General features: G+C 38.1%; 2 protein-coding genes and 1 pseudogene across 3 annotated transcripts; all 3 read right to left on the reverse strand.

The window, feature by feature from the left end:
* Nucleotides 1–44,802: 44,802 nt before the first annotated feature.
* LOC132281900 (loganic acid O-methyltransferase-like) lies at nt 44,803–47,655 on the reverse strand (annotated as a pseudogene).
* Nucleotides 47,656–67,082: 19,427 nt separating this feature from the next.
* On the reverse strand, nt 67,083–70,394 carry LOC132281901 (loganic acid O-methyltransferase-like). The gene is made up of 3 exons (XM_059783559.1): nt 70,290–70,394; nt 67,625–68,281; nt 67,083–67,523 (listed from the first exon to the last, which is right to left on the reverse strand). The coding sequence occupies exons 1-3, from the start codon at nt 70,392–70,394 to the stop codon at nt 67,203–67,205; spliced, it is 1,083 nt and encodes a 360-aa protein (XP_059639542.1). The 3' UTR covers nt 67,083–67,202.
* Nucleotides 70,395–72,001: 1,607 nt separating this feature from the next.
* Nucleotides 72,002–98,050, reverse strand: LOC132287207 (uncharacterized). 2 transcript variants are annotated; one of them, XM_059789746.1, is made up of 19 exons: nt 97,936–98,050; nt 97,647–97,688; nt 97,357–97,440; nt 95,831–95,896; nt 95,548–95,643; nt 92,635–92,746; nt 83,300–83,345; nt 83,049–83,120; nt 80,885–80,947; nt 80,614–80,768; nt 80,425–80,489; nt 80,170–80,320; nt 79,672–79,777; nt 79,407–79,542; nt 74,358–74,422; nt 74,098–74,262; nt 73,532–73,604; nt 73,375–73,446; nt 72,002–72,337 (listed from the first exon to the last, which is right to left on the reverse strand). In XM_059789746.1, the coding sequence occupies exons 1-18, from the start codon at nt 97,937–97,939 to the stop codon at nt 73,403–73,405; spliced, it is 1,545 nt and encodes a 514-aa protein (XP_059645729.1). In that variant the 5' UTR covers nt 97,940–98,050; the 3' UTR covers nt 72,002–72,337; nt 73,375–73,402. The 2 variants fall into 2 exon arrangements, with proteins under 2 accessions (XP_059645729.1, XP_059645728.1); XM_059789745.1 differs by having other exon boundaries at nt 97,357–97,443.
* Nucleotides 98,051–118,463: the final 20,413 nt, after the last annotated feature.

A 118,463-nucleotide genomic window follows, 5' to 3' on the forward strand; every position in this document is an offset into this window, starting at 1 on the left:
ACAAACTTTAAACAGGATGCTCCATGCCATCTAGTGAAACTTGCAAACTCATGCAGCATTAATGGAAAAAAATAGAGTAAAATATTCACCACATCAGGTTTGCATGCAATGGTTGTGTTGTTATACCTGCTACTTGAGTAGCATTCTTTCAATCTTAAGGTCTAGACTCTGGAGCAAAACTTATATGAAACTCATTCTATGACCTGCAAACATGTTCTTAGCCACTTTAAGTAGTCAGATTTTTTTTTTTTTTGAAAGTTAAATAAATTTTATTAAACCAAGAAAAGTACAAACTGTGTAGTTAACCCAAGCTAACCAAACATTACAAGCCCCAAAGTATAAAGCACATCATATAGATAACCTACACAAGAGCAACAGAAATAGAGGATGTCCAAAACTAGACACAACACAATGTAATGAGCATGGAGACAATTCTCACCCTTCAAGTTTTAATTGTTGTCGTCTAAAGGCTTCGCCGGTGGTCGTATAACAGAGGCTGGAAGTTCCCACTCTTCAATGATACATTTGGAACTTGGGGAATCTGAGAGTGTAGATAACAAGAGTTTCTGTCTAATTGTGTCTAAGACTTGCTGTAGTAGTGCATTTTGGGATGTGAACTTCTTCTTGAAAATTCTCCTATTACGTTCCATCCAAATGTTGTAAACAAGTGAACTCAGGGCAAGTTTTGCCACTGAGTTGCTATAGAACCCTCTGTTGTTTCTCTAGTGGAGAGAAGCCCAAGTAATGAGGGACTGCCATGAGTTGGGATTGATATAGAAGCCACACCTTGATTGGATGAATGACCACAAGGGCTTTGTGTAGTCATACTGGAAAAACATGTGATCATGAGATTCCAAATGAGCATTGCACAGCTGGCAAATGGTGGCATTGATGTGGGATGTGCATCTTCGATTCAATGTAGGTAATTTCTGTTGTATGGCCACCCATAGGGTAAATGATTGTTTAGGGATTGAGTTCTTGAACCAAACAAGGTGAGTCCAAGGTGGAGTTGGCAGGTGAAGAGTCAAATGCTTGAGGGTATGTGCTATTGAGAATGCTCCATTAGGAGAAGGGATCCACAATACTTTGTCTTGTTTCTCTGGACATGGTAGTGTCAAGTTATTGGCTTACAAAAGTTGAGGGATTAGTGTGGCAATGGAAGGAGGGAAGTACTAATTGAAGTTTGATATAAATGAGCTTACCTTTGTTTTTGTGTCAAAGCCAATATCTCTGAGCTGCTGTCGGTGGATTAGCTGGTGAAGAGGTCAAATGCTGCACCAGTTGTCAAACAAAAAATTGGTGATTGAACCATTACCAATTTCATGTTTGACAAGTGGTTTGATAGAACATCTTAAGCGGAGGAGTCTTCGCCAACTCCAAGAGCACTGACCTGGAATCTTAACCTCCCAAATACTTCTCCCTTTGAGTAAATACTGATTGATCCAGTTAACCCATAACATCTATTTGGAGTTGATGATGTGCCAGAAATGCTTCATTACAACAACTTCATTCCACATTTCTTGGTTTGGGATACCAAGACCTCCAGCCCTCTTAGGTAAACAGCATAGATCCCAAGCTACCTTTGAGCCTATTTTCTTGAAAAAGGGACTTGACCACAAGAAAGATCTAAATAGGCTATCCATTTCATGGATGATACTTATTGGCAAAATAAACTTTGAACTCCAGTAAAGTTGAGTAAAAAATAACACTGCTTGAATGAGTTAAAGCCTGACAGCAAAGGAGAGGTCTCTACTAGTCCAGTGAGCAATCTTCTTGGTGATCTTGTCAATTAGAGATCTGCAATCATTTGCTTTCAACATTATAGTGATCAAAGGCACACCTAAGTATCTTACAGGGAGTATCCCTTTTTTAAAACCAAGAAGAGAAAAGATGCTCGACTCTAAATCTTTATTAACACCTGATAGAAAACATTAGCTTTTATTGTAGTTAATTTGAAGTCCAGATAGTGCACTGAATAACTCAAGAGTGTGCTTAAGAGTTACAATGGATGGCATGCTTGCATGTGTGAAGAGCATAAGGTCATCTGCAAAAATGAGGTGTGTGAGCTTCAAGTGCTTGCATCTCCAATGGAATTTAAATGGCATGGTAGATATGGCTTTATTCAACGTCAATGAGAAGACCTGCATAACAATTACAAAAAGAAATGGTGACAAGGGGTCACCTTGCCTCAGCCCCTTGACACTGTTAAAAAACCCATTAAATTCACCATTGATTGAAATAGTGAAGGAAGGTGTGGTAACACAAGTTTTGACCTAGCCAATGAACACCTGAGGGAATCCCATTAGCATAATGGCTTGGAAGAGGAAATCCCAAGATACTGAGTCGAAAGCTCTTCTTAGGTCAATTTTAAGAGCACATCTTGGAGAAGCTGTGTGCTTATGATACCCATTCAAAAGCTCCTGAGCCAAGAGAATACCATCATCGATTTATCTTCCAAGAATAAAAGCTGATTGTGCCTAGTCTATGATTAGGGGAAAGGTAGGCTTGAGTTTGTTTGCTATAAGCTTGGATATACACTTGTAAATAGTTGAACAGCAGGAGATTGGCCTGAAGTCACTAATAGTTGAGGGGTTTGGAACCTTGGGAACAACTGAAATGTATATGCTGTTAACCTCTTTGAGCAGCTTCCCAGTAGAAAAGAATTGACTGATTACCATTGTAACATCACGACCTACAACTGCCCAAGACTTCTTGAAGAAATGAGAATTGAAACCATCAGGGCCTGGAGCCTTGTCACAGGTGAGGGAGAACAAACAATCTTTAATCTTAGCATTAGTAGGGATGGAGCAGAGTGATTCACTGAATGATGTAGGGATACAAGGTTCAATGAGGGATTGAAGAGACTCCATACCAATGCATTGGTGGGGATTCTTCCCAAGTAACTCATGGAAGCTGGACATGATTTCATTTTTTATAGCTATTTCAGTTTTAAGGAGGGAGCCAATAGGAGTGGTAATGGAAACAATTTTGTTCCTATTACATCTTGGTGAAATGGATTTATAGAAGAAAGAAGTGTTTAAATCCCCCCCTTCAACCATTGGATTCTGGACTTCTGTCTGCAGATTTGTTCCTCAATGTACTTGAGTGAGGTGTAGGTTTGAAGAAGCTTCTTCTCTTGATCCTTTAAAGATTGGTTGTCTGGTGCATTGTCAAGTGCTAACTGTCAGCAAGAGAGGGCTGATTTTGCACAATTTACCTCCTCCTGTAAGGTGGAAAGAGGTTTTGCAAATTTTAATTTCAATGGCTGCTTGAGGCCCTTCAGCTTGGATACAACTTGAAACATTAAGTAACCCTCATAATGGCTACTCTAGTGGGATTGAACAAGTGGTTGGAAATCATCACGATCACCCCTACAATTAAAATACTTGAATGGAACCTTCCTCTGTGGATGGGAGCTGCCAAGATTGATAATCATGGGACTGTGGTCAAAAATACCTAGAGTGGGGAAGCTGCAATGTGAAAGGGGAAAAACATGGTTCCAAGAGCCATTAATGAGCACTCTGTCAAGCTTTCTTGCAATATTGAAGACCCCAGGACTTTTATTGGACCGTGAATGAAGGATCCCTGAGAATTGAAGATCGTCAAGGCTAGCTGTGTAGAGACATTTCCTGAATTCAAGCATAGGCTTGGATAATTTCCCCCTACCACCATGGTCCTTCATTAGAGATTTGATGATGTTGAAGTCTCCCCATAGGATCCAAGGAGATGAAGAGATAGTGGAGGATTGTTTGATAATGTCATCCCATAGGCATTCCCTCTCTGTGGCTTCATTGGTAGCATAGATATAGGATTTGTAGAAGCTTGTTTTACAGTTAAAAATAGTGGCATGGCAATGTATAGCTTGCCTCGAACATTGCCGGATTTGAAGATCCATTGCTCTAGGGTTCCACAGAACCCAAATTCTTCCAATGATGAATAAGTATAATTGTGTGCTAAGCTCCAATTTCTGGCAATGTATTTGCGAACTCTATCAATATTGATTGGTTGAACCTTTGTCTCAATGATTGCAGCAATGTTTGCCATATTTTCTGAAATGAGAAGTTTGACTTCATCTTGCTTCAGAGTGCTATTTAAGCCCCTGATGTTCCATATTACAATAGCTACCATTTAGAAGATTTGGAAGGTCGGCCTTTTGGGAATAAATTCCCTCTTAGAAGGATGAGCTTTCTTGATTGCCTCTCCTTGGATGGGTAGATTTTTTTAGCCTTGCCTTTGTCCAAGACAGCAGGTAGGCTACTTGTCGACTCATTTTCAGACAAGCTAGAGCAGTCATCTTCAACTGTTGGTAAGGGGTGCTTTAGTAATGTGAGCTTCAGTGGAGATGAAGGTTGATCAGAGGATGAGTTTGGTACAAACTCTGGAGTGAGGTTTGTGAGATTGTAGGGGGTTAGATCAATTTTGAATTTTTCAGTACGTTTGAAATAGTGTGTGATAATGTTTTGCCCAAGTTGAATTGCAATGGTAATGTGGGAGGGAAGGGACTGATTAGTGGTTGATGTGTTGTCCTTATATTAGGGAGGTGGTTAAGTGATCTTGTGAGGGATTTTTATAGAGGATGACTTTCCATTCTAATGAAGGTTGAAGGTTGAAGGTTCTTTTGGGGAGTGGTTAATGTATGACAGGTTTTGGTTGAGTGACCAAAGCACTTGCATGCATAGCAGACCACAGGCTTGTGCTGATAATCCACAATTACATTTGATATCTTCCCTGAGCTTTGGTGCAACTTGAGGACAGAAGGTAGGTCAACTGAGGCATTAATCTCAACACAGACCTTGGCAAATCGAGTTTTTTGCTTCTTTTCAGTGAAAGGGTCAAAAAAAAGAGGGATTCCAATGAAACTGGAAATATGGCTGAGCCCTGATTTGGTCCAATAGTTTAATGGAAGCCCAAAAAGTTTGATCCACACTGGTATGGTTGAGTGCATAGCTTTTTGGAAGTCAGGTTTCCATTGGTTAAGAACAATGTGTTTGTTAGCAAGAAACCAAAGTCCCTTTTCGAGAATTATGGTGCACTGTTCTGTGGTGGAGAAATGAAATTCGTACAACCCTTTCTCTGAGCTAGTAACCTTGACTAGTCCCTTGTTTGCCCATAAAGTAGTTGACAGGTCTTTGACCAAACCAAATGGGAGGGCTTTGTGGACAAAGTAACCAAGTAAGCTAAACTTGAGATGAGAGATGCCTATAGCACTGATTTCTTGTGATAATTCAATGATGCCATTAGCTGGTGAACTATGGTGAATATAATCTAATGGACATCTAGTTTGCTTAAGGGTTATGTCAACCCATGATGTGGAAAAAGGAGACATATGACTGATGGGGTTGGTTTGAGGGTTGTTTAAGACTTTATTTATTTAGATATTGTGTGCCATGTGAACATTTAGAGGAGTTGACTTGGCTGGTTCACGTGGTGTCAAGGGGGTTGCACTAGGAGGGTGGTTGAGTGTGCCATGTGCATTGTCAGTCCTCTTTCCCAAAGGGGTTGAGGAAGCTGTGACAGTAGGTACAAGGGTTGCAGAAGAAGTACCTGCTATGTGCATACCTGATTTTGAATTCAAATTCAAATTGTAGTGTGGGGCCTCTTCTTCCTCCGAATTGTGGTGGTGGATGTAGTGGTGAGGGGAGGAGCACTGTTCAAGTGAATGAGCCATGCTTGATGCAAGAGATGAAATCGCAGAATTGTGTGTGGATTCCTTGACATCAACCTTAGATAGTAGATCCTTCCTAAATGAATGGCTGACATTGGTGGGTGAAACTCCTTGGTGATCAGAGTTTTCCATTTCAGAGCAGGCAATGGTGTGGTTAGCATTAATGATTTGATCACTGAGCTCATTGATTCTAGCTCTCAGTTTGGCTTGATTCTTGAGACCATCTCCAATGATATCTCTAAGCCATTCCACTTCTTCAAGAAGGTGTTTATACTTGTAGTTACTCCTGTACTTCATCAAGTCAGTACATAACCTAAAGATCTCATCTATCAAAGATTAAGTATTGGATGGATCAATGTCCACCATAATGTTGTTGTGATCATCCCTATACTTAAAGTGAGGATAAACTGATTTCCCGAGAAAGGGGGAGAATGCAACTTTTTTTATGGCTTTCTTCAAGATTGGTGATAGTGGAACATTAGTGGGGAATTTGCTCAGTTGGGATAGATTTTTAAGTATGGACTTACGAGGTGGAGGTTGTGGATGGATGTGGTGTGAAGAGGTTGATGGGTTGTTTTTAATGGGCGATCAATGAGGGGTAGATGAATACTTTGATGGTTGGTAAGACTTGTGATGGTGATTTTTGGTTAAGGATGTATGGGATGAATGATGGTTGGGCTGAAGACTAGTAGGGTGCCATGATTTGGTGGAAGAAAGGGAGGTTTGAGGTGACTAAGGAGGGGATTCCGGTAGGATGGACAGCGGGATGTGGGTGCTCTCATTTTTCATTTCACATGCAATAACTATATATAGATAAAACATGCAATACATTTACATCAGAGATTAAGTTGTCAGATTTTGATAATTGATTAAGCTTTTGAATCTGACTGAATTGGGAAGAGTTTGGAATGTTTAAATTATAGAATCATAGTATAATTGTGATTTTATCGTTTAATGTATTACTTTTTCCGTGGGCAAACAATATAATTTCTACTTCCCGGTTGCTTAGGTTGAACGAGTCTTATCTAATTTTGTTTTTACCCATTATTTTTATTTTTTACTTTTGTTTTTACCCATGGCATTGAACTATCAAAAAGAAATAAGATTTTGGAAATGGATAATGTATGAAGTGGTTATGAAAGGGTATGACAGTAATTTGGTCACTATCCTTTCTTTTCTTTTCTCTCCTCTATCTTATCTAAACAAGAATAACTATCATTTCTTTTCTTTTCTCCCATATCTATCCAAACACAAATAAAAATTATTACTATCCTTTCTTTTCTTTTCTTTTCTCTCCTAACTAATACTATCATTTCTTTTCTTTTCTTCCCTGTTTATCCAAACACACCCTAAGTTTTCACCAATTGCTGCGGCAAGCATGGATTTCGCACAATCAGTAGCCTTTTTCTGCATATATACAAATATAAATACGCTTGTCATTATCAAAACTACTATAATGTTGTTGTTTTTGTTATTGTTAGAAGAAATAAATCTTATAAACACATTGCATGAAAATACTATCTTATATGACGATATTATATTGTGAATTTTTTTTTATTTTTTTATTTTTTTATTTTTTATTATATTGTCATTATCAAAACTACTATATTGTGAATACGCTTGTCATTATCAGATTTTGAAGGTACCAATCCACATTCATTTTGTATTAATGACCATACTTAGGGGTGGTAATTTATGTTCAAACTAATTAAACCGCACAAACTCAGTTATTAAAATTAAATAATTCATTGACTAATTTAAAAGGAGTGAGTCACTAATAAATAAAAAGTAGATATTCATTACAATTTACGAACCAATAATGAATTAATAGTGGGTACCTGTGTCTTAATCCACCCAAACATAATCTTATTTATTTATAATAAAAAAAAAGATGTTCTTTTAACTTTGTTTTTCTTACATGCTTTATCAAATTTTTAGAGGAGAAAGTAAACTCTTCTATGGTCTCGCAAATTTTTAGAGAGAGAAAGTAAGAAAGAGAAAAAGAGGAGGAAGGGAAAGAGGGCATTAGTGGTGCTTTATATTAAAAAGTTTTTTTCTCACTCTAGCTACTCTCTTTTAATAGCTCTAAAAATGTCTCTCCCTCTCTACCTTCTTTTTTTTCCTTTTTTTTTCGTTTTTGCTATTCTAATTATGATGTCTAAATGCACATATGAGCAGATTAAAATATACATCATCAAAATAACATAAGCTTGTACATTGAAACCCCTATTATTCAAACTCACTTTTGGGCTCTAAATTTTTTTTTCCCCTTCCCGGTAAACAAATTTATTGAAACACAACTTCTACAGCCCAAAACTAAAAGCCCACAAGTTCAAAAAAAAAAAAAAAAAACAGAGGACAACCAAAACAATTGGTTTTAACTTTGAGTTATAAAAGTACTTGCAACTAAAGTTAGTTGCAATCGGGTTTTAAAATTTTGTGCGTAATTATTATGAATTGTGCGTGACATCCGAATTTGATCAGTCCCCACTGTGACCTTGAGTGATGTATTTATAGCAAAAGTTTAAATATTATATTACTAAATTTTTTTCATTTTTATAATTAAAGTGTCAATTGAATGCTTCCAGACACAAAATTATTAGAAACAAAGAACAACAATAAACAAATAACTAATATCATTTGAGAATAAACAAATAACTAACATCGTTTAATAATGAATAATCCCAATTCAGCATCCCCAATTCGGGGAGGGGGGACGTCCTGTGATATTTGTGGTATATAGATGGAACAGTTCATCTAGAATCTCACTCCCAAAGTGTGCTTCGACAATTACTTCAAACCCTGCTCTGCTTACTAGAAAAGCTATGACACATACCCTGCATTTCCTCCATCTTCACAATTGCTTTCGATTAGTTTCTGCATCTCTTGTGGTGATGGGCTATAGATGGGCACGTTAAATAAGTCCACCTTATCCTTGCTTATCATTTCCTGTAACATCAAAATGACAGTGCATGATTTATTTAGGTTTAAATTCACATACCCTGCATTTCCTCCTCTTCCACAATTTTTTGGAACACAAAACTTTAGTGATAATGTATAGGAGGAATCAGTCATGACATAGAATTTCTAATCAGTACTGCATGTTGTTGGATTAGATGGTCTTATTGTCCGCATTTAAATGTTTTAGTTTAATATCATATATTGTTGTAAAATACACTAATTATTATTTTAGACTTCTTTGTAACTCTTTCGAAATTCTCTATAATGAAATTTTCTAAAATGATATGGAGTTGTCTAAACTTGAATTGATGTAAATTCTCTAGAATGATACGGAATTGTCTATACAATATTTTAGCATTGTACAGAGTATACTTTTGGAAAATTTTAGAACACTAATCTAGAACTTTCTATTTTATATATCGGCCAAAGGCCCATATAAAGAGGTGAGATCTCATTTGCCAAATTATTCTCAGCTTCAACACAGAAATATACAGAACTATGACCATCTTCGATAATAGAAGCTGATGCGTTATTCTAGGCATCCTTAGAATCGAGGTTGTCGAGTTCGTGCATAACATTTTGGAGTCGCTTTCTTCGATCACATGGAATTATAAATATAGAACGGATTAACCTGATATGTTTGAAGATTTGTATGAACTCCTGTCACCTGGATCACCGGACCTTCTACAATAATTTATCATATTATTGGAGTGTACATTTTAACGGAGCGGAAAATTTTAACTTTTATCATTTTTCATATATATATATATATACATTTAGACGGTATAATGCCAAAATTTAGACCGAACCATATATCTATTTGCAAAATAAAACTTGACAGTTAGCATCGTCAATGAGTTAATTTACTATGTATGTTTAAAAGAAATCAATAATGTTATTACATTGTCAATTCTGGCACCAAAATTTACAATATCTTTTTGGTATCAACAGTATTAGCAGTTTTCATGTAGAGTTTGAAGACTGTTAGAATTGTTTTAGGTAGGGAAATGAAGTTTGGTACACATTTTGTCCCCTTACCAGTTTTGGTTGCAGTTCTTGCACGACCTAGTTTCGGCTTACTTTTTGTCACTTGTATATGGGCTTCATTTTTTTTTTTTTCTTTTTTTTTTTTGTTTTGGTATTTCGGGTATGGTACAAAAAGAATAAACAATTTACAGAGAAAAATGGGCCAACTCCACTGTCAACAGTGGTCATTTGGCCCACTGGGCAACAAAATAACAGTAAGTGTAAAATAAAGAAGAAAAGCAAACATGGCCCAGATCAAAAGACAACTGAATACTGCAAGTAGCCCAACAGAAGCCCAACCAAACAGACCCAAAACCTCTCTTTTTGAATACTTTAGTCATTATAATGCTGATTTTTTGGAATATAAAACTTTAGTGATTCATAGGAATCAGCCATGACATAGAGTAATCAGTACTGCATGTTGTTGGATTAGATGGTCTTATTGTCCGCATTTAAATGTTTTAGTTTAACATCATATATTGTTGTAAGATACAGTAATTTTTTTAATTTACTTTTTTCTCTTGTCATCTTTGAATAATTTGAAATTCTTTTCTAAGTGTCTTATATAAAATGTTCATAAGCACCTACATGTTACAAGTATGTTTAAAAGAGTATACACATATGGGAACAAATTATCAATAAGGATAAAAATAAAAATAAAAATAAAAATAAAAATAAATCAAGAATTATTATTAGTTGGATTCTGATTTTGAAGGTACCAACTACCAAACCATGTTCTAAATTCGAGGTACAAAGCCCTACTCGTGCCAAAGTTACATGTTGGTTTCCATATGCCATTAGGCCAATACGACCATAGTATTTCAATATGCAAACATATTAATCTTTTTTATTTTTTAAAGGTTGACATATTACTCTTACCAGCATAATAAGAGGTTCAAATCAATCATATTCTCTTCAACAGAACAATACCACTGCAAAATAAGTTCTTTTCAGACATTGTAGCTAAAGATTGACAGATTATTAATTTCATACATGTAAACCAAGAAAAGAACAGATCCTAATCATTTTTTACGTTTGAGAATAATGAACAACTCCATTTCAGCGTCAAAAGTTCCGGGAGGGGGACGCTCGGTGATTTTGGCGGCATATCGATCGAACAGTTGGTCTAGAATGTCACTCCCAAAGTGAGCTTTCACAATTGCCTCAAACCCTGCTCTGCACTCTTGCTTACTACAAAAGCTATTAGACTTAAATTGCATTTCCGACATCTTCACAATGCTGTAATTCCCATTGCTTTCTACCAGTTTCTGTATCTCTTCTGGTGATGGGGTGTAGATGGGCAAGTTAAATAAGGCCAGCTTATCCTTGCTTATGACTCCCTGCAAAGCAAATACCACATTAGATGATTATACTCTTGCAGTAGACTGTTGTTTTATATTTCTAGCTCGTCAATCTAGAGTTTATTGCCATAGGGGTCTTGTCTCACATAGGATCGGGTTGGGAAGAGTCTCGAGTTTAAGGTTGGGTAGACAGCATTACCTAATAAGTTAAGCTTTCCTTGTATCAACATATTTTGAACTTGGATTTCTCAACCAAACTGCGAAACTAGCCTTAGAAATATGAGTATGAACCATAAAAACGGTTGTGTTAACGTACCTCGTTAGCCATGTCTACAAGACTAGATTCCAAGGGTTCGAACCGGGTGCCAAATGACGACTGTACCGGCAGCGTCCCACTCAGGCGACCGAGGATCAGAATCACCATCAATCCCCCGGAAACGAGCTCCTGCGCCCGAGCACCTAGAAATGTTTCCATGTCCCTTGCATACTGTGCTGAATAAGCCTCGCCAACTTCTATTGGAGCATTTGAACAATGAATCCTCCCTCTATTGCAACAAGGAGAGTCGAGGTCACCGAGCTCCGGTGGCAACTTGGAAAGCCATTGGAGTGCATTTGCAGAGTGAATAAGATTGAGAGAGGCCTTGGGAAACAGTCCGCAATAGAAAGAGCCTGGTACGCCATAAGCGAAGTATTGCCTCTCTGTTGGAAGGTTCTTAAAGAGGAGATTGAAGTCATTTTGAACATGGTCATTGAAGAAGACTTGAAATTCCAAGGGGCAAGAAATGTGACCCTCCACTTGGTACTTGTGTTGTATGGCTTCTATTATGTTGTTCACTGCAATGAAGCTGTTGGGTCCAACTGAGCAGCCTAAATCAGCAATGGAAAATAGATTTGAAGCAGGAGAGCCATGTACTATGTCAAGGTTTTCACCAATTGCAGCGGCTAGCATGGGTTTGACACAAGCAATAACCTCTTTCTACATACAAAGATGAATATATATATATATATATATATATATATGCTTGTCATTGTCAAAACTAAGTACAATACATTTTATTTTATTCTCATCAACTAAGGTGCACATTAAGTAATTAGAGAGGTAATGAGAAAACCCTGAAAGCAATAATACTACATGGTTTCTTTCTAGCGTGCCCCCATAGTACGTGCCATCGAGGGCGGGAGCCAGAAATTTTAGTTTGTAATTAAATTTTATTTTTAAAATGAATTATAATATAATTTTGCATATAGTATATATTCATAATATATATACTTTAAGAAATTTTAAAAATGAAAAAAATACAAACTTAATAAATAGAAGAAAAAAAAAATTGATATGAGAAAGAAATATGTAGAGGAACAAATGATAATTTTTAAGTAAAAAATAAAGAAATAAAAAGAGAGCAGTGTTAAAGAATCAAATTTTCTTCGACAATTATTTAATTATTCAAAAAGTCATTTTGGAAAAACCTTTTGAGTACTTTGATTTTACTTTTGAAAAAATATATCATTATTATCTTCATGAAAGATTCAGAAAAAAAATAATTCTAACTAAATAAAATTACACAAGCTTTATAACTTTAGTAACTTATACAAAAAAATTAATAGCCATACAATTTGCCATTTAGCAAGTGACAATTAGAAGTATTAATATATAAAATATCATTGTTACTATTGGCGTTTTGCCATTTAGGTCTCACAAAATTTTAATTTCTCCTCTTTTCTAATGAACCCAAAACTCGCAAATGGTGATTAATCTAATAAGAATAATATTATATTACAATTAATTTATAAGTTTTAAATTTTTAATTACTTAGTATTAGTTCGACCCCAAGTTCGCAATGACAAGAGATATCTCCACTCCATTTACTAGACGGCAGAGGAGGAGTGTGCCGTATCACAACATTTTAATTTTTATTACTTCTTACGAAATTAACTTATAAAAAAGGTTCAAGAATTTTAATTAAATATGAGAAGACATTAGAGTAATTTTAATTAAATATGAAGAGACATTAGAGTAATTGTTTCTTCTCTCCCTTTGTTTCATACAATAGATATTTTACTACTTGTATATGTGTAAATGTAAATAAAACAATGATATAGATACAACAAACTAATATTTTTATTTCACAAAATTTGAGATTTCAAAAGCATACTAAAAATGTCTAAAATTAAAATTTTATATGAGTTCTGAGATAGCACAAGTTATATTTATTTTTTAATTCATAATTATCGGGGGCAATATATAAGTGTTTTGAAATTTTGAAGGGGCCAATTAAAATCTTATTATATGATTTTTTTTTCAAAAATTTATTTTATATGAATTTTGGGTGTCAAAAGTAAAGGTATTTATATAAAATAGCAACTTTTGTGGGGACATAAGAATAAATTTGAAAATATTTGAGGCGGCACTGGCCCTCCCTAGCTCCGCCTGCCTCCCTCAACTATTGTAAGTGTTATAATGTGCCCTCTCCTAATATTGGAGGTTCCTGCAACGTTTTCAATAATTAAAAAAGCAATTAAAGTGCAAAAACTTGTATACATGACAGTTTCTCCTTACAAATAACTTTTTTATATATATAGTCGAAAAGGCTTGAAGGGTGGGTTAATTCTAAAAAGAAATATTGAACTTTTTTACTTTAAAATTAAAGATTCTGCAATGTCTTCAATTTAAGAATTATTTTTCATATTTTTATATGTATGTAATATAATAATAGGATACGTTTATTAATCTTTCATTAAAATTTTAAATAGTTTTGACCCCACAGATTGTTTATCTTTCTCTAATTTCTATCATGAAAGGAAATTGAATAAAAAAAATTGGTGTCAATGGACCTAAAAAGCAGATGAGTGAAAATGTAACAAATAGAAAAATACCTGCGGATTGGAATTTTTGGCATAGCTGTATTCGCCATCTCCACCGGTCATCGGAAAAGATGCTTGCTTGTCCATCTGATCTCTCTATCTCTCTACAATTGTTTGCCTAATTTTGAGTATATGTATTTTATATAGGTCTTAATTGTTATTCCCACAAATCTATTTATCAGAGCAAAGGAGAGAGCCATTTATCTCACAATAAATGTTTCACCAATAATGTTTTGCCATCACACCATAAGATGGAATCTGCCTTTTTAAAGCGTAATTCTACAATTGACACATAATCACTTCAGTCGGTCTGTAACAAATTTAATCTTTTCCTTACATATAATTAATTTTTCCACCTCAACTTTGACCCATTTACAGGACAAATTCCACTAAACCTATCTGTAGCTTTAAAAAGTTAGCATACAATATTTTAGCATTGTACAGAGTATACTTTTGGAGAATTTTAGAATACTAATCAATAGTCTTGTATCCTATTATCCTATATATGGAAATAGAGAATTAATATTATTTTAAAATATCTTTCGAAAATTATTATCATTCACACTCAAAATATTTGTTCCGTCTTTTATTCACACCCTAACCGCACTTGCAAAGCTATGGCATTATACAAAATATTGCCCATCTGTTGGATAGTGAGTTACTTAAATCTGGTGCTACTCCACAGGCGAAGTATTGCCTATCTGTTGGAAGGATTTTAAAGAGGAGATTGTAGTCATTCTGAACATGGTCATTGAAGAAGACTTGAAATTCCAAGGGGCAAGAAATGTGACCCTCCACTTGGTACTTGTGTTGTATGGCTTCTATGAAGTTGTTCACTGCAATGAAGGTGTTGGGTCCAACCGAGCAGCCTAAATCAGCAATGGAAAATGAATTTGTAGTAGGAGATGCTGCATGTAAGTTTTCACCAATTGCCGCGGCAAGCATGGATTTGGCACAATCAGCAGCCTTTTTCTGCAGATATACAAAGATGAATATACATATACACTTGTCATTATAATGTAGTTGTTGTTGTTCATCTTGGTACTGCTGGTAGAAGAAATTAATCTTATAAACACATTGCACGAAAATAATCTCTTACATGATGATTTTTTTTTTTTTTTTTTTTTTTTTTTTTGGAGTAGACAAGGAAGATTTTGGCATAAAATCAGTTGAAACTATTTTGAGCCAATTCATTTATGACTGAAATTTATACTAACTGGAAAAATATTGAAAGTGCTGTTTTATTGTAAATGATATACAGCAAAAATATATACAATGGACCAAAAATAAATAAATAAATAAATAACTGATCAATAAAAATATAACAATAGAATATTACCTGTCGATTGGAATTTTTGGCATAGCTGTATTCGCCATCTCCACCAGTCACAGGAAAAGTTGCTTGCTGATCACCCATCCCTCTCTCTATAATGTTTGCTCAATTTTCAGTATAAATAATAGGTCTTATTCCCACAAATCTCTATCTCAGAAGCAAAGAAAGAAAGAAGCATCTCTCTCTCACAGACATGCGCACACACACAAAATAATGTTTGGTCATCACCCCATATGAAAATATTTATGCGACGCAAGATAGCCATCCGCCTCCCAACAGTGCGCACACACCGCACACCTACGTGCTGCCGCCTAATTAAATGTTTTTATAGAAAAAAAATCTTTAAATCTTTGCAGTATTTTTCTGATTGCCTTACTTAAATGTCCGTACACTTTTATTGTATGCTTCAAAGAATAAGAAAAATGATATTATGGCAGATCATTTTGGCAGGGATGAACAGAGGACGTGATGATGTTTATGTCAAATGAGATTAATTTTTGGGTTATCTTCAGTTACACTCCTTAAGATATGTCCAAATTTCAAGGTGACTTCCCATATTTACAAAAATTTAAGTAGACCCCTGTCAGACATTATCATTTGACAATGCCAAATAAACGAGAGGCATGACTAATTCATCCTTTTTGTCCTTATCCCATATAAACTAAACCTAACACCAAACTCCCATGTAACTTACCCTATCTCTTGAGCCAAACAGTAAAATTGTATTAAAAAAAAAAAAATAAAATTGTTTTTTTCCCTGATTCCAATACTGTATGAAAGCGTACCCAGTTGCCTAAGGCCGGACTGAACTTACCGGCGGACCAAATGAAATTCATGGATTTTACTGTATGTATTTTTTTCCGGCGGACCAAACAATTTTATTGTCGGCTGATAAAGCCAAATAAAATTGTTTTTTTCCCTAATTCCAATACTGTATGTGTGAGTATATATAATATATATAAATATGTATATATATAAAGAAACGGAGAGAGACTGGACTATATATATAAATATAGTATATGTGTTTTAAATCTGAGAAGAGTGGGATAAACATGAAAAATATTTGCAATACTGGAATGGTGCAAATGATCAATAAGTATCAAAATTAAAGATAAATATATTCATGTTACCATTATATGAAGGAATAGTAAAATTTTGGCGACATGGAAGACATCTTCAATTTTGTTTAAAATATTTAATCAATGATTTACAACTTGAATTTTCACAATTAATGAAGTAAAACAACGATAAGGCTCTCATACCTATATCGCAGTGGCTGCAGTTCAAATTATGGAAATCCACGAAGAATCAATAATATCACAACATTTTTATGGGACTTACCCTTTTTTTTTTGGACAAATAATTATATTTAAAAGGAAAGAATTGAAGTTCAAATATAAAATTGCTTATGCAAGATGGATCTCGAAACTCAAGGAGATATTAGTTTTTGAGGTAGGAAAAATATTTTATTACGATCATGGTATGTTAGAATCCTTAGGGATCTTGCTGGCATGGATTTCAAGACTTCTTCAATCATTATATTTGAATCCCTATGATGGGACTTGGGAAGCCAGTCGGCGTAGTCGACCGGCAAGTCCTCGCCGACTGTAGCGAGGTCGGCGGAGAAGGTGGAGGAGCTGTTGAATTGCATTGTGAAAGTTCTCCTGGGTTGTTTTGGGCTCTGAGGCGATTGAATAATAGTAGATTAATGGTGGAGGTTGAAGAGAGAGAGTATGAGGAAAAGTAATTATAGATCTTGATTCTCACACAATTTCTCTAACAGTGTTTTCATCGTCCTCCCTTGCTTGAATCTAACAGTTGCTCATTCATCCTATATCCTATAGATATAGTAATATCAATCGTGGAAGCTACTTACACTTTCTATTTCCTGATCTGATGACATTTTTTTGTGGTTGGGAAAGTGACGTATATATTATATATATATAACCGCTATTGTTGTACATCCACCTTCTTCACCGGCGCCCAATCCCCATTGAACGGCGAGCAAGGAAGAAGCGGTGATGACAGTATATATATATATATATTATAACCCTGTTTGGTTACAAGCATATTGCTATTCCAAATTATGTGCAAAATGTTATATATACAATGTCGCCAAACATGGTCTTGGGCATTATTTTTTACATTTTTTATGATGTATCAAAAAGAATCTCTGACCAACTTTGACAGTTGACCGATGGGGAAAACTGATGTGTGTTAGAAAAAGTAAGGGGTCTGATTGAATTTTTGCAAACGGTGTCTCTTTAAAGTTTGGACATACCTCAGGGGGTGTAATTGAAGTTAACCCTTAATTTTTTGTCAACAATCGCCACATGTATTATGTCTAGTAGGGACGTTGAATGTTTTTGTCTGAATATTAAGGCGGACACAGATAAGAAGAAAATTACGATCAATAATTAAGGATCATAAAAGCCAAAATATTCAAAAATTTGATGAGTTCTTATATTAAGTTGATTCTGATTTTGAAGATACCAATTCACATCAATTTTGTATTAATGACCATACTTAGGAGTGGAAATTTATGTTCAAACTCATTAAACCAGCTAAATTCACTCATTAAAATTAAATAATTGGGTGACTAATTAAAGGTGAGTGAATTACTAATGAATAAAAAGTAATTATCAATTACAATTTATGAGTCATTTAGTTATAATAAAAAAAAAGGTAGTTGGTATTTGGAAACTGCATTGTAAAAGAGTTTTTAATGCTGTAAAAGTTTTTTTTATCTATTTGGCAAAAAGTTTGCTAAAGCTCTTCTACTATTAACATAACTATTGCGCCCTTCATTCAATTTATCAAATTTATCTGTAACAAGCCATATATTATAATAATAATAATAAATTGCAAAAACTTTTTTGCCTTTTTTTCAATATGCCATTAAAAAATCAATCAAATAAGCATTTTTACCATGTAAACCAATGAAACAAGTCCAAAACAATGGTTTAAATAACAAAATTAAGTTATTTTTTACCATATAAACCATTTTTACCAAGTTATTTTTTTTCACATGTTAATGCCCATAAAATGATCTAAATAACAAAATTAATTCATACTCTAAAGAAAATATTCCTACAGTCAATTATTTTTCTTTCCTTATTTTTTTTTCAAAATAATACATATTTAACTTATTTTATAAATTGTTTTCTTCTATACTATTTTGATAAATTAAAAAATAGAAGGAAACTAAAAACAATGCTTTAATTACCGAAAAACAAAAACAAAAACAAAAAAAAAAAAAAAACAATGCTTTCCACATAAGTTCACTTTTTCTCAATTCAATTTTGAGGTGAAAAAAAAAAAAAATTTAAAGAAGGAATTTTATTTTCTTTATTTTGTTGGCATTATTATGCCTTAACCCTAGAGATTTTTTTCATAACCATCATCAAGTAAATCATATAATATATATACACACAATAGTGTTCAATTGCTCCATGTGAGCAAGAAATTATATACTCATTTTTAATTATAACCTTAGAATTTAATCTAGTGATGGCAACGGAGCGGGTTTCCCTAAATCCCGCCCCGCCTCGTTTAATTTTTTACAAGTCCATGCCCACCACGTGCCCCACGACGAGTTGGATTTTCATATCCATCCCCGTCCCGTTGGGAAATATTATGTCCTGTGCTTACCCCGCTAATAATTTTTTTTCACAATTTTCTTGGCTCAGAAATTGATCTGGTGTACCCCTCTTGTCTTCCACAATTTTCTTTGTTGAATAGCCCGAACAGATTAAGATGGATAATAGATCAATCCTTCTGCCTTTGCCTGAGAAGAATAGATCAAATAAATTATAAAATAAGAGATATAATATATATATATATATATATATATATATATATATATATAAGTATATAAAAAAATAAAAAAATAAATAAAAAATAAAAAGAGAAGAAGAACTGAAGAAAAATAGATCTACTTGCGTGAGTGTGCGGATAAACCTGAGAAAGAAAAACAGAGCTAGACTGGTGGGGGAGAGAGGCTAGGGATTGAGGGAGAGGGTTTGGTTTTTGAGTTTTGACTCTCTCTATCTTCCCTTAATGTGCCGCTCAGTTCACACATAATGCTTAAGAAATTAGGGTTGTAAGAAATGGGTAACTTGGTAAGTGTCACAGAGGTAAATTCTGAACAAGAATCTATTGCCCTGTGATGGCACTAAGCCAGAAATATGAACAACTTTTCTGAATTTCTAACTTAGATCAACCAACTCACACTTACTGCCTAGAACACACAGCAAGTAAAACACTCTCACACACAAGTACAGTTACAAGAATGTAAAGACAATAACACCCACGAATTTACAGAAGCACAAGGCTTCCAACCTTTTACTATTATTCACAAAATAGTACAAGGAAATGTCTCAACCTTCAGAAGCATACAAGAGTCTCTCACAATATAACTCTGTGTCTCACTCTCAATCTGCTCTCTCTATAGAACCCACATTAGCAATATATAGGTAAACTGTCAAAACCGCCCACAACTGCCCACTAAAGTGGTGGATGACACCCCCATCTATCCACAACTACCCACTAAAGTGGTGGATGACACACTAAGTGTGCCAACACTACATATGTAGTTGACAAGCCCAACTCCTAGCTTGTTAGCATGCTCTGCTCATACCACGTGTCCACAGGAAGTTGCACTCAGCATAGTGGAAGAAACCACCTCCAACCGCCTGTGTGTTGTCCTCTCAAATCTGTGCCACATGGATGGGAAGTTATTCAGCACACCCCCACTCCCCACATGAGTGGGAAGTGCTAGTAACTTCCCCCAACCAACTGAGCCCACGTAGTGGGAAGTGTAACTTCCCCCAACCAACTGAGCCCACTTAGTGGGAAGTGTTAGTAACTTCCTCCCAACCAACTAAGCCCACTTAGTGGGAAATATAACTTCCCCTAACCAACGAAGCCCATTTAGTGGGAAGTGTAACTTCCCCCAACCACCTGAGCCCACTTAGCCATCTTCTGTAACCATAAGCCATGTCTGAGTCCCTGAGCCAACCTTGCACGCTGAGCTTTGCCTACGCCCACTGCCTTGTGCCCATGTCCCTGACTTGACTATGCCACACGTCCATGACTTGTGTGGTCCATGCTTTAAGCAACATTTGAGCCAACCATGTGAACTTAGCCCATGCCAAGCCCACTCATCTGCACCCACATATAAATGTCTCAAGGTTCACGACATCCAAATCAAGTGCCGTTTGCGCCAACCATCTTCTATGGACTCAAGGTACCTCCCATAAAGATCCCAAGCCAAAATTCCAAGCTTCACTTTTTCGCCATATTTACAAAAATACCACTGGGCACCCCCAGTGCACGCTGACAGCATCCCATGGCTGTCAGGGGGCTTGTCAAGGTCCCAACCCCGTAACAAACCTCCCCCACTTAAGAATTTCAACGTCCTCGTTGAAGCGATCACAAAGTGTCACAAGTCTCTGCCTGCAACTAAGCATGTTGGCCCCAACCAACCCAAATGCTGAAAATTAATACTGCAACAACTCCACTGCTGCACTTGAATAATGACATAAACCCCAACCTCTGCTTCGATTCATGACATGAATTCTGAACACCTTTGGATTATGTCCTCACAACCAGCAACCCAAATCAGAAAAATAAATAAAGAGGAAATTCACCATTACCAACCTTGGCAATAACTCCGTGAGCATCTCTGCATAGCCTTCCCCCAAAGCCACGCGCCCACCTGCACCTATCATGACTGGATGACAAGAAGATTGACCCGAACATTACCCTCATCCGAGTCTGAATCTCTTCCATTGGTTTCTTCAGCAACCATAGCATTCACTTTCTCCTTCTTATGACAGTCCCTCGCCCTGTGTGGACCCTTGTAAATGAAGCAACCACTATCCAGCTTTGGCCTCTGCTGGATGAACGTCGACTCTGGCTTCCCTTTGTCTTTCTCTTCCTCAGCAACACCAAAGCTCTTGGGCGTGTCACCGAACTTGCCCTTCTTCTTCAGTTTGCTGGCGATAGTAGAGTCAGACTTTTCAATTTGCAAGTCCACCAGGCTGTTTGTTGCAACTATAGCAGAAGAGAGGTCGATCACACCGCTCCTCCTTAACTCGATTTGTGCCCATAATTGCAAGCCTGCCATGAAATTAAACAATTTGTCCCCCTTGGACATATCTTTGATATCCAGCATCAAAGATGTGAACTCTTTCACATATTCACGCACTGTACCCGTATACTTGAGTCTCCTCAATGACTCCCGAGCCAACCAGCCAGAATTTGCTGGAAAAAACTGCTCTTTCAGTTCTTTCCTCAGCTCTGCAAATACAGTAATTTTTGGGCGTAACTCATCCTCCACCCGAGTTCGCCACCATAATTTAGCATCACCAGACAAATACATACTGGTAATAATTACCTTGTCATTATTTGGAATGTGGGCTGCTCGAAAATACTGCTCCATATCCTACAAGAAATTCTCCAGATCTTTGGCACTCCTCTTGCCCCCGAATGACTTTGGTTCTGTAATTTTGATTTTGGAAGATGATGGCTTCTCTCCCACAACAGTCCGATTGTGAATGGCCCTCTTCAACAAAGCCACCTCGCCCTCCAAATCCTTCACATGATCTTTGAAGAGGTCTGTCGTGGACATGACATCATCCGTCATAATCTGCATCTTTGAGTTTGTCTCCCCCACAAACTCTTCAAGTATTGATCGTATTGTCTGCAACTCAACTGCAAACAATTCCATCTGCTCTGTCAAGGCAGCAGCATCGTCAGATTGTGGAGTACCCACCAAGGACTCCAAACAAGTCACACGATCTCTGAGAGCTTCTGTAGCGTTACCACCGGCCATGATGAACCCAACTCTGGGCTCTGATACCAATTGTCACAAGGGTAAATTCTGAACAAGAATCTAGTGCCCTGTGATGGCACTAAGCCAAAAATATGAACAACTTTTCTGAATTTCTAACTTAGCTCAGCCAACTCACACTTACTGCCTAGAACACACAGCAAGTAAAACACTCTCACACACAAGTACAGTTACAAGAATGTAAAGACAATAACATTAAAGAATTTACAGAAGCACAAGGCTTCCAACCTTTTACTATTATTCACAAAATAGTACAAGGAAAATGTGATACCCCTCTGATCCGAGACACGGATTGATCAGGTGCAGGCCCAAACCCGAGGGAATATCAAACAATTAAAGTATTTTAAAGCGAACACAGATGACAAAATGAAATAATAAAGATGGAATAAAACTGAAAGAAACATTAATTATAACCCTCCATGCATAACTGAAATAATAAAACTCCAATCCTCCCAAAACTTCAAGGTTACAACTTGGGAATCCACTGGTGGACCCCTAACCAAAAATTCAACTGAAACTGAAAATTTAAAATAGAAAATACTAGAAACATCGAGAAAATCCTACGTAATCAGATGAATGTGAGACTGTCCTTGACAAGCACGATCAAGCTCTAAGGCTGGAACCGTCCTGTACCTGAAAAGAATAATAAAGGAGTGGGTCAGACCCACGAGCAAATTCTAATCTAACTGCAATCCATACAATGACCCGATACGCAGATACACCGTAGACACCTCACCATATCTATCTAGTCCATACGTATAATTATATCCACACTAAGGGACATTCACTAGTCTATAATAGGGGTCTCAACCTAAATAAAAGGCAACATGCGAATACGCACCCGAAGGTGGGCATGAGTACCTAGACCTAACAGGGTACACCTCAACCTATTATAACCAGCTACGCATCTACCGCATATACGCACCCTAACCAACGAGTCTGAGACTCAAGTTCAGCTCGTGGTATCATAAACTAATATATAAAATCCATCCAAATCCAGGGTATGTAGTTCAAATGTTTAATAAACTGACATACAACAAACCAACTGGTTAGTCACTCAACCTATTCAGTTGATGTAACTTAACCTCCGTCCATTAATCCAGAAAGCCACTCAACTTAGTTGCAGTTCACATGTCTGCACCAAAATTAGGATTCAATATTTATAAATCCATTCCTTAAATCCGTTAGGTTAGGTTTAGGTGTTTGGAGCTAAACCGTCACCAGTATGTCACCGTCCCATACCGGTGCATACAATCCTCCATATCCAGGTAAATTACAATGTATACATAATGAACAAGTAATTTAAAGTTCAACCACCATCCAAATAATTGCAGAAAAATATTTAAGATTTCAGTAATTTAAATCCCAGAATTAAACCATGTAATTGCAGGAAACAGTTTAATAGTTTACACAACTGGCATCCAAAGCATGCATAGACCCAATCCAATATATCAATGACTCTATCATGCATTTAGAACAAATTCTATAATCCTATTATAGTCCAACAAATTGCTAAATTAACCTAAACAATTTATTTCGTCCCATCCGATAACAGTGTACTAAGTCATACGCTTTTATACTGTTTTATCCTTTATCTTAGAGACTTAAACCATGCATCAACTAGTTTAATCACACTTAGAATCAAGTAATTAGATCCTCTGGAAAGTCCCCACAATCCATTAAAAACATCCCAAGGCTCAAACAGTGTCCAAATTACTAAACAGTGCCTTAAAACTAAAAAAAAAAAAACAAAATTAATCGTATATTGCAAAAGGGAGCCTGCTCCAAATTTTGGGAGCAGGCTCTTTCAGCCTAGAGCCAGCTCTAGGAGTCCTTAGAGCCGGCTCTACTTGTTGTGGGAGCCGGCTCCCACATCCATGGAGCCGGCTCTCACCTCCTTTGAGAGCCTCTGTCCCCGTTGCTTCGTTTCAGTCCGTCTGCTCCCTCTCTGATCAACTCCTACCACTCTGTTGGTTTCTAAAGTAGATCTTAAGCATCTTATTAACACCCAGGAGCATCCCAAAGGTTTGATAACAACCATTAGAAACAATTACAGAGGTTAAATTTGCTACCGAACTAACACGCGTTAGGAACAAATCTGAAACTTTGCAATAACAGTTCTAGTCCAACCCCTCTGTTCCTCTTCACTATGGATCTTAAGAGTCCTATAACACCCCATAATCATCCCCGTGATTTATTTACAGAGGTTAAAAACAATTACAGAAACTAAAATTGCTAATAACAAAACATGTTTAAAACAGAGAACTGAAACAAAACTTGCAAGCATTAAACAGAATTGATTTTTACACGCAAAGATCATCAATATATTATATGGTAAGCATTTAAGTTCTGATTTAATAATTAATTAAACCCTAGAGATTATCTAGGTGCACATAACACAAGCTAGATGGAAGGAGGAAGAGAAGAACTTGCCTGTAGTTTTAGACTCAAAACTTGTCGCCGTCGTCCTAACTTCCGCCAACCACAGACTACCTTCTAGCCTCCTCTGGTTCTAGTCTAATCCACCAAAATCCTCCCTTGGTACTCACTGTTCTTCTCCTTAACAATTCTTACAGTGCCTCCGTTCACAACCCTCTGTGCTAAGAACTTACTTCATGTTTATGTAATCTGATTTATGATTGTATACCCTAGGCTAAAGCATAATGGTTGTATTTATAGGTTTAACTCTAAAACCCTAATCCTTGTAATTTTAGAGGCAGAGCCCTAATCTTAATCCTAGTTGGCCCATAAACAAAACCTATGATTAAATTCTATGTTGATGCCCAAAAGAAAACTGTGAGTCAATTAATGTATTTAAAAACTCACGTAACTTAATTTTAACATTACAAGAATTATAGTAAGTTAATTACCTAAGTTTAAAACAGTGAATTGCAAATAATACAATTAATAATTTACGAAAATAGACACAACAATTAAGAATTTAAATAAACCAAATAATGCACATAAAACCAATTTAATTCAAATTTCAAATAACCAATTAAACAAATGAAAAACAATAAAATAAATAAAAATGCAATAAAGACAATAAAATAAATAAAAATGCAATACAATAAATATTAAAAAAAAATGCCGAGACTATCCTTTTAAAATTAGGGGTATTACATTCGTCCCCCCTAACAAAAGGAATTTCGTCCTCGGAATTCGCTCTTACCTTCTTCCAATATTTCAGGAAACTGCGAGCGAATGACATCCTCCCGTTCCCAAGTGGACTCAGCCTCATTGTGATGACTCCACTGCACACGAACCAAAGGGATAACCTTATTGCGAAGGATTTGATCCCGACGGTCAACAATATGACATGGTGGCTCTAAATAAGTCGCATCCGGCTACAACTCAATCTCCCCAACATCGATATGCTGATACCGATCCTCATCTCGCAGAAATTTTCGCAACATGGACACATGGAATACGTTGTGTATGCGGTCCAAATTATCCGGCAGTGCCAACCGATAAACAATAACTCCAACTCGATCTGTAATGATGAATGGACTGACAAACCGCGGAGACAACTTCCCTTTCTTCCCAAAGTGCATAACACCCTTCATAGGAGATAATTTGAGAAGAACCTGATCCCCAACCCGAAACTCCAAAGCACGAGTGCGACGATCCGTATAGCTCTTTTGCCTACTTTGGGGGCAATACGCATGCGATCTAGTATAAGAGCTATCTTCTCAGAAGTATCCTTGATGAACTCAGGATCCAAGAATCGGCTCTCGCCAACCTCCATCCAACAAATAGGCGATCGACACGATCGGCCGTATAACGCCTCAAAAGGTGCCATCCCAATAGTCTTCTGAAAACTATTGTTATAAGCAAACTCCACAAGTGGCAAATAATCCTCCCAGTGTCCCTTGAAGTCAAGAACACATGACCGTAGCATGTCTTCCATGATCTGATTAACCCTCTCAGTCTGTCCATCAGTCTAAGGATGATAGGCAGTGCTAAGGTGCAATTCCGTACCCAAAGCCAGCTGAAAACTTTTCCAAAAGCCAGACACAAAGTTCGAATCCCTGTCCGATAAAATAGACAATGGAATGCCGTGTTACTTCACAATCTCTGAGATGTAAAGCCTTGCTAACTGCTCCGAAGTGAAATCAGTACAAATAGGCAAGAAATGAGCTGACTTGGTCAACCTATCCACAATGACCCATATGGAATTATGCCCCTTGAAAGAATTTGGCAACCCTTCTACAAAATCCATAAATATGCTCTCCCATTTCCACTCCGGAATTGGTAGTGGCTGTAGAGCTCCTGGCGGCCTCTGATGATCAATCTTAACCATCTGACAAGTACTACATTGAGAAACAAAAAGAGCAATGTCCCTCTTCATACCTGCCCACCAAAACTGCCGTTTCATATCCTGATACATCTTATCGCCTCCTAGATGAACAAAGAACTCATAGTGGTGAGTCTCAGTCATCACATCCTTCCTCAAATTATTAGCAGAAGGTACCACTAACCGTCCCTTGTACCTTAAACCTCCATCAGCCCCAACATAGTAGAATGGAACCTCTCCGGAAGCTATCTCTGCGACCTTGTCGACACACTGCTGATCGGTGAGTTGTGTTTGTAAAACCTTGCGAATGATGGAAGGTGTAACCACCATGCAAGCCATAAAAGCGTCTGACAACTTATCTACATTCTTCAAAGCATTCCACTCAGTAATGAATAGAGCAGAAAGACTACTAACAAGTCGGCTACTGAGTGCATCCGCCACTACATTCGTTTTCCCTGGATGGTACTGTATAGAAAAATGATAGTCTTTTACAAACTCTAACCACCTGCGCTGTCTCATATTCAGCTCCCGCTGAGTGAACAAGTATTGCAGACTCTTGTGATCACTGAATAATCTAAAGGACTCACCCAATAGATAATGCCTCCAAATACGTAAGGCAAAGACCACTGCTGCCAACTCCAAATCATGTATTGGATAATTAAGCTCATGAGGCTTAAGTTTCTGAGATCCATAGGAAATCGGTCGCTCCTCCTGCATCAATACACATCCAAGACCCTGCAACGAAGCGTCCGTGTAAACAAGATACTCTATCCCGCTCTGCGGAGTAGCCAAAACCGGTGCAGAAGTCAACTTCCTTTTCAGCTCATCAAAAGCTCGCTGACAGTGTTCATCCCATACGAACTGTACACCCTTCTTGGTCAAATGAGTGAGTGGTCCTGCTATCTTGGAGAACCCCTGGATGAATCTCCTGTAATATCCTACCAGACCGAGAAAACTCCGAATCTCAGTAGGTGATGTAGGCTGTCCCCACTCAACCACCGCTGAAACCTTGGCCGGATCCACTGTTATCCCCTTTTCTGACACCACGTGACCCAGAAATTTCACCTCCCACTGCCAAAATTCACACTTCTCGAACTTGGCATATGAAGATGCAAGAAATTCCTTCTATTCTTTCTCTCTCTAGAATTCTTACACCTCAACCCGAAAAAGATCCCTCTCCTCTTCATTCCAACTCCTATTTATAGATACTTACAAGATATTTACAAGATATTTACTAATTGCTGGACCTGGGCCTATTCCTCTGTAAGCCCTGGTCACCCTTGATGGGCTTACTCCCGCTCGGCCCATATGGCAATGTCTTTCTATGGGCTGACCCAGCTGTTCGGACTGAAGGTTGTGTTTTGCGAGTCGGACCTGGCCCATGTCATCCGGGGCCTCCTCAACTTCCCCCATAATTGCCCCTTATTTAATAAGGGGTAATTATTGATGGCGTCTCATCATGACGCTGACGGCTCGAGATAACCACGTGGGGGAGCGAACGGTCAGATCCAGAATCAATGTTCCGGGGCTCGAGGGATTTCTTGCCTTCCCGACGCTTCGGCCCTCGGGCCCCCTTGCCTTTATAATGCTCTAGAATTCCACTTCACTTCCCTTTACCGTCTCCATCATCAGCCAAATCTCCCTCTTTCTAGAACTGTGCTAAGCCTTTTCCGGTGAAATCCTTCGAGAGTCATTCTCCCAGCGATCTTGCAGTCCTCCGAGGTTAGTTTCGTTCTTTTTACTTTCGGCAGGCTTCCATTTTCCCTCTTTTAGATTCTTCTAGCACTTCCACCATGGTTGTAGATCTGGGTGTTCTTCGTATGAGACTTAGACTTCCTGACAACATCGAAGTTAGGGTTTGCCCCCAAGACGTTAATATTACGACCGGCGCCGGCCTCCTGCCCGGCGAAGTCTTATTCACGAACCTTCAACTGAATGTTGTTAGGTTCCCTCTGCACCCTTTCTTTAGTTATGTCTTCAATAGATTGGGGATATCCCCTCTGCAGGTCAACCCCAACTTCTTTAGGATCATATCTGTTATGCTCTTATTGATGCGTGACAGAAATCTGGACCTTGACCTCATAGACCTCCTTCTGTGCTATAAGGTCAGTAAGATCCGTACTAACGAGCCCTTCTACCACCTCTACCCGTTCGAGAAGATGTCCATATGCACTGACACAATAAAATCTGAAAAGGGTTGGAGGGATAGCATAGTGGGCATTAGTGGGGCTTGGTCTTCGCCGGCTGCAGAGGATTACCCAATCCCGAGCGCCTTTGGTGTCTGCTCTGTCTCCTCCTATAAAAAATTCAAATCCCATAAACATGACTGCCCCTGTGAAACATGCGTTCCTCGTTTTTGCACTTACTTATGCCGCTCCTTGGGAATACCTTGTGATGACTTGAGCTATAGTGTTTGCAGGGATAGGAGTAACTACTTGAAGAGATACGTTCTGAACGATATTCCTTCCTGCTCAGATCTCCTCACTTCAGACAACCTCTTTGCGCTCTCATCACTCGGCTACAATATGAGCAGACTGCAGATTCCCTCTTTTGGCAGGAGGAAAAATACTCCCCCAGCCACTCCTGCTGCTGGGGCGACCTCCTCTCCAGCGTCGGCTTCTTCTTCAGCCACCATATCTGACACTGTCCCGAGCGCAGTGGCTACTAACCCTGTTGCCAGCGCCCCTGCTGCCAACCAGAACGCGCCCTCCCCAGCTACCATAGCTCCTGCTGCTGCGGGGGGCGGTCGGGACAAAGAGCGAGGCAAAAGGCCTCATCCTGACAGTGAAATCGATCCTGAGGAGGAGCCTCTCATTAGAAGGACCCGAGTCTCTGGGCCGGGTACTCTCTTGCACCGAGCGATTAGATCTCCTTCTCCCTCTGGGCCTCCTGCAGCTGGTGGCTCTGCTTCTGCTTCAGGCCCCCCTTCTATCCCCAGCTTACCGCCATGGGCCCCTCGGTACACCCGAACGGATGGGACGTTCGTGAAACCGAACGAGACCATGCTGAAGGATGGCCAGACCGCTATGGCCTACTACAGGAGCATGTGGACTCCGAAGGACATTGAGGCGGCAAAGGGCCTTTCCCAGAAGGACGTGTTCAGTCGCTTTCCCCAATCTGCTATGGAGGTGACTTTTATTTTCTAACTCATGAATTCTCTTATATTACTTGGTCTTGCCTTCGCCCGTTCTGACTATTGGTTTAACCGTTCTTATTGTGCACCTATGCAGACATTGTTCGGGATGATGGCCATGCAGAAGCAGGTGGAGATGGGGAACGCCAGGGCCCGAAAGTATTCTGACAGCCTGGAGGTGGCTAATAAAGAAAACGACCTCCTTGCCATGAAGAATACCGAGGTGCTGGTTCGGCTTGACAAAGCCGAGCAAGAGAGAGATGTCCTGAAAAAGGAGAATGATTCCCTTCAGGATGAGAAGGACGCCCTCCAGCTTGAGAAGAGCGTCTGGCAGACTGAGCAGGAATCACTCAGAGAAGAGAAGGCAGAACTCCAACGCCTTCTAGCTGATGAACAGTCTGCTCGGATGGCTTTTGAAAAAAGAGCTCTGGACGAGCGTACCGCTCTGATCGACGCTATCAGCAGAGTGGGTGGTGGGATGCTGGCCCTTCACGCTCGGTTCTCCAGGGTCGGTGCTCTTCGGTATGCTCAAGGATTCCGGGAAGGTTTCGCCGACCGGGTTCCGGATGAGGGACAGACCAGCTCCACTCCGGATGAGGTAGACAAGGATCTGGGGATCGAACCTCTGGGGGTCTATGTCGACCCAGAACCCACCGAAGCGGAACGTATATTTGATGAGTGCCAGGACATCGCATCCTCAAGGATCATCACAGCTCCTCCTACCGCTCTGCCACTGACCGCTCCCCAATCGTCAACCGTGGCTCCCTCTGTAGCCACTGCTGACGCTGAACCCCAGCCGAACGACTCAGTTATTCACCTGGATTCCCCACCTCATGAAGGTGAGGCGGCTGATGGGGCCGAGGAGGCGAGTCAGCAAGACCAGGATGCTGTTGGTACTGAGGCGTCTAGCTAGGGCTCCTTCGAATTCTTCTAGTTCATATCTTCTTGTAATGATGGACATCTCTCTTTTGTAAACTAAATGTTCAATATTAATGAAATGGCCGAACTCTTTTTCTCTATGTGTTGTGCTCTGTTCAACTTATCTTCAGTACATACATATCTTTTCTCTCTTTTTCTTTTTATATTAGCTTCGCTGTGTGTTTGTACGGCAAGTGCCTGGCGCTCAGCTAGAATGCCACTTGCCACTTGGCTTTAAATTTTTAGCAAGTGTCTGGCGTTCGGCTTATAGTGCCAGCTGCCACTTATCTTGCTTAAGTGCCTGGCGCTCGGCTAGAATGCCACTTGCCACTTGGCTTTAAATTTTTAGCAAGTGTCTGGCGTTCGGCTTATAGTGCCAGCTGCCACTTATCTTGCTTAAGTGCCTGGCGCTCGGCTAGAATGCCACTTGCCACTTGGCTTTAAATTTTTAGCAAGTGTCTGGCGTTCGGCTTATAGTGCCAGCTGCCACTTATCTTGCTTAAGTGCCTGGCGCTCGGCTAGAATGCCACTTGCCACTTGGCTTTAAATTTTTAGCAAGTGTCTGGCGTTCGGCTTATAGTGCCAGCTGCCACTTATCTTGCTTAAGTGCCTGGCGCTCGGCTAGAATGCCACTTGCCACTTGGCTTTAAATTTTTAGCAAGTGTCTGGCGTTCGGCTTATAGTGCCAGCTGCCACTTATCTTGCTTAAGTGCCTGGCGCTCGGCTAGAATGCCACTTGCCACTTGGCTTTAAATTTTTATAGTAGACCATTGGAAAAGAAAATTCTTTTTTTGTAAATTCCAGTAACTTGCTCATTCATACGTATTTGATTGACAACAAATAACATCCAATTAAAGCCAGAACTTAGCTTCTATTGGTAGTACCTCTTCAGAGACGTGGCGTTCCAGGGCTTGCTGACCAACTTTCCCGCCATGGTTTCCAACGTATATGCCCCTTTACCAATGACTTCTGCAATTCTGTATGGGCCTTCCCAGGGTGGCATCATTTTTTTGACCATCCCCACCTTTCTTTTCAGAACCAGATCGCCCGGGGCAAAATCCCTGTGTTTTACTCTCTTATTGTGACTATTCGCCAGCACTTGCTGATACGATGCTAGCCTTATAGCCGCTGCGTCCCTCCTTTCGTCTATCATGTCGAGGTTCAATCTTAACATCTTGTCGTTCTGATCTCGACTCCATGCTAAGCTTCTGATAGTGGGGACTAAATGCTCAACCGGTATAACTGCTTCGGTACCATACGCCATTGCGAACGGGCTCTCCCCAGTCGGCCGCCTTGGGGTGGTTCTGTAAGCCCATAGAACGTTCGGGAGTTCATCCAACCACTTCCCCTTATGATCTTCCAGCTTCTTCTTAATGCAGGCGAAAATGGTTCTGTTTGTGAATTCTGCTTGTCCGTTAGCCTGAGGATGACTTACTGCAGCCAACTTCTGGTTGATTCCATACTCCTCCAGCAGCTTTCTTACTTGCCTGCTATCGAGGTTTGTGCCATTGTCCATGACTATTGTTCTGGGAACACCGAAGCGGCAGATAATGTTGTTCCAGATAAATCGTCTCACCTGAGTCTGAGTCACGCTAGGATACGGTTCTGCCTCCACCCATTTAGTGAAATAATCCGTGGCCAGTAACACATACTTGTTCTGAGCTCTTGCAGTTGGCAGAGGACCGACCACATCCATCCCCCATTGCGCGAAAGGCCACAGCGAGGCCATTACGTGCAATTCCTCAGGTGGTTGGTGGATCATCGGTCCATATCGTTGGCACTTATCGCACCTTCGAGAGAACTCCTCCGCATCTCTTGACATGTTTGGCCAGAAATACCCTTGTGTCATTGCTTTATGCGCTAACGATCTTCCCCCAGAATGATTGCCATACACACCCTCATGAATAGCTCGCAATACCTGCTGCGACTCCGCGGGGGTGACACATTTCAAGTAGGGGCCAGAATAGGACCTTCTGTACAGCTGGTTCCGCACGATGGCGTACTTGGCAGCATTCTTTTTGAGTTTCCTAGCTTCATCCCTTTGCATAGGCAAAACGCCATCTCGAATATAGGTAATGATTGGGTCAATCCAACTCGGTTCATACGGTATGACGTTGACTTGCCAAGGGTCCGAGTCCATTGGTTCTTCGAAAATGGACGGCTGGGTCACTATTCCCACTGGAATCACCCTCGCCAATGTTTCACCGCAACTCGAAGCACTGCATGCTAAACGGTCTGCATCTGCATTCTGTTCCCTCGGCAACTGTATGAATTCAATCTTTGCAAAGTCCTTGGCTCTACGCAGAACGGCAGAACGATATGCCCCCATCATGTCATCCTTGGTTGCGTACTCACCATTTACCTGCCGAACAATCAGCTGCGAGTCACTATACACTGTCAAACTTTTGATCTGTAGCTCTCTGGCCAACTTTAATCCATTTAGCAACGCCTCGTATTCCGCTTCATTATTGGTGGCTCGGAACTCAAGTCTGAGTGCTTGGCTCAAGGAAGTACCCTCTGGGGTTTGCAGTTTGATCCCAATCCCAGCCCCCATCTGGTTAGAGGAGCCATCCACAAAAAGTTTCCAAGAGCCGCTTCTAAGGTCCTCTTCCGTATCTTCGGCATCACATTCTAGTAGGAAATCGGCCACCGCTTGCCCTTTAATAGCTGTTCTCGGCTCGTACGTTATGTCAAATGAACTCAACTCTATGGCCCACTTTGTCATTCTGCCCGAGAGCTCTGGCTTGTGCATGAGCGTTCTGATTGGGAAAGTTGTTAGAACAGCTATGGGGTGGGATTCAAAATAATGCCTTAACTTTCTTTTTGCATTTACAAGTGCAAGTACCACCCGTTCGGCCTTGGAGTATCTTTTTTCTGCCTCCATCAGTGTTTTGCTTACATAAAATACCGGGTATTGCACCCCTTCCTTGCAACGAATCAGAACGGCACTCGTCGCGACACCAGATACTCCAAGATATAGAAATAACTTTTCTTCCGGTTCTGGGGCTGACAGGACTGGTGGATTCTGCATATATTGCTTCAAATGAGTCAATGCCTGTCGTTGCTCATCCCCCCAGACCTGCCTTCCATGGCTCCGAATCGTGTCAAAGAATGGTTTGCAGTGGTCTGACAACTTTGAAATAAATCGACTTAATGCAGCTATTCGTCCTGTTAGGGCTTGCACCTCTCTGATCGTCTTTGGCTCGGCATTCTTAATCAAAGCCTCTGCTTGAGCGGGGCTAACTTCGATGCCCCTGCGGTTGACCACGTGTCCCAGAAACTGCCCGGAACTCACACCGAACGAGCACTTGGTCGGATTGAGCCTCATCCCATATCGCTTTAGTACATCAAATACCTCTTGCAGATGCTTCAGATGATCATCCTTTTTCCTACTCTTTACCACCATATCATCAATATAGGCTTCGACAGTCTTACCCATTTGATTCTTAAAAACTTTGCTAACAAGTCGTTGATAAGTTGCTCCCGCATTCTTTAATCCAAAAGGCATAACTTTGTAGCAGTATGTTCCTCGCTCGGTGACAAAAGAAGTTTTTTCTTCATCTGCGGGGTCCATAGGAATCTGATTATAACCTGAATATGTGTCCAGAAAGGTTAAACGCTCATACCCAGTGGTGGCATCCACCATTTGATCAATCTTAGGCAACGGGAAGCTGTCCTTCGGACAGGCTTTGTTCAAATTGGTGAAATCAATGCATACTCGCCATTTCCCATTTTTCTTCTGCACCACAACGACGTTGGACAACCACTCAGGGTAGTGCACCTCTCTGATAAATCCCGCATCAAGCAGCCTATCGACTTCTTCCGTTATGATCTGATTACGTTCTGGAGCAAATCTTCACTGCTTCTGTTTCACTGGTTTGAAATTAGGATTGACATTCAGGGAATGACAGGATACGGAAGGACTAATTCTAGGCATGTCGAGGTGACTCCATGCAAATACGTCGACATTGTGGGACAAGAAATCCACTAGCTCTTGCTGCTCTTCTCTGGTCAGTCTTATACCCACTCTGGTAGTTCGTTCTGGCCTGGACTGATCGATCTGCACATCCAGAAGGGGCTCCTCGGTCAAGTCGGCTGATTCCTCCACCCTATTCTGCTCGAGTGGAGGTTCCTGTAATTGCTATCTGGGGCTTGTCGACCGGACGGGCGCCTTTCCTTTCCCAGCATGCTTTAGTGTGACGGAATAACACTCTTTGGCTGCGACCTGATCCCCCCGAATGTCTATCACTTTATCTCCATCGGGCCCGAGGCACCTCATGACCTGATGCAGAGTTGAGGGTACACCTCGGACTCTGTGAATCCATCCTCTTCCCATCAGGAGATTATACGAGGGGTGAATTTCCACAACCACAAAAGTTTCCATAAGAGCTCGCTCTGCAGCTTGAACTTCTACTTCCACCATCCCGACGGGTTCCACCCTCTTCCCATCGAACCCTAATAAGGGATTTCCGGTGGGCTTGAGCCTCTCTGGTTTAATGTCGAGCCTGTCAAATGTGTCCCTCGGCATAACATTCGCACTGCTCCTAGGATCGATCAGAACTCTGCGCACCAAGCAATCTGCCACTGTCAAACTGACTACCAACGGGTCGTCATGAGGCAGTTGAACACGCTGCAGGTCTGTCCAGTCGAACTTTATCTGCATTGACGGGCTCTGCTGGTGTAGAGTGGTCACATTGCCGACCCTTTTCTTCATCTGCGCCTGCCGCAGGCGCACCCGTAGCAGCTCATCTGACTCTTTACTAGGCTCGGGTCGACCATGGATAGCATTGATTATACGAACTGGTTGCGAATTGTGGGAGCTTTGTTTATGACTCCTTTTTATTTGTTCCACTGGCCGATTCTGCTCTATCGCCGAGCCTTGAACATAACTCGCAAACTCCCCTCTAGCTATCAACATCTCCACTTGCCTCCTCAGGTTCCTGCATTCGTTAGTCTGATGTCCGAAATCAGAATGAAAAGCACAATGTTTAGTTTGATCCCTCTGTTCGAGGGGTTGTCTAATTGGCAGTGGTGGATGAAACTTGTCCTTGTTCTCCTGATACAACCTCGCCAGAGTGACCTTCAGCGGAGTAATCAACTCTTCCTCCCTGGACCTTTTTTCGGCCTTCCAAGTGGTCTGACGTTGCGGCTGAGCCTGCTTCTGCCTGATCTTTGCCTTGGACTTTTCCTCGGTCGACACAAGCGACGTTGTCCGAGCATTAGCTGTCTCCTCTTCTTCGAGGCGCACAAAGCCATCGGCTCTCTCATTGAGTTCATCCATGGTAGCTGGCGTATTCACTACCAGACTGGTGTGAAACGGAGTTCCGCGTGTCATGGCTAACTTGAAGGCTTGAACTGCCGTAGAAGGATGGCATTCGATTACCATACTCTTAGTGAGATTAAACCTGGTAAGAAAGGCCTGGAGCCGTTCATCCTTGTGTTGCCGCATCGTGAACAGGCTCGAGATGTCCTTCGGCGGGCGTTTGTTCCCATAGTACTGGCTTATGAACCGATCGCACAGGTCCCTGAAACTGCCAATGGAGCTCCTAGGCAAGTTTTTGAACCAGCTGAGCGCCGGTCCGGCCAGGCTTGTAGGGAAACATTTGCACATTAAAGAGTCGTTTTCCGTATTCAGGGCCATTTTCAACTGGATATGATACACATGATCGATCGGATCGGTTGTTCCGTCAAACAGAATAAAGACTGGCATAGCAAACTTCCTTGGATGCGGCGCATTCAAGATCTCGTCGGTGAATGGTGAATCCACCGTCCGAGCTGCGGATCGGAGAGCTTCATTCTCTCTCTGGAGTCCAGCGGTAGCTCTGTGAGTTACGGTTCTGCCCTCCGAACCGTGATGAGTGACAGTAACCATGGAGGGCCGGTAAGACGGATCGAACGACCGTTCCTCTATGAACTCTCTCTGCCAAGGCGACGCTACTCGACGGCGATCTACCTCCATCACTTCCTCTCGGTCAAACCTTTCCCGCTGCGGATCAACGTGAGTCGATCCTTCGTGATCTTCAACTCGACGAACATTTGGCGGCAAATTGTCCATCATCCTTTCATCACGGTGGTGAGCTGACTGATTGTTCTCGTTCTGATCGCCTTGATGCGCGATACTAGATGGAACACCTCCTTCTCCGACCGGAAGCGGATGCGAAACTGCAGGTATTTGCCGATGCTGCAGTCCAGCTTTCAATTCTGCATTTTCTTTTCTGAGAGCTTCAATCAAGTTCATCAACTCTTCAAGCTTTGTTTGCTGGACAGCCTCCATCGGATTGGAGCTTTCACCTATCATTATTCCCGAACGGAGTAAAGGCATTAATCTCAAGTTCGCGAGTAGATCTGAGCTTCGTGAGTAGGAATTTTTAGATCTGGCTTCTAATTCTCCGAATTATGCTCACTGTTTACAAGATCTGAATTGTCTGAACTCTAAATCCGTCAGATCCTGCCACAATCGAGCAACTCGTGGTTGCGTAGATCTGAAGTCACTCCTGCCAAAGCTTCAAGAATCGTAATTCCTCCAGAGTAGGTCACAATCGCTCAGATCTGGATTCAAATCCGCAAGATCGAGTCTCGATCAACCGAATTGGTTTGAATCCATTCGATACTCCTCATTGATCAACCAAACTTTCATGCGTTTCCCACAGACGGCGCCAATTGAAGATGCAAGAAATTCCTTCTATTCTTTCTCTCTCTAGAATTCTTACACCTCAACCCGAAAAAGATCCCTCTCCTCTTCATTCCAACTCCTATTTATAGATACTTACAAGATATTTACAAGATATTTACTAATTGCTGGACCTGGGCCTATTCCTCTGTAAGCCCTGGTCACCCTTGATGGGCTTACTCCCGCTCGGCCCATATGGCAGTGTCTTTCTATGGGCTGACCCAGCTGTTCGGACTGAAGGTTGTGTTTTGCGAGTCGGACCTGGCCCATGTCATCCGGGGCCTCCTCAGCATATAACTGGTGCTCACGAAGCGTCTGCAAGACTATGCGAAGATGTCTAGCATGATCGTCCTCCAACCGAGAATAGATCAAGATGTCATCAATAAAGACAATAGCAAACTGATCCAAATAAGCCCGGAAGACTCTATTCATTAAGTCCATGAATACTGCAAGTGCATTAGTCGTCCCAAACGGCATAACACGAAACTCATAAGAACCATATCTCGTGAGAAATGCTGTCTTAGGAACATCCTGCTTCCTAACCCTCAGCTGATGATACCCAAAATGCAGATCAATCTTGGAGAAGTATGTGGCTCCCCTTAACTGATCAAACAAGTCATCAATCCTGGGCAAATGATACTTGTTACGAATCGTAACCTTGTTCAACTCCCTGTAATCTATACACAGACGAAGTGAACCATCCTTCTTCTTCACAAATAGAACCGGTGCTCCCCAAGGTGATGTACTCCTATAAATATAACCCTGGCTGAGTAACTGCTGAATCTGATCCTTCAGATCTCTCATCTCTACCGGCGCCATCCTATAGGGTGCCCTAGCAATAGGCGCAGTGCCTGGAGCTAAGTCTATCACAAAATCGATCTCGCGACTAGGTGACAACCCTGGAATCTCCTGAAATACATCCGGGAAATCCTGTACAATCGGTATGTTATCCAATGACACAGTAATCCCCTCCTTATTTTCCTCCTCCACATGGAACAAATAGGTACTACTGCCCCCTTTAGAACGTGGCATAGCTACTACATATATATCCTGACCAGGTATGGTAAAGATAATAGATCTATCAAAACAATCAACTTGAGCATGGTAGTGAGACAACCAATCCATCCCAAGTATCACATCATAAGTATGCATGTCCAGGACCAGTAGATTGGCTAGAAATCTGAGTCTGCCAATATCTAATGTCACAGGCCCATCACTCTCATGTATAATAGCTGTATCACCCAATGGTGTAGAAATACCCTGAGTTCTAGTGCATACCCTCGTCCTCATCCCAGATAAAGCAACAAAAGTCCTAGCTATAAATGAGTGTGTAGCACCTGTATCAAATAAAACACGTCCATACAAACCATGAATAGGAAACTTACCCTCAATAGTTTGAGGTGCCTGAACATCCTGTGGCATGGGGTTATACACCCTGTCATAGTGCAACTGCTGTGGTGCCTGTCCCTGAGTCTGCGGCGGTGCCGGTAAAGCCAGATATGTCTGTCCCTGAATCCGTGGAACCAGTGGAGCTGGTAAAGGTACTGGCGCCCTCTGTCCCTGCTGCACATATTGTCCCTTTCCCTGTCCCTGTCCTGCTTTAGGGCACTGCCTGGTGGTATGACCATACTCTCCACAAGTGTAACAACTACCCTGGAAAGTACCAAATGGCCTCCTCTGTCAGTTAGCCTGTGGCTGACCCTGTCCTACCTGTGGTCACCCATTCTATTGCCTCTGAATAGGTGCCCCATTCCGATGAACATATGAACCACCCTTGTGCTTCTTCCAAGGCTGTTGTCTCTGGAACTTGCCTTTGTCATTCTGCCGGTGACCATTGCCGTTCCCCTTTTCAGCTGACTGAGTAATAGAGTCTTTATTACCCCACTTCTCACCACGAGCCTGTCTGATGTCCACAGTCAACTGATACTGTTGTAGAGCGGCGTCTACCACCTGAGCATAGGTAGTATAGGCTGGACTACCTGTAATAGATCTCTTGATAGACCACATCAGTCCCTTGATGAAACTATTACGCTTCTTCTCCTCTATATCCACCTCTTCCGGTGCAAAGAGAGATAAGTGTGTGAACTGTTGCTCATACTCTGTCACTGTCATGTTTCCCTGCTGCAGATTTAGAAACTCGGTCTTCATAGCTGCCCTGACTGCATAGGGAAAATATTTCTCGTCAAAGCGAGCACTGAACTCATCATAAGACAATGGCATCCTCTCCTCTGGGGTGGTAACTGACTCCCACCACTGTAGTGCATCCCCAACTAGCTTGAAAGTAGCAAGTATCTGCTTCTGAACCTCCGTGCACTGAACCAAACGAAGATGACACTCAATGTCCTGTTTCCACTGGTGAGCTGCTCTCGCATCGGTGGAGCCTGAGAACACAGGTGGACTCCCCTTTGTGAAAGAGCTCCTAGCCTTTCCCCAAGAATCCGTCTGAACCACTGGTGCTGGTACAGGTGCCTGCTAAACCTGTGGTTGGTTCCAGAGTGCAACTGTTACCCAGCCTCTATAGCCCGAGCAACAAGGTCATTGAGGTGTGGAGGAATCTCTGGATCTCTGACCCGACCCTGAGCTTGTTGAACTTCCTCCTGCTCCTCCTGAAACCCTGGCAATTACTGCTCGTCTTCCATTTGCCGACGTTGTAGACGTTCCTGCTATCTACGTGCCGCTCTCCTCTGTCGACTGTTCATGTTCTGTCCTCTTCTAGTGTTAACCATGCTGTTAACATAGAAAGACAGACATCAGTATGAGTTTAAACGAACTGTAAAAGAATTCAACGAATCCTAAACATAAGCTCTATATAAAAAAAAAGGCTACGCGGAAGTCTTAATACGAAACGTCCTAGAGACACTTGAACCTGGAGTGCTCTGATACCAAATGTGATACCCCTCTGATCCGAGACACGGGTTGATCAGGCCAAGGCCCAAACCCGAGGAATATCAAACAATTAAAGTATTTTAAAGCGAACACAGATGACAAAATGAAATAATAAAAATGGAATAAAACTGAAAGAAACATTAATTATAACCCTCCATGCATAACTGAAATAATAAAACTCCAATCCTCCCAAAACTTCAAGGTTACAACTTGGGAATCCATTGGTGGACCCCTAACCAAAAATTCAACTGAAACTGAAAATTTAAAATAAAAAATACTAGAAACGTCGAGAAAATCCTACGTAATCAGATGAATGTGAGACTGTTCTTGACAAGCACGATCAAGCTCTAAGGTTAGAACCGTCCTGTACTTGAAAAGAATAATAAAGGAGTGGGTCAGACCCACAAACAAGTTCTAATCTAATTGCAATCCATACAAGAACCCGATACGCAAATACACCGTAGACACCTCACCATATCTATCTAATCCATACATATAATTATATCCACACTAAGAGACATTCACTAGTCTATAATAGGGGTCTCAACCTGAATAGAAGACAACATGCGAATACGCACCCAAAGGTGGGCATGAGTACCTAGACCTAATAGGGTACACCTCAACCTATTATAACCAGCTACGCATCCACCGCATATACGCACCCTAACCAACGAGTCTGAGACTCAAGCTTAGCTCGTGGTATCATAAACATATATATATAATCCTTCCAAATCCAAGGTATGTAGTTCAAATGTTTAATAAACTGACATACAACAAACCAACTGGTTAGTCACTCAACCTATTCAGTTGATGTGACTTAACCTCCGTCCATTAATCCAGAAAGCCACTCAACTTAGTTGCAGTTGACATGTCTTAACCAAAATTAGGATTCAATATTTATAAATCCATTCCTTAAATCCGTTAGATTAGGTTTAGATGTTTGGAGCTAAACCGTCACCAGTATGTCACCGTCCCATACCGGTGTATACAATCCTCCATATCCAGGTAAATTACAATGTATACATAATGAACAAGTAATTTACAGTTCAACCACTATCCAAATAATTGTAGAAAAATATTTAAGAATTCAGCAATTTAAATCCCAGAATTAAACAATGTAATTGCAGGAAACAGTTTAATAGTTTACACAACTGGCATCCAAAGCATGCATAGACCCAATCCAATATATCAATGACTCTATCATGCATTTAGAACAAATTCTATAATCCTATTATAGTCCAAAAAATTGCTAAATTAACCTAAACAATTTATTTCGTTCCATCCGATAACAGTGTACTAAGTCATACGCTTTTATACTGTTTTATCCTTTATCTTAGAGACTTAAACCATGCATCAACTAGTTTAATCACACTTAGAATCAAGTAATTAGATCCTCTAAAAAGTCCCCACAATCCATTAAAAACATCCCAAGGCTCAAACAGTGTCCAAATTACCAAACAGTGCCTTAAAACTAAAAAATAAAAAAAAAAAACAAAATTAATCGTATATTGCAAAAGGGAGCCTGCTCCAAATTTTGGGAGCAGGCACTTTCAGCCTAGAGCCGGCTCTAGGAGTCCTTAGAGCCGGCTCTACTTGTTGTGGGAGCCGGCTCCCACATCCATGGAGCCGGCTCTCACCTCCTTTGAGAGCCTCTGTCCCCGTTGCTTCGTTTCAGTCCGTCTGCTCCCTCTCTGATCAACTCCTACCACTCTGTTGGTTTCTAAAGTAGATCTTAAGCATCTTATTAACACCCAGGAGCATCCCAAAGGTTTGATAACAACCATTAGAAACAATTACAGAGGTTAAATTTGCTACCGAACTAACACGCGTTAGGAACAAATCTGAAACTTTGCAATAACAATTCTAGTCCAACCCCTCTGTTCCTCTTCACTATGGATCTTAAGAGTCCTATAACACCCCATAATCATCCCCGTGATTTATTTACAGAGGTTAAAAACAATTACAGAAACTAAAATTGCTAACAACAAAACATGCTTAAAACTGAGAACTGAAACAAGACTTGCAAGCATTAAACAGAATTGATTTTTACACGCAAAGATCATCAATATATTATATGGTAAGCATTTAAGTTCTGATTTAATAATTAATTAAACCCTAGAGATTATCTAGGTGCACAGAACACAAGCCAGATGGAAGGAGGAAAAGAAGAACTTGCCTGTAGTTTTAGACTCAAAACTTGTCGCCGTTGTCCTAACTTCCGGCAACCACAGACTACCTTTTAGCCTCCTTTGGTTCTAGTCTAATCCACCAAAATCCTCCCTTGGTACTCACTGTTCTTTTCCTTGACAATTCTTACAGTGCCTCCGTTCACAACCCTCTGTGCTAAGAACTTACTTTACGTTTATGTAATCTGATTTATGATTGTAAACCCTAGGCTAAAGCATAATGGTTGTATTTATAGGTTTAACTCTAAAACCCTAATCCTTGTAATTTTAGAGGCAGAACCCTAATCTTAATCCTAGTTGGCCCATAAACAAAATATATGATTAAATTCTATGTTGATGCCCAAAAGAAAACTGTGAGTCAATTAATGTATTTAAAAACTCACGTAACTTAATTTTAACATTACAAGAATTATAGTAAGTTAATTACCTAAGTTTAAAACAGTGAATTGCAAATAATACAATTAATAATTTACGAAAATAGACACAACAATTAAGAATTTAAATAAACCAAATAATGCACATAAAACCAATTTAATTCAAATTTAAAATAACCAATTAAACAAATGAAAAACAATAAAATAAATAAAAATGCAATAAAGACAATAAAATAAATAAAAATGCAATACAATAAATATTAAAAAAAATGCCGAGACTATCCTTTTAAAATTAGGGGTATTACAGAAAGGCCTCAACCTGCAGAAGCATACAAGAGTCTCTCACAACACAACTCTGTGTCTCACTCTCAATCTGCTCTCTCTACAGAACCCACATAGCAATATATAGACAAACTCTCAAAACCGCCCACAACTGCCCACTAAAGTGGTGGATGACACCCCCATCCACCTAGGGTCATGTTGGCACCCACTAAGTGTGCCAACACTACATATGTAGTTGACAAGCCCAACTACTAGCTTGTTGGCATGCCCTACTCATGCCAAGTGTCCACCGGAAGTTGCACTCAGCATAGTGGAAGAAACCACCTCCAACTGTCTGTGTGTTGTCCTCTCAAATCTGTGCCACATGGATGGGAAGTTATTTAGCACACCCCCACTCCCCACATGAGTAGGAAGTGCTAGTAACTTCCCCCAACCAACTGAGCCCACTTAGTGAGAAGTGTAATTTCCCCCAACCAACTGAGCCCACTTAGTGGGAAGTGTTAGTAACTTCCTCCCAACCAACTAAGCCCACTTAGTGGAAAATGTAACTTCCCCCCACCAACTAAGCCCATTTAGTGGGAAGTGTAACTTCCCCCAACCACCTGAGCCCACTTACCCATCTTCTGTAACCATAAGCCATGTCTGAGTCCCCTGAGCCAACCTTGCACGCTGAGCCTTGCCTACGCCCACTGCCTTGTGCCCATGTCCCTGACTTGACTATGCCACACGTCTTTGACTTGTGTGGTCTATGCTTTCAGCAACATTTGAGCCAACCTTGTGAACTTAGCCCGTGCCAAGCCCACTAATCTGCACCCACATATAAATGTCTCAAAGTGCACGACATTCAAATCGAGTGTCGTCTGCGCCAACCATCTTCTATGGACTCAAGGTACCTCCCATAAAGATCCCGAGCCAAAACTCCAAGCTTCACTTTTTCGCCATATTTACAAAAATGCCATTGGGCACCCCCAGTGCACGCTGATAGCATCCCATGGCTGTCAGGGGACTTGTCAAGGTCCCAACCCCGTAACAGTAAACCAATAAAATAAGTTATTAATATTATATATATATATATATATATATATATATATATATAATTATATGCTTAGCGGTGCGGGCAGGGCAGGGCCCCAGCGGATATGTATAAGAACCCTTACACGTCCCGTGACCTACGACGGATACAAAATTTGTATCCATGCCCGTCCCAACGATATTAAAGTTATTCCCATATCCGTTATTAATGGGGCGGGACAAGGCGGGGCCCTGGTAGGGCAGTAAAAATTGCCACCCCTAATCTAATCCTACGACATTAGTTAATTAACTTTTCTTTTCTTTATTCTAGAAAATTTGCATTTTCTTTCCATGCCATTAAAAATCATTATTTGAGTTTGAAAAAAATTAATCTAGAAATTAAAAGTCATTATTTTTAGTAAAATTAATCTAGAAATTAAAAGTCAATATTTTTAGTTTCTTCCTATACTTTATCAATAGAATAAATTATGCAATAAATTAAGAATACATATACCTAAATGATTTTAAATAAATAGAGAACATAATTCTCCATTAGAATACAGTAAATTAAGGACTTAGAGATTGAAAACATTTAGATGAATATATAATAATATATTAAGAGTTGTTTTACAGGACCCTTCCAAAAAAAAAATTTGCACAGTGATCAATTTATTTTACTTAGAATTATAAAAATATTAGGAGTATTTTGTTTTCAAATTTGCAATAAACAAAATAAACAACATAAAGTGAAGGCTAATACTAACAATAAAGTTGTCACTTGTCAGGTTCAGAAGCATCATTAAAGTTATTTGATTCCCTCCATAGTATTTCAACAAGCAAACATATTTCTCTTCTTAACATAACAAGATGTTCAATCATATTCTCTACAACATGAGAACCAATTACACAGCCAAAAAATAATAATAATAATAATCAGACATTGTACCTCAGGATTGAAGAGATACTCATTCAAAACAAAGAACAAAAGATAAATAATATCATTTCATAACTGTAATCTAAGAAATGAAGAACAGATCCTAATCATTGTTTGAGTTTGAGAAAAATGAAAAATATTCCCATTCCAACGCCAGTACTGCTTGGAGGGGGATGCCCCGTGATTTTGGCGGCATATGGATCGAACAGTTGGTCTAGAATGTCACTCCCAAAGTAAGCTTTCACAATTGCCTCAAACCCTGCTCTACACTCTTGCTTACTAAGTAACCCCTCATACTTAATTTTAATTTCCTCCATCTTCACAATGCTGTAATTCCCATTTCTTTCTATTACTTTCTGCATCTCTTGTGGTGATGGGCTATAGATGGGCAAGTTAAATAAGTCCACTTTATCCTTGCTTATTATTCCCTTCAAATCAAAACCACATTGGATATATATATCATTATTTTTAACATGGTATCTACTATGGTGCAATATTCTGTCAAACTAATACAAGTTATTTAGAGTTTGATTAAATTTTGAATTTCAGAAAAAAAAAAATAATAATAAAAAAAATAATAAAAATAAAGGTTATGTTTACTGACCTCATTAGCCATGTCCAGAAGGCTAGATTCCAAGGGTTCAAACCGGGGGCCAAGTGATGACTGTCCCGGAAGTGTCCCACTGTGGCGACCGGAAATCAGAAGCACCATCAACCCTCCGGGAGCAAGCTCTTGCGAACGAGCACCTAGAAATGTTTCCATGTCCCTTTCATACTGTGCTGAATAAGCCTCGCCAACTTCTTTTGGAGCATTTGCATAAAAAATCCTCCCTCTATTGCAACAAGGAGAGTCTAGGTCACCGAGCTCCGGTGGCACCTTGGAAAGCCATTGGAGTGCATTTGCACAGTGAATAAAATTGAGAGAGGCCTTAGGAAACAGTCTACCATAAAAAGAGCCTGCTACTCCACAAGCAAAGTATTGCCTATCTGTTGGAAGGTTTTTAAAGAGGAGATTGTAGTCATTCTGAACATGGTCATTGAAGAACACTTGAAATTCCTAGGGGCAAGAAATGTGACCCTTCACTTGGTACTTGTGTTGTATGGCTTCTATTATGTTGTTCACTGCAATGAAGGTGTTGGGTCCAACAGAGCAGCCTAAATCAGCAATGGAAAATGAATTTGTAGTAGGAGAGGCTGCATGTAAGTTTTCACCAATTGCCGCGGCAAGAATGGATTTGGCACAATCAGCAGCCCTTTTCTGCATATATACAAAGATGAATATACATATACACTTGTCATTATCAAAACTATAATGTTGTTGTTCGTATGGTACTGCTGGTAGAAGAAATTAATCTTATGAACAAATTGCACGAAAATAATCTCTTATATGATGATATTATATTGTGATTTTTTTTTTTTTTTTTTTTTTTTTTTTTTGGAGTAGATAAGGAAGATTTTGGCATAAAATCAGTTGAAACTATTTTGAGCCAATTCATTTATCACTGAATTTTATACTAATTGGAAAAATATTGAAAGTGCTGTTTTATTGTAAATGATATACACAAAAAATAATAATAATAAAAAAATAAAAATCACTGATCAATAAAAATAGAATATTTACCTGTCGATTGGAATTTTTGGCATAGCTGTATTCGCCATCTCCACCAGTCATAGGAAAAGTTGCTTGCTGATAGCCCATCCCGCTCTCAATAATGTTTTGCTCAATTTTCAGTATATATAATAGGTCTTATTCCCACAAATCTCTATCTCAGAAGCAAAGAAAGAAAGAAAGAAGCATCTTTCTCTCACACACACACACAAAATAATGTTCGGTCATCACCCCCATATGAAAATATTTATGCGACGGAAGCTAGCCATTCCCCTACTTCCTGCCGCCTAATTAAATGTTTTTAAAGAATTTTTTATTTTTTTATTTTTATTTTTTTTTGTCTTTAAATCATTTTGCAGTATTTTTCTGACTGTCTTACATAAATGTCCGTTACACTTTTACTAGTATGTTTAGAAGTATAGGGAAAATGATATTAGGGCCGATCAATTTGGCAGCGCGCCATCGCAATTTCTCACGTTGTCCGGAACCAAAATTAGATTCGTCCTCCCAACCAAGTTCTCAGAGGATGGCGAAATTAATTCATCGATCTTTTGTTCTTAGTCGGTATTGCTGTCGTCAGTCTCTGCCGGCCCGTCCTCTCTCCCCTCAAATTTCTATCTCCAAACCGTGAGCCACTACCCTCTTTCTCTGCCTCTGACTCCGTCGCCTGCCAGAAGCCTAGCCGACTCGGCCGTTTCATTCCCTCCATCAACGACCAGATCAGATTTCCAACTATCCCAATCAACCACTTGCAAACCCAAATCCCCATCAATCATACCCACAAACATACCCATCAAACAAATAAAACCATTCAAACCACCAAGACCCGACACTGTTCTCTTCTCTCGTCACTGTCGCCAGAATCGGATCCCATCACCACCACGCCGTCGAGCATCGCCGTCGTCAGATTTCTGTTCCTTGCTCGCCGTTCAATAACGACTATTCAGTCATTATATTTGCTTGCCGATTCAGCCTGTAGCCGGAAACCCCAGTCGGAATCCACGTTGTTGCGCATCGTCCTTATCATTGCTGCTGCCTCTATCATCATCGCCGGCTAAGTTGCGATTGATGCTTGTAACAGTCGCGATCTAAGGTTCTTTGATGACGCCATCGCGTGTGTGATCGGTAGTTGCCGTCGAGATTTGGTGTCGGTGACAGCCGGTCTTCACATCAGTTTGTTTGAGAAGATGAATAGACAACGTGTGATGAGTTGATGCCAAATGGGATTAATTTTTTTGCCATCGTACGTTGGACGTTTTTGCCTGAATATCAAGGCCGATTAGAAGAAAATTACGATGAATAAATAAGAATCATAAAAGCAAAATATTCAAAAATTTAATAAGTTCTTATATTAAGTTGATTCTGATTTTGAAGATACCAATTCGAACAATAATTGATATTGTAATTAATTAAATAGTTGATATTTTAATGAATTTGAAGAAGTTTTGATGACTGACCTCTCTCTCTCTCTCTCTCTCTCTCTCTGATATCTTCATTCCTTTTCTTCTTTTTTGTTATATTACATGGTTCACACTTTTTTACATTGCAAAACCACAATCAATATTCATATTATTTAATCAATATACCTATTATTTAATTAACAGCAAAAGGACATAATATTTATAAGTTCAAGACTTTTGAACATTAAAAATTATATCTTCAATCTTATTAGGGTTTGTTTTTTTTATATAAGCAAACATATACGTTTATATGTATAATCTCTTTTGATTTTATGAACCAATAGAGACTTCTCAATATTTTTTATTTTCTTCAATTTTGTAAAGTAGGAAAAAGAGAACAGTGAGTTAGAGAGAGAAAGAATCAAGGAAGCAACAGAGAATAAGAGAATGAAGAAATTAGAGAGACAGAGAGGGGTCGTCAAAACCTCTTTTTCTATATTTACTTTTGGTATTTTTAGCGCATAAATAGAGTATAAACGATTTAGGTAATATGAATATCAAACAGAGTATCAATAGTGTAAAATATGTAAACCTGTGTAGAATGAAAGGCTCTACTATGCACATTACACACAAGTGAGGCCCATGCCATATTACACACTCCACAGATGAAAAATGAAGTAGCCAAGCGACTAGCGCAGTGGGCCATTGTATGTGATAATGATATAAAATGAAAAAGTGATATTGTTTAATGATGTGTAAAATAATTATTGTATGTATATTGGATTAATTAATTAATTAATGTAAAGATAGTCAAATTTTAATTAATTAAAAAAAAAAGTAATTTTTCCTAAATAAATAAAAAGAGTCATTTAATTTGTATAAGAATTTAATTAATTATTTTTTATAAAAAAAAGTTTGTACTTTTTTACTTATCAATTTAATTTATTTATTTATTACATAATAATTTAATTAATTTGCATAATAATATAAAAAATAACATTTTATTCGATTAATAAATTTAAACATCTTCATCATGTACTGATTTAATTAATTCGCATAATAATATAAAAATTACATTATATTCGATTATACTAAATTTAAACATCTTTATCACCAAATTGATTCCACAAATGTTCCATCTGATGTTTATTGAGATCAGCATTATCCGCTCTATTACGAATTCTTCTAAAACAACAGGAAATGTGTGCCGCCAATATTGTTGGGTTTCAAATGTATTTTGGGAGGGATATTGGCTCATCCGACGGAGGTGTCCATTACATAATGTGTCTATGCTCATCTTCAATGATCATATTATGCAATATGATGCACGTTCTCATTGTCTTATTTAAATCTTCTTTATCCCAATAATACACAGGTCCTTACGTTATAGCCTACCTAATCTGCAACACACCAAACGCTTGTTCAACATCTTTCCTAACAGTTTCTTATTTTTTAGCAAACAATTTCTCTTTGCCAGTTGTTGGGTGTGGGACGGTCTGAATCAAAGTTACCCACTTGGGATAAATACCATCAGATAAATAATACACCATTGTACGTCAATGCTCATTTACAATTTCTATTTTCTTCATGTGTGGAAGTATTAATGTATTTTTTTTTTTTTCCAGAGTTGTATTGTTTTATTTTATTTGTAGGAAGTTATGTAATGCACTCTTATATATATATATATATATATATATATATATATATATATATATATATATATATATTATTGTTTTTTAATATTTTTTTTTTTAAAATCTTGTTTCTAAATATATAATCGGAGTAAACAATTATAGCCGTTAGTATTATAGTTGTTGAGAATAAAACCGTTGGGAAAAAAAATAATAAAAAAATTATTATATTTTTTAAAAAATAATAATATAATAAAATGTAGAATGAAAAAATGACTGCACAACAAAAACTTGGACTCACCAAAATAAGTGTATAACCAATTACTAATGTGGCTGTACACTTTATACAAAGTTGTTGATGTGGTTGTACACTTTCCATAAAGTGTAGAATGGAAAGAATGGTTTGCACGGGGATTGCTCTTAATAACTCTTAAAATATGTCTCTCCCTCTCTACTTTTTTTTTTTTCTTTTTTTTTTTGTTATTCTAATTATAATGTCTAAATGCACGTATGAAACAGATTAAAATTTAAAACATCAAAATAACATAAGCATGCACATTGAAAACCGTATTATTCAAACTCACTTTTGGGCTTCCCAGTAAATAAATTTACCAGGAGAGAGCTACAGCCCAAAACTAAAAGCCCAGAAGCCCCAAAAAAAAGAAAAAAAAAAAAAAAACAGAAGACAGCCCAAAACAATTGGTTTTAACTTTGTGAGGATAATTTCACTTACCTCCCCTAAGGTTAGGCGTAATTATAGGCGGTACCCCTTATGTTTCAAAAATTACACTGACCTCCCTCCAAACTGATCGGCATTTTATTCCGGCCATCTACCATGTTAAATGACTAAAACATCCTCTAATATTTTGTTAATATGACATGACATAAAATATTTCATTGAAATTACTATGTTGTCCAAAAATAAAGTTATACTTGTGTAATGAACAATGTACACACCTACATGTACAAACCCCCGCCGCCTGCCGCCCGCCGTCCCCCACCCGCCAAGGAAACCATTTTATCTGGCGATCCATTACATTAATCATTACCACTCAACTTTCCCTCTATATCACACACACCATGAATACATACACAGACAACTACCATAGGTGGTGACCGTAGTAGCACCGCGGCCACAACCACCACTATCATAATCATCACCACTGGTAGACTCTTCCACAACGACAACCAACACGGCACTATCATCCACAAGTGAAGCCAACGGTAACAATCTAAAATAAGGAGACTGAGGAAGAAGAAAACTTGGTGGATCCAAGAAATTTTTAGAGAGTGTGTGTTTCAACTGGTCAAACTTATGTATAGATATATAGATGTATAGGCAGGGCAGGGCAGAGCTACCATCTTGGGCATTAATTCATTGATCCGAACATGAACATCTGCCTCCTCGACTTCGCCGACATGGACGTGATTGCCATAATATTTACCGGCAAAGTCGCACCTGGCGAAACTCCAGCTCGGATGTAAATCTGAATTCAGAAACCGTAGCAAGCTCGGCCGGTTCTCCCTGGTGAAGCGGTTCGAGTCATCGATCAACTAAGAGCTGCGAGACTTGTGAAATGACGACGATTTGACGACGCTGAAGTAGTCGCTCTTCTGGTACTCATTGAGTTGGCCTCGGTCGTCGTCGTAGGGATGATGCTTTCGCAGAAGACGATGTTGTCGATTGGGTTGATTACGAAATTCAGATCAATGAAAAACTCAAATAGGTCTTGATCTATGAGGGGTTTTTGGATTAGGGTGCAGCCGCGGACGGCGGAACTGAGGATGAGAGCCGCTTTGTCGGCGGAGGGGTTTCCATAGATTCCGGTGGCAAGGGGCTCCATCGATTTCAATAGTGATCTCCTATGGCGGCGACGATTTGCAGCTATGTATATATATGTAGATCTGGAATGAACTAATGTGTGTGTATATATATAAATATAGACCAGTAGATATATATATTATGTATATAAGAGAGCCGTTCTTGTAATAGCTTTTAAAGAAAAAAGGTGTATATAGAAAAATAAACAATAAAATGTGATTGTTTTAAGGGTATATAAGTAATTTTCAATACAAAGATAGTCTTTGCAAAGATAGTAAGGGCAAATGTGGTATTATAGGGTTAAAAATAGTTGATGTCATCAGAAATCATTATTTACCGATGTTGACTTTGATCGGAGGGGACAAAGTGTTATGACGAAGCAAACTTTGAGGGAGGACGGTGTATGTTTTAAAACGTAAGGAGTACTGTAATATCCCTAATTTTAAAAGGATAGTCTCAGAATTTATTTCTTTCTTTTATTTGCATTTTTAATTTATTTAATTGATTATATGATGGTTTGTTTATGTGTTTAATTTAATTAAGTGGTTAACTGTAATTTGTTGGCTTATTTGAATTTAAATATTTTAATTGAATTATTTGTATCTGCTTATATGTATTATGTGTCGCTCAATTGTTAGGATTTAATTGTTTTATTTTTATTTAAAGAAGTTGGGCAGTGGATGGTAGTAATGGACCACACTAATGGGTCGCGTGGACTACTTGGATAGGATTTTTAATTGACCCATGGAGGGATGTATATATATAATGGTGATATATATATATATATATATCACCATTATATAATAATGAGTAATTATTATTATACTAGGATGGTAAGATGCATATATATAAGTATGAATTATATTTTATAAATATATATTTATGTAGTCACGTACAGTAAATTATATATTTGTATTAGGTATTATTTTCCTTTTTATTTTATTTTATTTTATTTTTAATTCTCTCGTTAGGGACTTGGAGAATGGATAGGATTAAGGTTATTCTTATTTGCCTATATATATATATCATTATGTGTCGGCCAAGGGTTAAAAAGACCCTATTCACGTATACAGAGAGGTTTGAGAGAATAACTGAGAGACGGAGAATTAGGGTTTGGCTAAGAACATGGGCTGAACCAAGGGGGGTTTTGAAGCTTGCTCGTGGGCTGAATAAGGAGCAACAGAGGGACTGTGAAGGTAACCAAGGTCGTCAAAATAATCAGAGAAGAATGTTTAAGGTTTCAAACTGAAACCTAAGGCAAGTTTTTTCTCTTACTTTTTCCCTTAGACCTGTGTTCTGTGCATGCCTAGGTAATCTCCAGGATTAATCGGACTTTAAATTAATCTTTTATTCATGCTTATTCTAATCTAAAACTGGTTTATGTGAATTTAATTACAGTTAGAAGTATATGGCATGATTATTGTTTTTATTGATGTTAATGATGCATAATTGATTTATATAAATTACTAGAATAATTCAGGACATAGTTCAGACTCTTAGAACCATCAACAATGCAGAACAGAGGGATTGGAACTAGTCGAAAACGAGGAAGATGGTGCAGAACAGGGTGAGAGTCAGCTCCCAAATGGGAATTATTTTAACGACTCTCAGGGAGAGAGAGCCGGCTCCATGGAGTTGAGAACCTACTCCCTCAAGACAAGAGCTTGCTCTCACGGGGACAGAGCTTGCTCTCAAGTGGACAGAGCTTGCTCCCTAATTTGAGAGCATGCTTCATCACTGCTACTTTAATATTTTGGGATTTTTGTCTACTATTTTGAGGCTTTAGATGTTCCAGGGCTGTGTAGGTTATTATGGGTGATTTAAATGACTACAATGAGCATGTTAAATACCTAGAATGCATAATTAATAATTATATGCTATAGAACGATGAACAATGTGAAATTTTAATTAAATTTACATATTGTTAGTGGATGTAGAGAATTTAATTGCTTAAAATTATTTTAGCAACTTAAATTACTATGATATGATTTTTAAATCTTGCATTGGATGCATAATATGATCATGTTCATATCTAATTTTATTATGCTTGTTGCTAGGATTAAATTGGTGTTTTATTTAATTATTTTATCAATTATTAGACTGTATGGATGTAATGCACTGGTATGGGACGGTGGCATTCTAAGGACAGATTAACCAAAGAAGTTAAATCCTACCTATTTATTTTAAAGGAAATTGATTAACTATAATGTTAATTCCTACTTATATTCATGTCAGGTCAACGGAAACTGTTGAATGACATATTGGATGTTTATTTTATGTTCTGGATTTGGATGGATTATATATATATACACACACACACACACTTATGAGCCATGATATGAGCTTGAGTCTCAAGATCATGGTTAGGGTGCGTATATTGCCTAGGATGGATAACTGGATATGGTAGACATTTGTGTGCCCTTGTAGGTGTAGGTACATGATCGGTTATCGACTATTACAATAATAATCAACCCTTTACAATAGCACAAATCATTGTAAAATAGGGCTATTGGTCGAGTAAGTCGAACCACTGGGATTGCTAGTTTATGGCAACCAGGGTCGTTAAATTCACTTTTGGTTTGATGAAAAGGGTATAGAGTTAAGTTTGATTTGTCACTTAAATTAAAATTTCATAAAACAATAATGTGTAAGAAATTTAGAGGAAAGAAATTTAGATAGAAAGGACTAGGGAAGTGAATCCACTCCAACCCCTTACACATGCTAATATATGATTGATTTGGGGAAATAATATACATATGTGACCCTGATATGTAGCAACACGTGGTTGTTACAATATCTTCAAGAAATTCATTAAATCACAAGGTAAGAATAACCTATCAAAGCTTCACATGCTTGAACTACCTAAACTAGTGTGTAGCCTTCAACATGCTCATTAAGCTAGAGATTATCAAGCCCTCAATCAAATGATAAAAGCACATGGAGTCAAGAGACAAGATTAACCCATCAAAAGGAAGCCCTAAACTATGGATTAACAAATTTCTTATAAACCATGCATTAAAACTATTTCATAATCTCATTTCCATTGTCACTATGAAAATGCTAATGTGATACCCCTCGGATCCGAGACACGAGTTAATCAGGCCCAAGCCTAAACCCGAGGGAAATATCAAACAATTAATACTTTAATGAACACAGAATACAAAATGAAATAAGAATAAATATCAAAAGCTGAAAAGAATACTAAAACATAATCCTTGAAAATTAAAATTACTTAAATCCCAATAATCCAGAACCTCCATAAGTTTAACAACTCAGGAATCTATCTCTAGTGGGCCCCTAATAAAATCCAAACTGAATTAAAACAACTAAAAGAACATCCTGATAAAAGCTATGGAGAGAAATCCTACGTCGTCGGTAGAGTGAGTAGAAACCTCTACTCAGCACGAACACGTCTAAGTCTGGAACTGTCGTGTACCTAAAAAATAGAAGTGGGTCAAGCCCACGTGTAAGTTCTATACTACTACAATCCAAACAGAGGCCCGATACGCATGTACATCCTAAACAATTTAACAATAGCTAATAGTCCGTAAATATATATATAGTCACACTAAAGGACTCTCACTGGACTATAGGCCGGTCTCAACCTGAATAAAGGTAACATGCTAAAATGCACACAAAGTAGGCATGTGTACCTAAACCTAAACAGGGTACACCTCCAACTATCGTATCCAGCTGTGCATCCCAATGCATATACGTTCCCTAACCGTCGATCCTGAGACTCAAGCTCATATCGAGGTACCATAATAATATATTTAAAATCCATCCTGTATCCGAGTAGTGCCGCTCAACTAGTCGTTGCCATGACACTACAATCAATAGGACTTAACTTTTAGTTAATCCAATTCTTAATCCAGAGTAGGTAGGTTTTGGGTATTTTGAAACCAAACCGTCCCTAGTATACCACCGTCCCATACCGATGTATACTATCCAATCATCCAGCAGTTGATAATACAGACGACTACAATAAATATCAACTAAATCCATATCTCCATTTATGATACTAACAGTCATATTGTAAGCATCAATAAACACAGTTAACCTTATACATAAATATGTTCAACTTTATATCCGTCATTGATACTAACAACTATAGTGTAAGCATCAATTAATATAGTCACAGAATATACATAAACCTACTCAGTTTAGGTTGTTCCATAAAATCTGATATAATGATAGGATTATTTCAAATTACCATCCAACACTTAGCAGTTGATATTACAGACATTTAAAATAAACATCAACAAAATTCATTCCTCCAACAGTTGATACTAACAGTAATAGTGCAAGCATCAAGACAGAATTACAGTGTGTATATATATGTGCTTAGTTTTGGTTGGTTCACAAAATCCAGTTAATGTTAAATTTAAAACTTAATATTGTTCAACACTAACACATCCTCCACATGTATAATTCAGATACATGATCATGGTATATGCTGAAACATGTTCTAATTCAATTGTTCATCTCAGAAAAATGCTATTGCAGGGAACTAAACGTTGCAAATCTATCAACTCTAAACACAGTGTAATTATTTGATCAAATCCTCTACTATCCAAGCTATTCCAAGTGGATAGATTAATTAACACTCCTTCTGGAACCTTAACCCAGACATGAGCCTCTCCTAAACCTTCCACATTCAGTCCTAAACTCATCTGAAAAATTCCAAAACCATCCACTACATGAAAAATTGTTTGGAAATGAAAAAAAAAAATTTCAACAAGGAGACGTCTCCCAAATTGTGGAGCCGCCTCCTTTAGACCTTGGAGCCGACTCCCACACTTGGTACCGCCTCTAACTCCAAGGGAGCTGGCTCTCTCCAAGGGAGAGCCGTCTCTCTCCCTCTCTACCTCGTCTCTTCTTCTTCCGATGACTTCTACAGCCTCTAGACCTCACTGCTATGGCCTCCAGACACTGTAACCAAACCCCAGTGTGATCCCAGTCCATGTTTAAGTCTTTAATACATCACTAACATGAATTTAAACCAAGAATTATGCAAGCAACTATTAAGTTTTAACAGTTATAACAAGCATACAATCATACTGATATACTTCAAGTTTTAACACGAACAGATGTTGTTTTTAACATTCAATTAATCCTATAACTGATTAAGAATGCAAAGAACACGAAGCCTAAGGGAGAGAGTAAGGATAGAACTTGCCTTACACCGACGTTCGTCTATAATCTCCGGCGAATCCTCTGTTTCTTCACTTGGTTGTTTCCCCAGACGTCTCCAAACTTTCAGTGTCTTACTATGGCGTAATATACTTCTAAAACCCTAGGCAGACATCGTAGATGAGTATTTATAGGCCACACTAATCCTAGGCTCCCTTAAACCCTAATTGGATTTACTCGGCCCATAGAGAAATCTAGGTTAATCAATGTCGGCTACTTATGAACTGTGTATACCTAATGGAACTACATAATAGTCACGTGAAAACTAACTAAATTTAATTAAATAAATGCATACCATTTAATCAATAATTAAAACAACTAATTAAAATAAAAACAATTAAATAACAATTAAGTAATCAATAATCAATACAATTAAAGTAATTATTAAAACCATTAAATAAAAACAACTACAATTAAATCAATGAAACAAACACAATACACGTAAACAATTAAAATTTAAAATTTAAACAATAAAATAAATACCAGGACTATCCTTTTGAAATTAGAGGTATTACAGCTAACCATACAACCATGAGAACAAATAATCTAAGACAAGATAATTGATTCAACGTGATCATTTATATATCATAATATTCATTACACATTGTAAAATGCTCTAGATTATGAAACTTGGCCCATACATACATTTCATTCCCCAAAATAAATCAAAATTAAAGCATGCTTACAAGGATGGGCTTCATCACCTCCTTAGAAAGGAGCAATGGAGGAAGGAGAAAAGAAGATGAGACCTTCCATTTTCGCACCTTAAGGGTCAAGAACAACCCAAACACTCAGCACTCAATATTTCTCTCTCTAAACCTTACAAAAATGTGAGATCCCTTTTCCAAAACCTCTAGCCCCTTATTTAGCCACTCAATCCTCTTTTTCCCTCCATTTTCGCGCCTCCTACAACCCTAAGAGCAATCAGGACCACACAAAAAGGGTCAAGGGGACAGCATTGGAAGAAACAATACAGCCATACCCACTTGTCTGCAGATCGGCGGGCGCTCGCGGGCGCTTGAATCTCAATAGAGGCCACTGAAGGATTTGGCTGGCGCCCGCGGATCTGCAGCAGGCGCCCGTGGTACTTGATGGTAGGGGCCCGCGAGACACGGCGGGGCCCCGCGGCGATGAAAAGCTACTGGAGTGATTGGCGGGCACCCGATAATCTGCGGCGGGCGCCTGCGGTGTTGCTTTTGCCTTTCACCATATCGTCTTCTACTGATCTTGGATTGGCCCATTCACACGGTCTTTCTCCTAGGTGCAGTGGAGTAAATCTCATCAGCTCAATGAATCCCTTAGCTTGGCCAAAATGGTGGTTTCCAGCAACGGCACGCTTCGATTCTTCAAGAAATCCTCAAAACCGCATTAATAGCCATTTTTGGGGAACCAACTTGACAAAAGATAGAAGCATAAATATAAAGCCAAAATGTACATTAGAATCAACTAAATGGACTTAGCTAATGCAAATAAGGGCGATTGAATATGCAATATTCGGCACTTATCAGTACACATGCCCACTTTATGTGCGATTTGCATGTTGCTTTCTATTCAGGTTAAAACAGACCTGTAGTCCAGTGAGCGTCCTATAATGTGTGTTTGTGTGTGTGTGTGTGTGTGTGTGTGTGTGTGTGTATTAATGGATTATTTAGTTATTGTTGAGTTGTCTAGGATGTATCTGCGTATCGGGTCTCTATTTGGATTATAGTATAATAGAACTTGTTCGTGGGCCTAACCCACCATTATTTTTCAGGTGTTTGACAATTCCAGGCTTAAAGCTTGTTCGTGCCGAGTAGAGACAAGCACTCACTCTTCCGACTACGTAGGACCTTGCTTCATGTTTTAGTTTTGGTTTTTCTTTCAGTTTAGTTATTTTATTGTTCAGCTGAGATATTATTAGGGGTCCACTAGATGGATTCCCGAGTTGTAGTATTATTGGAGGTTTTGGAAATATTGGATTATTCTATTAATATTTCGAGGATTTATTATTTAGTTTTCTTTCAGCTTGTTTATTCTTTATTCTTTAAATTCTTCTTGTATTCTATACTTGTTTATATACTTAATTGTTTGGTATCCCTTAGATCTGTGCTCGAACTTGATCTCCTGTGGCTCTAGAATCGAAGGGTATCACAGTTGGTATCAAAGCACTCCAAGTTCAAGTGTCTCTAGGGTTATTTCGTAATAAGACTTCCGCGTAATGTATTCTCTTGTTTAGAGCTTAAGTTTAGGATTCGTTGTATTCCTTTACGATTCATTTAAAATCGTACTGAAGTCTGTCTTTTTATGTTAACAAAATGGTTAACGCTAGAACCAGACGGAACAATCAGAGAAATAGGCAGCGAAGGGAAGCGGCACGTAGGCAACAAGATTTCCTACAGCGTCAGCTAATAGAGGAAGAACAGCAATTGCCTGGGTTACAGTACAATGGTGGTCAGTTGCATATAGTCCAGGAGGAAGTTCAGTAGACTCAGGATCACGGAAGAGATCCAAAGTATCCTCCTCATTCAATGACCTCATTGCTCGGGCTATAAAAGTAGGTGTGACAGCTGTACTCCGGAATTAGCCACAGGTAGCACCTATACCCACACCAGTGGTTCAGACTGATCCTTAGGAAAAGGCTAGGAGTTCTTTCACAAAGGGGAGCCCACCTGAGTTCTCAGGCTTTACCGATGCGAAAGTAGCTCACCAATGGAAGAAGAACATCGAGCAACATCTTTGCATGGTTCAGTGCACAGAGGTTCAGAAGCAGATGCTTACTGCCTTCAAGCTTGTCGAAGATGCACTTCAGTGGTGGAAGTCAGTTACTACAGCAGAGGAGAAGACTTCATTGACCTATGATCAGTTCAATGTTCGCTTCAATGAGAAGTACTTGCCATATGCAGTTAGAACAACTATGAAGACAGAGTTCTTTAATCTAGAACAGGGGAACATGACAGTAGCAGAGTATGAGTAGCAGTTCATGCGCTTATCTCTTTTTGCTCCAGATGAGGTAGATACAGAGGAGAAAAAATGTAATAGTTTCGTTAAGGGATTTATGTTGTCTATTACGCGAGCTATTACAGGTAGTCCAGCCTACACTACTTATGCTCAGATGGTAGACACCGTTCTACAGCAGTATCAGTTGACCATGGACTTCAGACAGGCTAGGGGTGAGAAGCGGGGTGACAAAGACTCTGCTAATCAGTCAGCTGAGAAAGGGAATGACAATAGACACTGACATAATAATAAGGGCATATTTCAGGGACAATAGTCTTGAAAGAAGCACAATGGTAGTTCAGATGCTCACAGAGATGGGGTAACTATTCAGAAGCAACAGAATGGGGACCACAGGCAGGACGGGATCAGCCACAGGCTAATTAGTAGAGGAGGCCATTTAGTACTTTCAGGGGTACTTACTATACTTGTGAAGAGCTTGGACACACTTCCAAGCAGTGTCTTCGAGCAGGATAGGGACAGGGACAGCATGTGCAACAGGGACAGAGGGTACCATTACCTTTACCAGCTCCATCGATTCCACAGATTCAGGGACAGACATATCCGACTTTACCAGCACCGCCACAGCCTCAGGGATAGGCACTGCAGCAGTTTTATTATGGCAGGGTGTTTAACCCCATGCCACATGATGTTCAGGCACCTCAAACTGTTGAGGGTATGTTTCCTATTCATGGTACAAATGGTCATATTTTGTTTGATACGGGTGCTACACATTCATTCGTGTCTAAATCATTTGTTACATTATCTGGGATGACGACGCGAGTATACGATAGACCTCATGGTATTTTTACACTTGTATGCAATACTGTCATTTTACATGAGATTGATGGACCTGTGACACTAAATATTGGTAGACTCAGATTTCTAGTCAATCTATTGGTCCTGGACATGCACACTTATGATGTGATACTTGGGATGGATTGGTTATCTCATTACCATGCCCAAGTTAATTATTATGATAAGTCTATTGTATTCACCATACTTGGTCAGGATATGTATATTGTCACTATGCCACATTCTAACGGGGTTATTAGCACTTATTTGTTCTATATGGAGGAGGAAACAGAAGAGAAGATTACTGTGTCACTAGATAGTATACCAATTGCACAAGAATTTTTGGATATTTTTTAAGAGATTCCAAGGTTGCCACCTAGTCGAAAGATAGACTTTATGATTGACTTAGCTCCAGGTACTACACCTATTGCTAAAGCACCATACAGGATGGCACCAGTGGATATGCAAGAGCTGAGAGATTAGATTCAGCAATTGCTCAGTCAGGGTTTTATTCGTAGGAGTACTTTACCTTGGGGAGAACCAGTTCTATTTGTGAAGAAGAAAGATAGTTCACTTTGCCTGTGTATAGATTACAAGGAGTTGAATAAGGTTACTATTCCTAAAAAGTACCCTTTGCCCAGGATCGACAATCTTTTTGATCAGTTGAAAAAAGCTACATACTTCTCTAAAATTGATCTGCGTTTCGGATATCATCAAATTCGGGTTAGGGAGTAAGATGTTCCTAGAACAGCGTTTCTCACTAGATATGGTTCTTATGAGTTTTGTGTCATACCTTTCGGATTAACTAATGCACCAGCAGTCTTTATGGATTTAATGAACAGAGTCTGCAAGGCTTACTTAGTTCAATTCGTTTTCATTAATGATATTTTGATTTATTCTAAGTTAGAGGACGATCATGCTAAACATCTTCACACAGTGTTACAAACGTTTCGTGAACACCAGTTATATGCCAAGTTCGAGAAGTGTGAATTTTGGCAGCGAGAAGTAAAGTTTCTGGGTCACGTAGTGTCAAAAAGGGGAATAGCAGTAAATCCATTTAAGGTTTCAGCAGTGGTAGAGTAAGGACAGCCTACTTCACTTACCAAGATTCGGCGTTTCCTCGGATTGGCAGGATATTATCGTAGCAAAGATAACGGGACCATTCGCTCATTTAACTAAGAAGGGTGTACGGTTCGTGTGGAATGAACACTGTCAAAAAGTTTTTGATGAGCTAAAGAATAAGTTGACTTCTGCACCGGTTCTATGTATTCCACAGAGTGGGATAGAATATCTAGTCTACACAGATGCTTCTTTGCAAGGTCTTAGGTGTGTTTTGAAACAGGAGTAACAACCAATTTCGTATGGATCTCGTAAACTTAAGCCTCATGAGCTTAATTATCCAACACATGATTTGGAGTTCGCAGCTATGGTCTTTACCTTACGCATTTGGAGGCAATCTGTTGGGAGAGTCCTTCAGATTATTTAGTGATCACAAGAGTCTGCAGTATTTGTTCACTCAGCGGGAGCTGAATATGAGACAACGGAGATGGTTAGAGTTTGTGAAAGATTATCATTTCTCTATACAGTATCATCAAGGGAAAACGAGTATGGTGGCAGATGCACTCAATCGTTGATCCTATGCGAGTCTTTCTGCTTTATTCACCACTGAGTGGAATGCTTTGAAGACCGTTGACGAGTAATCTGATACTTTTATGGTTTGCATGGTAGTTATACCTTCTATCATTTACAAGGCCCTAAAGGCACAACTCACGAATCAATAGTGCATTGACAAAGTTGCAGAGATAGTTTCTGGGGAGGTTCCATTTTACTATGTTGGGACTGATGGAGGTTTAAGGTACAAAGGACGTTTAGTAGTACCTTCTGCTAATGATTTAAGGAAGGACGTGATGACTGAGACTCATCATTCTGAGTTTTTTGTTCATCCAGGAGGAGACAAAATGTATCAGGATATAAAGCGGCAATTTTGGTGGGCAGGTATGAAAAAAGACATTGTTATTTTTGTCTCTCGGTATAGTACTTGTCAGATGGTCAAGATCGATCATCAAAGGCCGCCAGGATCTCTACAGCCACTAGCTATACCAGAGTGGAAGTGGGAGAGCATTTCTATGGATTTTGTGGAGGGATTGCCTAATTCATTCAAAGATCACAATTCCATTTGGGTCATCATTGATAGGTTGACTAAATCAATTCATTTCTTGCCTATTCGCACTGACTTCACTTCGGAGCAATTAGCGAAACTTTATATTACAGAGGTTGTGAAGTTACATGGTATTCCGTTATCAATTATATCGGATAGGGATTCGATCTTTGTGTCAGGACTCTGGAAGAGTTTTCAGCAGGTTTTGGGTACAGAGTTGCATCTTGGCACTGCTTCTCATCCTCAGACAGATGGTCAGACCGAGAGGGTTAATCAGATTATAGAGGATATGCTTCGTTCTTGTGTTCTTGACTTCAAGGGCCACTGGGAGATTATTTGTCACTTGTGGAGTTCGCGTATAATAATAGCTTCCAGAAGACTATTGGTATGGCACCGTTTGAGGTATTGTACGGCCGACCATGTCGATCTCCTATTTGTTGGATGGAGGTTGGAAAGAGTAGGTTTTTGGATCCTGAGTTCATTAAGGATACTTTTGAGAAGATCTCTCTTATTCGGGATCGCATGCGCACTGCCCAGAGTAGGCAGAAGAGTTATGTCGATAGTCGTACTCGTGCATTGGAGTTTCAAGTTAGCAATCAGGTTTTACTCAAAGTGTCTCCTATGAAAGGAGTAATGCGTTTTGGGAAGAAAGGGAAGTTGTCACTGCGGTTTGTCGGCCCATTCATGATCACGGATCGAGTTGGCGCTGTAGCTTATCAATTAGCACTTCCGGATCATTTGGATCATGTGCACAATATTTTTCATTTTTCCATGTTGCGAAAATTTCTACGCGATGAGGATCGTTATCAGCATATCGATGTTGAGGAGATTGAGTTATAGCTGGATGCAACATATATGGAGCCACCATGTCGTATTGTTGTTCATCTGGATCAGATTTTTCGCAATAAGGTTATACCTTTAGTGCGGGTCCAATTGAGTTCCCATAATGAGGCCGAGTCTACTTGGGAACGGGAGGATGTCATTCGCTCACAATTTCCTAAAATAATGGAAGAATGTAAAAGCAAATTCCGAGGACGAAATTCCTTTTGTTAGGGGGGAAAATGTAATACCCCTAATTTTAAAATGATAGTCTCAGAATTTATTTATTTCTTTTATTTACATTTTTAATTTATTTAATTGATTAGTTGATGGTTTGTGTATGTGTTTAATTTATTTAAGTGGGTAACTGTAATTTGTTGGCTTATTTGAATTTAAATATTTTAATTGAATTATTTGTATTTACTTATGTGTATTATGTGTCGCTTAATTGTTAGGATTTAATTATTTTCTTTTTATTTAAAGGAGTTGGGTTATTGATGGTAGTAATGGACCACACTAAGAGGTCGCATGGACTACTTGGATAGGATTTTTAATGGGTACGGATATTAACCCATGGAGGGATGTATATATATAATGGTGATATATATATATATATAGAAATTTATATAATAATGAGTAATTATTATTATACTAGGATGGTAAGATGCATATATATAAGTATGAATTATATTTTAATTATATTTATAAATATATATTTATGTAGTCACGTACAGTAAATTATATATTTGTATTAGGTATTATTTTCCTTTTTATTTTATTTTTAATTCTCTCGTTAAGGACTTAGAGAATGGATAAGATTAGGGTTATTCTTATTTGCCTATATATATATATATATATATATATATATATGTGTGTGTGTGTGTGTGTGTGTGTGTGTGTGTGTGTGTCGGCCAAGGGTTAAAAGGACCCTATTCACGTATATAGAGAGGTTTGAAAGAATAACTGAGAGAGGGAGAATTAGGGTTTGGCTAAGAATAAGGGCTGAACCAAGGAGGGGTTATTGAAGCTTGCTCGTGGGTTAAACCAAGAACAACAGATGGTCTGTGAAGGCAACCAAAGTCGTTAAAATAATCAGAAAAGAATGTTTAAGGTTTCAAACTGAAACCTAAGGCAAGTTCTTTCTCTTACTCTTTCCCTTAGACCTGTGTTCTGTGCATGCCTAGGTAATCTCCAAGATTAATCGGACTTCAAATTAATCTTTTGTTCATGCTTATTCTAATCTAAAACAGGTTTATGTGAATTTAATTACAATTGATTGATCTTGAAGTATATGGCATGATTAATTATTTTTATTGTTGTTAATGATGCATAATTGATTTATATAAATTACTGGAATAATTCAGGACATAGTTCAAACTCTTAGAACCATCAACAATGGAGAACAGATGTATTGGAACTAGTCGAAGACGAGGAAGATGATGCAGAACAGGGTGAGAGTCGGCTCCCAAACGGGAATTATTTTGACGACTCTCAAGGAGAGAGAGCCAACTCCGTGGAGTTGAGAGCCTGCTTCCTCAAGACGAAAGTTTGCTCTCAAGTGGACAGAACTTACTCTCACGAGGACAGAGCTTGCTCTCAAGTGAATAGAGCTTGCTCTCACGAGGACAGAGCTTGCTCTCAAGTGAACAGAGCTTGCTCTCACAAAGACAGAGCTTGCTCCCACGAGGACAGAGCTTGCTCTCAAGTGGACAGAGCTTGCCCCCTAATTTGAGAGCATAGTCCATCGCTGCTACTTTAATATTTTGGGATTTTTGGCTACTGTTTTGAGGCTTTGGAGGTTCCAAGGCTATGTAGGTTATAATGGGTGATTTAAATGACTACAATGAGTATGTTAAATACCTAGAATGCATAATTAATAATTATATGCTATGGAACGATGAACAATGTGAAATTTTAATTAAATTTACATGTTGTTAATGGATATAGAAAATTTAATTATTAAATATTATTTTAGCAACTTAAATTACTGTGATATGATTTTTGAATCTTGTATTGGATGTATAATATGATCATGTTCATAGCTGATTTTATTATGCTTGTTACTGGGATTAAATTGGTGTTTTATTTTAATTATTTCATCAATTATTAGACTGTATGGATGTAATGCACCGGTATGGAACGGTGGCATTCTAGGGACAGATTAACCAAAAAACTTAAATCCTACCTATTTATTTATAAGGGAATGAATTAACTACAATGTTAATTTCTACTTATATTCAAATCAGGTCAACGAAAACAGTTGAATGACATATTGGATGTTTATATATATATATATATATATATATATATATATGAGCCATGATATGAGCTTGAGTCTCAAGATCATGGTTAGGATGCGTATATTGTCTAGGATGGATAACTGGATATAATAGACATTTGGGTGCCCTGGTAGGTCTAGGTACACATGCGTACTTTATGTGAAATTTGCATGTTACCTTCTATTCAGGTTGAGACAGACCTATAGTCCAGTGAGCGTCCTATAGTGTGTGTATATATATATTGATGGACTATTTAGTTATTATTGAGTTGTTTAGGATGTATCTGCGTATCGGGTCTCTATTTGGATTATAGTAGAGCAGAATTTGTTCGTGGGCCTGACCCACCATTATTTTTTAGGTGTTCGACAGTTCCAAGCTTAGAACTTGTTCATGCCGAGTAGAGACAGTCACTCACTCTTCCGACTACGTAAGACCTTGCTTCATGTTTTAGTTTTGGTTTTTCTTTCAGTTCAGTTATTTTATTTTCTAGTTAGGATATTATTAGGAGTCCACTAGATGGATTCCCGAGTTGTAGTATTATTGGAGGTTTTGAAAATATTGGATTATTCTATTAATATTTCGAGAATTTAATATTTAGTTTTCTTTCAGCTTGTTATTCTTTATTCTTTAAATTGTTGTTGTATTCTATACTTGTTTATATACTTAATTGTTTGGTATCCCTCGGATCTGTACTCGTACTTGATGACCCGTGACTCTAGAATTGAGAGGTATCACAAGTACCGCCTGTAATTACGTCTAACCTCAAGAGAGGTAAGTGAAATTATCCCTAACTTTGAGCTATAAAAGTACTTGGAACTAAAGTTAGTTGCAATTAGGTTTTAACATTTTGTGCGTAATTATGAATTGTGCGTGACATCCGAAATTGATCAGTGACCACCGTGACCTTGAGTGATGTATTTCTAGCAAAAGTTGAAATATTATACTAATTTTTTTAAAATTTCAAAATTGAAGTGTTTATTTAGTGCTTCCAAACACAAAATTATTAAAAACAAAAAACAGTGGTAAACAGATAACATCATTTGAAAATAATGAATAATCCCAATTCAGCATCCCCAATTCTGGGAGTGGGACGTACTGTGATTTTTTTGGCATATTGATGGAAAGAGCCCGCTACTCCACAACCAAAGAAAGACAGAGGCCTTGGGAAATAGTCTGCCATAGAAAGAGCCCGTTACTCCACAACCAAAGCATTGCCTATCTATTGGAAGGTTATTAAAGAGGAGATTGAAGTCATTCTGAACATGGTCATTGAAGAACACTTGAAATTCCAACGGGCAAGAAATGTGACCCCCCACTTGGTACTTTTGTTGTATGGCTTAATTCTATTATGTTCTTCACTGCATCGAAGGTGTTGGGTCCAACTGAGCACCCTAAATCAGCAATGGAAAATGAATTTCAAGTAGGAGAGTCTGCATGTTCTATGTCAAGGTTTTCACCAATTGCGGAGGCAAGCAAGTGTTTGGCACGATCAGCAGCTTCTTTCTATATGCGAAGATTAATATATATATATTTATACTTTTACTAGTAAGTTTAAAAGAATTGACGCATGAGATAAGAACAAAAGATCAACCAGGATCATAAAGCGAAAAATTCAAAATTTTAAAGATCAATTATATTGTCTACAGCATATATGAGAACCAACACTGCCAAAAATGAAATTGTTTTCAGACATTGTACCTGAGCATGGAAGAGATACTTATTCAAAACAAAGAACAACAATCAACAGATATATAAATAAAATCATTTCATAAATATATATGTATTAATCTAAGGAAATTAATAGGAAGAAGATGGATGGAGATGGTAATCATTGTTTGCGTTTGAGAAGAATGAAAATTCCCATTCCAATGCCTTCAGCAACTCCGGGAGGGGGGCGGCCGGTGACTTTGGCTTCATATCGATCGAAGAGTTCATCGAGAATCTCACTCCCAAAGTGTGCCTTGATCAGTGCCTCAAACCCTGCTCTGCACTCTTGCTTTTTAAACAAACCGAAAGTCCTATCCGGCATCTTCTCAATCTTCTTCGCAATGTAATTCCCATTTCTTTCTATTATTTTCTCTATCTCTTCTGGTGATGGGCTATACATGGGCAAGTTAAATAAGGCCAACTTATCCTTGCTTATAATTCCCTGTAAATATATTATTATAACCCACATTAATAGGATATATAACTATTAACAAAAACTAGCTAGCCTTACAAATATATATATATATATATATATATATGTACCTCATTAGCCATATCTACAAGGCTAGATTCCAAGGGTTCGAACTGGGGGCCAAGTGATGACTTTCCAGGAAGTGTCCCACTAATGCGACCGGAAATCAGAAGCACCATCAACCCCCCGGGAGCAAGCTCTTGCGCCCGAGCGCCTAGAAATGTTTCCATGTCTCTTTCATACTGTGCTGCATAAGCCTCACCAATTTCTTTAGGTGCATTTGCATAGAAAATCTTCTCTCTATTGCAGCAAGGAGACTTTAGGTCACCGAGCTCCGGGGGGACCTTGGAAAGCCAATGGAGTGCACTTGAACAGTGAATAACATTGAGAGAGGCCTTGGGAAACAATCTGGTATAGAAAGAGCCTGGTACTCCACAAACAAAGTATTGCCGATCTGTTGGAAGACTCAAAAAAAGGAGATTGAAGTCATTGGAAGCATGGTCACTGAAGAACACTTGAAATTCCAAGGGGGAAGAAGTGTGGCCTTGTTTTTGGTACTTTTCTTGTATGGCTTCTATTATGTTCTTCACTGCAATGAAGGTGTTGTTTCCAACTGAACACCCTAAATCAGCAATGGAGATTGATTTTGTAGGAGAGCCAGGTACTATGTCAAGGTTTTCTCCAATTGCTTCCGCAAGCATGGGTTTGGCGCGATCAGCAGCCCTTTTCTACATACAAATATCAATATATATATATATATATATCATAACTGAATTGCAAACTATACTAGTCATAGAAAATGCTTTGCTACAAAATATCATGTCTTTTGAATCATTGATTCGTGCACCAAGTTCTCCTTGTTTTGAATTATTTTGTTCAAGTCTCATAAGTGTGTGTTTGTTTGGTAAGCAACTTTTCATGTGTTTGTTTTTTAGATAACCCGACTTTTTATGTCCCTATTAAGTTCAGATGACACAACAAATACGCACCTACTCTAGAGAGGTTTTAGAAAACTGACAAAATCAAAATGAGTTTTTTTTCGAACAGTAAAATCAAAATGAGTGGGAGGAAATGATTTATTGAGAAAGAAAGTTACAAAAAGGTGGATTACTCAAAAACAATAGAATTAGCAATAATTTATTTAGGGTCTATTTGGTATGCGTCTTGTTTGTGTTTTTTTTTTTTTAGTTGGGTAGCATTGGGAAAAAATGTTTTTAAGTAAAAAATATTTTGTTTTACACAGTGTCAAAAAATATTTTGTTTTTAAGTAAAAAATATTTTATTTTGCACAATGTCGAAACGTTTAGTGAATAGTGGCCAAAAATCAAAACATCAATTTAGTATTTTTACATATTTTACCTGTGTTTAAAAAATATTTTGTTTTGCAAAACATTTTATGAATAGTGACAAAAAATCAAAATACCAATTTGATATTTTTACATGTTTTAAATGACATGTTTAAACTAATTATTATATTTTTCAAATTGGCAACACTTTTTTAACAAACATACTTTCAATTACTATTTAAAATACTCCACAACAAAATACTTGTTCTGTTTCGAGTAAAAACAAAATACCAAAAACAAGCGCAATATGACCTTAATTATTAAGAATTCTATTGGAGCCGATGGTAGAAACGCGTGATAGTAGTAACGCGTGCATTAATTCACTGTGGTAATGTTGTTGCAACCTAATTAAATGGGATGGTAATCAATAATATTCATTTAACATTCAAATAAATTCTATTAGTGCCCAAAACGAGGAAGATATTTTTTAATTATTTTTGCCATTTAATGCTACCATATGATGTTAGGAAAACATGGAATCCTACCATTCCAACAATTTTTGAAAAATAATGGTTCCATTATACAAAGATGTATATATATAGGCGGTATGGTTCAAGCATATATGGAATTGTTCATTGAAAGAACAAGCACACTTGACAGCAACCTATCCTTTTCTCAAAGAAATTCTTTTCTTCTCGGTTAAAATTTGACCTGAATCATTTTTGCCAGGGACGGACCCAGCAGGGGGGGCAGATGCCCCTCCTGAATTTTTAATATTTTCATTTTATACCCTAATGTTTTTAAAATTTATGAAAATGTCTCCCTAAAATTACAATTCGCCCCCACTGGATTTTTTTTTTTTAGCATTTTATACTTCAAATTTTAATAATTTATGAAGATACCCCACTATAATTATAATTTGCCCCACTGATTTATTTTTTTTTTCATTTTATACTTAAATTTTTTTAAAATTTATGAAAAAAACCCTATTAAAATTACAAAAATGAACCCATCATATAATTTTGTACCCACAAATTAAAAATTCGCCCCCCCCCTCACCAAATTTTCTGGGTCCATCACTGAATTTTCTGCGACAGGTAGAACTTATAATAGTCACACCTAGTAATGAAAGACTCAACTAAAAAAATGGAATTGTCACTCTGCCCTAGTTCAAAACGAGACATTTTGATGAGAATGAGTGAAAAGAACGACTCGGAAAAATATCTTATATATTATATGAAAGTATTTTATGAAAAGTGATTATATTTTTAGAGTTCTTAAAAACTGTTTTTATATAAATGAGCCAAGCAGATTCTAGTTGATTTATCTTTCTCCTCGATCTATTCCCTCCCATGAGAGAAAATCGAAACCACCATTCGAGGGATCAAAAATTTTCTGGGGATGGAAGTACAAAAAACTGAAAAGTAGAAATTTAACAATAGAAAATTACCTGGGGACTGGAATTTTTGGTGTAGCTGTATTCACCATCTCCACCGGTCATAGGAAATGATTCTTGGTCACCCATCTCTCCTTCTTTCATGTTTGTTTGCTGCATTTTCAGTATATGTATTTATAGCTATATACATATATATGTGTGTGTGTGCGTGTGTGTGTAAGTATTAGTTCTTATTCCTTAATCTCTTTAAGAGCAAAGAAGGAAAGAAGTATGCATCACTCTCTCTGTCACAATAATGTTAGGTCATCATTCATTCAATCAATATTTACATATTTATATAGATTGGATTAATCCCAAAAAAGAAGGAAATTAAGCAGCCTCGTCAAAAGGATTATAATTGCTTATTTTACATATTTTGAAAGCAAGAACCGGGGCACCAAAAACACTCCTATATATGTGCCCTAATGCATGCGTGCACCATTAACGCCTTGGCCCGTTTGGTTATCTATTTGCATGCCTGCATGCTTACGTAAGCTTCATTTGTTAGTCTCTCTCTAGACAGAAAGTGCTCAAAAGTAAGAGAATTATATCATATACATACACACACCCGCGCGCTAGGAAATGAGTGTGCATTTATAATAATCATCACCATTATTGTCTTTATTCGTTTAAAAATTTTTAAGAATTGTGGGTCCCAAATATTAAAGAAATTGTATCCTGAGAAAATTTTGAAACCCCCACCCCCCCAATCATTTTAGTTTTTTATTTTTTAAAATTTATCATGTTTAGTTTAAAATATACTTTACAAAAACGTTAAGATGTTCAGTAAAAAAAATTTATAAGTTGCATTCCAAACTGAAGGAAATAAGTTATACTACTCCGAATCTTTAGCCAACCCGGCAAATAAGTGGCTGATAATTATTTTGCACTTGTTACATCACTACCCATTGGGAATGTAGCTAGCGCACGTCATATTGCCCAACTCATATTTGTCAACAAAAACACGCCATGCCAAGTAATTCAATCAATTACAATGGAGGACAAAAATACTTGCAGTACAAAACTTTTTTGAAAAAAAAGTAAACATTTATGCAAAAACGAAATCAATTTTTTGGACCATTATTCTAGAAACTTCTACAATAGACCTTGATTAATATGGTATACAGAGGTGGATATTTGCTTTACAAGAGTTTGAAACACTTCACTCGTCTCTTTCGATCCCTATAAAAGAAAAGGTCTCTGAAGATTATCTTAGAGCGCAAATAGAATTTTATATTAAATACAACATACATTTAACATTTGCTAAATTTTGCTTTTGAAATTAAATATTTAGTAAATACAGAGAAGACATTTATTCAACTTAACAAACATTTCTCAACTAAGTCAATTAAGTAAACCCTATTTTCCAATCCTGTTTCATACAAGTTTAGAATTCATTTGCATCTTGTTAGATCTCTCGTTAAGTGAAAAAAATCAGTATCAACAAGTACCACCATGGTCTAAATTAATGCAAGTCTAACACTGATCTAAAGCTTTGATTACCAACTTGGGTTTTGCATAAGCATCTCCATTATATCTTTACCGGTAGTAGACCATTTTTTTTATTATTATTATTTTATTTATTTATTAATTCTGGCAAGAAACTCACACCCTCGCGTGTACCTAAGAAGACTCGGAACCCTCAACTTTCTATTTGAGTTAGTACCACTAGACTATGGCACCCTTCATAACAGGTAAAGGGTATTAATGCACAAAAATCAACATAATAGAAGCAATACATACTTGAGCACATCTTTCATAAACCAACAAATATAATAGTAGAGGTTACTTAAAGAAGGGGTTATATAAATTAGGTCAACCTTCACCCCCCATCAACAATCAGAATAATCGTACCCTTCAAAAACAGAAACATAAGCCAAAAACATGGACACCAGCAACAATGTCCCAACCATCCATCAAACATCTCCAGGAGCTTTATCATGCTATATATCAGTATCGATGCAATTCATAGAGTTGCACGCAATGTCTCAGCGGGAAGCAAAATCCTGTGCTGCCCCTAATTGTGTACATTTAAAAAAAATTGTCCTCCAGATTCAGCTTGCCTGTCAAACAGATCCAATAACCATGTCAACAAATTAAGAAACCGATATAATGGATTGAAGAGCGGCAACTACATGCCAATAAATCTACCAATCCCATACAACCAAAATTTATTATATTGTACCTGAACTAAGCTTATGATACCAATGGGAGTGTGAAAGTTACAAAGCATACACAAAATAAGATCCACTAAATTCCAATAAGGGTATAAAATAGAGAAAATCTGACATCATGTCAGAAAGTGACAAGGAACTGCTATGGTGCAACTCAGAACCAAGCCATCACGTCCCAGTCGCATTACTTTTCCACAATTGTATATTTCTCTGGCGGTAACCAGTACTGTGTTGGCAATACGGACACCCACAAAACCAGAATTCCACAGATGTAGCTGTTGCTCGATGGCAATAGAATGAGAAATAACACTACTTTGATAAATAAGACAATCTATTCCATGATATATACTCAAACAATAAGAAGGCCAAAGAAACAGCTGACTTGACGAATGCAACTTCTTCACTTTCGTACAATCACAAATTCAAAACAGAAGGCTCTTAACAAGTCCAAAAGGTGACATTTACTTGGAAACTGACATAATATACCTGACAAATAGAGGGATTGATGCCAAGTTACAGAGTCGGACCAAAAATTAGAATTTTCAATAATGTTTCAAAGTTCAGAGTTCCATTGATTACTCCAAATTCGGCCAGCTCTGATTAAAAAATTTGGGTATTCTGGATAAAATTTCAATAATATAAATGATTTTGACAATGATAAAATTAAATACCAAACTAAAAAAAATATTAATTAATTTCATAATGTTAATACAATAGAAAATGATTCATGACATGATGTTAAAATTTCTTGTGAGTTCTTTCAATTACTCAAATGAGCTGGTGTACAGGGAGCTGGAGAATAAGGTCAATACTGCTGTAAGCATTTTTTGTCACTGATAACGGTAAAGACACTATACTTGAGAGAAACCAAGTGGACACAAAACTTAACATTGAGAAGAAAAATGCCATCATTACAAATGACTCACCTCTTGTGCCAAAATTGTTTTTTTAACTTCAAGAAGAAAGATCAGTGACTTTCCCCACTGCAACCGTTTTCCCTAAACAACATGGTATTTGTGAGTTCAAGTGAACAAAAGAAAATAATGTGTTCCCAATAAACCAAGGGCAACAACAGTATGTCACCTTCAGTTCGAAGAGTAAACCTTCCAAGCTGGGGAAAATCAGAGAACTTCTCAATGCATATCATGTTATTCACCTGGGAAGCACATTTTTTGTAGGAGAAAAGATCAGTAGTAATGGGAGAATAATTATGCATGAGTTGGAGAAATCCAAATTGTCAATTTATTCCTTGGAAGAAAAAAAAATGTGGAAAAAGTGAATATAGTGAAGAAGTACAATTTTGCCAACCATTCAAACTAGTTTTTCCTTTATTTTTATTATTTCTGTACTTTTTTTTTTTTTTAATCATAGGTGCGTGGGATAATGATATACATAGGATGTCAAAGGTAAAAAAAAAATGTGAAACAAATGCTGAAATTTACCAAACATCTGAGACGATTAAAAAAATAAAGTTTTTGCAAAAACTATCTAATAGAAAATGTACTCATAGGACATGCTTATGTGAACAGATTATACTAGGAAACATCTACAATTCCACATATATTTATACAATTAGAAGTAATAAATGAAGAAGAAAAAGACAGTAGTATAGAATATCTTATTGTCTACAAGAATATGATAAAACTAACCTGAATGCGGCATAAAACAACAGCTCCATTCTTCACAAAGAGAATTTTCTTTCTCATGGGTTTTTTTGTCTTCGGATCAATTTGTTGTATTAGCTCAACAATCTCACATTCCTCAACAACAGCATGAATGTGCAAGACAGCCTTGTAGCCAGCAGTAAAAATTGCCTGAATAACAGCAAATTTTGTAAGAATTTATTTGCAAATAATAGTAGTAGTAGTAGTAGTAAAAGAAGAAGAGAGAATGAAATGTATGGGCGTACATTGTCCAGCAACTCAAGTATCTGTAACTGGGCAATAAACTCGTAGGCTGCAGCTATAGGCTTTGCTGCATGAATATAAACTAATTAAAACCCCCCAAAAAATACACAATAAACTAGCAAGAAAGAAGATTCAAAACCAAAACATTATGAAAATAATATTAGCAATAATTTTATTACTATTGACGATGATATAGAAATATAGCAGTTACACATTCTTTTAAGGGTACCCCAGGGATACATGGAGAGCTTTCTATCATGTGAAACGAAAAGGTAATACTAAGGAAACCATTAGTAAAAGAAAGGAAAAGATAGCATTAGATAATAAAAGATAGGAAAGTGTTAACTCCTCTGTAACTAAGAAGGAAAACAAAATGACACTAGTGACTCTTCATTGTATTTGGAAAAAAATAAAGCAGAAAAGGGAAAACAAAAATTTGTTTTATTTTTTAAGTAACGAGAGAAAAACATCAATTCACTTCAATGCTGCAAATGAACCAAGTTCTTCGTGGACAGCTCAGGCGTGTTCAATTTCAAGCCTCGTTTAGTAAACAAGCCTATCCCGATCGGTATTAGGCTCAGCTTGTATAAGCTCGTGAACATGAGCTCATGTAGGCTCATATATGTTTGTGAACATAGGATCATATACGCCTCATAAACATAGGCTTGTACACGCTCATGAACATAGGCTTGTGTAGGCTCGTATAAGTTCACGAACAAGCCAAAGCGATCTTGAACACAAGCTCAAATCGAGCCCAAACGACTTTTGTTATTAAACGAGCTGAGCCCGAGCTCAGCTTTTTGAGCTCGTCACAATCCTGAGCCAAGACCAAGCTCAGCCCACAGACGAACAAGATGAGCCCGATCAGGCTCAAGCTTGGCTCGACTCGGCATTTGCAGCTGTACATGAAAGAACCAATAAACTTGGCGTCATAAATTGCCCAATGGGAAAATAAGATTATGTTACCATGCAGAAAATAAAGATTAAAAGTTCCGCACTGCTTTTGAAGAATAAGAGTACTTCAGCGCTTATATTAAAAGGCTTCATTCAAATTTTTTTCTTTCCAGTGACTATGGGTGGGATGCAAATGATACAACTAATATGTGTTAAATGCAATAAAAATCAAATCAACTAGTACACAGGAGAAACAAAAAGCTATCAAAAGCGCAATCTGGGAATTCTCCAACGGGAAAATGTATTATGGGAGTGTGTGACTTGAACTATTGATTCCTTGATGCAGATATATGTCTTTATCTATCTGCCACATTCAAATTCATAACCAACTAGTCTTTGTTCCAACCACCGTGTAAGCCCTATACAGAGGATAGGCTGGTACGCTTGAAGAGAATCTTTTTCTATGATCCGACCCGGATCATGTCGTACATGAGTAGGTTCCGTAAGATCCAATAGAATTTTAAATGCAAGACAAATCAAATCAACCAGTACAAAGGCGAAACAATTTAAATTATCAAAAGCGCAATCTGGTCATATAAAAAATTATGGAAGGTTAGGATAGTGAAAAAACCACCAGAAGGTTTTCTAGAGAGGGTCCATCTTTGGTGGGAGGGGTATGGTGTGGTTGGCACCCCTAGTCATGTGCTTTCAGGCAGATTGCGTCTCTTGAAGGACCTTAAGACTTCGAATAAAGAGGTCTTTGGGAATCTGGAATGGAGAAAAAATCGGGTTATTGCTGAGATTGCGGCTTTTGACCGGATGGAGGGTCAAGGAGAGTTGGTGGAGGCTTTGAAGGTTAGGAGGGCGGAGTGTAAGGCGGAGTTTGCTGAAATTGCAATCATGGAGGAGATCTCGTGGAGACAAAAATCTCGAGCCTTGTGGCTTAAGGAGGGGGATAAAAACACAAAAAAAATTCATAGATTGGCCAATGCTCATAGAAGAGGCAATCATATAGGGAGGATTCGGGTTGAAGGGGTTGTTTATTGTGAGGAGGAGATGATCTGCAAAGAATTTTCAGAGTTCTTTGAGAAGTTGTTCACAAAGACTGTTGAGTGGAGACCTTTGCTTGAAGGGTTACAGTTTGACTCGATTTCTGAGGAGGAGTGCTTGGGCTTGGAGTTGCCTTTTTCTGAGGAGGAAGTTCTGTTTGCTTTGAAGAGTTGCAATGGGGATAAAGCCGCAGGTCCAGATGGATTTACCATGAGATTTCTTCTGGAGTGCTGGGAGGTGGTCCAAGGGGAGGTGATGGGCACTTTTCATGCTTTCCATTCTCGAGGTTCGTTTGAGAAAAGTTTGAATGCCACGTTCATTGCCCTCATCCCGAAAAAAGGGGGGGCATTGGATGTTAGGGATTTTTGCCATATTAGTTTGGTGGGTTGTGTCTACAAGTTGATTGCCAAGGTGCTTGCTTCTAGATTGAGGAAAGTTATGGATGGTATCATTTCGGATTCTCAAAATGCTTTTGTCGGAGGTCATCAGATTTTGGATTCAGTCCTTATTGCGAGCGAGTGTGTGGACTCCAAATTGCGTAGTGGGGACCCGGGTGTTCTTTGTAAGCTGGATATAGAGAAGGTGTATGACCATGTGAGTTGGAGCTTCCTTCTTTACCTGATGAAGAGGATGGGGTTCGGTGATAGGTGGAGGAGATGGATGCACTTTTGCATTTCCAGTGCTCGATTTTCGATCCTTGTAAATGGTGCTCCTTCCGGTTTTTTCTCTAGCTCAAGGGGCTTGAGACAAGGGGATCCTCTCTCCCCCTTCTTGTTCTTGTTTGTGATGGAGGCCCTTAGTAGATTGATGAGAAGGGCTACAGAGTTGGGTTTTTTGAGGGGCTTTCGGGTGGGAAGGAATGTTGCTTCTCAGTTGGAGATCTCTCACTTGATGTTTGCTAATGATACTTTAGTTCTTTGTGATGTGAATGTGTCCCAGATTAGATATCTGAGATGTGTTTTGATTTGGTTCCAAGTTGTCTCCGGCCTTAAGGTGAATGTGGGCAAGAGTGTTTTGGTGCCGGTTGGGGAGGTCCCTGAGATTGAGGCTTTTGCGGACATTCTTGGTTGTCGGACTGGGTCATTTCCCATTTCTTACTTAGGTTTGCCTCTAGATGCTCCTTCGAGATGTGTTGGGATTTGGGACCCAGTGGTGGACAGATTCGAGAGAAGATTAGCGGGTTGGAAGAAGCAGTATCTTTCCAAGGGAGGCAGGGTCACTCTGATTAAGAGCACCCTCTCTTGCCTTCCCACTTATTTTATCTCTCTTTTTCGGATTCCCTCTTCAGTTGCGGAGAGGATTGAGAGGTTGCAACATAATTTTCTGTGGGGGGGGTAGAGGTGAAGAGTTTAAGTTTCATTTGGTGCGATGGGAAAAGGTTTGCAGGCCTATTCGAAATGGTGGGTTGGGCCTCCGTAAATTGGTGCCTTTTAATAAGGCCCTCCTTGGGAAATGGTTGTGGAGATTTGGTGTGGAGATACATTGGCTTTGGAGGAGGGTTGTGGCATGTCGTTTTGGGGAGTTGAGAGGAGGGTGGAGTTCTTTGGAAGTGCGGGATCCTCGAGGGGACGAGGTTTGGAAATTTATTCGGAAGGGTTGGGATGAATTCTCCAAACACATTCGGTTTCGACTTAGAGATGGAAGGAGGATTCGCTTTTGGGAGGATTTGTGGTGTGGAGATTTTCCTCTTGCTCTCGCTTTTCCTCAACTTTACAGGATTGCTTCGGATAGGCAAGCCATGGTGGTCGACTGTTATCATCTTGATAATGGGAGACTGGTTTGGGATGTTTGATTCAGGCATTTCTTTCAGGATTGGGAGATCGAGGAGGCCATTCGTTTCTTGGAGTTGCTGTATCGCCAAAGGATTGTGGAGGAGGATTCGGATTGTTGGTCTTGGGCAGCAAACTCTCAGGGGCGTTTCGAGGTGAGGTCTTTCTTCAAGTGTTTCTCTTTTGATCCTGATGTTCGTTTTCCTTGGAAGTAGGTTTGGCGTTCCAAGGCTCCTCTCAAGGTAGCTTTCTTTGTGTGGACTTCGGCTCTGGGTAGGATCTTAACCCAGGATAATTTGCGAAAGAGAAGCCAGGTGGTGATAAATCGTTGTTATATGTGTCTTCGTGATGAGGAATCAGTGGATCACCTTCTCATTCATTGCTCTTTGGCTAGAGCTTGTTGGGATTTGATGCTCGGTTTATTTGGGTCTTCTTGGGTTATGCCAGGTTCTGCGAGAGGGTTGATTGAGGCATGGAGAGGTTGCCTACGCCGCTATGCGTGTGGTGGTGTATTTGGCTTGAAAGAAATAGAAGATATTTTGAAAGAAAGGCGATGTCGATTTCGGTGCTTAAATTCTCAATTATTTTCACTTTTTTTTGTTGGGTTTCAGGGAGAGAGATCATAGATCGTTGGAGGAGATTGTTGATTTTTTGGCCTCTTTGAAGGCTCGAGTCCTTTGTGGCTTTTTGTATTTTTCTTGGGATCCGCTCCCCTTTTGTGCGTTTTTATAAAATCTTTATTTATCAAAAAAAAAAAAAAAAAAAAAAAAAAAGACCACCAGGATCATTCAGGATCATAGGATCACCATAGGATCTTAGGAAAATCATGACATAGTAACGCTCAGGCATAGAAAAGAACTGATAATTTATTTCTTCCTTTATGGTGCTTGAAAAGTTGTAAACTATACTGAACTTACACCTTCTGTTAAAAATATTTGTTGTTGTAGCATATGTAATCGGTATTTGTAGATTCTGTTAACAAATTTTCTTGGTTTGTTTCATTTAGTATGCAATTTTGATATTATAGGAACAACATTACCATATACATAACTGAGAATAGAGAATCTTAAGTCTGATCTTCCCAGTACAACCCTACTTAAAAATTGCATGGCATTAGGATATATATTCTGTAATTATAAAATTTCGTTTTGTATGATCTTATGATCCTCAATCGGATCCTATCACTCCCTAATCTATCCAATGTAAGATCCCAATCCTAATAATCTTAGTTATCCCACAAGCACATTATGACCTCACAAAATCACAATTAAATCATAAAAATAACAATTATACACCAAAACTTTAATAGCCACAATAAATAAAGTTTCAAAAACATACCAACACTAGACAAGACAAAACCCGATAGAATGTCATCCTCCTCAATGCCCGATAATCTAATTCGTAGATTCTCACCAGGTCCAGCTCGGTGAACTTTATTATCATCACAATATATGGCAAGAACTTTCACCTGAGCCTGTAGATCAAAGTGTAAGTTTTCAAATCCTCGTCAAACAAAATTCAGATCTCCACAAAAGAAAAAGAACCAAAGAAAAACAAAAAGAGAAAAAGAAAAAAATGATGAACAAAGGTTTATAGAAATAACCTTATTTGGCATGACCAACAGGTTATCACCCTCCCGCACACTACCAGATTCTACTTTGCCCATCAAAACAGTTCCCATGTCTTTAAATTTGTCAATAATAGGCATCCTGCAAACTCAAAATTTTGACATTAGACAAACAAAATAAGAATAAAACCAATAACATTCATTGATTTCAATTTCACCTATTTCAGTCAAATTGGCAAAACATTTTAATTTCCAGGGCACTAGCCAAAACAATGATGTGAAATATCTCTACGGTAAGTTGGATTTGCCCAAACCTCAGAAAAGGTCAGTGTAACTTACCCTTTATATTTTGATGAGACAGATGGGAGGGAATGTTGTGAAGCAAAATAACTGGAGGATAATCTTTCTTCCCGTGTGTGTGTGTGTGTGTGTGAGAGAGAGAGAGATCACATGAAAATATAAGGAGAGGGGGGGAGGGGGGGGGGGGATCGGAAAGAAAAAAACAACTTGAAAAGATAAAAGGCGATATCGTACCTAAATGGACCATTAGGATCACGAGGTGGTATTTCAATAGCATCAAGAGCTTCAAAAAGACACGGACCATTCCACCATGAACAAGTACTTTTATCCACTCTTTTTTTCATATTTGTACCAATAAGACCAGATATTGGAAGAAATGCAACATCTGCAAGTTCAAAAAAGTGGATGATAACACAGAGCAAGTAATTGAAGATGCTAAGAAAAGTAGCCAATTTCAATATAATGCTCAGAAACAGAATCCTTTGTTACCTTTCTTCACATTGTAACCTGAAGCTTTTAGGAAGGGCGTCATCTTTGACATAATTTCATCAAACCTGGGAATGAAAACCATTACTTTAGAAGAAGTGGAGGAGATCCCACAGTATACAAACACATCCGCACCCAAGAAAGAAAACCAAAAACAAAAGGGGGAATAAAAAACAGGTACTTGTGAAGCACCTTTCTTTCGACCAGTTCACAGTTGGTTCATCCATTTTATTTACAACAACAAGCATCTTAGAAACGCCCAAAGTCTTGGCAAGTTGGACATGTTCCCGAGTCTGTCCACCTCTCTCATACCCAGTTTCAAATTCTCCTTTCCGAGCAGATATCACCTGAACACAGTGACAGAGAGAAGAGACGGATTTTTAGAAACCAATCAGGCAAATCATGCAAGTTGAATTCTAAATATATATTAAGAGGTAAGGGAATAAGATCAGCATTAACTTACCAAAACACCTATATCAGCTTGAGATGCCCCACTGATCATATTTGGGACATAACTTTTGTGACCCTGAATAATCAATAAAACACAAGATAAAAATTAGTCCCCAACAATAAAAAATGAACTCGCATTCAATATTGAATACAGGAACTGAAGTAATTGGACAAGGTTATTTATTGTCCATATACAACAAAAAAATATGTACATTTATCATTTGTGCACTACAAAAATTTGGACCAGGGTCAAGATTCCTTTGAAGATGAAATTCCTCTCCATCGACTCTTTTATTTCTTCCAAGGATGATGCGCAATGGCATAGCTCATAGGCATTCTCACGTAAAAAATTAAAAATATCATTTTGTCTCATTAGAAGAGGCCTAAGAAATAAGAATTTTGTTTTTGAAAAAGAGAAGGGGGAATTCAGAAATTTCAATTAATTTCGAAGAGTTTCAAAGGCAGGAAGACATGAAAGAGGGCCGCCTCCACTCTATTTCACTACCAGGGGTTGTTAGGGGGAAAAAAAACACTTAGAGCCACTAGGAAGCTGTGATAACTTTGATACTTTTTTATAATTAAAAGTATTTTACATGCTTTTATTACTTTTATTAAGTATAGTTGCTAGATTTAGGCAAGAATGTGCACTTTAATTTTGTAATAGGGGCATTTCAGTAACTCAACTACAGGGACTATGCAGTGGACTCGACCAAGTGGATTTTTGTTTTTCAGGCTTCTTTCTATTAATTTGGGTCAGTTATAGTCTTCTAGATGGTCTTTTGGGTATAAAAAGCTTTCAACTGAAGTGTACCTAGCTTCCAGGTTTCATTACTAGGATTTCCAAGTTAACCTGGTCTTCAAGTTTGTTAGCATGAGCCTCGAGATTTTTTAGGTCTCCTCCTCTCTTTTTCGCTTTCCAAACAAGTCCTTTGTTATTTTTTCTCACTAATTATTGGAGCAGGTGTTCAACAAAAGAAATTTTCAGCTGGGGCTTCAACCACCCTGGCTTCATATATAACCACCTAAAGCTAACAAATTGTTAAATTTCCTTATCCAGATAGTAAGCTTTTTCTCAAAGTTTTCCACAAAAAAATTTAATTATTGAAAATAGATCTTGTATTATCATGGAGCAGCAACAATCTTCCACAACTTCTAAATAAATTGCAATACTTAACTAAAATTCATATATTTTAGTTCCACCTCTAAACGGACCATGTCATGCCAAAATAAACCAGTTCAAGACCTTATCAGAAAAAAAAAAATTTGGCGGGGGGTTTATGACACCTGAGTGGGAGAACCAAGGTAAACTCATAAAAAGAGAGAATCATGGTGGTAGAGTAATGAAATACAAAAAGCTATAATAATAATATATAAAAAAAAGTGAGTTTTAAAGAAAGACAAAAAGTAAGAAACAAGATGACCTCGAAATACAAAAAACTAAAAAGCAAAGCTAAACAAAATGCCTTAAATGAGTTATATGTGAAACTAGGCACAAAATAGGGTGAAAAGGCCACCATTTACAAGTCAGCAAAAAATGGAGAAAGGTTGCCTAGAGATATGGATCAAGTTGGGTGTATAAAGGATACTGATCTAACAGTACTAGTTGAAAATAAACAATGACATATTAGAGAGAAGGAAAACTTACTATCAACAACTACTACTAAATGAAGGATATACTAGAGAAGAAATTATAACTAGCAAACATTAAATAGGAATGATAAACAAAATGACTACTGAGGTAGTAATAGGACCAGACATGGAGAATTAAGAAGAAGGGTAACAATAAAGCAATAGGACCAAACAACATACCATTAGAGATATGGAGAATTCTAGGAAGTATGGGAATTGAATGGTCAACAAAGTTATTTAAAATATTCTAACAGAAGAAAAATGCCTGATGAATGGTGGAGGAGTACCATAATACCAATTTGTAAAAATACACGACATGTATAAGATTATGAAAGTTATATAGGAATTAAAATACACGATCTGTAGGGGTGTGCTTTACGTAGAAGTGTTTCTACTTCATACGTTTAAAATGAGAGTCATACATATTCAAGCGTCTCCACCTCAAACTTGTCAAACAAAACTAAACCATTATTATCTAAGTAGTACTTCCACTAACAAAAAAAAAAAAGGTCAAAAATATCAGTAACGTCGCAAAAAGAACAGTTTACCGGTGCATCCAAAATTGTAAATCTCGTTGATTCTGTTTCAAAATGTGCTCTTCCAACTTCAACTGTTTTACCCTACAAAGAGCATTCCATATTTAAAAGATAAATAATTAAGCAAGCACACTTTTCAATTCTAAGGAAACATGACAGCAGAGAAAAACAGATATATGAATCAAGTTAGCAAGAAAGTATATATCATTAAAATTATTAAAAAAAAAATCTTCTTATTTCAAAACACAACCAGATATATATACCTTAACCCTCTCCTCTTCATTAGTGTCCATAATATATGCCATATACCTAGCACATGAAGAATAATAAGTGGTCAGGAAGGGCAATCAAATAAATGGTCCATAGATATTCAGATAAGTAAACAATAAATTCTAAACCATGAGATCATCTACAAAAAGATAAAATGAAATCTCAAACCCAACAAAGCTTTTCCCAACTATTGAGGGTCGGCTACTTGAATCCAATTTTTCCATTCTGCTCTGCATAAGCCTTGATCTCAGTCAAACCACATATTATCATATCTTTCTTCACTAACTCTACTTAAGCTAATTTTGGTCTTCCTGTTCCCCGGTATTACCCTCAATGCAGATCATGTCACTCATCCTTACTGGTGCACCTAGTGGTTCATTGCTCATGTGCAGAACAAATTTATCAATTTTCTCATTTTATCTCCAATCGTGCTACTTTAAACATCTTATGAATGTGTTTATTTTTAATTATATCGTGTTGCACATCCAACTCAATATTCATATTTCTGCTAAACTCACTTAACACGTGTTTATCTTGAATGCCCAACATTCTGTCCATAAAAAGAATGATTGGCTTATAGCTGTTTCATAGAACTACATTTTCAACCTTAGAGGGATACACTGATTTCACACAATATTCTATTATCACCACTCCATTCAACCCATCTGCCTAACAATTGAACTCATATAAAAGGAAAAATTGATTAGCATGCCAACTTTAAAATCTGCATAATGAAAATTCTTAATCTAGAGTTAAGATCGGTGAGGAATAGACAGAGTGACATAATTGGCATCTAGAATTAGTTCTTTATTGGAATAAACTAGAACTCTAGAATAGTTTAATAACTTTGAAGTATACCAGAAGAAATCGGAAGTCGACGAAAGCAAAATGAGCAGTACATGCAACATATAATTCTATCCTAATTCAGTACTAGAAGGCTGGCAAGCCTGATGCGCATCCCAAAGCATCTCTTCCTTTCCGGAAACGACTATCACACAACCTCTCCAACTGCTGTTATTTGCACCATACCTCTCTCTTTTTTTTGATAAGTAAATTGTATTAAAAGCGTTCAAAAGGGGAACGCGTCCCAAACTATACAAAGACAAAACGGAGCCTATGAATTCAAAGAGCTCATAAAATCAACAATATCCTCAAGAGAGGAGCAGTCTCTCCCCTAACCCCAACAAAACAAATTACAAATGATAGAAAATTTTAACACCCCAATGGAGGATTCCTTTCCCTCAAAAGATCTTCCATTACGCTCTCTCCAAAGGCTCCACCAAATACAAAAAGGGATCACCCTCCAAAAAACTCTGACCTGAGCCCCCACCCATTGGCCCCTCCACATATCTAACAACTCCCAAGATGACCGAGGCATGACCCAATGAATACCAAACAGGCCAAACATCAAACTCCAACAATCATGAGCCACAGGACAGTGCAACAAAAGATGATCCACCAACTCCCCATTGCAAAGACAACACCTATTAACAATGATATGCCTTCACTTCCTCAAATTGTCCAAAGTCAAAATCTTACTCCAAACTGCAGTCCACACAAAAAAGGCCACCCTAAGAGGCGCCTTAGACCTCCACACCGTCTTCCATGGGAATGAGGTACCATGAAAACCAGAAAGGCACACAAAAAAGGACCGGACCTGGAACATCCCCTGAGAAGAAGGCACCCAAATCAAGGAATCTGCCCCAGACCCCTCCACCTCCTGTCCGTAAAGAAGAGCCAAAAACCCAGTGACATCATCCAGCTCCCAATCCTGAAAAGCTCGCCAGAAACGCACATCCCAAGACAACCTTCCACTATCAAGGCGATAGTAGTCAGCAACCATTGCATGTTTGTCAACAGCAATCCTAAAAAGCCTGGGAAACAATAGGGCCAAAGGCCTATCATCACACCATGGATCCTCCCAAAACCGGACAGTTCTTCCATCCCGAACTCTGAATCTAATATGTTTGGAAAAGGCATCCCACCCCTTACCAATGACCCTCCACACCCCCACTCCGCTAACAGACCTGACTGGTCTAACTGACCACCCTCCTCTCTCCTCCCCAAAGCGACATGAGATAACCCTTCTCCATAATCTATGTGTTTCCTTACCAAATCTCCAAAGCCACTAACTAAGAAGAGCACAATTGAAAAGGGCCAATCTCCTAATTCCAAGCCCTCCCAACCGAATAGGCCTGCAAACCTGTTCCCATTTGACAAGATGATACTTGAACTCTTCTCCGCGACCCCCCCAAAGGAAATTACGTTGGAGCATTTCTAGTCTTCCAACAATAGAGGCTGGAATACGAAAAAGCGAAAGAAAGTACGTTGGAAGGCTTGACAAAGTGCTCTTCACTAACGTAACTTTACCGCCCTTTGACAGATATTGTTTTTTCCAACCCGCTAATCTTCTCTCAGCCCGCTCAATCACCGGGTTCCAACTTCCCACCCTCCTAGCCGAGTCCCCCAGCGGCAAACCCAAGTACGAGATGGGAAAGCGTTGCGTCCCACATCCTAGAACAGCAGCCAGAGTGTCCACCTCCTGAACGTCTCCCACAGGAACAATCACACTCTTTCCCACGTTAACTTTCAAACCAGAAACAGCTTGGAAACAAACCAAAACACATCTCAGATACCTCAACTGGGATATATCAGCCTCACAAAAAACAATAGTGTCATCCGCAAAAAGTAAATGAGAGATCTCCAACTGCTGAACTGATTCAGGGCCAATCTTGAAACCCCTAAGAAAACCCAAATCCACCGCCATTCTCATCAGCCTGCTAAGGGCCTCCATAACAATAATAAAAAGAAAAGGGGAGAGAGGATCCCCCTGTCTCAACCCACGAGAACTGCCAAAGAACCCCGAAGGAGAGCCATTCACCAACACCGAAAACCTGACAATGGAAACACAAGAAACAATCCACTTCCTCCATCTCTCACCAAAACCCATCCTCTCCAACAGATAGAATAGGAAATTCCAGCAAACATGATCATAGGCTTTCTCAATATCCAGCTTGCACAGAACACCAGGAGTCCCACTACGAAGTCTAGAATCCACACATTCGCTAGCAATAAGAGCGGAATCCAGAATCTGTCTACCCCAACGAAAACATTCTGAGACTCAGAGATAACTCCATCCAGGACCTCCCTCAATCTAAAGGCAAGGACTTTTGCAATGATCTTGTAAATGCACCCGATCAGACTAATGGGTCTAAAATCCTTGATATTAGAAGCACCACCCTTTTTAGGAATAAGGGCAATAAAAGATGCGTTAAGCGATTTCTCAAATCGCCCCATGGAATGGAACTCATGAAAAGTGCCCATAATCTCGTACCGAACCACCTCCCAGCTTTCCAACAAAAATCTCATGTTGAAACCATCAGGACCTGGAGCCTTATCACCATTGCAACTCTTTAAAGCCTTCAGCACTTCCTCCTCCGAAAAAGGATTTTCCAGCCCATCTCTCTCCAAGGCAGAAATAGAATCGAAGTGAAGACCATCTAGACGAGGTCTCCAACGAAGAGGCTCAGAATAAAGTCTTTGATAAAAAGAGACAATAGCACTTCGCACCTCCTCCTCCGAAGACAGAACTGCACCATCCACACACATCCGCCCAATATGATTACTCCTCCTATTAGCATTAGCAGTTCTGTGAAAAAACTTCGTATTACGATCCCCCTCTTTGAGCCATAATGCCCGAGATTTCTGACGCCACGAGATTTCCTCCAAAAGAGCAATCTCCACACATTCTGCATGGCAAGCTGCTCTTCTACTGCGTTGAGATTCCGTAATAGCACCCTCCCCTTCCAATCGATCAATCTCCGCAATATCAGCCAAAGCCCTATTCTTCCTCCACACCAAGCTCCCAAACACCTCCTTATTCCACCTTTTAAGATTTGTTTTCAAGATTCGAAGCTTTCCGGCAAGAATATGGCTCGATGTACCCACCACCAGATTCTCCTCCCACCAAGAATGGACAAATTCCTGCAAGTTATCCGCACGAAGCCACATGTTCTCAAATCTGAAAGGAGTACTGCGAGATCTCAAACCTCCACAGTCCAAAACCAAGGGAATGTGATCCGACGTCACCCTAGCCAAAACTACCTGAACAACATCCGGGAATTTCTCCTCCCATTCACCTGAAATCAAAAATCTTTCAATGCGAGAGAAAGTTGGAACTTCCCTTCCACTGGACCAAGTAAAGGAAGCTCCCTCAAGAGGGAGATCAATAAGCTGGTGGTCATCAATAAAATCAGAAAAGTGCATCATAGCCTGGGTCCACGGGCCAACTGTAGACCTCTCCGCCGGGGATCTAACCACATTAAAGTCTCCTGCCATACACCAAGGAAGAGACCACCTCCCCTTCCCCCACTCAACTCCTCCCACAAACCATCCCTCTCAACATCATCAACCGGCCCATACACCCCAGAAAAACCCCAAGTGAAGCCATCCTCCTCCATCACAAAAGCACAAGATAAAGAAAATCTCCCTCTGCAAACATCAACTTTAGTCAGCCATCTCCTATCCCACATAATAAGAACACCTCCTGAAGTCCCAACAGCATCCAACGCCTCCCATTCAACAAAGCGGTTGCCCCACAGACTTTTCACCACCCGATCAGACAAAAAATCAATCTTTGTTTCTTGAAGACACGCCAAGTGCACCCCCCATTTCCTCACTGCCATCTTCACCACCCTGCGCTTGCCCGGATCGTTCAGACCGCGGACATTCCAAGATAAAATTCGAAACTTCATAAGGAAACAATCATCCCCTTCACCCCCTACCCCTCCCTCCTCCCTTAGCATTACCCCTCTCCTTCTCCCCCCCACTCACCCTATCATAATTCACATCACAGCATAGATTTCTAAGCTCCCTTTCCCCTTTTCCCGGAGTCAGGTTCTTCTTCTTCCTACTCCTCCTTCTGGAAAATTGAATCATCTCCCCTTCTCTCCCCTTTGCCGTGGCCTGAAGGATTGCTAAGGCTTCATTACGCTTTCCTTTGCATGAGACACCTAGTAGATCACAAGTAGCCCCAATGTTAGCCTTAACCCAATCCAATCCAGTGTCCTCACCTTCCTGCCTACACACCTTGCTGCCCATCTCCTTTGGATGAACTACAGCCAAAGGGTCCACCACCCCCAAATTAGCAAAACCCTCCTCCTCCCACAAAATCATATCCAGAGAACTCCCCTGATCCATTCTGCTCCCATCAGCCATACCTCCCTTGGCCTCCACAGCTTCATCAACAAATGATAACCAGTCCTCTCTAAAATCCAACACATCACTCTATGTGACCGAGACCGGGTTACAATCAACAGAATGGTCATCGATCGAGAATTTGTGCTTCTGCAACTCCTTCACCAAAAGAGAAGCTGATTCCTCGCTGAGGGAAATGCAGATATCTTTACCCACACAAACAGTCACCACATCAGGCACAGGATCCTTCAGACAAGCCACTGGATCACCCTAAAAAGAAGAACACACCCCTTCCGATCCACCCAAACGAAGCTTAGCCGCCCTACCCATCTCCTCCCCTGAAGAATCAAACCTAAAGGCTGAGGAAAATTCCGAACAAGTCTCAGCGATCCCTACAGAGTGTCTATCCACCTCCCTGTCACCAGACAAGCAAACCGTCCCGTCCCATCCCTTTCTGACAGCCCAACAGTCCCAAACTCCAAGCCAACCGTAGAGATCATCCCTTCCACCAAGTCAGCCTCAACAACAGGTGAAAGCAAATGATGCCTCCCAGCAACAATCTTACCCCCTTTACTATTCAACTCGCAAGAGGGAGTAGAAGCAGAAATAGAAGAAGATGCAGGTTTCCGAGCATGAAAGGAACTCGACATACCTGGGCACAAATGAGACACCTTACGGGCCACCCATTTCTGTTTGTCCTTCCTAGTCCATTTCTTACTGGGAATTATCGGCAAACTCCGAGATGTAACATCCTTCTTAATAGAGACACATTCGCCTTTCTTGTCATCTCCCAAAAAACCAGATTGAAGAATTTCAAATCTGTTACCCAAGAGTCGATTCTGACAGCACGACCCATGCCGGAAGTTCTTTGAGCTAGCCCCAGCCCCTTTTGACACCTTCGAACTCACCTTCACCCAATTCGCCTTCTCCTTCCTCGACCAAACACGTGAGGTCGAAACTCTCTGTGACGTAACCAAGTCAGGTTCTGGAATGCCATGGCTTTGACCTGCTTCTAAGGATGTGATGGGCTGCCCACTGTGGAAGGAAATTGAGAGATGGTTGTTTGGGCCCCATCTAACCAACCTTCATTTATCCACTCTTGTCTTCACCTAAACCGGTCCAGAGGAAAAGAGAGGCCCAGATTGCTTAGATCGTCCATCCCGTTTAACGGACTTGATGAACCGCCTCGGCCCAATGGATGACCTAGGCCCACCCCACGCATTAGAATCCTTCCCAGTGGCTTTTGATCCCGCTGCACGAGTCCCACGAAATCTAGGCCCAACACCATCCGGCCCAAAAGAAGTTGAATTTAAAAAATCAAGAGAACCACGTGACTCGGCACGAGGAAGGGTAGCTGTCATCCACTCAAAACGGTTATCCTTTCTCCTCCAACCACGTGTCCCAGACGAAGCCTCCCATTTCCACTTGCCTTAGGCGCGTGGCTGTTCACACGTCCCTAACCTTGGATTCGGTTACCCTGCACCTCCATCTGTTGGAAATCCGGCTTAGATTCATCCCCACCTCCATGACTGTAAACCGAACGAGAGATGCAAGCCAACGCCTCCGGTGAGCCCGAATCACCTTCTCCGGAACATGTCCCAGTCAGCGGGACCATTGTCGGATCAATCTCTTCAGATAACGAAATTCTGAACACCCATCTTCCATCCTCCACAACCACACTCGCCGGAATCACACCACCCCCAGCCACAGTGATCACAATTCTTTCCGTATCACTCATTTCGAAGGCCTCCACATCTCTAAACCCGCCACATGCGTCACCAATGGCAACGAAGAGCTTCTGACACCAAAGGTGCAGCGGCAAACCATACAGAATGACTCGCCGGAAATTGTGCCTCAATCTCAAACCAGAACACCCAACCCTAAAGTACCAGGGATCAATAAGGAATTGAGCCTCACCCCAAGATTTCTTGCCCCAATCCAGCACCTTATGGGCCTCCAACACCGACGGGAACCGGAACAACAGAAGTCCGTCCGGCAAAGAATTAACCCTAACTCCTCCCGAAATCAACCAAGTCTTCGTAGCCCAATCTTCAATGTTCTCCAAAGACCCCACCTCTCTGTCAAATCTCCCAACCAGACAAGCCCTAAGAACACGTTCTCGAGAGGAAGAATTGCGAGTGTCCACTCTGAACACATGATCCCTCGAGGAAGGAATCTGTTCCACCTCTCCTTTTAGGTCCAGACGAGGTAAACGAGCAACCTCCAAATAAGACTGCTTCTGACTCTCCAGCACTTTCATTAGCAGATCCACGCAACAGAAACCGAAAACACACAGCCAACGGAGAAAGGGGAAACAAAAAGAAAAATGACAGAGGATTTCATCGGAGTTAATGACTTCGGTGACTGGTCGGAGCAGTGGACTCCGGCCGCATCTCTGCCACGACAAACTTTACTCTGTAGAAAATCTTAGTTAATGTTAAATATTGTTGTTTTTTTCCATTGAACTTTTTTAGTTGCAAAAATCATAACTTGCAAGTGGATTACAGCAAGTCACTTGATTGTGATTCATTTGCACCATACCTCTCTCTAAAGGCAGCGACAATAGTTCTAAGAAGTGATGTCAATTTAGGAGAAAAGGGATAGATTTAGGCAAACAAAGAGACCAAGGAAAAGAAAATGGATTGATCCAAAACCCAATTGGGTTTTTATTTATTTATATAAGAATAAAACCCATGATAAAACCAGTAGTATATCTACTATTAACCAATAAACCATTTAATTTTTAAAAATGAGGAGAAAAAGGCAAAGAAGTGAGTACAAGTAAGGAAAATGAAAGAGATCCTCCTAAGAAGGCATAGAAGAAACCAGCCAAACATGTTCAAAGTTCTGATATTAGTGTTACCTTAACAGTGCCAACCAAGAAAACGTGTTTGTAAAACTACAATCATTTCCATTGCAATATGTCTATAACAGTCAAAACTTAACGGTAATTTCATAACTGTTCCAATCCAAACTCAATGAAACAGTCCAAACCCATTAATGCTCATGATACTCACCAACTATAAGATTTTAGTATATCTGAAAAACAATGAAGATCAAAAATTATGGTTATATCTTTTAGTCAATTGCCCAAGTGACCATGCTGCCACACGTATTAGAGATTGCCAGCCAAATAATCGTTCAGCCCAAACACCAAGGGCTGTAGTCCAGTGGTACTTCCTTGCATTTCAAAGGGAAAGGTCCAGGGTTCAAGTCCCCATAGAGGCATGTGGGTGTGTGAGTTTCTTGCTAAGGGGGAAAAAAATCGTTAAGCCCAGTATCCAAATGGTTGGGTTAGCCATAAGCAACATGCAAATTTGGCATTGCCACGTGGCAAACAAAATAGGCAACAATTGGCAGCCAGGGCCACCACTTGTCAGGATAACCATCTCCATATCCCCCGCCCCCAACACCCAGATGAAGATGCACCCAGGGAGGTATTGTACTTACTCCGGATATGGCATCACCCTGGTGATTCAGAATGCACCCTGATACTTCGGGAGCATGGTTAGGGGAGCCTACAAGGTGTGGCGCAGATCAACCAGGGTCCCAAGCCATAGCATCGGCTATGGGATGCTTCGAGGTCTTGATTTGATAGCAAAAGTAGGCTAGACAAGGTGGGTCTGTCCTTTTGGCCATGCCCGGGACTGCAACCTTCATCTTGGCCTTTCCAGACAAATAGAGAGAAGTTCAAGTTATAGAGTCTGCAACCCTAAAAGCAGGGACCAAACAACAGGATGCAACTCAAAAACCACGGACCAAACAACGGGCCTGTAGTCCTAGAAATGTGGCCTGTAGGCCAATATTTCCACCAAAAAAAGGGGGAAAGGGAGGGGGAGGGGGGGTTAAGATAGAAGTATGGAGTAGGAAAAAGTGAATAAGTGAATATAAACATAAAGAGCATCAAAATGCATAAAGAAAGTTCCATCACATAGAACAAACCAATCAAACAACTTACACCAATAACATGGATGGAGTGGGAGAAAAAAGAAAGACACTACAAGCACCTCTGAATAGCTCTTGCACCATTCAAGTAAAAAGCAAAGACCAAAAATTTTGCATCGCTATGATCCAACATCATAGAACCAAAATAAAGCACAATTTTTAACCATGTTAATGAAAGAAGGCTCACCAGCTTTCCCTGCTTTTATCTTTTGCTTCTTTCTCGTACTTCTGGATTGTACGATCATCAACCTGACCGCTAAGGAATAGTGTCTGGCCTCCAATAGTGGACTTACCAGCATCTGGAACTCACATGGGAACATAATGAAAGCATGAGAATTTATTTATCTAGAGGAAAAAAAAAAAAATTTGAAGAAAGAATCAACCAGCCAAAAATTAGACTACTAAAACCCAACAAATTCCATTTATGTTGACCAAATTTGCCTCGTTGATCTTTGCAATTACAATCCATTATCAGTGCCAACTGAGTATGGGAACTTGTTACAGTCGAAATTATCCTGATTTCATCGAACTGCCTTTTGCATTTCTCTGAAAACTGTTTTATGAGAGCTAAACCAAACCAGCTTTAAAGTTCCAATTCAATGTAATTTATTTGGAAGCTTAGGATAGTTCAAAACCAAATATTTACAAGGAACAACTCTACCTCAAATGGCGAAGAAAATAGCCTATTCGTCCAAATTCATAATGCAGATATAGGGTATAAATAGCAAAGAACTTCCAACTGACATGATCATAAATTCTAGAACGAACATAATGCATAGTTTCTATGTTGGAGTCAAGCAGCTACAAATCCAGGTTATAGAATCAGGCATTTGGTAGTGTGTCATACTTGGTAAATTCATTAATTTGGCATCTGTGGACTGTAAACAACTGACGATGAACAAAACCACTCATTAAGAACTTTCGTTTCTCAAGCCCTTTTCTTACAACTAGATGCACTGCTCTCAAACCTAACACCAAACTCTATTTTTAGGGGTGCACAAGGTTCGATTTGGTCCGATCTTGGGATCAATCAGAACCAAACCAATCAGAACGGTTCCAAAAATACTAGAACCGAACTGAACCAGCAGAACTGAACCATAAATGATCGGTTAGGTTCAGATCGATTCTACAATTTTGTTCTTATATATGTATTTATATATGCATACACACAAATTAAAAACCAAATTTGAATATACATGTATATGATTATCCTATGTATTTTTTTTTATAAGTATATATGATTATCCTCTGTATTGTGTGGTGTGTAGTAAGTTATATTCTCTGCCAATAAAAATCAATCACATGTATTAATATCCTATGTACTGTGGTGTGTGGTAAGAAATATTCTCTACCATTAAAAATCAAATGTGCGTATTATATATATATATATATATATATATATATATATATATATATATATATATTTATTTATTTACTACCACTAACAATTCTTTAATTTTCAGAACCAGAATAGAGCCATTTCATCATAGAACTGAACCGAACTATATGGTTCGATCCGCTTGTGTTTACCAGTTCTAACGGATTTTTGTGCATCCCTATCATGTTATTAACTACCCCAGCTCTAACACCCCTAAGCTCATAAAACTCATCAAGAAGTTGAGCAGCTCTTTCCCAATCAAAATTTTGAGGAATATGAAGAATAAAGTAATCATTGAAAAACATGTCTAACATGGTAAAGGAGATTTCAATTGAGACAATCTAGGAATCATAGAGGGTAAGAGAATATGAAGGCAGCTCAATTAGAGATGAAGATGTCTTCATTCAGCTGAATCAATTTACCAATAGTCTTTAAAAAAATATTGCTCACCAAGTAAGTGATATAAACACGCTAAAACCGAAGTCAGGCCCACAAACCACCGTAAACCCAAAATTTTTAGAAACAACGAGTATGAGAACATTGAAAACCCACCAGTTTTGAGAATGTGTATTTCTCTTCCAAATCCAAAGAGAACGCAAAACCCTCTCTCTTTTCTATACGGTAAGCTTCTATACCTTTCAAGGAAAAAAGAAGTTTCTATACCTTTCATGTATATATTTATCCCTTTCTTTCCAAAATGGGAAAAGATAGCTACAAGAAAATACATAGGAAAAAGAGTAGCTATTAAATGATCTAAGATAAATGAGACTTTGGTTGTTTTACCAAACAAGTCAAGACTGAAACTTCGGGCATGTTTGGCAACTGTTTTTGCTTCGTATTTTGTTGCCAAATTGGTGAAAAACATAAACAAATGGCGAAAGAATGTTGGGTAACATTTGTTCTGTTTGGAACAACGCTGCATCTGCTTTAGAAAAAGGCCTAGAGCTGGAAGCAAGAAAAATATGTTCTCACTTGTTTTCGATACTGTAACTGAACAACTGTAGAAAGATTCTTTTTTAAAAGCCAATATAATGTAAAGGCCATATTTTTTTACAATCTTCCAAACATCTCTCTCTTTTTTTTTTTTTGTTTTTTGGGCTTTGAAACATTGTGCAACAAACTTGGTATGTTTCTATTTTGGATTAAACATTGATGCTGCTTTGTACGAAATCAACGACACAAAAAAGAAACAGCCAACGGGCCATTCACTTTTCAGAGCAGAGTTCAAACACATTTTCATGAGCTTGGCCCAAGCTTAATGAGGCTAAACACGCTCAATGTGACACACCAAGTATTAACAGCCCAACAACGGGCTTGGCTCGGATCAGCCCTGTTTGTCTCACTCATGCGCCTACTGGATGCATAGTGTATTATGGTAGAAAAAAATCAATTCGCAGAAAAATTTTGATAAAACTATATTACATCAAAAGATTCCCGTGGTATACATGAAATGTTTGATAAGCATACTTTTCATGTTTTTAACTGTTGAACTTTAGGTGTTTACAAGCATAATTGATACTCTGACATATCTCAAGCAATTGATATTAAATAAGACTTCTATGCTAACCCATGCTACAGAATACACTAGCTAGCAACCATCTCGAATAACAACAATATCAGTAGCTAGTGGCTAAAATCAATTTTTTGGTAAGCACCAATAAGTTAAATGTTAGACCAATTATGAAGGCCAAAAACCAACCTACGAAGAAAAGATCAACCTACCAACGTGGCCAATAAATACAACATTCAAGTGTCGCTTCTTGTTTTCTTCAGCGTCGTCTTCAATACCTTCTGAAGCAGAGGTTTCCTTCTCTTTCACTGAAATACCAAGTCGAATTATAAGCACATACAACAAAACAACCTAACAACTAAATTTGAGAATAGGCACCGAACATTTTAGCTAAAAGAGTCTAAGAAGTAACATAACACCCATACTAAATAATATAAAATCCCCAAAGTCCAACACACTTGCATGAAAAACACAGTTCACAGTGAAATAACAAACCTTCTGAAGGACCTTTTGGCTCCACCTGCACTGAAGAAGAGTTCACGTGAGTCTGATCCTTCAAATCTGAAACCATGGACAAAGCAGAACACCTTCAGATGATGTTTGTATCAGTTTAACATTAAATATTCCACGATATACATCAGCAAGTATATAGGTAACATGTTTCATGATGAAGTGGTCATCATTTATTATCCCATAGAAGGGAATGGAATCTTTTTCCATTTCATTTTTTTTCTTTTCTTTTCTTTTCTTTTCTTTTTTTTGGGGGAGGGGGGAAGTGGACAGAATTGGAGAAATCAAGACGAGAAAAAAACAAATTGAGGGAAGACCTCTCAAACAATCCCAAGCTGGCAGCACTGGAAAGCAAAATCACATCTAAATAACCCCCAGCATAGGTATAAGCACCATATATGGGCAAGTTTGAATCCTTCCAACCTTAAGTGAATAACCTTCAGTTGGTTTTTGGATTGATTTGAAAATTTCCAACCAAAGCACTTGCTAGGGATAAAGTCTCTAACAACTGAACCTTACAAAACTGAAAAAAATGTATTAATTATATTATGACATACTTCATTATAAAAATTGTTTTAGTATATTTCAAACTAATATAGTTTTTACATCCTCGAGAATATTCAATTGACTAGGTCAAGAAAATATACTTTTAATGAGCCCACATGTCAATTTACAGAGTATTACTTTTAATATGTACTCATTACGCCATAGATTGTACTGCAATGCATAACACTCACTCAGATTGAGTTATGTCAACAATTACAAAGAGACTAAACGCATACATATCACAATAAATAATGCAATAAAAAAAGATAAATAATGCAATAAAAAAAGACCAGTGAGCATTCAATGGTAAGTTTGCAAAATATCTAAGAACCGAATTGCTCAGATCTTATAAGTGTGCGGGAACAAATTCATAAGTAACTTGTGATATATGCCATATGGATAGTAAGATTTTTTCACTCTGACACAACTCACATGACCGTAGGTACTATAAATCAAGTTTGAAGGGTAACAATTCACCATGTTTTTCAAGCACAAACCCCAGCAAACTGGAAAACAATATGAAACCCTGCGTTAGCTCCTCCTAAACATACTAAAACCACTTAAGAGGGGTAACCCAATGCAGGAGACTCCCGCCACTGCGGGGTCTGGGAGGGTTCAACGTACACAGCCTTACTTTTGCAAGCAACAATGGAGCAACCTTACCATTGCGCCAAGGCCCACCCTCACTAAAACCACTCAAAAAAGCTCCGCAAAAGTGCGCAGTGAGAAGAGAGAAATAACAAATATTCCAAAGCTCAGTTCCTCTCAGAAATGACAACAGGGAAAATACATTTGTTGTCAACTGTTCAAGTATGAATTTCAAGGCATTTGAATGAAAAGTATATAAATACATAGATATCTTACTGTGCAGTTGAGCAAGTGTATTTTAAGGTTTCATATGACAAAAGATAAATTTTCAATAAATGGCAACAGATACCCAATTGAAAAATGACAAAGCTACCCACCTATTTCCATGTTATCAGTTTTTTCAACTTCTTCTGGCTTCGCATCTCCCGGTGTCGCATCTCCGGGTGACATATTATTATCTTCTGCTAGACAAACATTTAAAAAGGAAAAAATCATAAAATAGCAAACGTCAACTACTTACAGGTAATAGCCAACAACAACAGCAATAATACTAGATTCGAGCAATAACAATTCTCAACCTAATGTTTTTTATTTTTATTTTTCGCAGATGATGATTACAGTGCTTATGATGATAATATGCTATTAATAATGATAATTCAAACAATACCAGATGAATCAAGCTGCAACGAGCGAATATCCTCCTCGATATCTATAAGAAAAAGAAAAAAAAAAATAACAATAAAAATAAGTTAGTGCGGGCAATTCTGAAAATTCACTAGTAGTTCTCACGGGGATTATGCTCTGTTAGATTGCCGAAATTGCAGGAAAATTCACTGTCCGACGCTTGACAAAACAAATATCACCACCAACCACCACAGTAGACTAACAAAAATAAGATCCAACCGAAAACAAGATGGATCAAAATTAGAGAGATGGATTGAGAAGCGAGGACGTACCCATCGAGAGGCCTTGAGATTCAGTAAAAGACGCTAGGGTTTTAGAGAGAGAGCGAGAAAGAAAGAGGGGTATTTTTCTCGTTTTGTCGTTGTTTTATGGTTAAACTGATGAGAAATTTCTTTTATCAAGTGAGAACAACTTTTTTGCCCTTCAACGTGTCCTCTCAAAAACGAATTTACCATTAAAGGCTGTATATTAGCATGTAACATATATTCTTATTAGATTCGACGAAAATACCATATAGGGATCATTCTCTAATTAAGAGCTAAAAATAAAAATAAATAATTACAGAGATAATATAAAAGAGGTTTAGATCAAATGTGTTTGATTCTTACGTTTGATTGGTCTATTCCCATCAGTTCTAAAATTTTCTGTATATTATTTTTCATTAAATAAATCATCATATTCTACAAAACTTGATGAGACTGACCATCGACTAACTAATGATTATTTATGAAAAAAAAATAATAATTGGATATTATAGTCATTTAGAATTTGTTATAAAAGTACTGTTAGTAAAACGCAGTTAAAGACTTAGTGACACAATGAATAAAGTATTTTTTATACTTAAAGCGTGTTTAAATGTGTTTTGTAATAATATTGCTTAAAGCACTTTTATTACTAATTTTACTATATTACCCTTAGACTAAACATATACTAATTTCCTAATATTATAAATAGGGAAAATTATATTTTGGTGACCAAAATTAAACATAATTGCTCTATAATGACTTAAAGTCAAGAAAAGGTGAATAGTGACCAATGTTAAAACTTAATTAATATTAAGTGACTATTTAGGGATAATTTGGTCAAAAACACTTAGAGATTTGATAGACATTTTAAAAATAAATTTTAGATGACAAAATTGCTGTACAAATAATAAGTCATTGAATTCATCCTCCTACACTCTCTCTCTCTCTCTCTCTAATCTAACATTTTCTTTTTTCCTTTTTAGTTTACAATTTACCAATTTAAAAAATTAAGATTTCTTTATCAACATTATCTATTTTCCACCATTTATCTATTTTTCAAGACTCTCCACCACGAATGCTCATAACATTTACAGTGGCAAATCATACTTTTGAAACACCCATTAACAGTTGGCAAAATTATGAAATTAATCAACAATGGTCATTATTTCTTAAACTATAACCAAGTAGCATTAAAAAATTCCTAAAAATTACAATCTTATATCTTAAGGAAGATCTCTCAAACAAATCAATTTGTAAAGTATAATAACTATACCTTGAAAATAATGAATAAGAAGACAATTTTCTCGTTCTGCCTCTTAGAACCTTGAAGAAAACAATGTAGGACATCCATCCTCAGTTCTCTCCCATCTTGGTCTTCTCTTCAGAGACTTACCCTAATAATTTGTTGTCTTTTTGTTAGTCAATTTAAGTAAGTGTTTATTTAGGTTAATGAAGAGGGTAAATTTGTTCACTTACATAATAATATATTATAAGAAGGTTATTTAGGTAATAAATCGTTAAATGGTCACTTAATATCAATTAAATTTCAACATTTTGTCACTTTTCACCTTTTCTTGACTTTAAAGTCACTATAGAATAATTATGTTTAATTTTGGTCACAAAAATATAATTTTCCCTTATAAATATTATAAATTTTTATTGATTTCAATAATTTATTAAGATCAACTTGTATTGGGCTTTAAAAAAAAAAAAATATCACATATTTTGTTTATGATATCGAATTTGTATGGAGTACTAAAATATAGTAAATGAGTTAAACATATTTTAATAAAGATAATTTGTATCTGATTTGGGATGTTCAGTAATAAAATAAGCAAATTTGTTCATATGATGTCTAATAATAAATTTTACTAATGTAATATTTTGCAACATAGACAACATTTCATAAAATAAAACTAAACACTTTAACCACAACTAATAATCTTATTACTTGTTATTTAAGATAATAGTATAAATGTATTATAGTTATTTTAAAAACAAATTACAAATCATAATTTATTAAAAATTAAACATTTAACAATTATACAATTCAGAGTCCCAAAATAAACTGAGATTGAAAGGCTGGAGAGTCCCAAAATAAATTAGTATTTTAGTTTGTTAGAGAGTTCATATTGTTTACTATTTGTTTGTAGAAGGAAAACAAGTGTATTTATGACATGATCAGAAGCCTCACAACTCGTACACAAAAATTAAATATAAATAATCATGGATAAAAAAAATGTATATCATGGTATATAGTTTGGTTCTTTTATCACGTGGGTTGTGTCTTCAATAATACAAGAAAAAATAAAATAAATTATAACATTATTTATAATGATAGGGAAAAATAAACATAATCTACCTTGGTCTAACAATAAAGGCAACTAAGTGTTGACTAGCCGCCAAATCTCTTCTACTTTCGAACGATGATATTTTTATTGGATAAGATGTTGTGGTTCAACAAGATAAGATAACCTTGGTACGATTTGAAAAAGTCAAAGGGTTAAATCATATCTCGGCAAATATGGCAACAAACGGATCTCCTCTGATCTCGCAAATGAACTGAGAGAGAGCGGTTATAAGAATGAGATCATACCAGTCAAACCAGTCAATAAAGGTACGATAAAAAATGATTATTAAATCCCTGCCTTTTTTTTAGACATCCGGTGACTGACTTGATTGTCGGAGAGCTTTTGGCAGGCACCACACCGGTGCCGTCAAGCTTCATCGATCTTTTACTATTTTCTGTACAGGAAAACGGTGCCGTATCGGATCGCGTGGATTTATCTTTCAGCAATTGGTGCCGTCTGTGGGAACGACAATTCCCTTAAATCAATTACTCGGTTGGATATATACACTTACGGTCCGGTATCGCAACTGGAGCAGAAACATCATTGCAGGGATCTAGTTAAAGAGAAGGGTCGGGTGAACACCCAGATGTCCCGAATGACCAGGAACGGCTTGCAGGGTTAGAACTACAGGTCCAAACTCTAAATCAGGGTATGGATCAGTTGATCCAACAAAATGCAAAGATCCTGCAACATCTTATCCCAGCGGAACCATATCTTCCCAATCTGAATGATGGGGGACAACACGAGGAGGATTGAGAAAATAATCCTTCTCACAAGTCCGAGGCAAAACGAAGCCAAGTAGGAAATCGACATAGAAAACCTCGTTCCCCGCCTTCGCGGAATCCCCAGTCTCAAACAGGCACAACCTCTGTGTTAAGGAAAAGATAGAGAAAGTTACCTATTTCGACCTACAGATCGAGGATCTCAAAGCGAAAATGGAAGATGTAATGCAAGCTATGAAAGGGAAAGGTCCTGTCGCCATAGATAACCTGGTGCAGAGGTCCAACTTGCCATTCAGCCCCGCCATTATGAAATGCCCCCTGTCTCGTAAGTTCAAGATGCCCTCGTTCGAAAGCTTCAATAGAACCAAAAATCCCCTCGATCACCTGGAGACCTTTCAAGTTTTTATGCATTTACACGTCATGCCAAATAAAATCATGTGCCGAACTTTTCCCACTACACTTAAGGGATCGACAAGAGTTTGATTCAACAAGCTGAAGCCATGAACCATTAACACATTCGAATAATTGAGTAAAAAATTTGTGAGCCACTTCATTGTAGGTCAAAGGCATAGGAGACCAGCCACCTACCTGCTTACCGTAAAGCAACAGAAGGGAGAGTCAATCCAGAAATACATCACCCGATTCAACACAGAGATGTTGCAAGTAGAAGAGGTGGATGACAAGGTTGCTTTGACCGCTTTCATATGAGGCCTCCAAACCTCCAGATTCTTGTTCGCCTAATCTAAAAAACCTCCCACCAGTATGGCAGAGTTTTTAATCAGAGTGCAGAAACACATGAAGGCTGAAGACGCCATGAATGCACGGAAGGGAAAGGAATAAGAGGACAAGAAAATGTCTGCCCCTCTCACCAAGGATGAAAATGATACAGGCTATAAGAGATCGTTCTTTAGCCAAAGCGATAGGACATATCGTGAGGAAGACTTAGATATGTATACCGATTAACAATTGTCTTACAGTTAGAATTAGCCTTATCAAGTCATTGAAAATAAAGACTAGGGGCATCTCAATTCATTATTTGACATGGAGGGTAGCTTCCTCACGTGTTATTTTGTTTTCCGATAAAGTCACCATCACCAATGAGATCGATGACCCTCAATTTTTACGCAATAAAATATTACGTTTTCAGTTACCTACTTATGTGGTAATATTAAACTCATATTAATCCACTTATCTTATCAAAGGGACGAAAGGCCAACAACACATTAAATGGATAATAAGCTGATTACTCCTTCTACACAAAATGGTGAGATAATTAAAGCTTCCTCCATTTACTAGAGAGACGAGACGACTACCTCTTGTATTAAAGGGGTCACCCTCCTTCAGACTACACCTATTTCCTCCATAAAGGAACGAAGGGTCAACTTCATCTTCTTCCCTCGGTAAAAAGACGAAGGGTTAACTACTCCCTTATTAAATCCCTTATTAAAGGGAGAGCTCATAACGCTCGAACAAATTTACTTCCCTTATTAAAATGGGCAAGAAAGTAATCATCAAGCATACTTAGCTTAATAGGACTTGGCATTCCCGACGCTTGACAAAAATCTAATTCCCTTACTAAAGGGATACAAGGGATGATAATGAGTGTCTTGTATTAAAAGGACCCGGACTGAATGAATCCCGTAATCAATATTCCCGTACTATAAGGGATAGTAAATAAATGTTATGTACTACAAAGACCCGGGATGAATCAATCCTGTAATCAATATCTTCGTACTATAAGGGATAGTAAATAAATGTCCTGTATTAAAAGGACCCGGGTTAAATGAATCCCGTAATTAATATCCCCGTATTATAAGGGATTGTAAATAAATGTCCTGTACTAAAAGGACACGGGTTGAATGAATCCCGTAATCAATATCTGTAATACCCCTAATTTTAAAAGAATAGTCTCGGCATTTTTAATATTTATTGTATTGCATTTTTATTTATTTTATTGTCTTTATTGCATTTTTTTTATTTTATTGTTTTTCATTTGTTTAATTGGTTATTTGAAATTTGAATTAAATTGGTTTTATGTGCATTATTTTGTTTATTTAAATTCTTAATGGTTGGGTCTATTTGCGTAAATTATTAATTGTATTATTTGTAATTCACAGTTTCTTTTGGGCATCGACATAGAATTTAATCATAGGTTCTGTTTATGGGCCAACTAGGATTAAGATTAGGGCTCTGTCTCTAAAATTACAAGGATTAGGGTTTTAGAGTTAAACCTATAAATACAACCATTATGCTTCAGCCTAGGGTTTACAATTATAATTCAGATTACATAAACGTGAAGTAAGTTCTTAGCACAGAGGGTTGTGAACAGAGGCACTGTAAAAATTGTCAAGGAGAAAAACAATGAGTACCAAGGGAGGATTTTGGTGGATTAGACCAGAACCAGAGGAGGCTAGAAGGTAGTCTGTGGTTGTCGGAAGTTAGGACGATGGCGATAAGTTTTGAGTCTAAAACTACAGGCAAGTTCTTATCTTCCTCCTTCCCTTTGGCTTGTGTTCTGTGCACCTAGACAGTCTCTAGGAGATTAATTGGCCTTAAACTGAACCATGCATGTTTTATATATGTTTTACTTGATCGTTTTATCTATGAGATTTTATTTACAAAACAATTATAGCATGTATGTTTTCCTTGTCTCTGTTTTGGCATGAAACGTTCCACAGTTTTACTTTTGGTTTTGAACCTTACTGCGATGAACCAAGATCTGAATGGATATTAGATGTAATTTAAGTCCTTTAAATTTAAATTAGAGGAAGAACAAATGAGTTGGAAGGGAACTGTTGTGGTAAATCCATTTCAGTTGGTTTTAAAGTATATGCAGTTCAGTAGCCATTTTAATTCAAATGTAATCCTTGTAATTGATTCTAGTTACTGTAATTAAATTAATAGGAAGCTACTGGGTGTTAATTAAACTTCTAAAATTAGTTTTAGAGACCAATAGTGTGTTAGGACTAGATTGGAGATAGAGAAGATGAGCTGAAACGGAGCAGGGACTGAACGGGAGGCTCTCAAAGGGGAGAGAACCGGCTCTGGAAAGCAAGAGCCGGCTCTCTTTCAACAAAAGCCGGCTCCAAGGGAATTTGGAGCCGGCTCTTAGTGAGAAAAAGCCTGCTCTTTCATTTTAGAGCAGGCTCCAACCTTTTGTAAGTTCTGAAATTTGTTTTCACGGCACTGTTTGATACTTTTGACACTGTTTGAGCATTTGGATGGTTCTGATGGGTTGTAGGGACTTCACAGAGGGCTTAAAGGGTTAATTTTAAATAATATTAAACCTCTTGTTGTATGGTTTAAGTCTCTGTTATAAAGGAGGAAGCGGTGTAAAAATATACAACCGTGCATGCTATTAACAAAAGAAAGGAACTGAATGGCTTGATTAAATTTCAGAAATTTAACGGAACTTCACAGAGGGATTTAATAGTTAATTTAGGGTGTGATTAAAACCTTGAATTGATTTAATTTGATCTATGGGAAAAACAGTATAAAATTGATAAATTTTCTACGCTGATAACGGATGAAGGAAGGATTAGTTGCTTGATTAAATTTTGTCAATTTAAGGAGATCCAGTATCCTAATAAAACTTATTTTTATTAGGGTCATTGTAATATTAAATTTGAACTATGCATGGTTTGGATGTTAATGGTTAGAATATTAAATTCCTTGATGCAAATACATAGATTAATATTGGATTTTAATTGCTATATTGTTAATCTTCTTTCTGCAATTATTTGGACAGTGATTTTGGACTATAGATTACTTGTTCATTATGTATACATTGTAATTTACCTGGATATGGAGGATGGTATGTACCGATATGGGACCGTGACATATTAGGAACGGTTTAGCTCCGAACACCTAAACCTAACCTAACAGATTTAAGGAATGGATTTATAAATATTGAATCCTAATTTTGGTTAAGACATATCAACTGCAACAAAGTTGAGTGGCTTCTTGGATTAATGGACGGTGGTTGTAATACCCCTAAAATTAAAAAGGATAAAATTGGGGTTTAAATTTCATTCTATGTGCATTTTTGTCTATTGATTTTGTAATTGTTGTATTTTGTTTGTTTTATTTAATTATTTGTAAATTGTTACTTGTGTATTTGTATTTCCTTATTTAGTTATATATTTTCTTTATTTGAATTATGGTTTGTTTAGTTATCTGAGTTATTGTATTGTTTGTTTTATTTTAAATTGTATTTTAAATGTCTTATTTGGTTAATTATTTAATTATCTTTAATAAGTGCTTAAGTATAAGTTGAATTAACAGTTTTCAGTTAGGGTTTCTTGGAGCCGTCATACAAGTATTTAACGTGTATGTGACTTAAGTTTATGGGCCGACTCTAGTTTAATTAGGGTTCTGCCTTAGCTCTAGTTTAATTAGGGTTTTCTAAAGGCCTATATATATATAGTTTAATTAGGGTTTTCTAAAGGCCTATATATATATAGTTTAATTAGGGTTTTCTAAAGGCCTATATATATACGTGTATGAGTTTCACTAAGGGTTTTGGAAAAACCTTATTCACGGCACAGTAAAAATAAACGTAACAGAGAGAGAGTTGAGAGAACAGAGGCAATGGTAAGAGCTACCAAAGACAAAAACATAGAGGGTCAAAGGAGGGTTGTGGTGGATTAGATCACACCCATAGGAGGCTTGAAGGAAGTTAGTAGTTGCCGGAAACTTAGAGACGACGCCGGGATTTCATAACTGAAATCACAGGCAAGTTCTTCTCTTTCTCCTTCTCTTTGGCTCGTGTTCTGTGCACCTAGATAATCTCTAGGGTTTAATCGATCAATAACTGGAAGTTATATGTTTAATATATGTTCTATAAATGATCTGTTTGTCGTAAATTTAAATCTGTTTACAGTTCATGTATTAACCGCTCCCAGTTTTGTTCTTAAAAGCATGTTAACTTCTGTTGTAATGTTTGTTACTGTACTTGCTTCCATCTTCTATAAACAAACCATGGGGATATTAATGGGGTGATAAAAGACCTTAGGTTCAGTATTATTGAGGAACAAAGGGGTTGGAATGGAGCTGTGGTTGCAAAATAGTTCAGTGTTGTCCCTAAAGCATGTCTAGTTCGGTAGCAAATTTGATCTATGTAATTGATTTAAATGGTTAAAATCAAACCTTTGGGATGCTAGTGGATATTAATAAGACCCTTAGGATCAGTTTTTGAAACCAACCGAAGGGCAGAAACATGCCGGAGAAGAAGCAGAAAGTCAGAACAGAGCAGAACGGGGACAGAGGCTCTCAAAGGAGGTGAGAGCCGGCTCCATGGATGTGGGAGCCGGCTCCCATACTCACTGAGCCGGCTCTACATTCTTAGAGCCGGCTCCAGGCTTAAAAAAAGAGCCTGCTCTTGGAATTTAGAGCAGGCTATTTCAAATAGTAGTTTTCTGAATTTTTTTTTTTTCTTCTACGAACTGTTTGGATACTGTTGGAGCATGGGAATGTTTCTGTTGACTCTGGGGTTTTACAGAGGGATTAGAGGGTTGGCTTTGAGAGTTATTAAGTCCTTAAATTGAGTAAGGTTGACATCTAAGTGAATGAAATTAACAGTGCGCTAATTTAACAATTGTGCGTACGGTTAACGGCTGGAAGGAGATTTGTTGTCTAGTTTTAATTTGACAACTTAGGGTGCTATATAATGATTCTAAATGAAGATTAAAAGCACAGTGAAGTCTTTTAAATTAATAAATTGGACTTGGGGCATAGGGCATGCCTCTATGCTAAAAGATAAGACAGAATACAAGTATACAACTTATTACGCTATTACCGGATGGAAGGAATTAAATTGCTTAAATTAATGTAGTGATTTATTGGACTATAATATGATTATAAAATCTATTTTAATGCTTGATAGAGTCATTGATATATTAGATTTGATCTATGTATGCTCTGGATGGTAGTTGCCGAATTATTAATTGTTTCCTGCAACTTTATGGTTTAATTCTTGGATTTAAATTGTGGAAATACTAAATACTCTTCTGCAATTATTTAGGAGGGTTTTGGATTGTAAATTGCTAAACTGTTAATTATATGTTGTAATTTACATGGTTTGGATGTTAATTGTGGACTCTTATATATTATTCTATAATTAATTGGATTATTGGTTTGAACTATACATATTGTAGTATCACATATACTATGCTGCAGTTATTTGGATATTTGGTTTTGGACTGTAAATTACTTGCTGATTATTTATATGTTGTAATTTACATGGATATGAAGGATTGTATGCACTGGTATGGGACGGTGACATACTAGGTATGGTTTAGCTCAAAACGTTAATTTATACCTTATGGATTTTAATTGGTGAACAGTTTTATTTGTTAAATCAATTATATGGATTTTGTGGATTGTATGCACCGGTATGGGACGGTGGCATACTAAGGACAGACTGATTCAAAATAACTCAGTCCTACCTATTTTGGATTAAGGGTTCGAATTATAAAAACATAATTCTCCTTATATTTAAGTCTGTGCAGCTGAATAAGCTGAACGACTTATTGGATTTCCTGTGGATGGATATGAATGGATTTTAAATATATGTTTATGGTGCCACGAGAGGAGCTTGAGTCTCAGACTCGTTGGTTAGGGTGCGTATATGCAGTGGATGCGTAGCTGGCTATAGTAGATTGAGGTGTACCCTGTTAGGTCTAGGTACTAATGCCCACCTTTGGGTGCGTTTTCGCATGTTGCCTTCTATTCAGGTTGAGACCCCTACTGTAGTCCAGTGAATGTCCCTTAGTGTGGATATATCTATATGTATGGATTAGATAGTTATTGTTGAGATATCTAGGGTATATCTGCGTATCGAGTCACTGTTTAGATTGTAGTTAGAGAAGAATTTGCATGTGGGCCTGACCCACTCTTATTTTTACAGGTGTTTATTAGTTCCAGACTTGGAGCTGGATCGTTGTAATACCCCTAATTTTTAAAAGGATAGTCTCGGTAATTTGTTTAATTGTTTTCTGTTCATTAATTATTTTTGGTTCATTAATTGTTTTGAATTATATTTTAATTGACTTTTTAATGATTTGATTTAGTTGACTTATTTGTGTTATTTGAGTTAATGAGTTAGTTTATTTGTTTTCTTTGGGTTAATTAATTATTTGAATTATTTACAGTAATTGTGATTATTTAAGTTAATTGTTTTAATTATTTATTTGGCTTTAATTCTCTGTAAATTGTATGTTATTTTCTGTTTTACGGTTAACTTGGAATTTTTATTTGTTTCTTTAATTGAATTAGTAGTTAACTTGGAATTTTTATTGTTGACTTAGTAATTACATGTTTTAATTTGTGACTAGGTATAAAAGTGTGGTTAGGGTTTTAGTTCTGTTTAGGTTTAGGTTTATTTAAGGAGCCGACAAGGTTTATAACCTAGGTTGTGTTTATGGGCCTCGTTTCAGACTTTAGGTATAATTGGACTTAGGGTTTTGGTCGCCTATAAATACATAAGATAAGTCTGCTTAGGGAACAAAATAATACACCCAAAACACGTCTGTGGAATTAGAAACGAGGAACAGAGGAGGTTGCAGTAGGAGTCGCCGAAGATTGTAGAAGACAACGTAGTGAATTAAACAAAAATCTCAAAAGGCAAGTTCTAACCTTACTCTCTCCCTTATACTCGTGTTCTTTGCATACTCAATAGTTCCAGGATGAATTACATGTTTAAAAATAAAAGACGTTGTCTGTGTCATGCCTAGAGTGTAACTGAAACTGATTTTGGTTTAAAACTTGTAAACTGTTTAACTTTGAACTGTCTTATTTAATTCATGGTTTAATCCATATTAGTAGCATAATAAGGACTGAGTTAAGGACTGGAATCTTCTAGGATTAAGTGAAACTCTCTGTAAACCTCTACTGTGAAGTGTCGGAGGCGTAAACGGCGACCGGAGAGGAGAACACGAAGAAGAGGAGGGGGAGAGCCGGCTCCTATTGGATTGGAGCCGGCTCCCCTTGGACTGGAGGCGGCTCCAATGGTCTAGGAGCCGGCTCCAGGGCCATTGGAGGCGGCTCCAATATTCTGGAGCCGGCTCCAGGTTGTTTATGCGTGAGTTTTGATTCTGTGGGTTGTTTTTCCAAATTTTTTTCCAGTGATTAAGCTTCCTAGTGATTGTTTTAATGTGTTTATCGGTGAATGAATACTGTAATGGGTGATTTAGGAGTGGTCTAGGGTAAACATAAATATGCAAAGACCAGATTAACATAAAATTTGACACAAAGCGTTAATCATTAGGATTACATGGAGTTAATTACGAAGGTCTTGTAGACTGTGTAGATTTGGAGTTTCTAATTTCTTAATTATATTAGAAATTTTCTGTGAGAGCTTGTCCACTCGAATTATATGTTTATGGAAATAGAAACTATGCTAAAAATTTATATTTCACTGAAAATGGGTTGGTGATTAAATTTTAACGGTTAGTGCGGCAAGTTGTTGGACAGGAAACTATAGGTATAATAGATTACTAATATTTAGTCTGCATGCTATAGATGTGTGTGGAAAATATCTATTTAGGCTCTGGTAATTCTATGGAAACTGGGAATAGGTCATCATTCTAAATAAAGCCCTGTATGACCAAATTATGGATTCTGAATTGGCTTACTTAAGCATGTTTGTTCATCTGTTCTAACATGTTTAGTTTGGACTGTTGGTATTGACAATTATATGGTCATTATTTTGTCAACTGTGTATGTAAATAAGCATGTTGATTATCTATTTCAATATGCATAGTAAGGAGTAGTTGACATTGATATTTATATTTTCAATGTGAATCAATTATTGGTATTTTTAAGAATGGTTGCTAATGCATTCTATTATGTTTAGTATGGAATTGTTGATATTGTTGTTATAATTATCGATGCCTTATCAACTATTGGACTGATTGGATTGTATGTACCGGTATGGGACGGTGACATACTGGGTTTGGATTAGCTCAAATTGCTAAGTCCTACCTATTTTGGAGTAAGGGCACGGGTTATAAAATACAATCCTCCTTATATATATAAGTCGGTACGGTTGGATACGCCGAGTGACTTACTGGATTTCTTGTGGATGGATAAAAACGGAGTTTAGATATATTTTTATGTTACCGTGTCATGAGCTTGAGTCTCAGTGTCGACGGTTAGGGTGCGTATATGCAGTTGGATGTGTAGCTGACTGTGAAGGTTGAGGTATACCCTGTTTAGGTTTAGGTACTCATACCCACTCAGGTGCGTATTGTGTGATGCCTTCTATCCAGGATGAGACCCACTTCATGGCCTAGCGAGAGTCCAGTAGTGTGGATATATTTATGTACGGATTATTAGTTATTGTTGAACTATTTAGTATGTACATGCGTATCGAGTCTCTGCTTGGATTGTAGTAGGTTAGAACTTGTTCGTGGGCCTGACCCACTCCTATTTTTCAGGTGTACGTCAGTTCCAGGCTTGAGCTTGTTCGTGCTGAGCAGAGACGATCTTCCATTCTACCGAAGATGTAGGGTTTCTTTCCAGATCTTGGATTTGGGTTTTATCTTTTATTTTACTTTCATTTAGTGTGAGACTTTTATTAGGGGTCCACTAGAGATGGATTCCCGAGTTGTTCAAATTATGGATATTTGGTTTATCAAATTTAAGTATTTAATTATTTAAGGATTATCTTTTAGTTTCTTTTCAGCTTTAAACTTTCATTTCTTAATTCATTTTGTATTCTGTGTTCGCTATAAAATATTAATTGTTTGATACTCCCTCGGGTTTGGGCCTGGGCCTGATCAACCCGTGTCTCGGATCCGAGGGGTATCACAATCGTGCTGAGCAGATACAGTTATTCACTCCACCGATGACCAGGGTTTTATTTCATATTTTAGACTTGGGTTTCATTTCCAATCTTTTGAGTTCAGTGAGGTATTTTAGGGGTCCACTAGATGGATTCCCGAGTTGTAATAGAAATGGAGAAGTAGGATGTATCAGAATCATTCTTTGTTAATTAAATTTTATTCTGAGGTTTTTAGATTATTATTCTAGTTTCTTTTCAGCAATTTATTTATTCTTGTTTTCTTATTTGTATTCTGTGTTCGATTATTGTTAATTGATTTGATATCCTCAAGTTATCGGACGTGAGCCTGGCCAACCCGCATCTGGAAATTCGGGGGTATCACAGTGGTTAATAAGTTGAGTGCCTAACCAGTTGGTTTGTTGTATGTCAGTTTATTAAATATTTGAACTACATACCCTGGATTTGGACGGACTTTACATATATGTTTATGGTACCACGAACTGAGCTTGAGTCTCAGACTCGTTGGTTAAGGTGCGTATATGCAGTGGATGCATAGCTGGTTATAATATGTCAAGGTGTACCCTGTTAGGTTTAGGTACTCATGCCCACCTTTGGGTGCGTATTCGCATGTTGCCTTCTATTGAGGTTGAGACCCCTATTATAGACTAGTGAATGTCCCTTAGTGTGGATATATTTTTACGTATGGACTAGATAGATATTGTGAGGTGTCTACGGTGTATCTGCGTATCGGGTCACTGTATGGATTGCAGTTAGATTATAACTTGCTCGTGGGTTTGACCCACTCCTTCATTATTCTTTTTAGGTACAGGACGGTTCCAGCCTTAGAGCTTGATAGTGCTTGTCGAGGACAGTCTCACATCCATCTGATTACGTAGGACTTCTCTCGATGTTTCTAGCATTATCTATTTTCAGTTTTCAGTTGAATTTTTGGTTAGGGGTCCATTAATGGATTCCCAAGTTGTAACCTTGGAGTTTTGGAGGATTGGAGTTTTATTTTGTCAATTATGCATGGAGGGTTTTATAATTAAATGTTCTTTCAGTTTTATTCTATCTTTATTATTTCATTTTGTCATCTATGTTCGCTTTAAAATACTTTAATTGGTTGATATTCCCTCGGGTTTGGGCCTGGGCCTGATCAACCCGTGTCTCGGATCCGAGGGGTATCACAATATCCCCGTACTAGAAGGGATAGTAAATAAATGTCCTCTACTAAAAGAACCCGAGTTGAATGAATCCCGTAATCAATATCCCCTTACTATAAGGGATAGTAAATAAAAATCATTTACTAAAAGAACGAGCTAAGTAAAACTCGTAAAATTTAATTCTCTTATTAAATGAGTGATGAACTGAGTGAAGTTCGTACAATTTATTCTCTTACCAAGGTAAGATTATCCAATGGAAAAGTACCCAAGGGAATATTGCCCAAGGGAAGATTACCCAAGGGTACCAAAAATAGTACCCAATGGAAGAGTACCCAAGGGTACTAAAAATAGTACACAAGGTAAGATTACTCAAATGTACCAAAAATAGTACCCACGATTATCCAAGGGTACCAAAAATAGTACCCAATGGAACAGTACCCAATGGACCATTACCCAAGGGAAGAGTACCCAAGGGAAAAATTACCCAAGGGAATATTACCCAAGGGAACAGTACTCAGGAATATATATATATATTGTTCACATGAATAGTACCCGCGAGCACTATTCCCGAGGGAACAGCGCCTAGGGTAAAAAAAATAAAAATACTGTTCCAATGAACAATACCCGTGGGGAATAGTGTCGGGGGCCAAAAAAAAAAAAAAAATTTACATTCCCAAAGCTAGACAAGCAAGCTTGGGAATTGGGGGCAACTAATAGGGAAAAATAAACCTAATCTACCTTGGCCTAATGATAAAGGCAACTAAGTGTTGACTAGTCGCCAGATCTCTTATACTTTCGAACGATGATATTTTCATTGGATAAGATGATGTGGTTCAATAAGGTAAGATAACCTTGGTACGATTTGAGAAAGTCAAAGGGTTAAATCATATCCCGACAAATCTGGCAACAAACGGATCTCCTCTGATCTCGCACAAACGGATCTCATTTGATCTCGCAAATGAACTAAGGGGAGCGGTTATAAGAATGAGATCTTACCAGTCAATAAAGGTACGACAAAAAAATGATTATTAAATCCTTGCCTTTCTTTTAGACCTCCGGTGATTGACTTAATTGTCGAAGAGCTATTGGCAGATACCACACCGGTGCTGTCAAGCTTCATCGATCTTCTATTATTTTCTTTGCAGGAAAACGGTGCCGTATCGGATCGCGTGGATTTCTCCTTCAACAGTTAAGTATTGACCAGCCGCCAGACCTCTTCGACTTTCGGACGATAATATTTCGTTTTCAAGGATAACGATCTTCGTTGGATAAGAATGATGATAAATCTTATCAAGGATAAGATTTCCATGGGATAAGTTATATGTGATAAATTCCATGGGATTAAGATGATGATATTCCTTTATCAAGAATAAGGGAAGTGACGATAAATAGGAAGACGACTCGGGAATAAGGAACACACAAAAAATCTCATACTAGGGGAATTACGATTAAAATTCTTTCTCTAGAAACCCCTACTAACTTGATCGTTGGAGGGTCAATGGCCGGCACCACACCTATGTTTGACTTTGTCGTATTTGTTTTGCAGAAAACGGTGTCGTATCAGGCCGCGGCGAATTTCAACCTCAACATATAAGATTATGAAAGTAAATAAATAACCTTGTCAACTTCTCAATGTATTTCATTGATTCATGAATGAGAAGAAGGAAAAAGATAGTGTTAATTGGAAAAGATTATTGACAGAAAATAAAAAGAAAAAATTTGTTTTAATTTTGTGAGTGAAAAGGATAAAATCGGAATTCACTTATTAAAAAGAAAAAAAAAAAACGAACAAGAGAAGAACAAACGAAACTGGGCCGTATGAACAAAGGCTCGAAGGTTTGAACCATTTAGCATTGGTTCACAACTTCACGCAGTCAGCTTTTGTAAGTGGGCCTGTTTTGTGTAGCAAAGTGGGCTAGTAAATATATATATATTTATATATAGATTCCAGCAAACCCAATTTTTGATTTAGGACTGCCACAAGGCCCACGACTCTAATCCGATACCAGAACTTCGGTCCTTTTAACTTATGGCTTGCACAGCTCCATCCAAACTGTAATAAAAATAATATATTTTTTACTGAAGTTTTGTTAGATTAAACTGAAAATTAAATGTTGAAAATTTTAAGTATCAAAGCTTTAAATGTTAATTGTAAAATAAGAATTTCTTTCACACTTGCTTGAAATTCATTGTTATAGGGATAAGTGAGTCTCCATCACACTTGTTTTAGCAATAAGTGAGTCTCCAATCTCCATCATTTAAAATTGTTAATAAAATAAAATAAAATACTCCATTTTAACTGAACTTATTTTGTTAAGTGATATCCAATTTATGTAATCAAATACACTTAATTTATTTAGAAGTAAGTATTGAGAAAAGAGAGAGAGTCGCGACCCAATATTTTAAAAAAATAAAATAATAGAAAATAAGGGAGATACTTTTGCATTCAGAATTTGGATTCTAGTTCCAAGAATGTTGGCCATTTTTTTGGGTTTTTTTTTGTCCTTTTAATCTACGTCACTTGTTTAATCAGATAGATAGACTTTGTATTATAACTAGAATAATTGTTTTTCAACAAGCAAAGTTTTAAAATTTGCTTTTGGATGACCAATCAAGGTTAAAGAAACCCATAGATCAGAGAGAGAAATGGGCTGGGCTTAAAAGTAAACTAGACCGAGCCCATCATCGCTCAATCAGTGCTCTAGCCTCTGTCCTTGAACAATAATTACAGCTCCCATAAAGCAGGTGAGACAAGCATTTAAAGATATCACGTAAACGACAGGTAGAGTTATCATCTCCGTACCGCAGAAGATCTACCGCTAGATCTTGCGGGTTGTATTCCGCTACGGTCAGTCCCATGCTACTCTAGTGTGGTCTAGCAACCGTGCGTGAAAACCACTTACGGGAAAAATAAGGGGGCGCACATGATGCGGACGAGCCTGGCCTGGGATATCGTGCGCCGCAGGTGGACCAATTACCTGTCTCGTATTGTCACATCACTCTCTCTTTTGTGTACTCATTTCAAAGGACTGCTAATTACTCTTTCACCCATGACTTTCCCACTCCTCAGCAGACACGTGTAGGACAACTCATACCCTTAGTATCCTGGACTCTTTAGATATATACCCCCGTATATCACATATATCTATTTTATTTTCTTTTAATTTATCATGTAATTTCATTTTATTTTTGAGATAGGTGTGTTGCTATTATGTTATAAGGTCAAGTTTAGTGTCCACGATCTTATGTTCACATTTCTTTTTCCTTTTTCATTTCATTACTACTAACTCTCCTTATCAAGTAAAAACAAAATGAAAATTAAACCTCACAACCAAGCGTATTCAATTCGACAATAAGAAGCTTGTAAAGTATTACAAAATATATGTTTTATGTGATATTTAAGATATAACAAACCTTATACTAATATATTATAAGATAAATAATAATATGTTAAAATAATTAATTGAATATGCAACATAATATTTAATTAAATATGTAAAAATAATGTAATAAAATAAAATAATAATAATAAAATAAATAACTTGGATAGAAACTAGTATTTGATACTATGTTCTTAAAATAATTTATGCTCCGCATAGTGTTGACGGACTTTATGTCACTTGTCTCTCAGGATACAATAGTTTACATCCACCAGTAACACCATTTTAAACTCGTGGATACGGCGAACTTCCTTCGTGTAATATTCTCTCTAACTAAAAAATGCATCTATACTATAGAAAATATGAATTGGATTTGATCTGAACCATATGGTTCAGACCAATATCAATATGGCTCATCAATATTGGTTTTGAGTCCTAGTGGTTTGGGCCACTTGACTATGGCTCAAACCCACTTAGATTGGGTTCAAGTCTAAAGAAAGTGAAACGATTCTGAACTTTACGTGTGAAATTTCAGAATGGGATGGATCTTTCAATTGGCAGCCTGGGTATTTATAGAATAAATGATGCCTCTTCATCGCTAGACGTACCCATTCCGATGGTTTGCCACGGTTGGTTTGAATAGAGATGATTCATCTTCACACATGTTCGGATGTAGGTATATCAACTAACCACATCACATTTATTCTAACGCAACATTTCATAGTTTTAAGCACCGCCACCAACAGTCACGACTACAGTTTTAGTGAAAAACCTTCACAGTTTTCAACACCAGTCCTAATGCATTAAAAGACTAGTGATGTTTTCATTAAACAATGCATTAAGAGCATGAGTGAAAGTTTTCATTAAAGGATATGTTACAAGACTCTCTATGCAACTTTTTATGTAATGGCGCCATACAACCATTCACACCACCCTAATACCCTATAAATGGCTCTACAGGTACACGGTTGACATTCACGGTGTTAGTCCAATGTTATATACATAGACAACGTCATATTCACGTTGCAATTCTAAGGTAGTTGTATTCCCCAAGTTACAGGCAAGTTTCATTCACTAACATAAAGTCGGGTTGCAACTTGACTATCATGTTAAATAATGTAATTTGAGTTTCATCATATTCATATTTTTAAAACTTAATTAAACTTGAATTTTAGTAGTGTGATTATTTTATCTCCATTTTTTTTTTTTCATAATTGATAACATGAAAATACTTTGGAAAAAAAAAATGGTACATAAGATTCAAATATGAAAATGAACTTTTTCTTTTGAAAGCCAAACAAACGCGAATATTTCAACAAATACACTGTCGTCAATATTGGGTGGGTAGTAATCTTCTTTTAGCAACTTGGATGCAATTGAATTTCTATAATTAACCGTTATTGCAAAAACACTATGGCATTTTCCACGTTAAGACAAGGGTTCTTATAACTCAAAATGGTAAAGGACAATCAGAAGTTTGCAAAGCTACCTCAAAATGTTTTTAGTAAATTAAAAAACCTTAGAAACCTCTCTCAGGTTTCTTAAAACTCTCAGGGTGCACCCTCGAATCAAAATCCTGAAAAGTTATTCCATGTTCCCTATTTAAACCTCGCGAGACACTCCCCTCAAAACCCTATAGGTCACTATTCATGTATTCCTCAAACTCTTGAGACATGCTCTCATGTCACCAAAACCTCGCAAGACGCTTTCCTTTAGTTAAAATTTTGGAACCCTATTCTTGGGTCCCTGAAAACCTCAAGATCGGCCGACCACTCAAACAGTGTAGGACGCTACTCCAGTCAAAACTTAAAAAAAAAATATATATGTTCTTAGATTCCTTCAAACATTAAGATATTATCCCAATTTACTCAAATCATGTAGGGCACCCATGTTGAGTAAAAACCCCGCAACCATGTTCATAGGTTCCCAAAAACCCGAGAAATTTTCCGAGGTCACTTAAACATTTTAAGGCACCCTACTTAAATTAAAATACCGAGTAAATGTTCCCGGGTCACAAAAAATCTTGAGACATCCTCTAAGGCTATTCAAACTCTGTATGACACTTATCTCAAGTCCAAATCCCAAGGCAATTTTTCCTTGTCATTGTAATCCCAATACACTATATTAAGTCACTCAAATTATTTAAAGCACTCCACTCAAGTCAAAAACACAGAACATTGTTATTAGATTCTTTAAAACCCCAAAACATCCTCCCAATTCTGTCAAATGAGACAATCACCTCGAGTCAAAACCCTATAAACTTATTCCCATGATCCCTAAAACTTTGATAAACATCTTTTTAGATTACTAAAACCTCGTAGGTTGCTCATTTAGCCGCATTTAAAAACCTATGACATTATTTTTCATATCCTTTAAGACCTTAACACATCTTCTTAGTTCGCTTGAATCTCATAGGGTACAAAATCACCTGGACCCAATTTTGAAACATTGTTCCTAATTCCCTTAAAACTATGAGACATCTTCTAAGCTTATTTGAACCTCGTAGGGCACTCCCCTCGAGTCAAACCATGGGATGATGTTCCTATTTCTCTCAAAACCCTAAGATATTCTCTTAGTCTTTTAATAAATTGGCTAGGATGTCATTTGCTGTTTTATATTTTATTTGGAGAGAACGAAACGAGAGGTTGCATAATGAAAAATGTAGGGATCATGGGGAACTTACTAAGTGCATTTTGTGGGAGGTTTTAGATGTCACGGGGATACAGCTTCAATATATCTTATAAGGTTTTTGATGTGTAAGTGGGGGTATGCCTTCTTGAATCCCTCGAGTTTGTTGCTATGGTTTCAATTCATTCATTTATAACCATGCCAGAGCCATGAATGGGCTAACCTGGGCTATAGCCCAGGTCCAATTAAAAAAATATATTTAGTACTACTAAGCCCATGCATTATTCTTCATTTTCCTATCAGTCATTCAGCCCAGCTCAATTTATAATAAAACATTCGGCCCAACCTAATCCAAGCACATTGTTGCGAACCCAAACACCAACCTTGAACTCTCTTTTCTCAATCTGCAGAATCGTGTGAACAATTTGAATGTTCAAACTTATAAACAATTAAAGCTTCCTCAAATTGTACGACAAAGCTCAACTTGGTATCAAGTAACATAGACACTTAAACTTTTCTTTTTTGAA

This window comes from Cornus florida, unplaced genomic scaffold, assembly GCF_030987335.1.
Source record: "Cornus florida cultivar Cherokee Brave unplaced genomic scaffold, ASM3098733v1 CherokeeBrave_3.0.0_Hap2_Chr11, whole genome shotgun sequence".
In the NCBI taxonomy this organism is placed as follows: Eukaryota; Viridiplantae; Streptophyta; class Magnoliopsida; order Cornales; family Cornaceae; genus Cornus; species Cornus florida.

Excerpts from the sequence above, each read along its gene's own strand:
- LOC132281901 (XM_059783559.1), bottom strand. The coding sequence starts at position 70,394 with ATGCAGCAAACAAACATGAAAGAAGGAGAGATGGGTGACCAAGAATCA. Across the intron at positions 68,282-70,289 it reads CCAAAAATTCCAGTCCCCAG|AAAAGGGCTGCTGATCGCGC; the intron begins GTAATTTTCTAT and ends ATTTGTATGTAG. Across the intron at positions 67,524-67,624 it reads TTGTAGATATGGCTAATGAG|GGAATTATAAGCAAGGATAA; the intron begins GTACATATATAT and ends ATATATTTACAG.
- LOC132287207 (XM_059789745.1), bottom strand. Across the intron at positions 83,121-83,299 it reads ATGAAGAGGAGAGGGTTAAG|GGTAAAACAGTTGAAGTTGG; the intron begins GTATATATATCT and ends TGCTCTTTGTAG. Across the intron at positions 80,948-83,048 it reads TTACAATTTTGGATGCACCG|GGTCACAAAAGTTATGTCCC; the intron begins GTAAACTGTTCT and ends TTGATTATTCAG.